This window comes from Symsagittifera roscoffensis, chromosome 4, assembly GCF_963678635.1.
Source record: "Symsagittifera roscoffensis chromosome 4, txSymRosc1.1, whole genome shotgun sequence".
NCBI lineage: Eukaryota > Metazoa > Xenacoelomorpha > Acoela > Convolutidae > Symsagittifera > Symsagittifera roscoffensis.
This window is the reverse complement of record NC_087065.1, coordinates 24631756-24775934: the sequence shown is the minus strand read 5'-3', so window position 1 is coordinate 24775934 and position 144179 is coordinate 24631756. Positions and strand designations below refer to the sequence as shown.

Here is a 144179-nt window from a genome sequence, read left to right as displayed (position 1 = left end):
GATATCCCACACACATGGTGGTGATGGATGCAAGGACACATCAGGTGTTGATTGACCAACTTTTCTCTGTGCCAAAGTGCGTAAGGTTGGCCAGAATGTCGGAGAGGTCACATGATTTATTGGCGAAGATCTTTCGGCCAGTCCCGAAGAGATCTGAAGGCTAGTTGCAAGACGTAGTGGGTGAAGAGTTTCCTGAGATTAAACGAAGGCAATGTGAGTGAGTTCCAGAAACAGAAAGCGAGTGGAGCCTTACCCACAGAATTCCCCACCATAGAAGAGAAAGACGACTTACATAGAATTCTGATGGAGGTGGAACCGTTGCTGGGAGCCTCAGGGTATCGGACCCGAAGGAACATAGTGAGAACCCATGGGGAATATCCTTGCCACTGCTTGGCGCAGACGTTGTGGTACCCCAAACGCGGGAATCTGATGCTAGTATGGGACGTGGAGGAGTTGTACTCTACGGGGTTGCCCGATCAGAATCAACAGGTGTCAATCGTGGTGGTTAGTGCCATACTGGCAGTGAGATGGTTGGAGGCTAACGCGGACACGAGTGAACAGGATACGGCCGTGCCGACTCCTGAGCAGCTGAGCAACGTGAAGATGAGTCGTGAATTGGACCTTTTCAGAACCACCTGCAAGGTTCTGAGAATACCGAAAGCCATTGAAAGAATATGGTCGAGGCAAAGATTGATGCCTTGGTTCCGTGCAGGGATGACATCATGGATGTATGAACGCGCGAAGCGTCACATGTCGAGGAACACGGAAGCCTATCAATCTTTCCAGCTAGATAAAGGACCGGGAGCCTATAAGAGAGCATTCCTGACGCACAGAAACGCGGTCACCACGGCGGTGAAGCGAGTAGCTGGAGCGCCTTGTGTAACTGAAGATGAGAAGAAAGAGGTCTTAAGAGCTGACCTAGAAAGAAATGTGAGCCTATGTCTTCACAACAGCTTTTGCAGGAACCGGGAGCAAAAGGTGAATGTGGATTTGCTACCTTGTTGCAAACCGAGGCTGTTGGAACAGGAGAGTTGGGGCACGGCCCGCAACTCCATGGACATGCTGGAGAAAGTCCTAGAAGACAGCGAAGCTGAAGATCAGGATGGAGAAGCGATGGAATGAAGATGATGAACGAAGAGAACAAGTGAAGACGTGATCAAAGAAGAGAAGAGAAGGAGAAAAAAAACTTGATTGTCTTTGTGTGTTAAAACTTGAACCAATCAACCAAGTTTTGATTATTGAACTTGTTAAACTTTTTGTTTTGATTTAGTTTGGTCAAACCAAACTTTGAAAGTTGTTACAATTGTTAAAATTGTTGAAAGAAAATTTTAGTTATACTACTTATGTATATATATAGAACATAGGTGAGTATATTTACCTATTTAAACATGACTGAAGTTTTTAACCGGTGTAAGACACAATTTCACTGTGTGGCGACATGGTAAGATTGAGTAAACTCGATGCTCGAGAGGGTGAGTAACTCAATAACTTTCCTGGCCACAGAGTTTCTTAGTTTTAATATTGAAAGGACTGCATAAATAACTGATTATACTTGGTGAGTGATGTTAAGCCACGTCCCAACTTTTTAATCACAAAGAGTGAAAAGAAGTTTTATGGCAAGACGACGGAAGTAGTCAGAAAAGAAATTTTAACTAGAACACTCCTCATGGTGCAAATTTTGTGAAAATGTTGAAAGGCAGTGAAATGTAGTACGATGCCATTTGTGAACACGTAGTGAGTTGAGGTGGAGTAGATAAATTTCATTTTCTTATGCGATTTGTAAGATTGATTACAGAGAACTGGAACACTACTTGACGATAACCCGGTGTTATGCGATCAATAGGGACATTGATGGGGACTTGTCCGGGGAGTATGTGCCATTCTGCCAGATGGCACAGCGCAACCTTTGTGACATTCGACCAGAATGTGAAAAATGCAATCTCTGCAGAATTCGAATTTTTAGCAGCGAGCCTTCCGGATTGGTGATTATTAAGAATTAAGAACGTTTTTGGAATGATTGGCCAAACGGTGAGGACTGGAATATTCTAGTATTTTAAAATTTCAAAAATTCGAATTATGACGTCATATTTCTGAGAAACGTCAGAAACGGCCATTTTAGCTAAAACAAGAAAGAAAAACAGAACAACATTAGCTGTGCTAACAACAACTACGAAATCGAGATTGGAAAACGACAACGAGTTACAGAGTAACAGAGAACACTCCGAGTTGCAACTATTGTGCCGCTACAATAGTTGCAAGGCCGTTGCGAACAACGGTGAAGGGTGAAAGACGGCCTTCCGGATTAAGAAGAAATCAGGATTAAGAAGCTTGATCCAGCGGATTTGTCAATCCGGAGGGGTAAAGGAACTGAAACTTTTATCCTGTTACATAAACTTTTAGCTTCCTGTCATGTCCTGACTTGAATTTAATTAACATCTAGATTCATTTTGATAAGGATGAGAAGCTAGGAGTTGGGGGAAAGGGTTGATCCATCTTCGATGGAGATGATGATTTTTATCTACTGAACAAAAACAATAGTAAAATAATGAGTAGTAGCCCTGTTTTTAGGAGTGACCTCGTGGTCTGGGGATACTGAGACCCAGCCATGATGTCACTATTTCTGCATGTAATCTAGTTAATCTGAGTGTTTTGACCGAAGCCGAAAGCAGTAACGTTTTTGTCGACCCGATGTTAGAAAGACCACCGAAAAAAACTGGCTTGGTAGAGACGGTGAAAAGCATGCAAAGCTCTGTTTAGACGTTAGCCATTCGTCTTAAGACTTAGTTTTGTCTTCCGTCGATATGTATCTTCCGGGCGAATGTTACATAGATGTTTTTATGGCGCTCCTGGGTGTTATTCTTTTTAACATCATGACCGGCAGAACCGTTAACGAGCACTCCGCGCCGAGCGGATGCTCACATTAACTCCCTTAATAGGACTGGACCGCCGGGCCGGAAGGGTAGTTCGGAACGCGGAAGCCTTCCGGATTACCGTGAATAGCTTTTTAACTTAGTTAAGACCGAAAATTCACGAACCAGGAAGGGTGGGGGATTCGCGGTCCCGTCATCTCCTGAATGGTTTGTGACCAAAAACACTTAAAGATATATATAAAATCAAACAAAAAGTAGTATAGTACCCAAGAAAAACAAAAAACATAAAAAAAGAACCGAAAAAACCAAAAACAGTAAAAAAAAAAAAAAAAAAAGTAAAAAATCAGTAGAAATCATCCCCCCAGAAAAGATGTGATCCGACCCTCCCGTTTGTTGTTGATAGATATATTGTTGTTTCAGGCATTTATATCAGTCAGGATTGTTACGATCAGTTTTGTAGCCCGTTTGTGAGGCTTGTACTGTAGGGCTATTTGAGCAATTAAGCACGTTAATGATAAATTGCGCCCAATCCGGAAGGGTCAGCTGATTTGCGCTCAATTCGGAGGGGTCTTGGGAGAAGACTGATCCGGCAAGCAGTACAAGGAGCAACAAGAAGGGGCTCAACGACAACAACAATCGACTGTTGGGTATCGTTAGCAAGTTTTGTGTCCCTTTTGGTACAAAAATTAAGATAGTAATCTGTGGGGGGCTCGACAGTGCTGCACTGTAGTGACCCTTCACCGAACTGCGAATATCCGAGTTAAGCACCTTAATTCGGATATTAAACAAACCCGGAGGGGTATAGTATTACTAATATTATTATTTACATAGCCTATATTAATAGTCTTATATCGTTTTTCAGTGAAAAACAACGGAAACAGACCGGTTTTTAGGGTCAAAATAGCGATACTTTGATCCCCCCACAAGTCGCGATTTTTGAAATATCGATATTTTTTGAAACGGAAAAAAGCGCTAAGTTAGTGTGTTACAACGTAACTGCACTACCATAATAGAGAGAACCGGTTAAGTTTAGTTCGAAAAGGGTTGGAACTATTTTGGTACCGAGAACCGAAATTTGGTGATTTTTGAGAAAACGAAACACTATAAATTTAGAAAATTTTTTGAAATTTTTTTGAGTTACAACAGTAAAAATAGTTGTTCGGACAACGTCCACTAGTGAATCTACAAGTTTTAAAACCTGCTACCCGAAAGCCTTCCGGGTTGCAGAGAAATCGAACTTAACGTGTTTGATTTGGTGGATTCATCAATCCGGAGGGGTACAGGTAGCATAGTTTTTCGCACATTTTTTCAGCAAAAGCGTTTTAGATCGGGTCTTTTGCATTGAACTAGAAGAGTATAGGCCTTCTGAGCTCGGATAAATAATTTTTAGGTCGAAAGGACCTGATTTGCGGAAAAAGTTAGGCGGAACCTATAAGAGAGAAAAATTTTTGAGTTAAAAAAAAGACGTTTTGGTTAATAACTTTGGAACTACTGGGCATATCGAGTTGATCTTGGTACCAATAGATCAGAAATTAGCTGAGCTTACTGATAGGGACAAAAGTTTTTCGGAAAAGTAAGCGTGAAACTTTTTTGAGATTGTTTTTAGCAAATTCCTCAATTTGGAAGGGTACACCCTTCACGTTTTACAAAATTTTTTTAGAAAAGCCCTTATACCCCTAACAAGAGGTAATAGCGGTTGAATAAAGTAACTTTAGTCTGTTCTATACAAAAAGGGAAGGCTAAAGGCACAGCAAAAGCTTAAGCGAGCCGAAGTTAGGCGAGCGATAAGACCCTTCACCGTTAGTGTGAATTGTCAAATAAGAGGCTTAACTTCAATCCGGAAGGGTCTAGGAAAGCAGTGCATACCCTTCCTAGTTAATTGAAAGAGCAAAATTGCATCGGAGAACGTATCCGGAGGGGTATAGGTTGAGAGTAGGAAATCTCCGAAAAGCTACTTTTACAAAACCGGAGGGTTCCCAATCCGGAGGGGTCAAAATTTTTTTTCAAGTTAGGAGGGTTCCGAATCCGGAGGGGTCTTATAGTTGCTAATTCGGAGGGGTCCCAATCCGGAGGGGTCTAGATTCTGCCAGTCCGGAAGGGTCCTATTTGTGCCAACCCGGAGGGGTATTATTTTATTAAAGGACTTAGGTAGGCGAAAGAAAGACTAAAGTGAGAGGTATTAGGTTATTAGCACACAGGCTAGCGATCAGTGACTGCACTGGTAACTTGCCTTTCAATAAGAACCAGGCCAAAACAAAACAGATCCGAACTCGGATATTCGCGACACTAAGTCTAAATTAAAAAGAGCGTGATTCAGTGGTGTGGATTGTAACATAATACGTTTTTGGGAAAAGTGACTGCCCTGAGGATTTTAGTAGGTCTAGCTCGGGCAGTCCGAAGGCAGATAGGTAACACAGTACTCGGTGGGTGCAATAGCCGCGCACTTGTGAAAATTACTGCCTACAAAGTTTTGTCTGTTTGGTGCAGCACCGAGCAGGGAAAGCTTTTTCTTTAAAAGACAAGTTCGACTATTGTACTGCGACCGACTAAGAGTACATTACACATGCGTTTTTTTAGAGACATTCATATTCTGTCAATATATATATTTTTGTTTTTGATTTTAAGTCAACATAAACTGTGCTTGATTGGGTAGTGAGTACACTATCTTTTAAATTGACTGATAACATCATATTGTGCTAGTTTTCAAATCTTACCACCGATAATCGGTTAGTGTGAATAAATTTTATACAAACTGTACTCTGATAACATACAGGGATTCGTGGTCATTATTTAATAGAATCTTGTGAAAATTATTGTGTTATGTCATTATTATAAGGTCTCTAGCAATCGGGTTAAGCATAGGCATTAAAAAGTGACAAATAGAGAATGAGTCTAGACAAGTCAAGGATACGAAAACGAGGTAATAGCTCTAGGAAATTCATACCTGAAAAGCAAAGAAAAACGATGACCGATCCTTTTGTGGATTGAATCAAGCGATACCGGTCCGATAAAGGGGAGACGGTTTCAGGCAGAATGGTTGAAACGAGAAGTCAGAAGACCTCAGAAGAGCGAAAAGAACTGGTAGAAGTGGAGGTCAATACGGACCATACCATGAACGACAACCAGGAAGTAAATGGACTGGAAGGGAGAGGCAGAAGGCTGGCGAGTGAATCTACTCCGGTAGAACAAGGCCATGATTTTGCCACTTCCACCGGGACATTGGATCGAGAGGAGATGTCGGAACTGTCCGACATCTCAACTGAAGTAGCGGCAACTAGAAGATCTCCGACAGACAACACTATGATGGCAGGAGGAACTGGGAAACAAACAACGTCATCATCATTCTCAGAAAGAATGAAGAACACCTTCGGAAACATCTTTCCATTCAGCATGGGAGGAGGAGCAGGAAACGACGGTGAATCCCAGGAGGAAGAGGATGAAGAGGAGCAAGGGGACTTTGGATCTCAAGTCAGCCTCAATAGTTCGATCCAGGAAAATGAGGCACACGTCGGAAGAGAGACTGGAACCATGGACAAATTTGGTGTAGTGACAACGATAAGCAAAGAGGCAAACACAACGGGCCAGTCAAAAGACTTCGCGATTAGGACAAGTTCAGAGCCACAAACTGGAGAGAGTAGAACCAGAGGGCTAGGCAACGCGTTAGCGGATCCTGAAATAGATAATGAAAAGACGTCGAGGCAGAGAGTTAAGGCCCGGATCTCGACCAGCACGAAGCTACCTGGGACCGACAGGGTTACACCACCACTAGTGACGCCACTCGTGGATAACGGGGCAGCACTAGAGGAAACCTTAAACAACATAGTGGACAGTTTAGGAGAACAAAACGAGCAGATGTCAATAAGGATGAGTGAACTAGAAAGGGCAGTCCACATTGAAAGAGAGAGTCTGCGGGAAGAAATAAACCGCAACAGACAAGAAGTTGGCAGGAGCGAAAAACGCTTGAAAGAAAGAACGGACGAACATATGGCGAGGAACTTGTCGCGAATGACAAGAGAGGCGGAACAGCGAGAGTTACGCTTAAGCGACGACATGGAGAAGTTAAGAATTCAACAAGAGCAGTCTCTTGGGACTCTTGACACAAAGATAGACGCGATGATGGAGAGGCGAACTCAGGCTATCCTGGATAGGTTGGACGGGCTACTAAGCAGCAAGAGTGGACCAAAAGAAGGAGAACCGAACTCGGGAGGTCCCAGCAGGGAACCGAGGGTGAAATTCAATGAACATCAAAAGAGGAAGACGTACGGATCCACTAGAGGCAGGGGCAGTTCATCAGGCTATGCCACAAGGGGTAATGGAGCATGGGGCCCGATCAGTAGAGCAAGTTCAACGGGGAACAGACAAACCTCTAACGAACGACCAACGCAAGGCACACATGCGACTGGGAGAAGTGATTCCGGCAACAGGGGGCATGCAAGCCCGAAGAGAAGTCATATAGGCCAAGAGGGAAACACTCACGGCGATTCGGATTGCAGGGATGCACCGCATACAGAGCGTTTGACGAGGTGTGAGGACACTCAGACTGGACACTCAAGGGATGCTACGGCAATGGCCACAGCATTTGAACCCCTAAACAGGTCTTTGGAGACATTCCTGACAAGGTTATCCAGAACCAATGAACGCAGTGAGAAGTCCAGAAGAGTCTTTAAGAAACCAAGATACTACAAAGACGAATCTGATGGCTGTATTGATACCTGGATAGAGGTAATGAAGCTGCATTTCGAGGAAGAGGACTTGTCGGAGAGACAGGAATGCAGCGCGCTCACCAGCAACTTAGAAGGGACAGCCCTGAACTGTGTCATGGCCAAGAAGCAATATCAACGTGACACTGCTGAGAAAATCTTCGAAATCTTGTTAAACCGTTTTGGATCAGGGGTGCAGGGGCACCAGGCGATGATGCGCTTCGAGAAACGGAGGCAACGAGAAGATGAAACGATAGACAAGTTTCTCGATGATTTGGAAATGCTGAGGAGACGCAGCCAACCGGACGAGTCAAACCGAAGGATGAACTTGGCCGTAGCCTCGAAATTTATCGATGGTGTGAAGAATGATGAACTTCGTACGATGTTAGCAACGCATTACACACCACTATCAACCAATGCGCCAACACCGGAGGAGTTGAGGCTCAAATCAAAAGAGTATCTTTTGTTGAAACCTCCTTCGAGATCTGGATATTACAAGAACAATTATGGCATTTTTAACAACGGACCAGCAAACCAAGGGATGAATTGGTACAAACCGAGGGATGATATGGACAAGAGACGCTCTTGTGCTAATTGCAGTTCAACGGACCATCATGTGTCAGCATGCCCAGCTTACAAACAAGGCATGAAAGCAATAGGCTTTAGCCTCGAGGACGAAGATGCGTCAGAGTTGGACCATGAGGATTTCATGAGAGGAGTAATTGCGAAATTCGGCCCGAGGTGTTTCTTTTGCAACTTGGAAGGTCATTTTAAATCAGATTGTCCGCAATTCTGGGATGCAGTGGCAGACATTAAGCATCCAAGACATGAAGAAGCTTTGTCAGGAGTGAAAGCCAGCAAGGCTCGACTTTTGAGTGAAGCAGAAGCACGCAGTAAGGATAAACCTCAAGAGCTGGCGGCAAAGAAAATGCAAGCGGTAATAGAGGAGACACGTGAGCCGGAACCAGCAACTGCGGCTCACGACTTCAAGATCGATTTTAAGGCAGCCGCGAGGGATGCTCTAAATAGAGTGCAGCAGGAACTAGTAACGAAAGAGATCGAACAAAAAGTGAAACTTGAACTGGAGAATGAAAAACTTCAGGAGCAACTGAATACCTTCGAAGCAACAGAGTTCGAGGAAACTAAAGCACCAAGCAGTCTGAGCATGAAGCTTAATGTGATTTCCGGTCAGAGGTTCGGCTTGGTGCCGCAAGGAAGCAAGATACAGTCGATAATATCAGTGGCTGGACATCAGGTGATCAGAAATCTGAGTGAACCATCCGAGTTCACTTTGATGCACTTGGACACATATGCAGATTATCTGAGGCTAGTGGAGCCACGCAGCGAGTCGAGAGCTGTGCGAGCACTACTAACGGCGGGTGGTCCTCGCATGAAGAAACTTGATGGACGCTACCTAGAGGTCCATGGGCCGTATCAAGTAATGCTGAACGTGGATGGAATCAGTATCTACACCAGGACTTATGTAACAACAGATGATGACCAAATGGGGCAGATCTATTTGGGAGAACAGGAACTCAAGGTCCGCAGGATAGGCCATGACGCCATGATGGAACAAGACGCAGTACACATTGGGTATGAAGCAGATGTGACTGCACATCTGCTTGACATCAACGGAACAAAACTCGGAGTCACAGGGCTTCTGGACACAGGAGCGGTAGTGAGTGTAATGCCGATAAAAACTTGGGAAAGAATGGGCTTCACGCGGGAAGATCTAATTCCAACGAATCTCCGACTGGCCGCCGCTAATCGAGGAGCTATCTACGTGGCCGGGAGAACACCAATAACGGTCCTCCACATGGGAGGACGGGATCTTTGGATGAGCTTCCTGGTGGTAGAGAATCTGGACGACGCCGACCAATTCATCTTGGGCAGAGATTTTGTCAGGAATTTTGACGTGATGATTGACTTGAACAACGGTCTGATACGGATTAGAAACCCGGACCGAAAGTATGTTAAGAGACCAATTAATAGGATAATAACAGACGAAAACAAGGTACCAATTTTTTTAGATAGAAAAGTAAAATTACAACCAAGACAAGCTGTGGTAGCAATTTTTAGAATGAGAAATTTGAATTCGTTAAGTGATAGTAAACAGGTTTGCTTAGTACCGAATCCAAATAGTCAGAGTTCGGTGATTTTAGGCCGGAGCTTCTCGGTAACGCGAAACGGACTGTGTGTCAGTGTGTTGTTGAACACACTGGACACCACGGTTTCAATCACCACTTGAAGAAATATAGTGTGAAAGATTGTCCTTATCATGCCAATAAAGATAAAATTTTAAAGAGGATTAATGAATTAAAATCTATTCATAAATTGTTTTCAATGAAATCCGAAACGGACGACGGGTTATCAAGCTGCTCGAATTTTCCGGAACGCCCCTCGTCATATGAACTAGAATCTGACAAACCGGTTTTGCCAGAGATAGAACATTTAGAAGGGAAAATAGGTGAGGGAGATTTCGAAAAATTGCGGGACCTCCTAAATCGGAACGCAGATGTATTTTCAAAACATAAGGCGGATATCGGTTGCTGTAATTTCGTCGAACACGAAATCGAACTAGAAGAGGGCGCCGTTCCCCATAGGGAAGGCGCAAGGCGAATGACGCCACACAAATCGGAAGCGTGCCGAGCGGAAATAGAAATGTTGCTTGAATACGACATGATAGAACCTTCGAAATCGCCATGGGCCTGCGGAGTAGTAACGGCGAAAAAGAAAGGGGGCAGCTTAGATTTTGTTGCGACTTTCGTTACTTGAACGCGGTAACGATAAAAGATGCGTACCCGATACCGCGAATAGACGAGAGCCTATCTAAGCTTGGTGATGCCAAGTTCTTCACCACATTGGACTTAGGTTCTGCCTTCTGGCAGGTCCCTCTGCGGAAGAAGGACAGAGAGAAAACCGGATTCGCGTGCGAATTGGGATTGTACCAGTGGAAGAGGATGCCCTTCGGCTTGTGCAATGCAGCGGCCACTTTTCAAAGACTGATGGCTCAGGCTTTGACGAGAGTGACCAAGAAGTACGGGAATCTCGTGATGTGTTACGTGGATGACGTAGTCATAGCGACACCGACCCTGGAAGACCACATTGATAGGCTCGATGAGGTCTTTGGATGCATGAAAAGAGCAGGATTAAAGTGCAAACCATCGAAATGTGAAATCCTTAGGGACTCGATTAAGTACCTAGGAAGAATGGTGGATAGGCATGGTGTGAGGCCGGACCCGGAAGCAGTAGAAGCAGTGTTGACATGGAAAGCCCCCAGAAAGGACACACAGCTCCTGAGCTTCCTAGGGTTTGCCAATTACTACCGAGAATTCATAAAAGGATATGCGGACAAGGCGTACCCGATGCAGAAGCTGATGCGCAACAAAGGGAAAAAGTTCGAATGGAACGATGAGGCACAGGTTGCTTTCGAGAACATAAAGCGGGAACTGTGCGAAGCGCCAGTGCTGGGCATGCCTACAGAAAAGGGCATGTATGTTCTCGACACAGACGCATCGGTGGTGGCCATCTCAGGAATCTTGCATCAAGAGCAAGAATGGAACGGAAGAACAGTTCTCCGTCCCATTGCATACGGCAGCAAAGTCTTAAGTGACACAGAGATGAAATATGGCGCACCAAAAGCAGAAATGTTTGCAGTAGTCACCTTCGTGGAGAAGTACCGTGCATACTTGGGGAGCGCTCCCTTCAAGTTACGCGTGGACAACAGAGCGTTATCCTGGTTGAAGACCTACTCGATGGATCAGAGTTATATTGGTAGATGGATACTAAGACTGCATGGCTACCATATGATAATCGAACATAGGATGCGTGATAAACACCAGAATGCTGACAGTATCAGCAAGAAAACTGAGTTCTATGAAAGATTGGAGCAGAAGCAGGCCAATCAGGCGGAAATAAAGGAGGGATTCTCGTTTCTGGACAAAGAAACTTATGAAGCGCTTCCCTTAACGAGATGGTTGGATAAGTCTGGACATCCAATTCCAGGGCACCCTGAGTTACCTGTAGAGAAAGCAGCCGAGATAAAGATCCTGTCCAAGGAGGACCCGGTCCCCTTGGATTTGTTGCTGCGCTCGAACCTGGTCCAGCAAGAACTCTCTCGCATGAATATAAACAGCCTCGCATTATTGGATAAAACGGTGCAAGTCACACCACAAGTGATGCGGATGCTGGGTGGATTGTTAGAAAGAGAAATGACCAGAGATGACCCCGAGTGGACAGCAGCAGTGGCATCGCTAACAGTCAGTGAGAAGATGAAGATCATGCCGTCCAGACGACAGCACGAAGAGAACGAGAGGGATTGTAGGACAATAGTTCAGCAACTAGTATCCTCAATACCCCAAGAGATTTTAACCAGTTTATCTTACGGACAGAAAGAACAGGGGAGCAGCAAGCGAAAGAAAACCGTCACCTTTGTGGACCGGGATAAAGAGGGTGAAGAGGTAGAACAAATTCTGCTGCAGGACTATTTGTCCGGGGAGACGGATGATGAGAAGAACCAGCGATCACAAGATCAACACCCGGGACAAGGAAATTTGTCCGGGGAGTCTGAGATAGACGAGGAAATTCCTGATGAGAAACAGGACCTAGAGCAAAAGGTTTTGTCAGGGGAGTTCAGATGGATGCAAAGAAAGCACAGACATGATCTGGAGGAGCGTGCAGTCTCCAGCACAACTTCTTCGACGGCAGATAATTCAGGAAGCTCAGGAATGGACACCTGTTCAGACAGGAATTCGAGCTCGGGATCGGAACTGTCAGAACTAGCGATACACACGCTACTAGTGGAAACTCGGGCAAGGGACCTGGACAGAGAGGTGTACCAGGATCCTGACAGTGATCGCTACCTAATACCAAGCTAAAGAGTCTTTGACAACGCAGCGGATGACTTAGAAACGATAGCGGTATCGAAACGTTCGATAAGCCTGTTGCCGCAGAAAGAGGTGGTCAGGACTGATCTTCAGCCGTTTGAACAAGAAACACAACCGTTGGCGAAGATTTGGTGCGTTAAGATGGAAGAAGACACACATCAGACCAACGAGCTGAATAGTCAGATGAGGGTCATGAAGACATACTTGAAGGCAAGATACAGACTCTCGGACCTTCTAAGAGCGCAGAGAAATGATCGCATGACAAGCAACCTGAAAAGGTGGATCGAGAATGGTTCTCCGGATAAAGGGGACCTCGAGGAGGATAGTTATCGCATCCTGAGACAATACTTCATGCAGAAGGAAGGGAGGTTATATTTGAACAAGGACGGGATCGTGGCTTGCAAAAGAAGAGAGGAAGACAGAGTCCTATACAAGTATAACGCGATAGTGTTACCGCAACTCTGTCAGACAGAACTATTATTCAGGTCACATGATCAGATGGGCCATCAGGGGATCGACAAAGTATATCAGAGGATCCTGAAGCGCTTTGAGTGGCCTGGGATGAAAAAGGCATGCGAGAAATGGGTAACAGCATGTCTGTCATGCCAACAGGTCAAGGATCCAAGGAAGTTGCGATTTCCTTTACAATCGATCGAGTCGTCTGAATTCAACGAGGTGGTGCAAATAGATCACCAAAAGATATGCATGACAGACAATGGTTATAAGCAGGTGCTGGTCATGATAGATCATTTCACGAAGTATGCAGAGGCCGTGCCCTGCATAACTGCCTCGGCGGAAGAGACATGCGACCACCTGATCAATACGTGAATAGCAAGACATGGTTGTCCGATGACGTTTCAATCGGATAATGGAACAGCTTTCGTAGGAGAGCTTACGAAAGAGCTTATGAGACGCTCACAGGTCGCTCAGGCTCACTCCACGACATACCACCCTCAAACGAATGGCTTAGTGGAAAGACAGAGTAGGACGTTAGTGTCGATGCTAAGAGTATATTGTTCCAGGTACATGACCGATTGGGACAGATACCTTCCACAGGTGATGGGAGCATATAACAGCACGCAACACTCCACCACTGGAGTCAGTCCACACATGATGCTAACTGGACACGAAAAGTCTTTACCCTTAACCTTCTTCTACCCGGAGTATGAGGGAAAGAAAACGTCCCCACAGGTCTACGTGAGGGATGTGATCAGACGCCAACAGAACGATTTGTGTAGACGAAACACTCAGCAGGCACAGGCAAGGCAGAGGAAAAGATTCGACAAGAAAGCAGCTGGTGCAAAGGCTTACTCGGTGGGAGACTACGTATGGGTATTCCAGAACGTTATACCACCGAAAGGGACAAAAAAGCTCCTAAAAAATGGAGGGGACCCTTCATGATTACAGAGTTGCATCAGGAGGGACGCTTTTATAGACTGAGTACTGGCCGAGCCGCCCACTACGAGAACATCAAGCCACACAATCCATCGACAGAAGACTGGTGTATACCTGCAGACATGGAAGAAGGGGATTATCTAATGATGAATCCTGCTTGTGAGGTCAACGAAAAAGGCACCAGGGAGAAGAACGATGGAAACGAAGTCGTAGAGGAAGGTACGGATACACCGCTAAACCTGGATCCAAACGAACAGATCGAAGCGGACGATGAAACCTTACCCTACCCAGAGGAAGATTGGCAGGATCCCGAACAGATAGAGGTTCCCAAGAACTTGGAACCGGATCTTCCGTTCACCGTACAGACTCGTCAGAAGGACGGGATGAGACCAAGAAAGAAATATAATCCTTACGGTGACGACTTTGTAGTGGATAGGATAGATCTAAAGAAGATAGTGGAGGAAGTAGTGGGTCTAGAGGAAATAACTGTGTCACAAGACATTGATATAGTCGATGATCACGACGATGAGTGGGTTGACGACTGGTCAAAAATCGAGGTAGAATTCGACGACGAGCAACAGCAGTCTCACGAACAAGACTTGACGAACCTGCGTGTCTTAGAGTGGCTGAATGAAACGACCTCGGATCCTGAGGAGACCAGTGTCACGATCCAAGACGTAGATCGTGAAAGCATGAAATACATCAAGACCGAACGAGAGGATCCTTCCTGGGCTGCCCAGGAAGGACGACTACTCATCCCAGCTTCTAACCTTGACTTGATACCCGGTATGCGATCGACGGGGACGTCGATGGATGTTTTTGTCCGGGGAGTGGGGGTAGGACTTACCCACACTGAAAACTTGGTAATAAAAAAATAATGAATAGCAAGAGAAACAGGAGACTTAGAAGCAGAAACAGGCGAAGAGCCTAAGAAACCTGACATAGGCAGGGTAGTTGAGTCATATTTTAACTTACCAAATGAATATTCAAGTAACATAATACTAACAGACAGTGATTTCATACTCACAAACAGAACATGTGCGATAGCAATCACCGCAGACATGAGTTTTAGGACAGCGTTAGCGGCAGATTTTAAGAGAGAATACAAAAACGTGGAATTCCTTTGGAAGAAAAGACCAGGGATAGGGGGCGTAGCAGCCTTACCTCCGGCGACGTCGCAGATACCGGGAAAATACTTGTGCTTCTTGGTAACGAGGGCGACGGAGAAGCAGCACGTGGACCCAGAGAACCTAGTCTTGTCTTTGACGAGGCTGAGGGACTTCCTTGTCGAAATGGACGTGAAGGAGCTCTCGCTTCCAGTGTACGATCCAAACAGAGGAAGACTGCATCCTCGGGAATTGTACGCGTTGTACACGTGATATTCTCTGATACGAACATACAATTATATCTACACAAGAAATATTACTTAAGTATAGGCTGAGTGATGTGCGAGAGAGTGTTAGGCCAAAGACTAAGTTGTATGTAATAGGTGATATGTGTGTTATGTTATGTTATGTTATGTTATGTTATGTGCTAGGTTATTAAGATCATGGGTAAGTAGGGGTTAGTGACCATGAACAACTAAATGACGATCTTGGGAATAGATCCAAAGTTTGGACTGTCCAATCTTATGTCGAATTCCAAAATTTTAGAAACCAATTGATTTTAATAAATTTTAGGATAAATATCTTTTTATCTGAATGGTTTTTAAGCAAATTTTAACGATATATGTTAAGGTGAAACAGACAAGTGTGATATTTGTGACTTCTTTTCTAGATCCTGATTGATCATTTAATAACTCACTTGAGTCAAATATCGAATCGAATCAAATCAAACTTGAAAGAATAGAATGGACAACTTCAACTTGGATGAATTGATGGACCTGGCAGAGGCATATGTGGGACCGATGATAGATGCGATCTATCGTCGGCTGATCGATCGAGACTTCGCTCTGGAGGACCCAGAGGTAGTCATGTTGCTGACCGCCCTGATCAACATCTTGGGGCACGACAACCGTGGGGACCGCCCCACGGAAGTCCTGTTGATGGCAGCATATGGAGAAAGAGGAATACTAGACCGCCCGAACATGAGAGTGATGAGGTGGAGAAACGGGGATCTCTCAGGGAGTGACTTGGCGAATGAGCCTGGATTGGGAAGTTCTAGGACTTACCAACCAGGTGAGATGCCAATGCCCTCCAAGCCCAAACCTGGGCTGACGAGAATGCATCGGGAGATGAACAGCGACGCGACCTCGTCTGGTTCACCACTGAGAGCAGCTGTGCCACCAAAAAGGGCGAAAGTAGGACAGGAAGTTCAGACAAACCAAACCATGCAAGGTCTGGATGAGATGAACGAAGAACTGAAAAGTACGAAGAAGGAGCTGGACGAGATGACCAGAAGCATGCTCCAGATGGAGGAAGATCGGGACATGTGGAGAAAGTTGTTTGAAGACTGCAACAAAAAGCAGGGTCAAGAGATTGAGCGCTTAAGGCAGGAAAGAGCGATCGGAGCAGATGGCGTTGACAACAGCCGTGGAGAAAGTGATACCTGCAAGGGATATTCCTCGTGGGCAGTCCCCGATGGAGCTCTTGACGCCTCGAGAAATGAGTCAAACAACGGAGACACGACCTCCAGTAGAGACAAATTGAGTAACGATCCCGGATCCTAGTGATACCTTGGGTGACCCCGTCGTAGAACAGACAGTGAGGAAACTGATAGAGACAGCTGGACGACTGGTCGCTAACAAGAATGCGCCAGGTTCTGGGGTGACTGCACCCTATGGAACGATTGACGATACGGGCAGAGTACAACTATCCCAGACCGTGATCAGACAAGGGATAAGTAACGTGACACCACTCATGGGGAGCTCGAGAATCCCAGAGAGGAAAGTGTCTCGCATAATAGACGTGCAGAAGAATAATCAATTGAAATATAATTTCACGGGAGTTCCGGAGACAGATCCGAGGGCCTGCTTCAATCGAGCTACCTGGAGCCCAGCTGTGAACCTGCAGCAATCACCACACGGGACATCTCATCTGATACTGGGAGACAGCTTGGTCAGAGTGCTGTCAAATTTGAGGACCTCGTGGGTCACCACGGTGATGGCCTTTGGAGGAGCGACGATAGCCCAATTATATCGGATGGTGGAACTGATGAATCCAGGGAGGATTCCCAATGTGATGATCTTAGTTGGGACGAATGACATCTCCAGAGGTTCAGACGAGCAGGAAGCACTATGGGAGTCAATGATGGTGTGTTTGTTTACTACCCTCTGGCAGAAATTCAGTTGCGCGGTACTGACCGTTTGCACTGTGCCCATGAACGCGAGAAGCCTGACAGCCTCAGGAAGAAGGCACAACGAGGGAGTCGTAAGATGGAACAACATCTTGAGGAACCTAGCAAATAGAAATGCCGGAAGAATGATCCTCATGGACATCGAACATGAGTTGAGAGCCATGGATCAGGCCAGACTGACCACAGACGGCATCCACTTCGACAGTATTGAAGGACAAGCTTGGTTGAATCAAGTCTTCCAAGAGCGGTTGGACGAGCTGGAAGCAGAACTCTTTGACACAGGAGTGCTGAAGGAAGAAGGAACGGTGAGTGACGCGGTGATTACCACCTTTGTGCCTCCTAGCTTGGAAACACGCTTGGGTACGGTCCCGGCCGTCACGAACTACAGGCAACAAAGCTCCAGCGAACCAGGTCGAAGAACAGACGTACAGGATCGATTGGGAGAAGCACCGATGAGGAGGACTATTCATCCTAGGAGAAGAATAGGACCTGCCAACCCAATCGAAGAGACAGCAGGCACATCTAGATCGGACACTAGATCGGAGACGACGAGTACCAGTCGAGAGGAGAGACCGAGCAGAGGCTCATTGATGTGGTCGAGACCCATACCGTCTCCCTGGCATATATACAAAGACGAACTAATGAAGCTGGATCTCCAGAGAGTAAGCTTCATCGAAGATGCAAGGAGGATGCTGAATGGAGCGATGCTATCCGTCAGCAGATTGTACTCGATAACCGGCGTAGACTGGTTGATAGCCGCTAGCATAAATTTCAGCTCCACGACGGCCTTGAGATTTGCTGACTTGGAGGGACTGCCCTCTAACACCACGATGGGACCAGTGAATGCGAGACCGTTGCAAGATGTGAGGTTGAACCATGATGAGGGGAATCGTGAAGAGAGACCAGGAAGATTCCTGACGACGAGAGCGCCGATTGGACAACACTGAAGATATTCAGGCAGCTGACGACACCCCCTGGTCATGTGAAGGAAAGAGTGTACCCAAAACTAAGATGGTGATGCCCAGAGATATGGCGGATTGACAGCGATAAAGAAAGATGAAACCATCTTCGCCGCCTATGACAAAGCAGAGATGAGGAAGGCCAAGATTATGGTAGTAGCGAATTCAGAGTTCGTGTACACTTCCAAGTCTTTGTTTTGGCCGGACGTCATAATGTTGGCAGCGGTCGACCTGGACCTACTGCAATCAGTATCTTTGGCTATAGGGGTACAAAGGCAGACGGACATGAATCCAATTACGATTGTGTTTGCTGGCATCAATGACCATCTACACAGTAGAGGTTTTCTGAGCAGACTCAGAGATCCTACAACAGCAGAGAACGCTGTATGGCCAGCGATAAAAGACATCCTTGAGTCGATGGGTGAAGTGGTGGATGCGACGAAGGAGGGGTCATTCAATAAAGTGGCATTGAGAGTAGTATTCAAGTTGTCTCCGGGATATGCACATCTCCCGGATGGACTGAAATTCGTGTATGCAATTGTGGCCTTACTCTCGGAAGGAAAATATGATGTGATCATATCAGCTCCGAATCGCCTGATAGAAATGGAGAATCTGAGGCCACTTAAGTCTGAACTGCATGCAGTATGGTCAGATATCTCAAACGCGATGAGAGGATTCAAGGACCACGCGCTACACATGTTAGTGTTGGACGAAGTGCTGGGGTTGGAACTGTCCAATTTCAGTCGACAACTCAAACTGAAACCGGGAATAGACGACGACCATCGAGTGATCACGGCAATGTCCAACGACTTATGGTTCCGAGCAATGGAAGTGGCAGGTGAAGACACAAGAAGGAAAAATTCACTGGAGACGAGAGCTCATCTGGAGGCGATGGTTCTGAGAACCAAGCCGGAAGTCAACCAGTGGCTACACCTGAACCCTAGAGTAGCGGCATTGGGTGCAGATGCTTTTGAGCAAGGCCCCGTGATGATCACGAAGATGCATGCCTACTTGTTGAAGGAGGTGAACCTGGCGGAAAATGCCGGAGAAAAGACTGCTGAGTTTGTAAACAGAATGCGTCAGATTACTCTGGAAACCTTCTGGACCCAGGAAATGAAAGGACAGGAGGGCTTTGAAAGGATAGACAGCATGCTAGAAGGGTTGGGAGCCCGATGGGCCGCGTCCTTCTTGGCAAATGTTTACCCGAAAGTCTCGCACTATTTGATAAAGGAATTCCTCCAGGCAGTAGTGAGAGTATCGATAGTGGAATTAATAGCCTTGTTCGTGACATTCGGAGCGGAGAGTTTCGTGAAAGGACCGGCGATGCTGATCACCGATGGAATGCAGAACCTGCGGCTAGACGGACTTCTGACATTGATTGCAATTACCCACGGAAACTTGGGAGGACTAATGGAACTGGCACGTTGTCCAGAGCAGATGAAAGAGAGAGTGAGGAACTTGGATATGAAGAAATCCACGGACTCGTGGAACAAGATAAGAGACCTGAGACACACTCTTATCCAGTATCTCTTACAACAAAATCGCTTTGGAACGGGAGAAGACGAGACGATTGAAAGAGAGGAAGATGTTAGACGACATGTTGGAGGCATGCCACTGTTAACTGATCTGAGCTTGGCTCTGAGAACCGATCCCTTGGCGTTGATCAGAGGAGTCACGGAGTTCGTGACAGTGATCTATGGCCCAGCAGTCACGTTTGCGTTCCCTGACGTTAAGGTGGAAGCATATAGGAGGTCGGTGCTGCACCTGAACCTCATATCGGCAGTGGACGGTAGTACACTGAACTGGTGTGAGCAGCACACATTGCAGGAGCTTATGAGTGAAGATCTGTTATTTGCGAAAATATCGGAGCCAGAGATGACAGTCATCAATTTTGACGATCACTTCCGTGACCGCATGGGAGAAGTAGAAAGAGGACACATCGAGATGTTTCCAAAGCTTTGGAACCTGAGACCCTATGATAAAACGAATGGTGAGATAACCAGAGTGCCTCGTCTCACTGCAGCATATCACAAAGTGAGAGAAGAGACGAAGGACTGGGGCGATTACAAGAAGCTGCCGGAGGCAATCCCTGAATTCCCTCTGATAAGAAGGATGTTGCTCGGAGCAGTCTCCGTGGTACAGACTCCTAGATTGGGAGCATTCGAAGCCAATGAAAGGAGAGTAAGGATTTTCGTGGGAACGATGGATCCATACTTTGTAGGGAGAAATGCCGCCGTGTTACAGTACACACGATTTGCATACACGGATCAAGCGACGAGAAGGCGAATAAGCAACGCCGCGACTCCCAAGCCTGGAAGATTTGATGAGGAATGGAAGGAATTAGGCTTAGCTCCGATGAGGATGAGAGGCAGGACCGAATTGCCTGAAGCCTCATTAATCCTGACGAGTGTGAAAAAGGAGATGAAAGTGGGAGGAATATTGCAGACGAGAACTTTCCTAGCACCCTTCGGCTGCGAAGAAATCAAAGTGGTCCATGGAGAAGAGGAAGATGAATCGGCTGGTACATTGCTCATACCGAGATTCCAGGAAGAAGCCGACAATGACGAACAAGGACCATCGAGCCCGAACAAAGATAAATCTGAAGGAAATGACGGACAGAGTGGAAGCCGTCAAACCGAAGAACCCATGCAACAAGATCAAGCTGGTGGGGAAGACGACAGGGCATCGACAGGAGGAACATCCAGCCTGGATTTCAATATCTTCAGTGATCTTGAGAATAATGCAGACACGTTGGAAACGACTGAGCCAGCGGATGAAGGCATCTCGACACTGGAGCCTCCGTCAGCCTTTATGGAAATGAAACGGAATTTGCCGGAGAGCAGCTCTCCTGGCAATTCAAGAAATAATGACCAGAGAATCCTCATGGAATCACCTCGGAGGAGAAGAATAGAGGCTTCAGCCAGAGTACATTTCTTGGGAACGCTGCCCGAAGAAGAATGGGAAGTTCATCACCGAGACCACGAGAGTAGGACGGGATGCAAACTGGATAGAGTGGCGTTTATGGAAGAAGTATGGACCGTGGTTCAAAGCTATGGGACCCAGTCTATTCTGAAAACGGGTCTCAACCAACCCTTGATGAGAGAAGTACTGGACAAGCTTGATGAGTGTGAAGGGAGACTGAGTGAGTTGTTGATCGACTCAGCCACTGATGAGAGTGAAGCGAATTCTCCTATTAAGATGACACCGCAGGACGATGAAGGAGAGGTGGTGTATCTGTCAAGAACCAGGAGAGGGACGATGCGATCAAAAATGGTGATTGATAAAATCAATGCGATGAAAATGAAGTTAGGCAGCAGAGTGATGCCGAGGAGAGTTGGAAAGACGAAGGTGGATTCAGAAATATCGATGAAAGCTGGTAACTCAGCGAAAAGGAAACGAGTTGAGGAGGTCATGGATTTGGGGCAAGGTGATTATCAATTGTCTGGCACAGATAGAATATTAACTGATATAGCGATGGTGCCACCCATTCTCATGGCGGGGATAAAGTCAACCGGTTATAAATCCAAAAGGAGTGACCGCACTCTGACTGGAGCAACCTTAGAAATGGAAATACTCAGCCAATGTGGAGAGAGCAAAATGAAAGACTTCAAGCCATCTCCCATGAATCATGGAAAGGGAAGTGTCGCAGGACAACTAACACCAGTGGAATACAACCGACTGACAGTGTCGGAGACTGTGTCGATAGATGAACCCACCCGTGGATACATGGAGATGTTGGAATACCGAAGCTCGGCTAGAGGGTATGTAATGGCCCTGGAAGACGAAAAAGCCATGGAGGGTTATCTGGAAACGATGTTGCAAGGCACCACCCTCAAGCAGAAGGCGTACGGGACTTTGGCGTCGTCTGACATTCAGGCGGAAACGATCGAGCAGTTAGTGAGCCTTCCATGGAAAGCAGTAGTGTTGAGGTATTTCGAAGAAGAAATGAGGACTATGCCAAGAATACATGCTCTCGTGGCAGTACCTAACGTAAGAACAGAGTTGCAACTCAGGTTCGCCTGGTGCATGATGGGACTGACTCGCGAAGAATATGACTCAGAAGAAAGGAAGAGATCAAAAGAGGAAAAGCTTTTCCTTATGACGAACCTGAGGGATCTGATAGTCCAGGAGGGAGCAGCAGTAGCGTGTGCGAAGCGGAGAAACGCTTTCTGTTTCATTCGATTCCTGATAGAGCAGATTTCAGTACCTGCATTAAACACTTGTGTTAAAATGTTGAGGGAAGGCGATGAGCGAACGAAAGCCTTATTCTTGCTAGCACTGCTGGATATGCAGCAAAGTAAACCGATGAGGGTGAACATGAAAGAACCTGAGGAGTTGGAACCCATGAAAAAGATAGACGAAATCAGGAGATTCTCAAACAAGGAGCTGAGACTCAGTAAAGAATCTATGGGAGCATTGCCGAAATCCAGTGAATACTGTGGACCGATCAAGAAGAAATCGTATGGCTACGTATCCGGGATTATAGGGATCGCGTACAATCCTTTCCTGAGTGAAGACATACGCGATTGCTTCTTCGATTATGAGCAGGCGGTGTTGCTAAGATTCTGGCCGTCCAGAATTGTAACGATTAAGAGCGTTAACAATCCACAGGCCAAATTGGGATGGTCTTGGAAGAAGAGGTGACTGCACCTTCAGTACCAAAATCCGACAAAAGAGTGGAGTTTGGGTTGGGATTCTCAGATGAATTACTGAGAACGAGCTTGATGACAGTGTGGGAATTGATGAGGCCATCATGGTGTCCTAGTCCCAACGCTGACTCAATATTACGGGCGACACAAGACGTACAGAGGGAACTGAATGCAGACTGTAACCTGCGTGACCTCAACATCATAAATAATGTGATGATAACAGCCTCTAAGAGCAACGGAGAAGATAAAGTGGAGTTGCCTGGCTGGGGACCAGAAGACTGGGTCAAACCTGGTAGCTGTCTGGCGGAAGTCTGTGGACTGGAGGGTCACGTTTGTGGAGGTTTGGACTGTGTGAAGACCCTGGAGAAACAACACAAGCAATTGACGGTATTGTTTGGAAATGTAGTGATGAAAGCTAGAACAGAAACGGAACTGATAGCAGATTGCCATGGAGGAACCGATGTGAATCTAGTGATTGCACTAGGATTCTACAGCATGTTTGGTTCTTTAGAGTCACTATTGAATCTGGAACAGAAACATGAGGTGGTCACAGCCATCAGTGTAGAAGTATTCCCAGGAGTTCTGCAGACTGAACAGAAATACATAGGGAAATGGAGGGAAGCAATCGAGACAGAAATGAAAATCAGACACAGTGAGACTTATTGTAGACCATCAGGAGCACGATATTTGGTGGGTTCAACGTTGGCTCCAATGTGCAAGAGCAGATACCCTGTACATTTCGTGGCTGTGGACGTGAAGAGTACAAGAACGATCGTGGATCAAGCCTTCTCAGTGCCGAAGTGTGTGATATTGGCGAGAATGTCTGAAAAGTCTTACGAGTTACTATGTAAGATGTTCTCAGCAGTTCCAGAGAGAACCAAAGAAGAATTGGAGTCAATACTAGGAAAGAAGTTCATGGGATATGTGAGTGGGAACTTCAGTGATTTGGAGAGACAGAAACAGAGAGGATCAACTGTCACAGATTACAATGCAGTAGATGAGAATGAAGAAGTCCACCGAGTGATGATGGAAGTGGAACCATTGCTGGAAGCTTCGGGAAAACGTAATTGGAGGAGCATCATGTTGACGCATGACGAGTTTCCTTGCCACTGCTTGCTGCAGACCTGGTGGTATCCCAAGCGTAGCAATCTGATGTTGATCTGGGACTCTGGAGAGCTGCTCTCCATGGGTTTACCAGATTCATCACAGCCCGTAACAATAGTGATAGTGGGAGTTATGATGGCGATACGATGGCTGGAAGCTCATGTGAGAGAAAATAATAGACAGGAGGCACCGACGAGAGAACAGTTGCGGAAATTAGATTGTCTAAAAGATTTAGATCTTTTTGAGACAATGTGCAAAGTTCTAAACATTCCGATGGAAGTGAAGAAGATATGGGCAAGAAAACGATTGATGCCATGGTTCAGAGCTAACATGACTGCATGGTTGTACGAGTATGCGAAGAAGCATATGTCGAAGCACGGCAGGCTGTACAGTGAATATCAGCTGGACATTGGAGCGGGAGCTTTCAAGCGAGCTCTCGTGACTCATCGGAATGCAGTGACCACCGCTGTGAAAAGAATTTACAGGACGAGTGAACGTAGTGGAAAGGAGAAGGCAGAGATGCTGAAAGAAGATTTGGAGAGAAACGTGACGTTGTGTCTCCACAACAGCTTCTGCAGGAACAGAGAATCTAACGTGGATCCCCTACCTTGTTGTAAACAGAGGGTGGAAGAGCAGAAGTGTTAGAGGACGGCTTCCAGCAGCGTCAGGATAGCTAACGACGTGTTATAAGATACGGAAACTGAAAGTGCAGAGTCAGTATCACAGGAGGAAGAAATGGAACATTGACGGATGACCGAAAGACAAGATGAAAAAAGAGATGAAATTAGAAGAATTTAGAAGTTTTAGAACTTCTAAACGACGAAAAAAGAAGAAAACAAAGGAGTGATGAAGAAAAGTTAAAACTCAGAATTGTTTTGTGTGTGAAAAACTCAAGTGAGAAACCAAGCAACCAAGTTGTAATTGAAAACTGAAACATTAAGTTGAGTTTTGAAATTGTTGCATTTATAGATTTGCATTTTGATTTTAGTTGAAGTGGCTTTAGAGACACTCACTTACTATTTATTTAGGAAGGCTTGAGTGAAGGAATATATTTAAATATTCCAGCCTGCATGACTGTTTTTAATCAGCTAGGAGAACTGATCACTTTGTGGTGACATGGAAGGCTTGAGTAATCTCTCGAAGAGGGAGATTGTTTCATTGTTCTTTCTAACCACAGAGTTTCTTAGTTTTAGTATTCAGGACAATAACAAGCAAGATTTTCGAAGGGAAAAGCGTAGTAGGATAATTTTAGCTTGTTGGTTGGCAGGACTGTCCTGCAAGCCAACACCTTTTAAATCTAAGAGAAAAAGTTTTAATCGGGACATTGACATTGGAAGTCAGAAAATATGTTTTATCTTAAGTCATATCCTCAATGTGCAGATTAAGGAGAGAATTTGAAGGCTATAGTGATGTAGTATGATGCCATTTATGTTCTGCAGTGGGTCGATGTGACGTGGATAAGAGTAATTTCGTGCATTTTGTAAATTCTGTTCGATGACACTGTAACCATTTTACGAACATTGCGTGATTCAATGAGGACATTGACCGGACTGTCCGGGGAGTATGTGACATTCGACCAGAATGTGAAAAAAGCAATCTCTGCAGAATTCAAATTTTTAGCAGCGAGCCTTCCGGATTGGTGATTATTAAGAATTAAGAACGTTATTGGAACGATTGGCCAAACGGTGAGGACTGGAATATTCTGGTATTTTAAAATTTCAAAAATTCGAATTATGACGTCATATTTCTGAGAAAAGTCAGAAACGGCCATTTTGGCTAAAACAAGAAAGAAAAACAGAACAACATTAGCTGCGCTAACAACATTTACGAAATCGAGATTGGAAAACGACAACGAGTTACAGAGTAACAGAGAACACTCCGAGTTGCAACTATTGTGCCGCTACAATAGTTGCAAGGCCGTTGCGAACAACGGTGAAGGGTGAATGACGGCCTTCCGGATTAAGAAGAAATCAGGATTAACAAGCTTGATCCAGCGGATTTGTCAATCCGGAGGGGTAAAGGAACTGAAACTTTTATCCTGTTACATAAACTTTTAGCTTCCTGTCATGTCCTGACTTGAATTTAATTAACATCTAGATTCATTTTGATAAGGATGAGAAGCTAGGAGTTGGGGGAAAGGGTTGATCCATCTTCGATGGAGATGATGATTTTTATCTACTGAACAAAAACAATAGTAATATAATGAGTAGTAGCCCTGTTTTTAGGAGTGACCTCGTGGTCTGGGGATACTGAGACCCAGCCATGAGTGTAACATTCGCCCAAATATCACACAGCGACGGAGCGTAGAAAAAGTACCTATTAACGACTGGCAGGCGTCAGTTACCTTAATTCTACTCGTTTTTCACCGTCTCGACCTTGCCAGTTGATTTTCTGGTCTGTCTAGGGCAAAGTAAAAAGTTACCATTTTTAGGCCATCAGTCAAACGACTTTTGATCAGCTTTCGTTTACATGCGAACACAACCACATAGCTGAGTCTCGGATCCTCAGACTACGTGATTGTCATTAAAAACACGGCTCGAACAACCTATTTTATTATGTTTTTGTGTGACAGTTCTATATTAAATCCATTGGAGATGGATTGACCCTTTCCTTTTTTCTATCTACTCATGCTCTGAAATATTAAATAATAACGGTGTTAATTAAGATCTAGGACATTACAGCAGCTGTTATAGTTAGTTTGTACAGTCCCTCCACATATAACAGTCTCTGGGGGACCAAGCCTCCGCTCCCGTGATTTTCTTGAGATAACACTCTTATCTCTTATTTTTCGTGTCCCGGGAGGGTTCCGTGGTATTTCTCTTCCCCCCACTGAAGCCTCCGTCTCCACAAATATCGGTCGCTAAGGTCCTTATCGTGTGTTTTTGCCACGATAAGAGGCTCCGTAATTTTCTTGCACGACTGTTCCTCACAATCTCTATCGTGGTTCTGATTTTCGTCTTTTTTATTCAAAATGGCCGTCTTTTTTCTATTTCTCAGAAATGTTCTTCTTCCAATCGAAATTTTAAAAATAAAAATTCTAGAACATTCTGACCCTCCGTCGCAACACTTTTTTGTTCATAAGGCCTTTAGTCACTCTTTTTTATGTCGCCGGAAGGTTGTGCTGTGTCATCTGGCAGAATGGCACATACTCCCCGGACAAGTCTCCATCAATGTCCCTATTGATCGCATAACACCGGGTTATCGTCAAGTAGTTATCCAGTTTTCTGTAACCAATCTTACAAATTGCATAAGAAATTGAAATTTATCTACTCCACCTCAACTCACTACGTGTTAACAAATGGCATCGTACTACATCTCACTGCCTTTCAACATTTTCACAAAATTTGCACCATGAGGAGTGTCCTAGATAAAATTTCTTTTCTGACTACTTACGTCATCTCGCCATAAAACTTCTTTTCGATTCTGATTAAAAAGTGGGACGTGGCACGGCCACGCACCCGTTAAAATTAACTTAACACTACTCACAAAGTATAATCAGTCATTTATGCGGTCCTTTCAATATTAAAACTAAGAAACTCTGTGGCTAGGAAAGTTCTTGAGTTACCCACCCTTCCCGAGCGAGTTTACTCAAACTTACCATGTCGCCACACAGTGAATTTGTGTCCTACACAGGTTAAAAACTTCAGTCGTGAATAAATAGGTAAATATACTCACCTATGCTCCTTATATACATACATAGATAGTCATAACTAAAATCAACAATTTCAACAATTTTAACAATTGCAACATTTTCAAAGTTTGGTCTGACCAAACTAGATCAAAATAAAAAGTTTAACAAGTTAAATAATCAAAACTTGGTTGATTGGTTTAAGTTTTAGCACACAAATACAATCAAGTTTTTCTCTCCTTCTCTTCTCTTCTTTGGTCATCTTCACTCCATCATTTCTCCATCCTGATGTTCAGCGTCACTGTCTTCCAGGACTTTCTCTAACATGTCCAGAGAGTTGCGGGCCGTGCCCCAACCCTCCTGTTCCAACAGCCTCGGTTTGCAACAAGGTAGCAAGTCCACATTCACCTTCTGCTCCCGGTTCCTGCAAAAGCTGTTGTGAAGACATAGGCTCACGTTTCGTTCTAGGTCAGCTCTTAAGACCTCTTTCTTCTCATCTTCAGTAACACAAGGCGCTCCAGCTACCCGCTTCACCGCTGTGGTGACCGCGTTTCTGTGCGTCAAGAAAGCTCTCTTATAGGCTCCCGGTCCTATATCTAGCTGGAAAGATTGATAGGCTTCCGTGTTCCTTGACATGTGACGCTTCGCGCGTTCATACATCCATGATGTCATCACTGCACGGAACCAAGGCATCAATCTCTGCCTTGACCATATCCTTTCAATGGCTTTAGGTATTCTCAGAACCTTGCAGGTGGTTCTGAAAAGATCCAACTCACGACTCATTTTTACGTTGCTCAACTGTTCAGGAGTCGGCACGGCCGTCTCCTGCTCACTTGTGTCTGCATTAGCCTCCAACCATCTCACTGCTAGCATGGCGCTAACCACCACGATTGACACTTGTTGATTCTGATCGGGCAACCCCGTGGAGTACAACTCCTCCACGTCCCAGACTAGGATCAGATTCCCGCGTTTGGGGTACCACAACGTCTGCGCCAAGCAGTGGCAAGGATACTCCCCATGGGTCCTCACTATGTTCCTTCGGGTCCGATACCCTGAGGCTCCCAGCAACGGTTCCACTTCCATCAGAATTCTATGTAAGTCGTCTTTCTCTTCTATGGTGGGGAATTCAGTGGGTAACGCTCCACTCGCTTTCTGTTTCTGGAACTCACTCACGTTGCCTCCGTTCAGTCTCATGAACTCTTCACCCACAACGTCTTGCAACTCGCCTTCGGATCTCTTCGGGACTGCCCGAAAGATCTTTGCCAACAAGTCATATGACCTTTCTGACATTCTGGCCAACCTCACGCACTTTGGCACAGAGAAAAGTTGGTCAACCAACACTTGTCGCGTCCTCGCATCCATCACTACCATGTGCGTAGGATACTTGCTATTACAGTATGGCGCGGAGCTTGAACCCACCATATATTTTGAACCAGCAGGTCTGTGATATGCTTCACTATCCTTCAGATTCATTTCATTCTCTAGGGCTTCTCGCCAGCCTCCACTCTTTTGCTCTGTCTGTAATGCTCCAGGGAATATTTCCACGCTGAGGGACGTCACTAGCTAATGGGCACGCTCCAAGCGCTCGAGCGATTCTATCGAACTCGTCATGCTACAAAATCCCAAGGCTGTGATCAGGTTTACGTCCGTCACCCCATGGCAGTCTGCGACCAACTCCATGGCACCCTTATCTGACATGCTCAATCTCCCGTACAATCGTGCCAGTTGTCGATGCTGCTCGCTCAGCGTAATCAGGCAGTGCCCCAGGTTACAAACATGTCCTTCCATCCCACTGTGTTGAGCCAAGCATGTGCCTTGCTTCAACCAATTACTCGGTGTACCTTCCTCGGACAGCTCCGTGGACGGGTTGCTCTTCCTCTTCGTCAATTTCATGGCCAGCAGGTGATGTATCATGGCCAGATCATGTAAACTCGCATCATCATCCCGGTCTAACATGATATCCGCGGTCATGTCCCAGATTAAGCCTGCGTTAGGATGGGGACACCAGGAAGGTTTCATGAGTTCCCATATCACTACTAGACTGGTTTTCAAGGGACCGTCCCAAGAACCACAATCAAAACTCACTTGCCCTTTTAGCTCGGGAATCGAGGGTTCGACCACTCGTTCTTCCAAAATAATTCCCAGCTTGGGTTGTTCCACCATCAGCATTCCGATTTCCTTAATTCGTTCAACCCAGAAGTTGAGCACTGTGACTTGCTCATAGTCGAAGTACGCTTCCCTGGCTTCTTCGTTCACGAAGGGATTATACGCCATCCCCGGTATGCCAGACACATATTGGAACGACTTCAGTTTCCCTAGTGTTGCAAACTCTTTTTGTCCTCTGACCGCTTCAATCAACTCTCGGCTCACTTTCAATTCTTTGTTGGAATATCTTCTCACCTCTTCCAACTTGCGATAGCTTTCCATATCATTCGACTCCTTGCTTGGCACAGTCAATGGCATGTCCTGATATAGTTCCAGGAGTGCCCTAAGGAAGTTCCTTTCACAATCAACTCCCTTTTGCCGAATGATCTTTATGCATTCTCCCAAAACAGGAGTGGGGATACGATCCACCACGAACCTGACAAAGCAAAGGGCATCCTTACGCTTAGCCCATGCTATCGCAGAATCGTCTTTCGAAATCAACGCTCGCAGAGCTTCCATCAACTCCAGTTCCTGTTCCCGTGATTTCGAATCATTACTGGCTTCATATTCCGCTCTTTTGATGCCCATCAAGCACCAAGCCAACCGTATTTGCAGATCAGTTCTCACGCAAGAATGAGCCAGGTATGCCGCCACCGTAGCAGGTGCATGCATCGCTTCGTCGAAGTATCTCTGGAGGGCCGCCCTCCAGGAGATTTCTAGCAATTTCTCCAATCCGACTTCGTTCGCTTCAGAGGACATTACCGTTCCGTATTCTTTTCGATTCAAGTTCGAATTCTCCGTGAGCTCTTTCAGATATTCCTGCATGACTCGCTTCTCGCTCCAAGCCATCAGGTGTCCTCTCGCGGAGTTCCTCGCTTTCAACATCTCCACATAACCCCCTGCCGGATCTCCCATGTGGACCGATTCCGGCACAGTTATTCGACTGTACTCGACCACGTCGAGTTGTCCTTCCAGTTTCAACTTGGCCAAGTTGATTCGCGAGGGTCTATAATCTTCAAGTCCTCCAGATCCACATTGACTGAGGATTTCCATTTCCAACTTAGTGTCTGCCAGGGTTCGCGCCGTCTTCTTCGATCTCGTGGTGGTTATGGTCAGACCTGCCAAGAGCATAGGGGGTATCAGGTTTTCTTTTTCTCCCCCGGCTGGTGTCGCACCATCTCCTTGCCCGCTCTCGCCTGAACGACCCGCACTAATCAGAGAGGTCACCACTGCCTTAGCTTTTGACTTCACCACCCTCTGGTTCACGACTCGACTCCCTGACTTTCCTTTCAGTCTCTTCAGCCCTTTTTTGGCTCGTCTAACAAGTAACTTCTTTGTGCCCTGCTGATCATCGGCACTGTCTTCTGTAACTGACTCGGTCAGAACATCCGACTCCATGGAGTTCACTATTTTCTCCAGGACCTCACGCATGATGGGTTGATTCAATCCCACCTTCATTATGGATTGTGTCCCATATCGTCGTATCACGTCCCACGATTTTTCCATGAAGTTCACTCGGCTCCAGGTTGCTCCTGAAGTTTGGCACACAGCTCGCTCTGATCTCTCTCCTTCTTTTCCAGCGTCTCGATCGTCTCCGACGTCTGGATCTCTATCTCACTCACCCTCACTTTCTTCAAAGGAGGAGCAGCTGTTGGAGAGTCGACCGAGTGTGACGGGCCTGGCCCATCACGTTGTCTCTTCGCTCCGATGAGTGGCTGCGCAGGTTGGACGGGTAAGGGCATCTCACCTAGCCGGTGGTCCCTTTGCTCACCTAGTCCTGGCTCACGAGCCAGGTCGTGGCCAGACATTTCTCCACGCCGCCATCTCATCAGTCGGTTTCGACCTCTCTCGGCGGTCCCGGACTCACCGAAGGCCAACATCAACACGGTTTCCGTAGGGCGATTCCCTCGACCCTCTCGTCCTAGTGCATTGAGGTGTGCGACCACAAACATCGCCAACCCCGGGTCTTCTCGTGTGAAATCACAATCGATCAGCCGCTGATAGATCTCGTCTAGAGTCGCTCCTAGACTCGCTGAGAGAAATTCCATGAGTTCGTTCGTGTTACCCATTTCTTATCGTCTTGATTCTTGTTGTCGTGTCGTGTAATTCCTTTCTGTCTCGTCTGATTCAGTGTTCAGTAAACAATTTTCGATCAATCAAGATCTAAAAAACCAGTCGCGACTTAGAACCATCCTTTTTGGATACAACATCAATCAATTCTTTAAAACTCTCCATTGAAATTCTTTTCACAATTCTGATTTAAAATTTAGCACCAAGGTGGATCGTCCACCTTTATCTTTGTCAGAGTAGCACGAATAAGCGCTGTCACCTTGATGACACAAACATAAAACATATCATAACAATAACATAACATAAACACATAAACATCACACACCTATACTATCATATAAAAACCTAATCCCTAATACTGTACCTAAAACCTAACCTAACCTAAAACTTGACTCTAGTTCTTATCGAGCAACTTAATAAAAACCACTTATCGCCGAGCGCAATTCTTAGCATATGCTCAGATAGTATTTTTTATGTAAGTAAACCTCTATGTCAGTCTCTGAAAATATCACATGCACAAGAGCGTACAACTCTCTCGGGTGTAGTTTCCCTCTATTGGGATCATAAACTGGCAACGAGAGAGAGGTCACACCTCTCTCTACCAGGAAATCCCTAAGTCGAGTCAAGGCCAATACCAAGCTCTCCGGATTCACGTGTTGCCTATCAGTAGCTTTCGTAACCAAAAAACACAAATATTTCCCTGGTATCTGTGATGCAACAGGGGGCAACGCTATCATTCCTCCTACACCCGGCCTCTGTTTCCACAAAAACTCGATATTCTTGTACTCTCTTTTAAAGTCGGCCGCTAGTGCTGTTTTGAAGCTTACGTCCGCCGTTATCGCTATGGCGCACGTGCGTTCCGTGAGTATGAAATCGCTGTCCGTTATGACGATATTGTTCGAATAGTGGTTCGGTAGATCAAAATACGATTCAAAGATTCGTCCAAAAGGTGGTTTCTTAGCATTCTCGCCCTCTGTCTCTAGTTCTCCGGTTTCCCTTGCCGATTTCAATTTTTTTATTATGAGATTTTCGGTGTGGGTGAGTCTCTCTACTATCTCTACTATTTTCGGTATGACATCACTCACTACTATCCGGTCTACAACGAAGTCCTCGCCATACGGATTGTATTTCTTCTGGTTTTTTCCTCTCTTACTTTGGCGTGTCTCCATAGTGAGCGGAAAGTCAGGCTGTATTCCTTTGTCAATTTCGGTTTGTTCCGGGCAATCCCAGTCTTCTTCGGCATAGGGTAGAGTTTCATCGTCCACCTCTACTCGCTCAGTCAACTCGAGATCCAGTGGTAGATCACAATCGTCCACCACCTCATTCCCGTCGTTCTTGTCGCGAGTACCCCTTTCATTCACTTCACAAGCAGGATCCACTATTAAATAGTCTCCCTCTTGCATGTCCGCTGGGATGCACCAATCCTCGGACGAGGCGTTGTGTGGTTTGATATTCTCGTAATGAGCCGCTCTTCCTGTGCTCAGCCGATAAAAACGACCTCCTTGATGCACCTCTGTTATCTGAAATGGACCACGCCATTTCTTTAATAGTTTCTTGGTTCCTTTTGGTGGAACCACTTCCTGGAACACCCAGACGTAATCGCCAACTGAGTAGGCTTTTGCATCGGCTGTCCTTTTATCAAACCTCCTTTTTTGTCTAATCTGCGCCTGTTGCGTATTCCTCCTGCATAAGTCATTGAGGTCCTGTTGTCTTCTAATAACGTCCCGCACGTACGTTTGCGGTGCTGTCCTCTTTCCTTCATATTCAGGGTAGAAGAACGTTAACGGGAGTGCCTTTTCGTGACCCGTCAGCATCATATGCGGACTTATTCCCGTGGTGGAATGCTCCGTGCTGTTGTAAGCACCCATCACTTGCGGCAAGTGCTTGTCCCAGTCATCCATATAGCGTGAGCAGTAGACTCTCAACATGGATACCAGTGTGCGATTCTGCCTCTCGACTAGGCCATTCGTTTGCGGGTGATAAGTGGTCGAGTGGGCCTGCGCTAAATGCGACCTTTTCATTAACTCTTTCGTGAGATCACCTACGAATGCTTTGCCATTGTCCGATTGGAACGTGATGGGGCAGCCATGCCTTGCTATCCACACGTTTATCAAATGATCGCACGTTTCTTCTGCCGATGCTGTCATGCAGGGTGCTGCCTCCGCATACTTCGTAAAATAGTCGATCATCACCAGCACCTGATTATAGCCCGTTGCTGTCATGCAGATTTTCTGATGATCAATTTGCACCACTTCGTTGAAACCTGACGATTCTATTGACTGTAGGGGGAACCTTAGTTTCCTGGGATCCTTTGCCTGTTGACAAGACAGGCATGCGGCTATCCATTTCTCACAAGCCTTCTTCAATCCCGGCCATTCGAATCGTTTTTGTATCCTGTTATACACTTTGTCCACGCCTTGATGTCCCATCTGATCATGTGAGCGAAAGAGCAATTCGGTCTGGTACAACTGTGGTAACACTATTGAATTGTATTTATAAAGGACCTTGTCCTCCTCTTTTCGCTTGCAGGCAACGATTCCGTCCTTATTCAGGTACAACAAGTCGTTTCGCTTCAGGTAGAATTGCTTCAGGATTTTATAGCTGTCTTCTTCCAAGTCTCCCTTGTCAGGTGCTCCATTCTCAATCCATCTCTTCAGACTGCTCGTCATTCTATCATTTCGTTGAGCCCTTAAGAGATCCGACAGCCTGTACCTGGCTTTCAAATACGTCTTCACCACGTTCATCTGCCCACTCATTATCTCCGGAGCATGAGCATCGTCCATCAACTTGACACACCATATCTTTTTCAAAGGCGTCGCTTCTTGCACAGATGGTTCCAGATTGGTACGGACGACCGTACCATGTGGCAGCAATCTGGTTGGGCGTTTTGAAACTGCTATCAGCTCGAGCTCGTCCGCGGCATTATCTATCACAGTGCCCTCTTCATCTGAGGTGTATCTGTCCCTGTCTGGATCCTGATGTGTTTCTCGGTCCAGCCCACGCTGCTTCCAGTCTACCAACAAGGAGTGGATTGCGATCTCTGACACATCGGAATTGGAAGTTGTTTCAGACGTGTTGTCCCAGGACTGGGGTCCCGAGTCAACACTTGAGTCAACTGATTCTCCAACATCATACCCCAAGTTGCCTGAGATGTTTCTCGACTCCCCGGACAAAACTCTGTCCATTGGTCGCTTCGAACCCGACTCCCCGGACAAAATTCTGCCCCTAGGTGGTCTAGTCAACCTCTCCCCGGACAAGTCGTCCTGCACGGGCTCAAAGGTGTCTGACTCCTCAGACAAGTCGTCCTTGACTGGCTCGAAGGTATCAGACTCCCCGGACATCGTCTCGTCCCCGGACAACCAATCTGGGCTTGGCTCGTATTCCTCTTTTGCATCCGTGAAGTGCACTCTCCTCGTGAAGCTAGATTTCGATCTGATCCTGACTTCCTCAGTAGTTTGGTTCTGGTTCAATGTTCCATATTCAGTGAACAAAGTTCTCAACAAGACTTCTTTCGGCATCGAGGTCACCAGCTGGTTGACGATCGACCTGCAATCCCGTTCAACGCCTCGGCTGCGAATGGACACTGGCCCCTTCTCTGTTCTCTCGGTGACAGTCAACCGCTGCATGGTCTCCATCCATTCACGATCATGCCTATCCACTTCCCTATCCAACAAGTCGCGGAGTTTTCCCATGACCTCCGGCGCCACGTTCACCGTCTTGTTCAATAAAGCGATGCTGTTTATACCCAGCCTGGTCAGTTCTTGCTGTACCAAGTTGGATCGGACTAGCAGATCCAACGGAACGGGCTCGCCTCTGGCTAAAAGCTTTATCTCCGCGGCCGTCTCCACTGGAAGGTCAGGGTGTCCAGGTATAGGATGTCCTGACTTGTCTAACCACCTAGTAAGTGGCAGCTTGTCGTAGGTTTCTTTGTCCAGAAAGGAAAACCCGTCTTTGATCTCTGATTGGTTAGCCTGCTTCTCCTCGAGGCGCTCATAAAATTCTGTCTTTTTACTGAGGCTATCTGCGTTCTGGTGCTTGTCACGGGTACGGTGCTCTATGATCATGTGGTATCCATCCAGGCGCACGATCCAACGACCAATATAGCTTTGGTCCATCGAATAGGTTTTCAGCCAGGCAAGGGCACAATTATCCACGCGTAACTTGAAGGGAGCACTCCCCAGGTAGGCCCTGTATTTCTCCACGAACGTGATCACTGCAAACATCTCCGCTTTTGGTGCGCCGTACTTCATTTCAGTATCACTCAGGACTTTACTCCCGTAGGCTATCGGACGAAGAACTGTTCTCCCGTTCCACTCCTGTTCCTGGTGAAGTATGCCCGATATCGCAACCACTGATGCATCCGTGTCCAGCACGAACATTCCCTTCTCCGTTGGCATGCCGAGGACCGGTGCCTCGCAAAGTTCACGTTTGATGTTTTCAAATGAGACTTGTGCCTCATCAGTCCAAGTGAACTTTTTGCCCTTGTTTCTCATCAACCTCTGCATGGGGTATATTTTGTCAGCATACCCCTTGATGAACTCCCGATAATAATTTGCGAATCCAAGAAAACTCATCAGCTGTGTATCTGTTTTAGGTGCCTTCCAGGTCAGCACCGCTTCAACCGCTTCGGGATCTGGTCTCACTCCATGTTTGTCAACCAGGCGGCCCAGATACTTTATGGAATCCCTGAGGATTTCACACTTAGAGGGTTTGCATTTCAGACCCGCCTGCTTCATGCAAGAAAACACCTCCTCCAACCTCTCTATGTGGTCTTCTAAGGTTGGTGTTGCAATCACTACATCATCGACATAACACATGATGAGATTCCCATACTTCTTAGTGACGCTCGTGAGTGCCTGAGCCATCAGTCGCTGGAATGTGGCCGTCGCGTTGCACAATCCGAATGGCATCCTCTTCCACTGGAACAGTCCCAGCTCACACGCGAAACCTGTTTTCTCTCGATCTTGCTTTCTGAGTGGCACTTGCCAGAACGCTGAGCCCAAATCCAACGTCGTGAAGAACTTAGCGTCTCCCAGCTTGGATAGGCTCTCATCGATGCGGGGAATCGGGTATGCGTCCTTTATAGTCACTGCGTTCAGATAACGGAAATCACAACAAAATCTGAGTTGTCCCCCTTTCTTTTTCGCCATGACCACACCACAAGCCCATGGGGACTTCGACGGCTCGATCATGTCGTACTCCATTAACATCTCGATTTCCTTCCTACACGCTTCTGACTTGTTTGGCGTCATTCTTCTCGCCCCTTCCCTATGAGGTACCGAGCCCTCTTCTATCTCAATCTCGTGCTCTACAAAATTGCAACAACCTATGTCGGCCTTATGTTTCGAAAAAACGTCTGCGTTCCGATCTAGCACCGCCCTGAGCGAATCTAGTTCCTTGTCAGATATTTTACCCTTCAGATGTTCTATCTCAGGTAGGACAGGCCTATTCGCTGCTAACTCTGCTTCCGTCGGCCTCTCAGGAAAGTTGGAACAACTAGACAGCCCATCATCTGTTTCCGACTTCATTGAAAACAATTTCCTAGAAGATTTCAATTCAATTACTCTTTTCATTATACATTCTTGGTTCGCATGTAATGGACATTTAGTTACATCAAACTTCTTCAAGTTCTCCACACTCAGAAAGTCTGTGTTTAGAGGCAAAGCGTAGCCAAGTTTCTTTCCCCTCTGTATTGTCACTGTTGTTGCTTCTGTGTTCAATAACACACTCACACACAGTCCGCTCTGAGTGAGTGAGAAGCTTCTTCCTAAAATAGCCGAGCTTTTACTGTTTGGATTTGGTACCAGACACACCTGTCTGTCATTGCTGAGTTCATTCAAGTTCCTCATCCTAAACGTCGCTACTACGGCTTGGTTCGGTTTTAATCTAACTTTTCGATCCAGAAAGATCGGCACCTTGGCCTGATTAATTAAGATCTTATTAAGGGGTCTTTTCTCATACTTTCTCTCAGGATCCTTGATCCTAATCAATCCGTCATTGAGATCGATCGTGAAGTCAAAGTTGCGAACAAAATCCCTTCCTAGGATGAACTGGTCGGATTCATCCAAATTCTCTACTACTAGGAAGCTCATCCAAAAATGTCTTCCTCCGAGCGTCCGGCGACATAGATCGCTCCCTGATTGGCAGCTGCCAACCTGATGTTTGTCGGTATGAGATCCGACCTTTCGAAACCCATGTCGGTCCAAGTTTTGACTGGCATGACACTAACCACTGCTCCCGTGTCTAGCAGTCCCTTTACTGAAAGTTGTCTGCCTTGCACGTCCAGAACGTGTGCGGCCAGATCGGCCTCGCAACCAATATGCACCGCATCTTGTTCGAGCATCGCGTTGTGTCCGATTCGTCTGACCTTCAGCTCCTCTTGACCAATGTATATCCGGCCAACCTGATCGTTCGCATCAGTTATGTGAGCTTTCGTGTAGATATTGATGCCATCCACATTCATCAGAATCGGGTAAGGGCCATGGACATCGATATAATGTCCGTCCACTTTCATCAGCCTCGGACCTCCCGTTGCGAGCAGCGCTCGCACTGCCCTGGAGTCCAGTTTGGGATCCTTCTCCTTCAGGTAGTCGGCATAGATGTCCAGGTGGACCAGTGTAATCTCGGATGGCTCACTCAAGTTCTTGACCACCTGGTGCCCTGCGACTGAAATGATGGACATTATTTTGGTCCCCGCCTTCGTCATGCCGAAAGTCTTACCAGATATAACGTTCAGTTTTAGTCCCTGTTTCTTGGGTTCCTCTTTGTCTTCTGCTTTTGTCGTTTTACCCAGGACATTAAGACTTTCCCGAAGATCTGTGCTCTCCAGCTCCGACCTTACCCATTGCTCCACTTCTTTCGTTGCTAGGTCCTGTTTGACATTCTGCAGCGCTGTCCTTGCCGCCAGGCCATAATCCACCTTGAGTGGGCTAGACGACTCTGTTTCGAGGTTCGAGGCTACCAACTCGTCAGGCCATGTCTTAACCTTTTTGGTCGTGAAGGTGCTCGGTGTCGTCTCCTTTCTCCGAGATTCAGCCTCGTTCATCAGACGTGCTCTACTGGCCTTGACACCCGAAAGCGCCTCTTCGTGGAGGGGATGTTTCGCGTCCGCTACTGCGTCCCAAAATTGAGTACAATCCGACTTGAAGTGTCCCTCCAAATTACAGAAGAAACACCTCGGACCATATTTTATGATGAGCCCTCTGACGTACTCCTCATGATCCTCGTCGGTCGCGTCGGCGTCCTCGAGAAAGTAGCCTATGGCCTTCATGTTCTGTTTGTATGCAGAACACGCAGAAACGTGGTGGTCCATCGAACCACAATTCGCACACGACCTCCTCTTGTCCATGTCATCGCGAGGTTTGTACCAACTGGAATTCGCACCAGTGTTTGTCCCGCTATAGTTACCATAATTGCTGTAACGGTTTGCGCCCTCGGTTTTATGAGTAAATACTCGCGTGACTTCATACGCAAGTCGTCGGGCGTGGGTACCTGGTCAAGCGACAGGGTGAAATGAGTGGCCAACATCGTCTTCAGCTCCTCACTCCTTACTCCATCCATAAACTTCGAAGCAATCGCCAAGTTTCGCTCGGATATTCTCTCATCCGGGTTGCTTCTCCTCCTGAGCAATTCAAGGTCGTCCAAGAATTTATCTATTGATTCTTCATCTCTCTGACGCCTCTTCTCGAACTTCACCATAGCCTGGTGCCCTTGTACTCCAGAGCCGAAACGATTCAGCAGGATGTCGAATATCTTGCGAGCGCTGCCTCTCTCATTGGCTCTTTTCGCCATTACACAATTTAATGCAGTACCCTCCAGGTTGCTTGTCAGCGCGCTGCACTCCTGTTTCTTGGAGAGATTCTCTTCCTCAAAGTGTAACTTCATCACCTCTATCCAAGTATCAATGCACCCGTCTGACTCGTCTTTATATGACTTCGGCTTTTTCAGTGTTCTTCAAGACCTCTCTCCTCTCTCGGTTGACTTCGAGAGCTTGGTGATGAATGTTTCAAGAGATCTGTTCAGAGGCTCAAACATCGAGGCATACATCGTTGTGTCTTGTGAGACTGTAGTCAGATCTGGTACTGAACTGACTTGTGGCACGGTTGGCAATCTTGTCTCCGGGGTGGCATCTGCCTCCGGCGGGACTGGATTCGTCCAGCCAGGCCTCTGCGGGGCTGCCCTTGGCCGCTCCTTGTTTCTATGTTCGTAGTTCGTTCTCGAGCCTTGCTGGGCTCTGGCACTGTTGCCCGTACCATCTCCAACATTCGCATGGCGTGAGCGCTCCCTTGAGTTGGAATGCTCCTGCCAACTACTCCCATTCAGGATCGCGTCAAGCTTCCGCATCATCAAGTCAGATTTGGCGTCCAACCTCTTTTCCAGGCCAGTCATCGTTTGGGCGTAGGTATTATCATGATCATTTAATAATCGCTCGATCTCTCTTGTCATCCTAGCCTCTCTTTCCTCTGACTCTTTGTTTGCCTGTGCCAGGCTCTCAGCCAGGCATTGATCGGTGTTACGAATCAATTGAGCCTGATCAAACCTCGCCTGCGACTTCACGTGCGTTAGCTCATCTTTCAAACTCTCTCGACCATGGTGAGCTCTCTCGTCAACTTGATTTATCCTCTTAGTCATGTCCCGCCTCAATTCATCCAGACCATTCATCACACCAGCGAACATGTCACTTATGTCACCAGCTGCCCCCAATGGCGGGGTTAGCCCCAGAGAAGACGAGGTCAACTGTGGCTGTAGCCTAGTACTCGATGACGCACCGCCCTTTTGCTTGTGCATTGACGTCATCAGTCTGTCAAACGTTGATGATGCTCCCATCGTTATCCCATCTGACATAGGCCTGGTCGGCGAGGCAGAAGACGCCTCCCTGCTCATGTCGTTCCTTGGGCACGGTGTGAAGTTCACATCCGGATGGGTTATTTCCGGTTGGTCGTAACTAGAGGACAGACCTCCGGCTTGTAGCGACGTCACGCGCTCATCGTACAAAGACTTCCAACTTTTCTTTGCCTTCGAGAACGTCTGCTCTTCACCCGGACTCATACTCGACATCATCGCGTTGTTGCTCTGCTTGGCCAAAGATGAGTGTGTACTTGTCGGATGTGAAGGTTCCTTTCTCCATTTATAGCTCTTAGTCTCTGATTTGGACATTCCCCTGTACAACACTTCCTCCCGAGGTTCGACCTCGGGACGCTCCGAGGTCTCCTCTGTCCTCTCGACTTCCTCCCGTTCGAGGACCTCGTCTGGCTCAAAGTCGGGTCGAATGAGCGTTCGCTCCCCTTCGTCAAAGGGATCCACCAGCGTTTCGCTCGCAGGCTCGGCCTCGGCGCTCCGCCTTTGATTGCCATCGAGGTTTTTCTCGCTCCTTAGTTTCATTTCGCTCACTGAAAGATCAGGTTGACCTTTAGTCGATTCGTCTTCAGCAAACGCGTCGGAAGCGCTGCTAAACGAGGTTTGGCTACGCCTAGTTCTAAACTTCCGCGTGCTTCCCTTGCTTAGCCTGGGAATTTTAGTACTCGATCCTAGTGAGTCCCTGCGCTGCATAGTTTTTAACAAAATGAAAGTATTCGTAATTTGATGGCAATGCAAACGTGCCACAAACAAGATTTAGTTAAATCGCTTAACGCTGCCTACTCGATTCCGTCAGTATCAAAATCTCTCTTAGATCTCTCACGACTAAACTAGTGACTCAGCTAAAGCTACACACAGGGTCTACCCAGTATTGATATAATGCTAACTCAACCCGGATGTATAGTATAACAGTATCACTAAGTTTCCACAAGATATAATCGACACACAAAACACAATCGATAATCAGATAAGAATATCCTACAGGTGACAGCGACCTTTTGTCAGTATCAATTTATCGCCACACAATTTATCAAGTCACTGCTTTGTTAAAATTAAACAATCTTTAATAAAAAGCAGTGATGATTCAGAAATAGATAAATAAAACTTAGTCTTAAAGAAAAAGACTTCCCCCAATCGGAACGATCCGAAAGAACGAAGCCCAGGACACAGTCTTCTCAAGTGGGTGTGTATCTGCCTAATACACCGACCGAGGTCTTCTTATGGGTGTCCTGCGATTGCCCGAGCTGTCCTATTAAGTAACTCAAGGCAACCTCTGATCGAAAATTTCTAAAGTCTATGAAAAAGCTCCCCCACACCCGGAACGCTCCAAGTGCACGAGAGCAGGGAACAACTTTTCTTCTCAAGTGAGTGTGTATTTGCCTAATACACTCACCGAGGTCTTCTTTTATTTGTTCCCGGATTGCCCGAACTTTCCTATTAAGTAGCTCAAGGCAACCACACAACCAAAATCACAATCAAAAAAATTTTCTTTGTTCGGGTACTTCTGATACACCCAATGTAGAATCCAAAGTTGATCACGAATTTCCGGGTCAGAATGGGTTCTTATGATCCTGATAAGCACGCCTAATATCCTAATATGATCTTAATTAAATGGATATTTTCCGTTTCCCAGATTGCCACAGAAATTTTACTCAAGTCTCTAACAAGGAAGATCGTTAGAAGGTTTAAGACACTCCGGAGGGTTACCTCGGAGGGTACCTTGATCACCCAAGTTACTTCGGAGGGTACCCTAATCACCCAAGTTACTTCGGAGGGTCTCCCTAAATTTACTAAGGAGGGTCAATAAGATGCTTAATATGCTCCGGAGGGTTACTTTGGAGGGTACCTCCAAAATTTTCAAATTTTTTGATCTCGCTTAGAAGGTTCTCCCACTAGCTTGAAAAAGCGTCAAAACAAGCTAGGAGCTCTAAGGGGAGCTGTTTCAACTTCTTAGGGTGATCACGTGGAAATTTTCCACTAAGGAGGGTTGCTAAAGGGTTTAGCTGACTCCGGAGGGTCACTTCGGAGGGTTCCTTCAAAATCAAGAAAAAGGGTTATATCACCGCAGTAAAGCCTCCGAAAGCGGTCTACCTGACTTAAAACTAGGTTGGCTGACACGGTCAACCTCCCCAGTTGAATAAAAAGATGTTTTGATAAAATCTTCTGCCGCTCGGAGGGTTGCCCGTGATTTGGACCCTCCGAACCAACAAATTCTAAAAAATTTTTCTTTTCCGAAATAATCAACCCAAAAACGGTTGCGATTCGGAAAAGTGGTCAAAAACGTCGACTTATGGTACCAAAATTATCCCGATCGGATAACTAGTCTTTGAGAAATCGCCAAAAACGCGTTCGTCAAAATGGCCTTTTTTCACCACCTATATAGGTTCTGAAAGACTTTTTCCGCAATTCCTGTCGAAAGTGCCTAAAAATACTTGAAATGAGCGTAGCAGCCCTGTACGGCACTGGAATAATGCAAAAAACCAGACCAAAATTGGTTTATAAACAAAAATTTGGCCAAAAACTATCAAATTTGGACCCTCCGATTCCTTCCTTTTCCAAACCTTAAGTCGTTAGCTCTATCCACGGAGCTACTCGGAGGGTTGCCCAAAAATTTCTCTAGTAACCGAGCACGTTATGCTAGCACGCTCCTAACGCAAAAAGTTTTATTGCTCTAACTCTAAAAACTCAAAAACTCGATCCCCAAAACAGATTGACAAAATACAGAAAATTATCAAAATTTTGATCGAAAAATTTTCGTTTTTCTAACTTCTACTGGGTCTTTGCTCACGCGGTTTCTTTAGTGAATGGGATCGAACTACGTAGCTACTCTCTATATAAAAGCTTTTTGCCTATCGGAAAAGCTCGGATATCCGAAAATTTGGGGGTCTGCAGTTTGGTCGAAAATTGGTAATTTTCGACAAAAAATGGGTGTTTCTTGGGTCTAAATAGGAGATAAGTAATATATAATAAGGATAATAATCTATTAATAGTCGTTAATGAATAGTACTATACCCTCCTTTGCACCAAAATATCCGAATTAAGACCCTTAACTCGGAAATTTGTAATCGATGGAGGGTACAATCGGACCGCGCCAATCGTGCCCCCCCACCACTTAAGTTTTAAGGAAATAGTACCCGAACGATACTAAAATTGCTTCAACGATACCCAACAGTCGTTGCGGATGTTGTCCTTGATGTCCCTGTTGAGTGTGGAACACGTTGATCAGCCTGCCACTCTACCCTCCGGTCACCGGCAAAATCAGCATTAACGTGCTTAAACACTCAAATTACACTCGAGGGAGGGTACCCAACCCTTCACCAAAACACACAATCTTTCTATCAGAAACGATATAAATCAATCTGAAACAACAACAAATAGGAAGGTCAGATCACATCTCGTCCGGAAATAACATATAAACTGTCACTTTATGTTTTTTACTGTTTTTGGTCTTTTTTGGATTTTTTACTGTTTTTTGTACTTTTTTTGTTTTTAAATAAATTTATTTTTGGTTTTTTCTTGGTTATACACTGTTTTTGTTTGGTTTTACGCTTTCTCTTTAGTTGTTTTTGGTCCCGGGACCTCGGGACAAGCGGGTTCATGACTTCCCACCTAACCCTCCGGCCCCCGGAATTTTCGGTGTTAACTAAGTTAAAAAGCTAAATTGTACTAGACGGAGGGTACGCACCTTCCCCCTAGTACAATAACGGTCATTAAGACCTCTAACTCGGGCATACGCCCGGAGCGGAGGGTTCGTCGCTGAAACGCTTGCTGATCATGATGGTTTCATGCCTTTAACAGGCCCACCCAGGAGCGCCATAAAAACGTCTATGTAACATTCGCCCAAATATCACACAGCGACGGAGCGTAGAAAAAGTACCTATTAACGACTGGCAGGCGTCAGTTACCTTAATTCTACTCGTTTTTCACCGTCTCGACCTTGCCAGTTGATTTTCTGGTCTGTCTAGGGCAAAGTAAAAAGTTACCATTTTTAGGCCATCAGTCAAACGACTTTTGATCAGCTTTCGTTTACATGCGAACACAACCACATAGCTGAGTCTCGGATCCTCAGACTACGTGATTGTCATTAAAAACACGGCTCGAACAACCTATTTTATTATGTTTTTGTGTGACAGTTCTATATTAAATCCATTGGTGATGGATTGACCCTTTCCTTCTTTCTATCTACTCATGCTCTGAAATATTAAATAATAACGGTGTTAATTAAGATCTAGGACATTACAGCAGCTGTTATAGTTAGTTTGTACAGTCCCTCCACAAATAACAGTCTCTGGGGGACCAAGCCTCCGCTCCCGTGATTTTCTTGAGATAACACTCTTATCTCTTATTTTTCGTGTCCCGGGAGGGTTCCGTGGTATTTCTCTTCCCCCACTGAAGCCTCCGTCTCCACAAATATCTGTCGCTAAGGTCCTTATCGTGTGTTTTTGCCACGATAAGAGGCTCCGTAATTTTCTTGCACGACTGTTCCTCACAATCTCTATCGTGGTTCTGATTTTCGTCTTTTTTATTCAAAATGGCCGTCTTTTTTCTATTTCTCAGAAATGTTCTTCTTCCAATCGAAATTTTAAAAATAAAAATTCTAGAACATTCTGACCCTCCGTCGCAACACTTTTTTGTTCATAAGGCCTTTAGTCACTCTTTTTTATGTCGCCGGAAGGTTGTGCTGTGTCATCTGGCAGAATGGCACAGAGCTCACTATTTCTGCATGTAATCTAGTTAATCTGAGTGTTTTGACCGAAGCCGAAAGCAGTAAAGTTTTGTCGACCCGATGTTAGAAAGACCACCGAAAAGTACTGGCTTGGTAGAGACGGTGAAAAGCATGCAAAGCTCTGTTTAGACGTTAGCCAGTCGTCTTAAGACTTAGTTTTGTCTTCCGTCGATATGTATCTTCCGGGCGAATGTTACACTTCCGGCGATACGAAATAAAACGAATCGTCGTTAATAGGCACTTTTTCTACGCTCCGTCGCTGTGTAGTATTTGGGCGAATGTTACATGTGTGTGTTTTGAGGGCGAGGGGGACTTGCTAACTTTTTGTAAACCGTAGGAAAAGTTGATCAATTGCAATCCAAATATGAATCGGGACAGCAGGTGTATGTCGAATTAATTTCCTTATCATAATTTTTTGTTTTACTATAATTTAGACAATAGCAGTTATTGTAAGCAGAAGTTGTTTCGATGCTTCGCCTCTGTTCTTGAATATTTACCTTTTCAGTAAAATATGAAACCTTGGTTTTTGTGATGCTCCTAGTTTTAAAGACAACTTAATCCAGCTAATGATCTACAAAAAACCAAATTATTATACCCCTCTTTATAAGCGAGATCTGTTTTTCAATTTAGCGAATTAAATTGAATCAAAAGAAATTGTTTTTCGATTCTATTAACTAGTTTGAATGATAACGTGAATTACTGCAGCAATGCGATAAATTTATCGATTATTCATGTATTTGATTTTTTTCTCGTAACGACAAATTTTCTAGTATTATAAGTACAGTCTGTTTGGATAAACTATAATGATCCGGTTTCTTTTATAGTATTTTTTTCCGACGAGCTTTTCCAGGTGCCTTATTCGTCCTCGTCGTCACTTCTATCATCTTTTATCTTCCCACCAGCTGTGACTTTTCGAACCAGTGCTTTGAAAATCGTAAACGACCACATAAGATTCAGAATCATTAAAACCCACAAAAGTATGTTGCATCCATAATATATGCGCAAATTTCTGTGAATCCGATAAAGAATAGGAGCTGCTTGCGTGAATATAGGTTTCAAAACCATCATTGGGAACATAACTAGTCGTGAAATCCAAAAGACAAACATGAAGAGCACAAAGAACCCCGAGCTGATTATTTCTATTTTTGCGTAGTTGAATAGCTTAGCAGCTTCAAGAACGGGATCGGACAAGTCATGTACAAGCAGCACAATGCACCCTATCTGTACAGTTCCTGAAGTGTAGCTCCATAATAGCAGTATCAGGGTTGAAAAGTGGTGGATGGCCATCTGGTGAAAGTCTTTGCGTCGCACATCCCAGATTAAGGAAATGGACATCCATAAGTAAAATGCTATCTGAATAGAATAGTACGCTTTGACGCTGTGTTCCAATTTGTTGTATCCTAAAGCGACTTCCTCGAATGCTTCAAATGGTTTGAAGATGAATTTTTCCCAAGAAATTGTCAGCATGGCAAACAGTGTCACTGAAGTGTAGTACGTGAATTTCCAAATTGACTCTTGAAACTTCTTAATTCTGAGGTTGCGCTTCCATATTTTGCTTTCTTTGTTGATTTGACCAATGTTCAGCTGTACGAATGTACGGGCTGCAAATTTCTCACAGGCTAAGCGTGAAATGCATATGAAGGGCACTAGTAGAATTAGAATGGACAGCCCTGGCAGAGTGATGTTCTGTTGAATTTGAGCATCCATCTTTTCAGCTGAAAAACAACAGAATTTGTTGGGTATATTCAAAAAATATGGGTATAGATTGTTAACCGTTTAATCTTCTAGTCTCCTGAGTTATTAAGAGTTGGGTATAGATTGTTAACCGTTTAATCTTCTAGTCTCCTGAGTTATTAAGAGTAATGAACTTAGTCAAGACTCTTATATAAGTTGCTGATTTTTATTTATTTTTTTTTCAGAAAAAAGTCTTAAAAGTCCCTAATAACAACAGATGTGCATTCATACATATTGATGCATTTATGAATGCACTTGGGTATATTCGAACCCCCCTTTTTGAAATTCGAAGTTGAGATTTTTTTTCAACGAAGTCAGTATTTGTTTGTTTACTTGCGTTCATTACTCTTTTTCAATCTTCGATTGGCTATGTTTACACTTGTAATTAGCTTAGTGTATTATTACGAACCTTCTGTTTTTTCTATATTACGAACCTTCTGTATTTTCTAACCTAACTGGCAAATAAAAGAGTTCATTTTCTATATTACGAACCTTCTGTTTTTTCTAACCTAACTGGCAAATAAAAGATTTATTTAATTTGGAAATTTCACTGTAGCATTTTGTGAAATTTCACTGTAGCTAGTTTTGGTGCCTATTATGTTTTCATGGCTTAGTGGGTATTATGTAAGATTCTTAATCTCTAGGTCGCAGTCTCGAATCTCAGAGGTAGCCGAATTTCTAATTTTTATTAGTGCACTGTATAGAGCTGCTTTTTGTCCTGTTCTCGCAAGTCTTTGCGAAGCGAAGCTCGGCCTCTGCTTTTAATTTGCGAGAATAAGTGACTTGTAATCGGGAACTAGGCTTTTCGCGTAACTAATTTTTCTATCAGGCGTCAGGTTCCTTGTTCGAATCTCGACGGGGCATTTTTTCGATGTGGATTTTTTTGGGGAAAATTTGAATTGTCTGATTATCTTGTATCTAATTAGTTTTCACCCATCATATTTTTTAATTGTTCACAGGAATCATTTCATCTCCTGGACTACATCATCTTATATCCGACATGCTCAGTAAATGTTTGTTTCGTTTCTTTAAATTGTTAAACGCTTTCAGTTTATGTTGTATCGTCTCGGTCAAGTTATATTGCATGTTTTCGAGGGCAATTGTATTCGCATGCGATTATGTATTTCAGATTCGATGGGTCGGAAAAATAATTAAAGCTTTATGAAGTTTTTATGACAACAGTTTTGTTTTCGGTTCAAGCAGGTTTCTACCCAAAATTTGTTGACGCTCGATAATTATTTTTCAATTCTTTTCAAAGCTGTTTATGAACTTCTTTCTATATACAATCATGAAAATTTAGTAGCTGCATCTTTTTCAATTTTTCAAGTTATTTTTCCAAGTAATTTTTCTATTTACTTTTTAAGAATTTTTGGCATCGTAAGTGTTGCGAAATTACTTTTCGCCTCGGTATGTATAATGGCTTTTTAAAATGGGTTTGGTTTGTGCTCTATTAACTTAATTACCTCATTTTGCATCTTTCAAAAAGCAAAATGAGATTGTTATGCTTTTGTGTTTCAATGATTGGGGTGTTTTCGGTTCAACTGGTTTCTGCACAACTCGTGTCAGCTTAGTTGCCGCTCAGAATATAATTTTGAATCTTTGACTAATCTTCCTCAAAATGAAGATCATTCGAGACAATTTCATGAACTTTTTGCATTGTTTCTGATTACGCTTGCGATTAGCAAGCGTTATCATATCGGAATGTCGACTTGTTTTTCAGTTTAACAACTAGTTCAAAAATCAGTTGAATCACTTATGATGCTGCTGCGCTGATATGCTCAGATTCATTAAATTTCAAATTTAAATACTGGCTACTGGATTGCTACTTGTATTCAGTGTAGTTTCAGGGGGTCTTGGAACTTAAAATCTCTTTTTTTTTCGGCTGAACTGGTGTCTGCTCAAAGATTCTTGGCCTTGTTTCTGCTTCTTAAATGTGTTTTCAGTTGTTTATTTGAGTTTGAGTTGTCTTGATCGGCATGTTTGCCTAAATTTCCAGCTTGATAAAAACAGGTATTGTGAAAGTGTACGGGATTGGATTTTTAATTTTTTTGAGACGCTTTGGAAAATTTTATCCCTTTTTGCAAAAAAGTTTAGCTTTTTAACCAAATTTTTTTCTACCAATTTTAAAATAAGGATATCCATAGAAAGACGGCCTTCATTCTTGTGTGCCTGCATACTCCCTTGGTCTTTTTTTGCTTTGTGGGGGGATTATTTGACCGCTATTTTCAATTTTTTTCTTTTTCTTAAAAACCAACTTACCAATTTTGATATTTCAGTTTCAATGAATAGAAAGAATTTATAAAACTGCCATCCATTAGCGCCTACGCTGAAATTTTTTTATGCTTTAATTTATGGCCCTCGGAATAATCAAGTTTTTGTTATTTGTTTGATTCTTTTCTTCCGAAAAATGAATTTCGCCAAAAATACATATGAATTTTGCCAAAAAATACTCTCCCATATCTGAGATTTTGGGTTCAATTCAAAGAGCGGGTTGATGGAAGCTTCTTTGCTTACGCGACTACGCCCAATTTCCTCTGTCAGAAAAAACTATGGCCTTAGGTAAATTTAAAATTTAGATTTTTTGGCCATTTTTTCAAACTTTTCCCGAAAACTACCCTGTCAAACCAGGCTTTTGGGTTCAAACAGGTTTTTGGGTTCAAACCGGTTAAGAGAATTTCATCTGCCAAAGCGGTTACGCCCAATTTACTCACTCTAAAAGCTATGGTTCTCGAAACTGTCAATTTTCTGATTTGTTGACAGTTTTTTTGGACTTTTCTCGATAACTATCGTGCCAAATCTGCTATCATAGGTTTAATCGAAACAACGGGCAGGCTACGCCCGGCTTCTTTTAGAAAAAATTTATGACTTTCAAACCAGTGAAAGTTTTGAAACTTTGATGATTTTTTTTGAAATTTTTTGACTCTACTCGAAAATTACCGTGACAAATCTCAGGTTAAGTGTTCAATTGAGAAACCCGATTTTGGGAATCTCCTCTTCTTTACCGGCCACGACCTGCTTGTAGCAGTAAAAAGTTAGGGAACTCGAAAAGTCAAATTTTTGAACTATGATCGGTTCTTAGATCTTTTTTAAAATTTCTACTCTCTTATTTGTTTGTAATAGAAAGGTTTTGTCTTTGGAAAATAGTCAAAATCTGAAAAATTCTGAGAAATAGAGAAACAACCAAGGTTTTGGGCAAACTCCTATTTTTGAAATTACGCATTTCGTCCCGCATCAGTTAAATAAATTCAAAAGCTTCAAACACGTACCTGCAGCTGAGCCCTAGGTGTCCTTCATCGGGACATGCGATTTTTTTGGTTCACCTAATTTTTTTTTAAAGATGTTTTATTTTGTTCTATTTCTACTTTTTTTTATGATTATGTTGTATCGCAAGTGGTGCGAAGCTCCTCCGATTCGCCTCTGTGTTAAAATGAATCCTTCGACTTAATTGCTTCGTCTCATTTTCTGTATGCTAATTTTAAGCGCTATCTTTGCTGTATCGACTCTGTGGTCAAAATATTTATTTGAAGTTATGCGAAAATATTGTAGCAAAAACGTCATAAGTTAATATCGAGATATCGGACTTGCTAATCAGTTAATGGAAATGTTCAACAGTACTTTTTATTGTGAAAGTTTAACAGCAGAACATTACTCTAACACACCCTACAGCCTTGCAGGCATAAGTTTATGCTGTAACTATTGATTTCACAGGGTTATGTATGCATGTCAATTATGCTTGGAATTGCGCAGCTGATTATTTGATGAAAAACCTGGGTACTCATTTAGAAGTATGGTCCCGTTAAAAACGTCGTTTAAAAGTTGTGGTCCCAAAACACTACATACGGTCCCATATAAAGCTCACACATAAATTTTAAAAAATATGTTTCTAGTTTTGTCGAAGAAATAGTAATTTTGATAATTTTATGGTATAGAAAAGTTAAAGTGGTAAATCTGAACAAGAAATGCTGAGGTGTTCTCTGTTTGTGTTCATCCACATGAATGACTCATCAAAAAAAGTTGATCATATTTCTAACCGATTATTAAAACATACACCAATTCTGAAGTTTTTTTGAAGCCGCTTACCTGGTGGGTTGTTTAAATAGGCGTTAGTTTCTGTCACTTCGGTATCTAGTAAAAAAAATGGAATCAGTCGTTATCGTTTTTTTTTGTTTTGCTGGAATACTTTTGTGAGTTAGTTGTTTGCTTTTCCTACGATGACTCAGCTGTGTTGCCGCGTTTGGCTAGTCTGTTAGAAGTCAAAAATGAATCCAATTGATTGATTGCTATACTTTGACGCTCTTTGTGTTTTCGAATACCCATTTTAATTTGAACAATGACGATTGAAGGTTGAACGATAAAATACTAAATGTCGTTCACTACTCCGTCGATCTGCCCCGAGTAGTAAGTCTACGTCTGTAATGCAAATGTTATAAACACAGAAGTGGACAGATGTGTTAATTCGTTAACTAAAGTAAGCAACGGTGTCTCTAAAATAATCAGATAGGATTTTGATACATTCTCTTGTCGTAGAATGGGTTTGAGTCTTAGGCAAGACAGGAAATTACCAATTTTTCAAATGTGCAAAAAATAAAGAGTCACCGGTTGTAGTGCAAGTAGAAGTAGCTTTCAATATTTCGGAAAAATCCTTCCCTTAGCTGTTTTAGGGAACATTGTCATAAAGGTTTTTTTGGGGAGGGGAGGCGTAAATTGTCTTCAGAAATCCTCATTAAGTTAGATAATCTAAATTTGTTATTCAGGGGAGGGGAGTACCTGTAATTGCGTAATGGTATGTTATTTGACGCGTGAAGTTAGATCCGATAAAGGTACTCTTTGGATATTCACCAGGGCCCAAACGTATTTTGATTGCAAGCTCTGTTCAAATATGTCAGATTTTATACCCCAAATTCCAATTTCCAGCCTTTTTTGACAATTTGCTTGCTGAAAGTTAGTTTTTGGGAGTACAGTCTAAGGTTTTTAAAACAGAAACAATGTTGGCGAAACTTAAGGTGGGCAAGGGGAAGAGTGCCGAATCCGCCCTGTCTAGACAATTTGTAATTCGTTTATTATCCTGTAAATGTACTAAGAACCGATAGATCTAGTTACAGTTGAGGGGCGCTATTGTTATTTTACGACCAAGATGCTGTCCCGTTGTGTAATAAAGCGGTCGATCTGCCAAATAGACGTGAACGCATTAAATTCGTTTTAAAATAGGATTGTATGTTATGATAATAAGTACATACCATATGTCAGTGTCTGTCTAAGTTGAAATTTAATCTCGGGAACTGAACTTCATAATCGGATTGAATTGCAAGAACACTAATTTTACTGCTGCTGCAATTTTCCAATGAACAAGACAGGATAAAGGGTCTGAACACTCTAAAGTGTGCCTGATTTATCCTAGCTCGGATGCTTAAACAAAGTAGTTTTGGCGCCGCGTCAACTGGGTCAGAGACAATTCAGCCAAATTGAATTTAAGACAACCTATGTCTGATTATCGTTACGATAAGCAAGGGTGTTGCAACCGGGTACTAGACCTATTCCCCGTGAATCACTGTTCACAGGATGACTGAAGTTGTTGGTCATCTCCAAATCTGTTCAACCAACCGAGATATTTTTAGCATGCAGGTGCGGCTTTAGGGGGTGGGGCGGACGCCTCCACTCAGGGATTCGACACCCTCACAAACCAAAGGGCCCCCTTTGGTATTTTTGTATGACATCTATATTCGACGACAATATATACTAAGTTTGAAAGGGAGCGCGCCGAAAAAACGCCATTTTTTGACGTGTTTTTTAAACGTCATTTTTGACTGACGTGTTTTTTTAATTAGCCTGCGGCGCAAAATTTTTGTTGTGGGTTAAGGGAGTGCTTGGAAAATAAATTTGGTCGACTTAAACAAAAAGGTCGACAAATTTTTCGAAAACTTTTCAAAAACCCAAAACCCCCCTCCCCCCCCCCCCCCCTCGAGAAACTTTTTTATGTTGATAATAATTTACTAGCTCCGATTTCATTATAATCTTTTCCGTTCTAATATCTTTTTCTTTTTATTTATTTTATCGGTATACAGGCGCGGATCTAGGAGTTTCTCGAGGGGGGGGGGGGGGATTTTCAAATAAATTTTGAAAATTTTGTCGACCTTTTTTTTAGGTCAACTAAATTGATTTTCTGAGCTCTCATAAATCACTATAAAGACCCTTACTTGATAAAATTTTCTGCGCACTGACCCTAATTTGACAAAATTTTTGAAAAAAGCGTTTTTAGGCTTTTTTTTGGAAAATTTCGACCAAAAAATCCCAGTTTTTAAAGGTCAGTCAGCCAAAAATGGATATCTCAAAATAGTACAAAGGGGTACCCTTTGTGTCCGGAGGGGGTCGAATACCTGAGGAAGGGGCATCCGCCCCCTAAATCCGCTACTGTCGGTATACATTTCATTGGCTGGGGTTTGATTGATGTCATGTTGTGTCGTTTGATAAGCAAAAAATACTTGTTGTCTATGTTTCGAGGGGGTGGCTGAAAATTTGAAAACTTTTTTCGGCTCAACAGGTCTGCTCAAGATTAATCGGTTTCTTAAACGCTCCATAAGTTTTTTTTTCAATGGTAAATTAACATTCAGTTGTCTTACTTGGTATTTGTTTCATAAAATGAATTTAAGGACAAATTACGTTATTTCTGGTTTTTCAACAAAAAAAAAACAATTTAGGCTTAGCGGATTTTGTTTTCTGGGCTGGTTTGGTTGTATCTGAAGTGGCGCGAAGCTCTGATTCACCAAGCTCTGTGTTGATTGATGTTGAAAGGGACCATTTTTTGGCTAAAAAGTTTCTCAAAGCTGTAGGCAAGGTAATGAATCCAAACAAACCCTTTCAAAAGGATTCAACTTTTAAAAATTGAGTAGCGAGGAGCTTAACGCGAAGATTCGTATCTGGGTTAAAAATAAGTAGAGTTTTTTCTCGCTTTTTTTTGTTTTTCATCATCCATGATTGGCTGAAACCTTCTCCTTATTTAATGAACTTTCCTTTAGGTTCTCAAACTCCACTTCCTGTCGTTGTCGGAATCATATATCGCACCAGTCGGCGGGGAGGCATATGTTCCTGCTTTTCTCTCACATTGGATGGGCGCGTGCTCATGACGCTGTATAAATGCAATCAGAGGGGATAGAGGTGCCCTCTGAACATTTGACATGTGACCATTTTCCATATTTTAATTTTAGTTAAAATAATAGGCGCGTTCTGGAAAACTCTTCTCTGAAATTCTGTTTTTTTGCATGCTGCCATAGAACCCGGAAATAATGACAGTTGATTGATGCCGACTTCCCGCTGAAAAGGATGACGATCCTAATTCTAAAAAAGCTGAAATATTACTGTTATGGAGTTATAGACTTTTTAATGGAGTTATAGACTTACTTTTTTTTTAATTGGTAGTTTCCCACAAGTTGTAGGAAAATGTATCAATTTGAATCCAATTTTGTCTTTCGTTTGCTTATTTTGTATAAGATTTCTGAACTTATAATAATAATACCGTATCTTGCCGGAGAGTTTCATGAGATGTTGTAAAAGATTGGAAATTTGCATAAATATTACAAGAAAACCTTATAAAAATTAAAATTAGTTTTTTTTTCAAAATTGCAATCTTTAAAAATTTAGGATTTTTTTAAACTTGCGAGAGCAAGTTTCTTGTAATCGGGAACTAGACTTTTTTCCCGTGAACAAATTTTCTTACAAGAAATTGAACTTGCTTTCAGTGTGTATGAAATTGATTTTTTTCCGGTAAAATTAAATTGCCGGACTTTCGTACTGTGAGCAAGTGTCTTGATAGTTGCAAGTTTTGATCATTGTAGTTTCAGGAGCGACTTCAAAGTTTTTTTATGAAATCTTTTTTTTTCGGCTCAACTGTTATCTGCTCAAAGATTGTCGACTTTGTTTTCGCTTCGTAAGTTTCGTTCCGTTGCTAATCTAAAAGTTAAAATGCCTTGCTTGGCATATTTGCCTAAAAAACTGTTTGATAAAAACGGCTTCTGAAAATGTATGAGATTAGTTTTTTGTATTTTTTTCTGTGTGCCTGCATAATCCCCTTATCTATTTTTACTTTACCAAACTTTCTACAGCCTCCGAAAAAACTAGTATGGGGGGAATATTTGACCCATATTTTTGGATTTTTTGTTTTTTTGAAAACCACCCTCCCAAATCTGAGATTATACAATCAATGGTTAGAATGGGTTTTGGGAAGCTTCCCTGCCTAATCGGATTCATTCAAAAAAAATTTTTAAGCAAAAAAAGAAATGGCCCTCAAAATAGTCAAATAAATTGATTTTTTGACCGTTTTTTGAAACTTTTTCAACTTTTCTCGAGAACTACCCTCTCAAATCAGAGATTTTGGTCTCAATCGAAATAACAGGTTGTGAAAAGCTCCCATGTATAATCAACTACGCGCAATTTTTTATCCCAAAAGGTATCGCCCTTGGAAAAGTTAATTCATGTTTTTTTTACCTGTTTTTTAAACTTGTGGAGTTTCTCGAAAACTATCCTCTTAAATCTGAGGTTTGCGTTCAATAGAATAAACAGGTCGTGTGCCTTTTTTGCATAAGTTTCTGAGCTTAAAGCGTTTTACTGAAAAAGTTATGAATCTCGGAAACGTCAAAATTTTGACCGTTTTTTGGAAGCTTTTTGACTTTCTCGAAAACTACTGTGCCATTTCTTAGGTTAATTGTTCAATCGAGAAGAGAAACCCTGTTTTGGTTTTCTTCTGTGCTTAAGCAGCCACGACCTCGTTTTTACAGAAAAAATGTATGGATTTCGGAATGTCAATTTTTGAAATCGATTTTCGGAACTTTTGAGCGTGTCTTAGGATTTTTTTTTGGGTTTTTCTTAAAACTACCATATCAAATCTAAGATGAAGGGTTAAATCGAAAAAAAACGACTGCAAGGTTTTTTTCCCTGTAGCAGCGTTGGCAGCAGCATTTTCCTGCAGCAGCGTTTTCTTTGTAGGAGAAATGTTATGTCTCTAGGAAGATTCCAATTTCTCAAAAGTTTTCACTCTTCTCACTTATTTTAGTAGAGAGACAGCTAAAGAATTGGGCAAATATGTATTTTTTTAAATTTTGAAATTACACATTTCAACCCTCATCAGTATATCAAACTCCCAAAGCATCACTCAGGTACCTCCAGTTTTAGCTGGCCCCCTAGTTTTTTTATCCAGTCATAAATAAGTTTTTTTTCTATAATTTTGATTTTTTTGACATATTATGTTTTTTTCTTGCAGTATATCGCGAGTGGAGCGAAGCTCCGCTTCGCCTACGTGCAAACAACATCAACCATATTCGCGTAATTTAGGTTTATCCATTGTGCCCTGGTTTTAAATATGTTGTGTGAAATTATGAGGTTTAAGTTGTGTGTTATAGTGTTTATCTATGAAGCGGCGAGTTATGATATTAGTATCCTTTTCTCAGCGAACTAATTTTATTTCCGTCAAATCTTGTTCGCTTGTGATTGTGAAGCATTTTCAGATTGAAACATACTCTTTTTTGCTTAGTTTGCGCCGTGGTTTTCGCTTAGTTTTTTGTCGGCTAGCTAGCTATGCTTTATTTGTGATGTTTTGCAAGTATTGCAAAGCTCCTATTCGCCTGTGTTTTGGACTTTTAGAGCGATTGTCTTCCGTTGTCGTGCTTATGCAGTTATGTCTAATTTTTTAAACGACGCCACTTGTTGCTTGGAATCCTATTTTTTGTTGGTCGAGAGCGCCGACCTAATTTTTCAAATGTTCTGTCAAATATACAGCATATAGTTAGTTTCATTGCGTTTTTGTGATGACTATAATTTTTGTAACAAAAATTGGCGTTTTTCAGCTTTATAGAACTCGTTTTTCTGCCAAATTTTTCAATGTATTAGGTTCAATCTAAATTTGCTATATTTGCTAGTCATATGTGAAACAATAATATTGCAATAAATGGGAAACAAATAAAATTTGTATGTAAACGTTAAATCGTTTTCTTGTTTGCTTAATTTTTTGGCTTTAAGCTTAATTTGTCGCACATTTCTCATAATGTATTCGTTGATTTTGTGATATACTAGCGTAATTAAGATGGAGAATTAGCTTTATAACGTCGATTCTTCAAGTATGAAATTTCTTTAAAGCTCAATTACAAGCTCAGATAGAAGAATCGTTTGTGAGCAGATGAAAAAATCATCGGTTTTCGTTCAAATTTTCTAATCGTCTTTCTGATAAGACATGAGATATCATTCCTTGTTCTCTTGTGGAGGAAAATCAAAAGTCACATATAAATAGATAAGTTCATTATAAAATAGTTTATCAAAAAATTTCAGAAAACTTTTTACTAAAAATATTGGCCAAACTACTTGTTCAATTACCTCGAGCAGTTTTAACTATATTTGAAAATCATTTCGATATCTTTCTTTATCGATCAATCTAATTGAATTCCGTAAAATCTGAAATTTCTTTGCTCTACGATTTTAGAACTGTTTTCAGAATTTAATGATTTTTTTTGTTCATTTTGCTCCTCGCCACACGACATGATTTTGTCTCATTATAATTATCGCAAAACGCGGTAAAATCATATAATAATGACATGATTTGTTGCGAACTAATTAATAATCCATTTGACTTCTAAATGAACTAAGGACAATTCAAGATTATGCGTCAACCAACTTGGCCAATTTGAATATCTGGCGACCACAGAGGCATCCACAATGTCGAATGGCACCTAAATTTTCCGTCAGCCCCCCCCCCACTTTGGCGGCGTGTGGGAGCGACTCGTCTCAATACTAAAACGAGCATTCTTACTAAATTTCGGTTCTGATCGACTACCAAGAACTCTATTTGCTACTATAGTAGCCGAGACTGAGGCAATACTCAATTCATGTTGGTCGAGACTGAGGCAATACTCAATTTTTTGTTGGTCGAGAGCGCCGACCTAATTTTTCAAATGTTCTGTCAAATATACAGCATATAGTTAGTTTCATTGCGTTTTTGTGATGACTATAATTTTTGTAACAAAAATTGGCGTTTTTCAGCTTTATAGAACTCGTTTTTCTGCCAAATTTTTCAATGTATTAGGTTCAATCTAAATTTGCTATATTTGCTGGTCACATGTGAAACAATAATATTGCAATAAATGGGAAACAAATAAAATTTGTATGTAAACGTTAAATCGTTTTCTTGTTTGCTTAATTTTTTGGCTTTAAGCTTAATTTGTCGCACATTTCTCATAATGTATTCGTTGATTTTGTGATATACTAGCGTAATTAAGATGGAGAATTAGCTTTATAACGTCGATTCTTCAAGTATGAAATTTCTTTAAAGCTCAATTACAAGCTCAGATAGAAGAATCGTTTGTGAGCAGATGAAAAAATCATCGGTTTTCGTTCAAATTTTCTAATCGTCTTTCTGATAAGACATGAGATATCATTCCTTGTTCTCTTGTGGAGGAAAATCAAAAGTCACATATAAATAGATAAGTTCATTATAAAATAGTTTATCAAAAAATTTCAGAAAACTTTTTACTAAAAATATTGGCCAAACTACTTGTTCAATTACCTCGAGCAGTTTTAACTATATTTGAAAATCATTTCGATATCTTTCTTTATCGATCAATCTAATTGAATTCCGTAAAATCTGAAATTTCTTTGCTCTACGATTTTAGAACTGTTTTCAGAATTTAATGATTTTTTTTGTTCATTTTGCTCCTCGCCACACGACATGATTTTGTCTCATTATAATTATCGCAAAACGCGGTAAAATCATATAATAATGACATGATTTGTTGCGAACTAATTAATAATCCATTTGACTTCTAAATGAACTAAGGACAATTCAAGATTATGCGTCAACCAACTTGGCCAATTTGAATATCTGGCGACCACAGAGGCATCCACAATGTCGAATGTCACCTAAATTTTTCGTCAGCCCCCCCCCCCCACTTTGGCGGCGTGTGGGAGCGACTCGTCTCAATACTAAAACGAGCATTCTTACTAAATTTCGGTTCTGATCGACTACCAAGAACTCTATTTGCTACTATAGTAGCCGAGACTGAGGCAATACTCAATTCATGTCCGTTAAAGCAGGACAGTAGTGACCTCGACGACGACGTTCCACTGTCACCCAACCACTTCCTAATGGGTCGTCCATTCATCTACGCTCCGGCAACAGCCTTCTACGAAGCATCTACCAGTAAACTGTCCAACAAGTCCTGTAAGCTAGCAAAAGATAGACTTGACAGCTTCTGGAGGCGTCTGCTTAAAGAGTACGCTCCGATTCTCATCAAAAGGACTAAATGGACGCAAGCCGAGGAACCACTCGAAAAAGATGACCTCGTGTGGATGCTTGAGGGCTTTACACCACGAGGCATCTGGCCTCTGGGTCCAGTGCTAGAAATTTTTCTCGGCTCGGATGGCTTAGCGCGCTCATGTTAACTGAAAAAGCCCTATGTTTTTTAACAAGACCAGCGGTGAAACTTGTCCTCGTATCCCCAAAAAAAGGAGATTGAAGACCACTTTAATTGTACTGCAAAAACAAAAAAAAACTGGGCTCAACCCCTTCTTCTTCGATTCCAATTAAAATATCCCTCCCCCGAGGATATTCAGGACGTGAATTTGTCTCACATTATTTCTCGCAAAACCTTGACCGACTTGAATACAAAGAATAAAGTCTTGTATCGTAATCTATCTGAATTTCAATTTTTTTGAAAATCATTTTCTATGGCTGAACACTGATATGTACCGCAATTGGTGCGAGGCTCGGCCTCGCCTCCAATTCAAAGTTTAAAAATGGTTGCAAAAGTTGTTCGTATAACCTTGAATTTCGACGAGGCTTTCAGCATTGCAACCTCCAAACGCTAATTTGTCCGAGGCTTAAATTCTACTTAGTAGTTATTTGCAGGGAGCGGAAAAAATGTAAATACTTTTTTTTGAACTTTTTTATACGTTTTTGTGCCTAATTAGGTAAAAAACAACGCAAAAACATATAATTTTGCCTTAATTTGCAGTAAATAGTAAACAAATTGCTTGAAGAACCATAAATTGGAGTTTGTGATGAAAATACTTGCCAAGTTTGTCTATGTGCGGATAAAAAATTCCGTAAAGTCGATTTTTTATGTGATTTGAAGCAAAAACTGCGTGACTGTCAGAAAATACAGATGGAAATTGTTTACGACCACAAATTTAGTTTATTCTCGCTTCGTGGGTTTTTGTGAACGTGTCTGAGGTACGCTTGAGCTGTTAAAGTGTTGTTCTCGTAAGTTGGGCTTTGATATAGCCCGAAGTTCGGCTTTGACTTTTGAGTATAGATTTCGAATTTTACTATTTTCTGGTTGTCAATATAGAATTATTTTTTTGTCTTGTTGAGTCGCTTGGGGTGGTTTTCTATTATTCAGACCAATTTCAAAAAGAATTTGCTGTGGGAATCGATCCCTGTGTTCACAGTTGCTCGCACACCGCTATACTAACCTGACTATACGGTTGGTCTGTATCGAGTCTATTTAAACTGCTCGCTTAACACTACTTATCCAGCATTACAAAATCGTTCAAAATTCAATTGAGGCTTAATTCAACTTAATTGGTGGTAACAATTCCATATGCAGTCAATATTTCATTTTCCAAATCTAATTTGTTCAAACTGAGTACAATTTGTCTTAGCTGCAAAAGATGGGTTGATTTGTGCGTCTCTGATGCGCTAAAATGTTTTGGAAAATGATTTCAGGTTAAATTGTTCAACAAAAAGTCAATTACAACTGGCTGTATGTCCTGAAAACTGCTTTGAAGTCATGTCAGTTTTGAAGTCTGCTGGCGACTCCTCTAAGTTGAAAGCGGAGGCTGATGTTTTGTCCGGAAGTTTTTTACAGGACGATGAAGGAGGTGGTCTGAACAAACACAAGGAGGAGAGTGCTCGAGCAGTCAACGCTCTAACGCTGTCACAATTGTCAAAACAGCATCAACAGGTTAGTGTCAAGTTGTAGTCTTTAAACTCAGATATGGCCTTATTGTTCCGACAAGCTGGCCCGAAGGCGTGAAGGAGCTATTAATTGAGGTGCGCAGCTAGTAACTTTAAAGTACATGGTTTGGGTATCGCTCGGAATTTTCTGCTCTAGATCTCAATATGCTCTGTCTGCCTTTCTCACCTCACATTGGATTAGCTCAATCAGCATAATCATTCCGCATGCCAATTTTTGGTCTGGCCACTTCACGGAAAGGGACTAGGGGACAAGTTTGGTATCATTTTAAAGCCCCATTTTTTCTTATTGTTTTCAAAAATAAAATCCGAATAAGAAAAATAAATAGGCTTTTTTCCATTTTTCTAAACTAATTTACACGGACGAATGATCGAAGGAATTTTTATCTTATTCTACTGTGTTTGTGTTTTGAGAACGAGGGGGGCATAATAGTTTCTTATTATTCTTAACTTTTTTTTCAAATTTTTATTTTCCTGTTTTTGGGCTTCATAAGTTTCGGGCTATATTATATTGACTTAGTTGTCTCATTTTGTTTCATTTGACGAGCAAATAATGTTTTTTGAGTGTTTAAGGGCGAGGGGGACTTTTTATAACTCTTAAATCTTGTTGATTTTTTTCGGCGTAAAATGTTTCCGCAAAGTTTTTAGTTACCGCTTCGTAAGTTATCTTCCGATGCTAATTTCAAATTCTATTGTCTCGCCATGTTTTTGTTTCATGTTTTTGTTTCAAAACTAACCTTATTCATGATGATAGATCAGTTTTTTTGATTTTTTCTGGTGTTATATCGCAAGTGGTGCGAATCTCAGCTTCGCCTCTGTGTACAAATTCTGCTGACGTGCTCACTTCTACTGACATTCTCAATTTTATGAAATTTCGAATAAAGCTGTTTCGTAGCTCATTCGAGGTAGTACTTAATAGTTTCAATGATATTTATCAACAAAATGTTGATTTTTTCGAAATTGTGGTTTTCTTTTTAATTTTTGTCGGCAGATTTTTTATTTTTATTAAATGCTGTTTATATTATCTGGTACCGTTTTCAAGCAGTTTGTTCCATAGCTTTGTTCTTTAAAATTTTGATTTGAACAGTTCGTATTTGATAAAAAACAGGTATTTTGCAAATGTATGCGGTTTTTTCATTTTTTGAGATGCTTTGGAAAATTTTTTCGTTTTTTTCATAAATTCAAGTTTTTCTCAAAAAGATCCTAACTATGCTTCCTTGTCTGATTGCATAATCCCCTAGTCACTTTTTACCGTACGCCAATATCTACAGCCTTCGAAACGATGTGTGGGAGAAATTTTTGATTTAATTTTTGAAAATTTTTCTTTTTCTCGAAAACTACCCTCCCAAATCTGAAATTTGTGCTCAATTGAAAGCTAAAGTTTTGGAAACCTTTCCTGCGTAATTTTGAATTTTCTATGATTGTTTCTTTTTTGTGTTAATGAGGGTCGACCAAGTTTTTCGCCTTAATCGACGCTCGTTCCTTGATTCTCAATGTTTATTAAGGCCGTTTACGAACAACATCCCAGCCAAAGGTATGAAATTTTCGTAGATATTCATTTTGAGTAATTTTTTTTCAGCTTTTTTTTTAAAAAAAAGTAACTCTCTTCTTTTTTTCTATCGATATCTTGTAATGCAATGTTTTAATTGCATCGAAAATCGGCCTCGCCTCTGTGTTCATTTACGTTTTTCAACTTAGGTTCGGACCACTCTGTGTGTGACTTGCGCAGCAACCGGCGATCCTTGTTTTTATTCCGACCATTGATAATGGGAAGGAACTTAAGTCTTCGTGTTTTTAATTTTTTTCACCTAAAATCAGGTTCCACAGGTAAGCACTGGAATGGTTCGAGTGATGTGTTATATTGAAGACCTTTCAGTCGTGAATCGAAGGACATAAATTTTTTTTAAATTGTCAGCGTCGAAAAGAACTGGGTTGAAATTTCGAGTTTTGGTCTTATCTCGAGCAAGAAAGCAATTGAGTAACGTTCTTTTTATTGAAAAAAAGGCATTCCGGCCGAAAAATTATGAATTATCTGTGAGGAACTTTTTTTGGAAGCTTTAATTTGTTCCATTTAAAAAATTTTTCGTACTTTTGTTGAGTTTTTTCATTTTTTGGTTTGTCATTCAATTTTTGAAGATCACTGTTGCAAATTTCGCCATATTTACTAGCTGACTGTGGTTTTCTTGAATATCTTCGAAGCATTTTGTGCTACTTGCACCGCAACCGGATAGCCTTTTTTCTTTGTAATAATGACCAAATGGTTCGAGTGACTAAGCATTTTAAACCTCTCTTAGTCGTGATTCGAATGAAATTAAAAGTTTAAAATTTCTCCCAGTGTGAAGAAAAACTCATTTGAAGTTTTGGAGTTTTAGCTCGAGAGAGTTGTTATTTTAAAAGAAAAATGTTCATTCAAGTAGTAAGAAAATTCAGTTTCACTCAGGGAAAACTAGTTTTGAAAGCTTCATATAGCGGTTATTTGGCATAAAAAAGTTATTCTACTTTCACAAAAAATTTCAAAAGTTTTTCTTCATTGTTTTATCTGTTTTTAAGAGTCAGAGAACATAGTTCAGGTTCTTGAATAGTTGCTGATGATTTTTTATTTTGTTTTTCAGAAAGTCTTACAATTTGTTCAGGCGCAATTTTATTTTTTCGCGGTTGGACTTATGGTTTCTTTTAAAGTTTAGTTCATTTCCTTTGTTAAAAGGAAGGCAATCACCCAATATCTAACAGCAACAGTGTTAAGTTCACTAGAAACGTGATCGACTTCCTGTTTCAAAAGTGGAACTCAATGTTCGGATATCTCAGCGGAAAAAAATTTACCTTTTGATCCAGTTTTATCAAAGCAGGTTAATTTCATCAAAAAAGTGTCAATCATAAGTTGCTATAAAAATTTAATGAGCTGTAAGGTTTTTTTTGTAAATTCGAAAGTTTTAAATTCTTCAAAAATTAAGTCATTGTTTTCTGTTTTCTTGTGTTCGATCACTCTTTCCCAATTGTCCGTTGGTTTGTTTGTTTGTTTGTTATCCATTTTTCGAAGAATGTTGTCGATTCTGCCTAGTTCACTAAATTTTTGCTTGTTTAGTTCTCACAAAACGAATTATGTTTGAAAATTTAAAAAAATCTTCTCAGTGGGTTTTTAATTAAGTTTGAACTAGACTTTGTTTACTTGCCCAACAACAGGCTATCCTTGTAATAATCGGAATTGTGAGCCAAAGTTTAACAAGTAATAGTTCACGGATGGCAGCCAAAAAAGTGAGTTTTCTATTTTTCCAATAAATTTTTAAAAGTTCTAACGTTTATTTAAAGGCTTTCAAAACTGTATATCACGTGAAGCGAGGGTCCGTTTCATCGTTTCCGTAATAGAAATTTGAATTGCTTGTTCATATCAATTTTCCTGATTTTTTAAGTTAATTTGGTCAACTGTTTGTTTGAGGAATCATATAAAAATGGTGTAATTCTCCGCTACTTATATCGATCGCATTTGAGTTAAATTAGATAAGCAGGAAGATTTCTATCGTTCAGATATTTCTACGAGACAATTTCCTCCTAATTTTCTACGCAATTGCAAACAACTATTAAATTAAATAATTAATGCGTCGGCTGCATGTATTGGCTGGGTCTTTAATGTAAAATAATTGTTGACCTTGGTGGCAATTGTTTTCTATTTTTTTTTAATACTGATCAACACTTCTTTTGACATTAGCGTGGAGTAGTCTTTCTTAGGGAAAAGAGTAGAACGAGCTTTTATCTGTGTCATTCCGTTTGTGCTGTGCTCTGCTGAGAGGAGGGATGATGATTATGCTAGTGATGATGATTATAACGTAATGTGGTGTGTTTTGTGACAGCAATAGTGTGATGTGCTCTCTATCTCCATCTTTAACTATCTCTCTCCTCGCTTTTTCTCTTTTTCTCTCTTCTCTTCTGTTTATGTATTTCTCTCTTTCTATATCTCTATCTATTTTGTTACATAGTGTAATATCCACGCAATGGTAGTGCGTGGATAGAGAGAGTGTGTTTTTGCATCTGCCTACCATCTGCCCTGATATGGAATGTGTGACGCACCCACCTGCCCACCACTCACCCCACCACCTGCAAAACACTCTCGCTACATCCATACATCCACACACATACATACATATATACATCCACACAAGCAGAGCAAGAAAATAGAGAGAAAAACAGAGAATGTTGCTACTCCCTCAGTAAAACTCAAGAATATTGACAGTAAACTACAGAATTGAAAGAAAAAAACTAACAGAAGAATCCGTTCAAAAGTTTGCACACTTTATATTACCTGATCTTTCTGAAACATCAATTATACTCGTCTTAACGTGCTGTCGTCATAGTTGGCATATCAATAATTCCACTTTTCTTTCAATTGATTGCTGTTTTCGTGAACTAATTAAGTATCGCATTTTGAAATCGGCCTTAAAACTTTCTTGGAATTGATTCAATCACGCGAATTTAGGCTGCTTCAAAAGCTCACAGACGCTTTAGTAATTAAGTGTTTTTATTTAGTCTGCCTACCCGTTAGAACATGACTTGCAACACAAATCAAATTCCACAATTTCCGACCAGTTACCCAATGAACCCTTTTCTAATCATATCTCCACAGTTGGAGACAAATACTGGGCCAACCCAGAGGACTTTCTCAATCCCCCGCCATCTCCACTCCTGTGCCAAACTAAATCAAGAGATTATATCGGTGGAGAAAGTAAAGAAACAATTTCTACCGTTACTACAACTGCTGCTGATGGACAAGTTAAAACGGAGGAGAGTGCAGATAACAAGCTGGTTGAGCACGATGAAGCACAGGTAAGAAGTTTAATTTAACTGAACTTGAGGCAATTTCTGATCTTCCGGCTACAGTTTCTCACCGTTGGTTCGTTTGTGAGTGGAGTTAGCCTGTTTTTTTTTGCCAAAACGTTTTCTATTAGTTATTTCGTGTACCGCGGTACCTTTTTTATAAGTCTTTCTTTGGACTATAATTTCTCCGGTTTCGAAATTTCGTGTCCTGAAGAAAAAAAGACTAATTGGCGAGAAAGTTCGAGCAGTGAAGTTTAGTTATTCGTTATGAAATCGGTTAAAATTTCTTAACTAAACATCACTGCTCGAACTTACTCGCCAATTAGTCTCTTTTTCTTCAAGACACGAAATTTCAAAACTGGAGAAATTATAGTCCAAAGAAAAACTTAACCAATTGTAATATTTTAAACTAAATTATTGCATCAAATTTCGCTTTTAAACAATGATTACCTCTCATTTTTGTTGTAAACGGTTCACGTTTTAAGGTTATATGACATGAGAGTTTTTTCGGATGTTAGCTAATGTGTATTAAGTCGCGAAAGTTTGTAGTGAAACGAAGCTCCGCTTCGCTAGATTTTTTTTTATCAGGTTACAACTTGTTTGACAAAATCACTTGAATCATTTGATACTTTGTAAAGTTACTAAATATGTTCTTGTAATTTCCATTTTAGTTTTTTTTTCGCTGAAAAGCTGCATTTGGCCTAAATTGTTACAGCTTTTGTTTTAGCGTATTTTATCGCATCCTTTGAAGTAAAAAATAGATTTTTGTACTTTCGTGTTTCCGGAGGGGGATCGTAAATTTTCAAAAAAAAAAAAATTGCCCCTTTTTGGCGGCATAATTGCTGCTCCATAAATGTTGAATATCAAATTGGACATCATTCCTGAGAAAGTTTTTTTTTTTGAAACTTTTGTATTTGGTATTTTGAAATGTACTCGATTTTTTCTTCGGTTTTCCTTTCGTTTTCGGTGTGCTAATTGCTACCTTGCAATGCTGTGTTTGTGTGATATTGCAAGTGGTGCGAAGCTCCATTTCGCCTTTGTGTCTAATAGACGTCCTTGGTCAACAGAATTTCGGAAGCATTTTTAAATCGTTATTGCTCAGCCTCTGAACCAAATTTTCCTCTTACTTACATTTTAAGGTTGGAAATTACATGGGATCTGCTTCCTCGGGTGAAGAAGGACTGTTTTCGGAGCTCAAAAATGGACTGAGCAGTATCACGAGTGGTGATGTAGTTGGGCGTCAAAAGTGTCCCAGTCAAAACAACAACAACAATGAATGCAGAGACGAAACAGGTGAGTTGATTACCCTTGCGATAAAAAGGGTGTTGCAAAGGGGTACTAGACTTTTTCCGGTGAATATCGTTCACAGAATGGTCAACTTGTAATCAATATCAACTGTTGAATATCCACTAATGAGGTAATAGCAATTTCAGTGAATTGGTAGCATATATCCTTTTCAGAGCAAATTAAGAGTTCTTGTAAAGAAAAAAATAGAATCGGTGCCAAAAGTTTTTCGTTGATTTTCGGTGCTGAAGGTCATTTGGCCTTAATTCTGTCGTGTATTCTGTCGATTTCAACTTTTGTTTCAAATTCTTGGTCAACAGCTGTTTTTTTTTGCTGTATAGATTAAATTGTTTGGGAAGGTAGCCGTATTGCTTGGTCTGTCTGAGATTAAGCAAATATAAAGTGCTATTATATTCAAAAAAATTTCGTATTGAACTGCCATTTATAGTGCAATTTTTTTGTAATTAATTTTTTCCCTGATTTTGCTTAGCTTAAAAGTTTTCATATAGAGTAGCGGTATTTTTTTTGATCTTATTTTTATCCGAGCTTTTTCTGGACTTTTTGAACCAATTGAAAATAAGTTTTCTGGGTTTTGATTTTTTGGATTTTTTTTGGGAAATGTTATTATTTTCAATTTATATTTCGGTTTTTATTTTTGAATCAGTTGAATTTTAGTTTCATACGCTAAATATTTTGGATCTTAAAAAGATATGCAGTTTGTTTAAAAGTTTTTTCCAGATTTCATCGCTTATCCTATATCCTATGAGCATTTTAAGGCAGTGAAGCCGAGTTAATTGAAACTGGACTAAATTTGTTGCTTGCAGATGTTTAATTTACTCATTTGCTGGTGATTGAAAAAATCTCACGAAACAGAGTTTTGAAACTTTTTTTTACTACTTTCTTTGTTCTACATTGCAAGTTGTTGCGAGGCTCGGCTTTCCCTCTGTATTCAAATCTGTGGTAACCTATCTGCTTGAGACTTCAAAGGCTTATGGTTCGAATCCGGCGGGCCGTTTTCTTTACAAACAAATAGTTTTCACCATTTTCGTAGGCGAAAACAAGCTATCCTCCGTCTGTTTATTTTTGTCGGTTTAATGCACTTTTTCTGTCGGCAGCCCGACTCTTGTTGGAGGTTCAACTTTCTTCTTACTTCATGATGGAGGTAGTTTAGTTTAAAAGTTTTTAATGAGCCATGAATACTCTTATAGAGGTCTTGGTGATTTTTTTTGGGTTTTTTCAGGGAAAGTGCTTAAAATTTGCTTACGCTAAAATTTGGCTTTTCGCGGTTTAATTTTTTTAAACTTCATTTCCTTTGTTCAAAAGAAAGCAAACTCCACTAACGAGCAGCAAATGTGTAAAGGTCCCTATAAAGGTCATCGACTTCTAGTTTTGAAAGTGGAGTTTATTTTTCAGATTTGCCAGTGGTATAAAAAATTTACCTATAGATTATGTTTTCTCAAATTGGGCTAATTTTATCAAAAATTTGTCAATCATAATTTGTTTTACAAATTCGAAGAGTTTTAAGGCCAATAATTTTGCAGATAAATTTACTCGAAGTACGAAGGTTTTTAAAAACTATATAGTACTTTTTCGGCCTCCTTGCGCTCGTGATTCTTTTCCAACTGTCTTTTGGCTGTTTTGAGAATTTTAGTTATATATTTTTTGAGAAATTTTAAAATAAAAGATATCTAATTTAGAAAAATTACAAAACCCAGTTAAATTCAAAGTTTTTAAAAGTTTGTGATAGTGCATGAAATTTTGTTCCAGACAGTTTTTTCTAGTTCTTCAAAATTTGTATAATTTTTTTTGACTAGAAACTATATTTTCAAGGATTCTTTTTTAATGTTGATTAGGCTTCTCATTTGTTGTTAATCAAAGTCATTTATGTTCGTATCGCAATTGTCGCGAAGCTCAGCTTGGCTTTTGCGTAGAATTTTTTTCATGTTGTTTGTATCTTTACCAACTCCGATTTCAGTATTGCAGTTGTTTTGTTTTTCGTTTTTAGTCTCCTTGTTCTGCTGCGAAGGTTTCGGCCTATAATTTATCGTCTTAGAGGCCTCTTTTTAATTAGTTTGAGGAGCAAAAAAAGGTTTCTCCAAGTATTTTAAGCGTGGACTTTGAGTTTTCTTTCGATGCTTTTTTGACATTCAATTTTTTCTTGGCATATTTTCTGGAAAAGAAATTTAATTTAAGACAACGTCAAGAAGAATGTAGGAGCATTTTTAGAAGATCAATTTTCAAAAAGTTTGAATTTTTTTCTCTACGGTTTTCATCTCTATTTCTGTCGTTTAGTTTGTCTTGCTATTTATACGTTGTTTCGCAAGGAGTGCGGAGCTCTGCTTCGCGTTTCTTTGAAAAATTCTTAAAGGTACAGTAATTCAGTTTCAAGATTTCGATTTATTGGTTTATCTGCAATAATGAAAGTCATTCATTTTGCTATCGGTAGTGGAGCGAAGCTTTGTTTTGTCTTTGTGTGTAAATTTATTTAATAGGATAAGAGTGCAGCATTATAAACTAAAGATTAAGCTGGCTCAAAGTATGTGCCTATTTTGGACCTCAAGATTCTTAAGTTTCCAAACATTTTCCCATAATTACTTTTTACTAAGCCACATTTTTCACCCATATTTGTACACCCATCTGCGAGAATACGAGTTCGTTTATGATATAGGTTTTTCTGCATTGCTCACCTGGTTTTTAAGTGTAAAAGAACACAGTCATTGTCAATCGTAGAGGTTGTGATGATTTCGTTGTCGTTCCGGCCATTGAAAATAGGGAGGAACTTTGTATTTGGGTGCGTTATAGTTTTTTTTGTTTTCCGCTCAAAATCGGGTACCACTAATAATCATCGGACTGCATTGAGTGGTATATCATATTAAAGCCCTTACAGTCGTGATTTGAACCACATTTTAAACTTACAAAAAAGTTTTCCCAGTTTTGAGAAAAACCGGTTTGAAACTTTTGACTTTTCGTCTTATTTCGACCGATTAAAGCGAGCGAGCAGTTATGTTTTAATTGCTTAAAAGCTTACAATAGCTTAATATAAAACGTAAAAATCTAGTTTTACTTGGGTAACGTTAGCTTACCTTGAGTATTTTAGCGCCTTTTTAGAATCACAGTGTTCAAAAAAAATTGATAGAAAATTTTTCGTTTGATTTTTTTTTTTCGCTTTTCTATTAAGTTTTCTACAATTTTTTTTTTCAGTTTGCTTATATTAGTATGGCTGTTGAATATATTTCAGTTTTTTGTTCGGTTCCTTTTATCACACCACGTCGTTAAAACGACAATAATTTGAAAAAACTTGGTTGTATTTATTTACACAAGCATATCTGGTGTTATAGTATGAACTTTCTTTTTTCCAATCTAAGTCGCAAATAGGGTTGCGATGCAATTGTTGCGACAAAATTTGTTCATTTTGAAAGTGTTCATTTTGACCCAGCTATTAAGTACAGCGAATGCTAAGGATAATAACACAGACTATTATATTACAAATAGCACTTTAGCTTCAAGGTAGCCCGGATTTTTTAATGAACTTTTTCGTATACTAATTAAAAAAATGCGTCCGTTTTATAAATTGAGGAATGTTAGTTGGTAATTTTTTTTCAAATTGACTTGTACTGCTAATGCGTCTTAATTGGCTTGCATCACTTAGCAATTATGTAGACTCATAATTGGCGTGTGTCACCTACGAAAAATCGAAGACTCGAAGTTTTATTCATTTAAGTTTTCCCAGTAGCGTTATCGGTCATATTTTTGCTTGTGTATGCGAAATGCAACTTCGCCTCTGTGTAAAACAATGGCGGAACATTCTGTGCTACTTGCACATTAACCGGCTATCCTTGTTTTTTTTAAAGCTTTTTGCTGGTTTAGCTTTATAAGTTCATTTTTTTGTTCAAAAGAAGGTTAAATCCATTGTTGAACAACGAAAGCGTTGGGGTAACGAAAAAGGGGAATTCTAGTGTCAAAAATGGACTTAATTATCTGAATTCCCAGTTGAATAAGAAAAGGAACGTTGATAGAATTTCCTCTAAATGGGATAACTTGAAGAAAAAAAGAGGCATGTTTTGTTGGCTTTGTTGTCGGTCGTTATTTGGGATGCTATCGCTATTTGAGTCGCATAAAAAATGTAGAGGAGTCGAACCTCTGCCATTTTTGTGCTTGATATTAGAAAGCGTTATCAAATAGGAATATATACTTTTTTCGGGTTAACAACTTTAATAGAAACACTTGGTATCTTGGTTCATGATGAATTCAACGACTGGAGGCAACGAATACGCCTGGGACGGCAAAGGTCATGGTTTCGAAACTGACCAGGATCTGTGTTTTTTTTTCAAACACGTTTTGTCGGTTCTATTGCAAAATCTTAGAATTCATTTGCTGCATGCAGCTTTCATCGCAGCTGATTTTTGTTTACTTTTACTGCTGAAATTTGTAATTGTACTTACTTTGACTTCGTGTATTTTCCTTTTTTCACTTTTTTTGGCCTAATTGATTTCGGCTTATATTTTATTGGCTTACTAATTTAGTTTTAGGTAATTCGAGGGAATCATAATTTATATGCTTTCCTCTATATCACACAAAACGTTAAAAATCCCAGAATAGATATTATAGTTCGAAGTTTTTCATGACAATAGTTTTATTTTCGCTCGATAATTGTTTTTGAACGCCGTCAACTGTGTTTCTGGACGTGCTTTATGCAAACATAAAATCATTCCAGACAACATTTTGAAGTTGTTTTTAGTTGTAGCTTCGAAAGCTTTTCCGTTTTCCTTGGACTTAGTTGCTCTCCTTTCCTTTCCTGTATGCTGGCTTGCAATGCAATTTTTATGTTTTCGCGAGTGATTTACGCTTGAGTCTAGCAAGCATTTTCAAATCGGGATAAAGAGTTGTTAACAGGTTTTGTTACGCAATTTTGTGCGTTACGCTTGGGAGTAGCAAGCGTTTTCAAATCGGGATAAAGAGTTGTTAACAGGTCAAATAACGAAGTTTTCTTAAATTGAACATCGTTTCTGAGAAATTGTAGAAGAGTTTGTAGCTGTGTTTTTTCTATGAAGGAATGGAGTGATAGTTTTGCTTCTTATTTTTGTTCCGATAATTGAAAATGGGGGAGAACTTGGTACAACTTTGTATTCGGGTATGTTTTAGTTTTGTTCCAGGCAAAATCAGGTAGCACAAATAATTATTGGGCTGGGTTGAGTGATATCTCATAATAAAGCCCTTTCAGTCATCATTCGAACCACATACAAAATTTTCTTAGTGTTGAGAAAAACCGGTTCGAAATTTTTGATTTTTCATCAATTTCGAACGAGTAAAGCCAGCGAGCAGGCTTATTTATGTTTGACTAAGTCGTTTAGAATAGCATTTGTGTAATGAACTTTAGCTTTAATTGAATAAAGTTAGTTTTTAAGAGTAATGAACGTAGTGAGTACTCTTATCTAGGTTTTGCTGATTTTTTTTCAGGAAAGGTAAAATTTTTTCACGCTTGATTTTGACTTTTCGCGGTTTGACTTGTGATTTTTTTTACTTCAGTGCATTTCCATCGTTGAAAGGAAGGCAAACTCCACTATCTAACAACAAAAGTATATAGGTCACGAAAAACATGATCGACTTCTAATTTCGAAAAGCGCATCTATTGTGTTCTGCGAAATTCAAAAATTGAAGTAAGTTATTTTTCACTTTTCTTGCATTCATTACTCTTTTCAAACTGTCAGTTGGCAATGTTTGCTGTTTTTTAACGCCATTTTGGGAATCAAAAACTTTAAAAAATGGCAAACTTAAAAAAATGAGTAATTTTTCTTATTTTGCCTATTTTACTATGACTGACCAATATGCCTGAGTTCTAGTTTTTTGTTCAGATATTTTTATTACACCACCGAGAAAAAACGGCACGAATTTGAAAAAAAAACATATTGTTGTTAAGACTATGGTCGGAACATTCTGTGCTACTAGCTTAGTAACCGGCTATCCTTGTTTTCGTTGCTTAGTTTTTAAGCTATAATTTAATCTGATTAAAATATTGAAAAAATCGTTTCACGCTTTTTGCAAAAAATTTTTTTACCTGGATTGAAGATGCTGGAAAAGTGTTTTTCGAAACTGTAAGATCCTTTGGCAGTGAGTAGTAAGTGTTTTGACATTTTGAATTTTTGTTTTGCCTGCTCGGCTTCGCCCCTCTTAATATATTTCACTCTAGTATTTTATCCTTTTTTACTGCAATTTGCACACAATATTTGAACTTGTTTTTATAGCTAATTTTTTCAATCAGAATTCAGTTTGATTCGAAAATTTTGACGAAAAAGATGTTTCAACATTTTTTGTCACAAATGAATTCTTTAAATGGGTTGAGTTCTGCCCGATTTTTTTATGGAACTATAGATGTCTGTTTGTGAATTGTCAGCGTTTTGGATCGCTATTTTGAGGATGGATCGTGTTTTGAGTTACCGGTGTTTGGTTTGCTATTTTGTGGAGGAGATAGTTATCTTTTCTGTTTTGCTAAAGGGGAGGAAATTTCAGTCTAGAATTTAATCTTGATTGTATTAAAGCATTGGACGAGATTTTCTTTGTGCAGTCTTCTCTAAATATGATTTCATCGGAGTCGAAAGTGTTCATAAAAGCCCGAGTTATTTTCTAAATGGTTCCTTCAATCAAAATAAAAGCCTATTTAATGCTGGTTTTTGTGTAACCGACTATATTTTATGAAATTGAGTTTTTTAACAATTTTCGAATTTTTTGTCTCTCTTCGCTAGGGTGCAATGCGATACTTGCGTTGCATCGCAAGCGATACCAATCTCCGCTTCGCCTATGTGTAGAGAATGGCTGGCTCGTATATACTCCTCAAACTCTTTGAAGTTTTTGAAACATGAAATATTTCGCAGGTTTTTCAAGGCACATTTTTTTTACACCTGAACCATTTTTTCACGATACATTTTTTTATCTCTGAATAAAGAAAAAAAGAAGATAAAAAAAGAGGTTTTTTCCTTTCAATTTTGGCTCCTGAGAATGTTCATACCGAGAATATCAGAATGTTCACGTCAAGAAAAATTCAAAATTATTTTAAATTACGTACATCGTGTCTATCATAACTGAGCATTAAAAATGGTTTTGTTTGATGAAAGAAATCTTATAAGAAGCTGCAATTAATAAAGTTAACTGTTTTCTCAAACGATGTGGGAACTTTTTTTGTTAAACTGAAAATGTGACCTCGTTTTGTTTCTGGAGCAGTGAAATTTGTGACAAACTATTAAACAAAATGGATGCATAATTACATTATTAGTTGAGACTTGGCCTACTTCATCTGCATATATAAGTATTGTTTTGTTGTTAGTAGTTGTGTCCCATTTAAAAAGTAGCATGAATGGTAAAAATTCCTCTTTTTATCTCAGTTCAGTCAAAATAGGAAGACGGGAGATGTTCAAGCCGCGCTTAATTGCGACTTCTAGCTGTTTGTGCGCTGCATGTTCATCGTTTGAAAAAGATTTACTCGTAATCTTTCTCTGTTTTAATATTATTCTCTCTCGCAAGTCATCTATTTACAGAGTTTAATTGAGAGGAGGGCGCTTTGAGGCTATCGCCAGCTGTTGGCATTCAATTTAAATGTTCAAACTCCTCGTTGCAAAAGCTCTTAATTACGCCTCTTTCATTCATAGTTCTAATTTAGCCTCACCAAACTATCCTTAGTCACTGGTAGTTTTTCATATAGTATTAGGTCTTTCCTTTATGGTCCTCTTTGACAGTAATAGCAGTGGAGGAATTTGATTTGCCAATTGACGAGTTTTGAAGTAAGCAATATGGTTCCGGAGTCACAAACAATATTGCTCGATTAAGTTGATGATTATTTGATGTTCTTGAAAATTTTTGACTCATACCTCGAATATAAATACTTCAGTCTGGAAGTCTTATTACTCCAGTTCATTCTTTGGCTATGGATTCTGTGAAAAAGTTAAACTAGTCTTCCGATATTGGTAGGTTGAATTTAACTAGCTTCTAAATTGAGTTACTCTGATCGTAGACATTTTGAGAGATTCGGCTAGGCGATACAGGCTTTTGTTTTAATCGAGTTGTAAAGCAACATTGCGAGGCCAAATTCTCATCCCAGAAGAAAACTAACGGTACTAGTATGTTATTTGTGTCTTTAAAAGATGGATTGGTCCATGAAGATAAAAGAAAATAGGAGGAAATTTGATCGAAAACTGCTTACACATTCGTTAAATTGCGTTTATATACTTGCAAAAGCGCACATATTTTACATCTGCTTTTTCGAGAAACTCAACTATTTTGTTTTAACCCTACTGAGCAGTAACAGGCTAGACATACTTCTCTACCATGTGTTAACCTCGGCTCACCGTAATGAGACGACTCTCTCGATGAGCGTGTTATTTTTTCACACTGATTAACATACAGTTTCAACTATTTCGTGATATACTACTTTTCCGTTGATGATTTTTAGGTTCGAAGTTGTCCTCTGATCTTTTGCTGTACAAAACGGAAGCACCAAAAATAGACGAGGCGTCATCATTTGAAATTTCCCAGAAAAGGAGAAGATTAGAAGAAGATATATCGACAAAAGCTGCATTAACTGAGTATCGAACAGAACCAGATAACTACGATAACTCCCATCTACGGTACCACCACAGCAATACTGAGGCTCGTGTATCTCAACACTCGCAATTGCAATCACATTACATATCACAACGAACTGGAACACCAACTTTATCATCTGCAGAACACGTGTCAGATTCCTCAAGCACAAATCCAACAGTAAGTTATTGTTCTGGTTTGTGATAAAATGTTCATGAATGAAATGCTATATCTCTTCTTTTTGACCCCCCCCCCTTTTTTGTACAATGTTTGCATTGATCTGTGCACTTTTTTGTTTTTGTAGACCTAGTAATTTATTTCAATCGATAGGCAGCTTGCTGTCTTTTTTGGTGTTCTTGCAAGGTGGGATTTTTTTATTATATTTTGAAACTGAAATAAAACTCTCCATTATGAGATGAACTGTTTGGTAAATTGGATGATGTTTCTTTTCAAAAAAGAAATTAAATCATCTTGCTTAAAATTAAAATTAGAAAAATAATAGATTTCTCAATTCTGTGTAGAAATTTGTGAAAAGATCATATTTTAAATTAAAGTCAGGGTAGTGTATTAGTACGAACCTTCTTTTTTTTTTAAATCTAACTCGCAAATATAAGTGTTCATAGAAACTGGAAAGGGTTCAATTATTTGGTGGCACTTTTGCTATAATCACGATCTAGCATTGGAAATTTCATAGCATCTGTTCTCTGCGTTATTTGTGGCTAGTTTTTGTGATGTATTAAGCGTGAGTGGCTGAGTGGTTCGCGTGAGGCTCATAATTTTTAGGCCGCATTCGAATCCGAGACCTAGCCGAATTTTCAATAATTCGTGGCTTATTTATCCTTGCTATAAGCAAGGGTATTACAATCGGGAACTAGACTTTTCCCGTAAACAACTTTGTCCACAAAATCTTCACTTCTACAGGATCTTTAAAATTTAGATAAAGTTACTATCACTCAAGTAGAAATTAGTTCAAGCTCGTTTCAGTTCTAATTATTTTTGCAAAATTATCTTTTTCGGATTCGTGGTTTTAATCCTAGTTTCTTTCAGTTCATTTCCTGTTTTTGTAAACGCCCATTTTTTTAATCTGGTAGAGTATTTATTGGTTTATTTTTTAAAGCATGGCTTCTGTTCCAATGTAAACAGTTCTTACTATAACTGAGTTTCACAAGTTTTTAAATGTACCGTGTCTTATTTGGAGTTCTTTTTTTGAGGTTATTTTGAGGTTATACATACCTGTGTGTCTGTATGCTCCCCTAGAGTCTCTTTTTAGTTGACCCCTCTGTCTACAGCTTTCGAAAGTCTGGGAAATATTTGACCCCATTTTTGATTATTTTTTTGTTTTCTCGAAAACTACTTCTTCTCAAATCTGCGTTTTTGGTTTAAATGACAAGAATGGTTTCGAAAAGCTCTTTGCATGAGCGGCTACGCCCAATTTTTTTACTCCAAAAGTTATGTCCCTCGGAATAGCCAATCTTTTGCTTTTGACCGTTTTTTTTAAACTTTTTGAATATTCTCGAAAACTATCCTGCCATATTGAGATTTTGGGTTCAATTCGAAGAAAGGGTTGTGGGAAGTGCATTTGTTTATGCGACTACTCCGAAATTTTTCTGACACCAAAAGTTATGGCCTCGGAAAATACAAAATTTTGATCTTTTGACCTTTTTTTTAAGTTTTTGACATTTCTCGAGAACTGCCCTCTCAAATCTGAGATAACAGGTTCAATCGAAAGTGCAGGCTGAGTGGATTTCTTCTGGATAAGCGTCAAAGCCCTTATTTTAAACGCAAAAAGCTATGATTCTCGGAAATGTCAATTTTTTTTATTAGTTGACTGTTTTTTGGGCTTTTCTCTTTAACTATCCTGCTAAATCTGATGCCATAAGTTTATTCGAAAAAATAGATTATTGAAAGCTTACTTTTATAAGTGGCAATGCCCAGTTTAAAAAAAAAGTTATGATCATCAAACAAGTTGAAGTTTCGAAACTTTGACAGTTTTTCTAAACTTTTTGACTTTACGCGAAAACTACTGTGCCAATTCTCAGGCTGTGTTCTATCGAGATACCCGGTTTTGAGATCCTTTTCTTTCTAAGGCCATAAACTGCTGTTTTTGCAGAAAAAACTTTGGGTTTTGGAAAGTCTTTTGACCGTTTTTTAGAAATTTTTTGAGTTTTCTGAAAATTTACACAATCAAATCTGAGATGAAAAGTTTAACTGAAAGAACTGGTTGCGAAAATGTTTCGTGCAGAAGTGGCGGCTTCTTATTGTTTGAAAGAGAAATTTTATCTCCTTAGAAAAATTGATTATCTCAAATTTTTTTTTTACTTTTCTCACTTATCTAAGTTGAGAAACAACCAAGGTTCGGATAAAGCCCAATTTTTGAAATCACGTTTTCACAGTTTTAAACTTTGGGTAAAGCCCAATTTTTGAAATCAAACTTATCGTGCCGCATCAGTGTAGCAAATTCATTCAATATCAAACGCATACCTCTATTTTTAGATGGGCCCGTAGTTGTTTTCAATCTAGACATGAGAAAAATTTGGTTCACTTAGTTGTTTTCAACATTCAAATTTTTCGATGTTTTATTTTTTTAAATGTTTAAGTCGTATGGCAAGTGGTGCGAAGCTCCGTTTATTCTGTGTGTAAATATATCATCCGAAAGTTATTGTTGTCGTGAGCTCAATTCTAAAAAAATATTTAATATTTTTTCATAAAGTTATGGGGCTTTAAATTTGCCAATTCGGGACAATTAACTCGTGATCATTTTTCCTGTGATCATTTTTCGTAAACTTATGGGGGTTTAAATATTGCCAATTTGGGGCAATTATCTTGCGATATATTTTGTGCTATTAACTCGCAAGCGGAGATTTAGCCCGTCTTAGAAATTGTTCCAAATTGAACTGAGACCTGCTTTTTGGTGTAGTTATTACTTAGCTGTTTGTAAATTTTATCACTTTTCCTTATTTAGCGTGGGAGGGGATGATTTTGAAAAACAAATCTCAAGAAAAAATTTTCAAATTTTTTAAAATAAAAATTTCTATCCATTTTTTTTAAATTGAACACTCCATCAACCTTAAAAACAGTGATTCTTTGGGCTATTAATTTTTTTTTAGTTCTAATTTCAACCAGGTATGTAGTGCTGGTTACAAATTTGAACATTCTGAAAGTGGAACTGAAACTTCAACAGAATTGTCTTAATTCTTTTCTGTGAATCGGGTATGGTCTAAATTGCCTCTTTTTGTATGGAGACGGTTGATGTTTTGTCAGCGCAGCGTGTGTGGAAGAATCAAATTGACAATTTTTCTAATCAAAGATCATCCAGTGCTTAAAATGCTTTAAAGTCAACCGACTTCGTATGTTTTTATTTTTCCTACGTTAAATAGTCAATTGCAAAGTTTTTGTTGATTTACCAATATGTGATATTGCTTTAGTATCAGTATTATCAGTGGGTTGTCAATGAAGTTGTTTTGCGGTTTGACGTTTTATTGTTCCGACTTTCGAATATATATGCCCGGGGAGATTTTTTTACTTAGACCAATTTCAGAAAAGTTGACTGTGTATGGGCATCGATCCGGATATCTTGTGATTGCCAATCGAGTATGCTTGCTTTGACTAGCTGGAATAATACTCTGATAGTTTGTTTCAATACGAAAGTTATGTTGCTATGCAAACTAATTGGTCTTATTGCTCTGACTTTCGAATAAAGAGCGGAATATCTATGTTTGGTGTGGTTTTTTATTATTCAGTCAATTTCGACTTAATAACGAAGCGTTTTTTTCGGAATCTTTTTATACCATCTTAGATATATTGTGATCCTAAGCTCAAATTTACAAAGATACTAGCGTGTAACGCACCTCCGGTGCTTCGAATTTTTCACAACTCAGGAAAAACCGCGTATATTGGGAACAATGTCTGCAGCCTTTTACTGTACTCTGACAGTACCCAATTACAGGTTAGTAATTTTATTTTTTTAAAGTTTCTTTTCAATTCCAATTTTGAAAACCATAAAAGCGTCATATCTCAAAATTAAGGAGAAATTTGGAGATCAGATTTGCAACCACTGAGAATAAAAAATTAAAAAATCATCAAAAACGTCATATCTCGGACACTAAAAGGATTTGAGCACTCATATTTAGTTGCACGATTTGCGACGCCTGGGGGTACGCTGGTAATAAGGTTGTCTCTTTGTCAAATTAGGAGTTTCAAATTTTGTGAAATTTTTTGTAGGTAAGTTCTTGAAAACTTTAAAAAAAACGTCACTTCTCGGAAACTAAAAGCATTTGAGCAGTCGCATTTGGACGCAAGATTCGCAACTCCTGAGAGTACTTTCACAGTACCCAACGCCATGATTGAGAATTTCAAATTAAAAAAAAACTTAATTTATGTTTTCTGAATTTTTTTGAAAAAATCGCAAAAAACGTCATATCTCTAAAACTACAAGGATTTGAGCAGTCATGTTTACAAGAAAGTTTCGCAGCAACTGAAAGAACTCTGAAAGCACCCAACTACAGGTTTAGGAATTTCACATTTTGAAGAAAAAATTAAATTCAAATTTTCTGAAAAATCACTAAAAACGTCTTATCTGGAAAACTACAAAGGTTTGCAGTCATAATTGGAGTCAATGTTTGCAGCCCTGATAGTACTCTGATAGCCCCACAAGTACAGGGCTGAGAATTTCAAATTTGAAAAAAAAAATTAATTAATTCAAGTTTTCCGAAATATTCTTGAAAAAATCACAAAAAAAACGTCATATCTCGAAAACTACAAGGATTTGAGCAGTCATATTTGAAGGGAAGATTCTCATTCCTTGAGAATAGTCTGAGAGCACCCAACTACAGGGTTCGAAATTTCAAGTTTTGTAAACTGTTTGTAATTTGAGCTTTTGGAAAGTTTTCGAAAAAATCACCAAATGTGTCGTTCCATAATTGATTTTTTACTAGGAGCGAAATTTATCACTTTGTACTAAATATGTCGTGTGGGGTATGATTTTCTCAAGAAATCTCAAATTGAAAAAAATTCATTATATTGTTACATTTAATTTTTTCATGTTATTAATGCTCCATAGACATTAAAAGGCAGTCGGAATCAAGTCTTTGCCCTGATACGAGCAGTCTTGATTATTTTCAAGTTCATTTCGAATTAGCTTGCTAACAGGAAGGCAAGTTACGCTCTTCGATAACGAAAGTGTAAATGGCGCAAAAAGATATGAATTACTTTAAGATTCGAAAGTTGATATTAATTTTTAGGTTTCCCATCGGGAGTAAAGAAAACCTCTTGGCGCATTTTTTCGAATTAGGTTAGCTTTGTGAAAAAACTGTCAGCAGCCGAAATTGCGTCAGGGAAGAGCTTACTTTTTCGCGATTTGTATTTTTTACCGAAACGTTCTTTGTGTAGCTTGTTTCTCACTGTGTCCAAGTCTCTCTAAGCGTGCTGGCTGGATAAAATATCATTTGAAAATACATGAACAAAGATTTCTATTGCCAGTTTTGATATCTTTTGAGTTAATTTAATTTGCTAAATCCTTTTGCAAAGCTTGCACAGGCTTGATGAATCTGATAGCTTATCTTTTTAGCCTACATTCAGTAGTGTGTGAGTCTGTAGGTTATGAAGATGTTAAAGTTTTAACCGAAAGTGCTCAACATCGTTCAAAAGTAACCATAGGCGTCTTGTTGTTGCTAACTATCTTAACTAGTGTAACTTGTTCAGCGTCAGTGAACGAAGTGAAGTCGTTTTTTTCCACCAAAAATTAGTTAACGCTTAAATTTGATTTTTCGCGGTTTGACTTGATATCTCCGAGTTCAAAGTAAATTCTCCGAGTTCAATGTAATTTTACCGAGTTCAAAGCTAAAATTGAAGAATGTTGAAACGTCATTTTTTTCGGTTTTTTCGAGCTCATTCACACTTTTCCAAACTTTTGCCTATATTTGTTTTTGCATGATAATTTGTGTGATTTTTTTTATTCTGAAGAGAAATGAACACATCATTGAGATACAAAACAATAGTGAGTATTTAACCTGAAGGAAACTACAGTTTTTTGCGGTGTTTCTAAGTTTAGTTTGGATTGGCAACAGTGGTCTAAGTTGGCGCCATTTTCATCTTCAAATTCCCTCTCTTGTCTGCCATTACCCTTATTTCAACTGCTTGTATAGTCCTTGAGAAACATGCCATGGCTCCTCATAGGAGTACTTCAAATATTGCATCTCAGTTAGCACTTGGTTTCCATATATTTTTAGTCCTAATGTGACCGCATCTGAATAGAGGGATTATGACTCTATAAAATAAAAATGAGTTGTGTGAAAATTGTGAGATCAATTGTGTGTAGTATGCTTTGAAATGGAAATTATTTTTTGACATTGACTTGACTAAAGAGTAGTTTACAACAAAGAAGGGAATTAACATAGGTAGTTGTACTCATAAATAGAAACTGTAGATAACCAGGTATGAAATGTTCCATATCCAGAGGTCATGCGTCGCTCTGGTGTGGCCGAAGTACAGCAGTGTCGAAAGGGTAACAAGACTGCTCGAATATCAGGGCAAAGCCCTGAATGTTCCGACTGTCCCTTAATCTATATCGAATAGTTTAGTGGAAAAAATACTAAAAACCTATACATTTTGGACAAAATAAATGTGTAAAATTTTGAGTCGTATGAAAATAATACACCCAATTAGCTAGCATCAATTGAATTTGGAACGATTTTCTTGTGCTGGTTAATTCGCCACGCATAAATAATTCGCGTTACGCTCTCAGCATTATGAATAAACTCTTCATAGCGCGCATAGGTGAAATATCTATTTACATTTGAACCCAGGAAGTCGATATCTTCAATGGGGCATAAAAAAAATTGTTGAAAATCATTATTTCGATCGGTGAAAATTGAACGAATAAAAAAAATAACAACGAGCCTAAATATTCCGTCGGAACAAAAAATGTCGGAACAAAAAAATGAATAGTAATATATTTATATTGCCAAAAAAGGGGGATTTTTTTTCTATGCTTCAACGATCGAAAATACAAAAGATAGTTAGCCCGTGTGGTTTTTTTCAGGAAAAGTCTAAACTTGTTCACGCTCTTATTTGTTTTCATCTGTTTTATTCGGTTTGACTCCTGATTTCGAAAATAAATCTATTTTGTAGTTCCCAGCGTAATAAAAATTATCTATTGACCCAATTCTCTGAATCTGGATTAGTTTTTATCAAAAATCATCAAATGTTCTGAAAATTGAAAAAGTGATAATGTTTCCGTGATAATGTATTTTTTTCTTGAAACTCGAATGCTAAAGCTTCGGAAAATTTTCGGATTTCTTAAGTGCATTGACACCTTACCGCAAATCTGCTGGCTATGTATGAAACTTTTATGCCTAGTTTAGACAGCTATTGGCACATTTGAGTGAGTTAGGTGATGCTTTGGCGAACATCAGCTATTGAAACGGAGTCAAAACTTTAGGAACTGTAGTGCATCGGCATCGTTTTACGGCCTCGACTGGTGATGCAATTTATACGAATATTAAGTTATAAGATTCTTAGTAGTATTACTGATGTGCTGGCCGTCTAAACTTTATCTTCACATGAAATATCCAATCGAAATGTAGGGAAAGGAAGGAAACTGGAAGAGACTCGATTTCTGCTTCCTCTCTCTTTTTTCTTTCTTTCTTGTTTTCTTGTTTTTTTTCTGTGCATGATGACAGTATGTATTTGTTTTCATTTCCTGCACGATCACTGCAGTGACTGGCTAGGATAGGAATAAAAAAGGAAAGGGGAAGAGAGGGGGAATAGAGGATTGGACTAGGGGAAGTGAAATGCAGTAAAGTTGTCCCAGTGTTCTAGTGTTGTGTGCACGATGCAAAACACACACATCCATACACATAGGAAGACTAGTAGTAGTGTGTACTATACATAGTATGGTCTATGCCTGTCATGTTAATGCATCCCAGTTGATGTTGATGTTGCTACTCAACTAAACTGAACTTGACTCTCTGATGATTGAATGAATTTAAATTTAATTTGAGCACTACAATAAATATATTTATGACTTGTAAGGCATAGTTACGTATAGAGAGAAGAACCAACTCAAGTCACGTCAAATCAATCGATCAACACATTTTATTTCAAGCTAACATTTTTTTTTTTTTGTATTTTAATTTATGTTCATTGCTTCTGAATCCAGTTTACTGTTACTTCGCTGTCTCTTGTGTCGTATCGCCTTGTATCCACGTTTTTTCCTTAGTTTGATACTAATACTATTGTCACAGATCCAAACTGATAAACGAAAGAGCCTCTGTTAGTGTAGAGAAGCTTATGCGTAATATCAACGTGAAGGTCAATGTTATCGAGAGAAGCTGCCAATGAGTACAGAAAAATGGGGTAAGTAGATCTCAGCTCATAACTTTTCTATGATTGCCTTGACAAACCATTTTATTCTATTTTCCTTCATAATTTATGAACCAATTAGAATAGTTTTGGGCTTTTTTCCTTACCTCACCCAGGCGCGAACTCAATGTTGTTTCTGGGTGCGATTGATTTTTAAAATGGACATGAAACTTTAAAGTGAGCCATTTGTTACCTGAGGAGCTGCACAGACAGTAGGGGAAATACGATTTGTTAAACTGTCCCTGTGAAGTATTATTACAATCCGAAGGCAGTTTTTGAATCTACGACCGTTTCAAAATTTTACTTGCAATTTATTTCATGTCCAAGTTTCTTCCAGAACAAAATAGATTGTTAAGGCTTTTCCGAATTTTTGTACTGGAGCCAGGCCTGTGGTATTGTGCCAGGTGATTTTTTTCAATGCAAATCAAACGTTTTAATTGTACAAAAATAGTTAATGCGTGATTTTAATCTATTTGTCATGCAAGCTTACTAGTTTTTGTGCGGACAGGGTAGAACTAAAAAAATGAAAATTTTGTCGAACTTTTTTTTGGTTGACTAAATTGATTTTCCGAGCTCTCCTAAAGCAATAAAAAGAACCTGTATTGCCCAAATTTTCTGTGCCACAAGATTATTTTAAAATAAAAACAGGCCAAAAAAGGGTTCTTAGGCTTTTTTTTGGAAAAATTTGACCAAAAAATTGCCTTAAGAGATAAGTTTTAGGGTCCGTCAGCGAAAAATGGATATCTCAATTTAGTACCCTTAGGGTCGGCTGTTTTTTTATTTGGAAACTCACGGACTTGATTTTTCATACAAGAGGATTTCAAAATACGCTTTCTATTATTATTATTATTGGAAATGGCGCAAACTTGCTTATCTACAATTTTTTAAAAAAATTTTCAAATTAAATTCAGTTTTAGTTTTGTAAAAGTAAATCAACTGTTTTTTTTTTCATTTTTTTTTTGCTTTTAGCTGTATATTGCAGGGTTGCCAGAGTTAAAAAAATCGTTTCTGTATTAGTTTTATCTAATTAGATAAGATCTGTAAAGAATTGTCAATCATTAAATTGAAATTAAAATTTTAGCTGATGTGCTTTTCTTCCGTGATACTTGATACACAGATAGCAAGTGTCTTGTAAAAAACTTGAAATATGATGCAAATCTGTTAGAAATTGAAGTTGCTTTTTTAGTAAACCGTAGCAACTTCGTGACTGATCCCCTAATTGCCTCGAATTAACGCAGTCGCCTTCGTTCCCTGAGTTCTGGAGTTCGAGTTCCGGTCGGACCTGGTAATTTTTTGCATGAAATTAAAACGTTTTTCCGGGAAAAATTAAATGTTAGATTTTTTGTTCGTCTGTGTATGTTTTGTCGGCTTAGCTGGCACATCGAGGAATTTTTTGTAGCAATTTTCATCGTAGATTCAAGTGTTTTTGATATATTCTTGTAATTTGTAAAATTAATAGTCCTGACGTTGTATATTTGGTTTCGGCTTATGTTTTGTTGGTTTAGTTACCTTATTTTGTGTACCTGCAAGAGCACAATATGAATGATTTTTTAAATTTAGAAATAAAGATAGTCTGTGTTGCAAAGCTTAAACTTAGTTGCTCAAAATTTTTTGATGAAAACGATTTTTTTTGGCTTAATGGCGTCTACCCACTTGTTGCCGGCTTAGTGGTTGCTCAATAAATATCAAAAGGTTGTTTACTTTTGCGATTAGCAAGCGTTATCAAATCGTTATATAGACTTTTTTGGGTTAACAACTTGCTTAACAGAATCGCTTGAATCACTTGGTATATTGGTTCATAATGAATTCAAATTTCTAAGCGTCCGAATTAGTCTGGAGGTAAGCTCTGCTTTGCCTCTCTGTTTGATTTTTGTTCGCTCAACAAGTTTTTGGCCTAAATGGTTCCGGTTTATACTTTATCGGCTTACTCGCCTAATTTTGGGTCGTTCGAGGGAATCATAATTGGTATGCTTTCCTCCGGATTGATCAAAACGTTTAAAATCTCAATTTATTTGTCAAAGTTTTTCATGACAATTGTTTTTAGCTCAAAAATTGTTTTTGAGTTTTCATCAAACACTGTTGAACATCATTTCGGACAACATTTTGAAGTTTTGGAACCTGATCTAAACTATATTTTATGATTGGATAAATTAAATGTTTTACCAATGTAAAGTATTTAATATTAACCAATCATGATCCATCTAACTAACAACCCACTTACTTGTAAGTGCTGAAGTTACTTGTAACTTCAGCACCAGAGAGATTTGAATTTAACTTAGAAATTAGTTGGACTCTCCCGAGCACTTCAGCAGCCGCAATAAACCAGTATACCCTAGATCTATTGAGCCTAGCAGAGACTAGTTAAACAACCTGAGACTAGATAGTATAAGAGTAAGATTAGGATCGGTATTAGACTAAGAAGTTGCACGAATCTATCCGGCCGAAAATAAGATAGCGTGACGAGCAGACGGTGTACCCTATCCGAAATTACTCTATGAGTTATACACTCCAGTCCTAACTCATCTGGTGCGACCATAAGTCTCGAACAAGACCTTACTAGATTAGAATTAACCAAAAATAGATTAGAAATTAGACAAAAACATTTACAAAATGTTATACGACAATAATTTAATTGAAATGTCTCTCCGACTCAATAGATCAGAGCCAATATTCCGAACCATAACAGAACTACCCGGAATTGGAAGAAGACCTCGAACCAAAGACGACATACGACAAAGTAGAAACTTGCCGTATAGTTATATGATAGTTCGGCAAAAGCCAGAACAAACTTTTATATTTCGAATACTACTTGCAATGAATTTAGATTTCCATTTGCAAACATAAAACCTTGAAGTTAATCTTCAAAATCATTTCAGGCGCTAAACAAAATTAATATTATACAATAACGATTGATAAAAAGATCTTAGATCGTTTTCCTAAAACTCTGCAGTATTATACAAAACATGTTTGAAAAATATTTATTGGAAAATAAAAATAAAAATTAGTAGCATGACAATAAATGGTTAGTAATCATAAATCATCCTGTTGTTCCAGCTTCATCATCTAAAACATAACAGCAATCATAAACCCACTAACATCATCAAAACACTAAATCTTTCCTTTACACACATTTAAAATCTTGTTAAAACTTAAATTCACTTAATTTTAAAACCAGATCATCAAGGCTTATCCTTGGATCTTAAATCATTTTCTACTTAATTAAATTTTAAATTTGATCATCAAGGCTTATCCTTGGATCAAACAGAACAACTTTGTTCTCCCCCACCCACTTAATTAGTGTCTAACGACCTCAAACGTCGATTCACTACCCAACCCTTTCTAAAAACCCAGGACTAATAGAAATTTTTAAACAAAACTAATCATTCAAATTAGGATAAATAGTGAAGAACTTCGGTTATTCATCCTTCACTTGACCCCCCCTCTTACCAGACCCAGGATAAATCTTAGACTTAGTAAGTTTAAAATAGTATCTAACGAACTACTCGCGTTCTAATTATACCTGAACCTTGTGGATCGATTTACTATTCTCCAACCCTTGAACACAATCACTACCCCTAAGTAAGATTAAGTAAGTTAACACCTTAGCTTATACTAGTCACGAGAAAGTAAAAATCATTCTTCGGAATCGATATACTTTTCTCTCCAACCCTGAACAAATAGACCCAGGTTAAGCTAACCAAAAAATCGTAAGAACTAACAGTTTAGGAAAATAGAAATCATTTAACAACCTTTGCATCCGTCATTCTAAACCTTATGTCATTTAAAAACCTAGGAAATAAACAAACAATCGTTTTACACAATTGTGAAATAAATAACAAAAAATACGACCTTGTAATCACACCTCATACACAAACAGTTGGATACATTCGAACAAAACGACAAACACTAAAAAGAAAAATAATAACTAAACAAAGACAAATAACACGAAAAAGATTTTCAAAAAATCGAAACGCATTTTCAGAATCAGAAACCAACAGTTTAGACGAACTTTACAAACTAAAAGAATCAATAGATAAAAATTACCCACTTCACGATCAATTATATTTTTCTGACTCAGAAACAACTTCAAATTCATCAAAAAGAGGAAAAAGAAGAATAAAAAAGCAGTATAAACACAAACCAGTACATTTATACAATTGGAATCAACCAATTCGACACATTAATAATTACATATTAACAGTCATCGAACGAAAAAATGAGCTCAACGCACACCCCAGGTGACGAAAGTCCAGATGATGATGAAATCTTTCCTTTTATAGTAGATGCAGATACTGATAGAGGACAACACATATTTTGTCAAAATTTACTCGTAAATTTATTTGAACCCGGAATCAGTCCATGTAAAACAGAGTTCCCCGATGTAAAAATCAAAAGACAAATCATAGATCACTATCTAAAAGATATATGCAACATAACACAACAGTATGGAATCTACTCTATAGAATTCACTTCCCCAAACCATAATAATAGAAAATATACAATTCAAACAGACGATCTTGATTTAGAATTTTCAAAAGTTTTTTCAGAATATATAAAAAGCATCCAATACCATAACTCACAAAGAGCAAACTCCATTTTCACCAATGAAGTTTTCGCAATAATATATAGTTATATTTCGATATTAGAAAACGAAATCCCATTAACAAATGTCTCACCGACAGAAACATCTAAACATTTAAGAGTACGACATGAAATCACACTACTCTCTAGTTATTTAAACATCATTAAAGAAAATTTCACGAAAGACGACGTTTCACAACATACCAAACACGATTTACAAAAAATTTTGGCATGGTTCATTATAGATTATTTCACACACAATATTGATTTAATTGCACAAGCAAGAAAAAATTTTAGACCCCAAAATTCGAACGATGATACCGCTATCACAGAACAATCAGATTGTGTTTGGGACCCCGAATGGTCTCATCCCGCATTTATCAGCTTTCCACAATCAATCTCAAGTCAAGCAATAGGTACAATATCTTACATAAGAGATTATGTAAGAGTAATACCATTAACAATTGATGCAACTCCATTAAACTATAATACATTTTTACCCGATACACAAAATAATAGTTTAAACTCTACAGTCATACACAACGAAAACCTCAATGGAACTAGGAATCTTACTCAACAAGATATCCAGACACCATCACACTTCATAAATGAAGAAATTGTACACACAACAACTACACAACAAAGTATTTCACCAATACGCCCAAATTTAACAACACCAAGAAATACAAATCCTTCACAAACACAGGTAACCTTACAATCAACCGTTAAACCTTCGGTTGCCCCTAAATATTCACATATGGATTACCAAACATACAGACCCATGACAATACCATCAAAAACACGCAAAACATTCACTAGAAACAACTTTGCAGACCATAATTATAATTATACACATCCATCAAAAACAAATTATCAACCACAAAGGAATTTTAATCAATATACAAAACCTCGAAACTGGGATAACCCAACGGCCCAATATAATTCCAAAAATTTTCAACCAAATCCTCCACAGGATCGCAGTGAAAATTACCCATTTTTTCAACAAATAAAAATAAAAAACAAACATCTTATCAAATGGATTATTTATCCTCAGATGATGATTTCTTACAACCAGATATATTTGCACAAAATACTCAAGAATATCGTAGACAAGGAATACAGAAAACATGTACAAACCATAGAAATTTTTCTCCACAAACAATAGATGCACAACATCAACAACCAATTCAACAACAAAATCCAATTAATACACAATCTTTTCAACCAATTCAACAACAAAATCCAATGACTGCACACTCGTATCAACCATCACAAATGCAAAATGAAATACCACTCCCATATTATCTCCAACAACATGAAATAACAAGAAACCAACTTTCAAATTTTTCTCAAATGCCAAATGCAGCAGAATCATTACAAATGACAATGAATCCATACCTTATGGGTGGATCATCAATAACATCAAACAAACCCTTAATGGTTTTCACAGGAACAGACCCTGAATACTCTGTAGAAGATTATTTAAATGCAGTAACAGCAAATTTGATTTTAAATATAGGACCTGAACCAATTAATACGCCACTACATCAAAATTGGATACATCGACGCACAGCGTTAATACAAACAACCTTAGATGGCGCAGCCCAAAAATGGTTTTCAGTACTACCTCTAGAAATAAAATCAAACTGGAAAAGATTTACACAAGAATTTTCAAAAATGTTTGACTCCGAAAGAAACAAACAACAACAAAGAGTTTTATGTAATGAAATTCGCAGATTACCAAACGAAACCATCAAGCAAATAGCAGTACGAATCGAAACACTAGTTCGAAAAGCATATTCACTAAATACACATGACTATAAAAACACAAAGATGACAGAAATCTTAATGATGACCTTAACACCACAATTAAGGAAAATAGCAATAAAAAAGAGAGCATCTCATCCTTCTTCAATTCGAGAACCCGATTTAGATTTTCGAAAACTAGTAGACAAATTAGAACAAGCAGAAATCACGATGAAACTAGAAGAAACGGAAAATTTGAAATTACAATACGTTAACAGAATTGAAACGACTCCCACTAATATTAATAATATACAGGAATCAGAAACAGACCTCGTTGAAAAAATCACTGAAATACTCAATATTTACGAAAAGAACCCGAACTTTAAAGGCAAACCATCTTTCAAAAAATGGTGTAATTATTGCCGACGATACGGACATAGTATTTCCGAATGTAGACAAAAACAGCAAGATAGTCAAAATAAACCTCAAAAATACAAAGAACCAAATAAATCATTCTATCAATATATGAAAAAAGATCAAAATCTACCAAACAAAAATGTATACAGCAACAACAGTTCAGGAAAGCCACTTCCGAACAATACAAGTTATACAAGAAATCAATCCCCATATAACTCAAGTTATAGAGGAAGATCACCAGAACGAAGAAACACGCAAAATTCATCGCAAAATCACTACAATAGACCAAATAGTAGAAATAACTACTCCAGATCAAATTCAAATACACAACGATTTGTTTCTAGATCTAATTCCCAACCAAGAAATAACTACTATCCAAATAACCAATCACGAAATTCATCATACAATAGGAATAGAAACTACTCCTATAATCGAAATAGAAGTTATTCAAACAACCGAAACCAGAATTACCCGAACAATCGATCGAGGAATAACTCATATAATAGATCGAACTATAACAGACCAAACAATAATTACCAAAACAGATCGCGAAATAATTCACAAAATCGACACCCAAGTTATAATAACCGTTATAGAAATTATTCCCAATCACCACACCGGAATAATAATCACTATAATAACTCTAATAATCGTCATAGAAGCAGTACACCTAAACATCAAAGACAAATCAATCAAGTACAAGCTAACCCAGAAACAACATCAGACCCCCCAGGTATTGATGACACAGTTACTGATACGTTACAACTCAATCAAATAAATTGTACATCATCAGATTCAGAAAGTGATACAGAAAACACTCTTTCTATCAATATGATAAAAGTCGAAAATGACTATGAATCTGTCATATATGAACAACCTTTTCCATCACACATATATGAAAATCAATCAGAATTCCTTCAAAATTATTACACTACACCCATAAATTCCACACCAACAACGCAAGAAACAAATGAGATTAACACTACAAATCAAACCAATAAAAATACCAAAACAAAATGCTTGAATACAAACCACATTTATCAAAATATACAAAAAGAACAACCCAAAGAAAAAATTTGGACAATACCATTTCTCTTAGAAAGCCCAAGAAACAAAGAATTTCAACCACCAGACCTTGAAATAGATTTTTTAATTGATTCAGGAGCAGAATCAAACATAATAAATATTCCCACATGGAATGAAATAAAAACTTTACACCCAAAGCTAACACCTCTTGAAACCTCCAGTAAGCTAGCAACAGCACAAGGATCAACATTAATAAACTACGGAAAAATCCAATTATTTCTCCTCCCCACCAGAACAATGGAACAAAGCAAAATTTTAAATAAGCCATTTAAACAAATATTCCATATCACTGACATTAAATATAATATCATTGGAATACCATTTATTTCGAAGTATATACCAACAATTAACATACTAAATAGTAAAATATTAATCAAAGATAAATATACAAAAACAAAAGAAACATCCTTAACATTTTTTCAAAGATTAAATAAACAACCACCATTCTTTTCAAAATTCTATCCGATATTTAACCAACAAAGAAAACACCTGAAACCACTATCAGGAAACATCTATAATTTTTCAATCAAACAAGTTCACCAATATGATAAAGAACAAAACAAACAAAAATTTTATATGTCAGATTTTGAATTCAAACCTATTCATAAATTTTTCAAAATCACAATCTCTTCAATAAAATATTTGAAAAATTCGAATTCAGATATTATTTCCTTACATGTTTATAACAACACACCTTACCAAGTAACATTACCTTTAGGACTTTTAGGATATTGTGAAACCAACGCTACAATATCACCAATACACGAAAAAGCCTATCGCGTAAATAATATACTCCAATTACTAGATATTTGCCAATCTACAATTCTTAATGAAGAATTATCTATAAATAATATAATAAGTAACGAAAACAGAAATACGGATTATTTCACAAAAACTCCATATTTCAAACCTACATTCAACATAAGTAACTACACAGAGGACCAACAAAAATTTTTAACAATGTTTAATTTCCAACATTCACAAATAACACAAGACGAATTCGAAAAGTTAGCCAAACAGCTAATTCAATATTCATCAGTCTATGCAACATCAAAATTCGATGTTGGCAAAATCAGTTCATCACTACATCTCCCATTAAAACCAGACGCAGTTTTCAAAAAACAGAGAGCAAGTAAAGTACCAATTCACTTACATGATAAAGTAAACAGATTACTCGATATTTTAGAACAATACAACATTATATCACCAGTTAATAAAGAAGAACAACCAAAAGGCAACACATTCATCAACCCCGTTATCATTCTAGCTAAAGGAGAATCATTAAAAATCGTTCTCGACGCTAGATACCTCAATTCACTCATAGATGAATCAAAATGCAATTGGCCCATCGAACCAATACAAGTTATTTTAACAAAAATAAATGGCAAATACTTCACAACCGCCGATATGAATAGTGCATACAATCAAATGCCACTAGATGAACAATCACGACGTTTAACACAATTTGTTATCGGAAACCAACAATATGAATTTAACCGCTTATTCTATGGAATATCCATAGGACCAGCAGCATTTTCAGCTTTTATGAGCAAAATTTTTAGACCACTAATACTCAAGAAAAACGCAATCACCTATCTAGACGATGTTTTTATGCAATCACAAACAAAAGACGAAATGTTCAAAGTTTTAGAAAAATATCACCAAATACTTCAGAACGAAAATCTGAAGGCCGCCCCCGATAAATCACACTTCTTTTTGACAAGAGTTAAATTCTTAGGACATAATATAGAAAGAAAAACAATCACTCCATTGAAATCACGCATTGACGCTATTCAAAAACTTCAACCACCAACAAATAAAAAGAAAATCCAAGAATTCCCTGGAATGTTAAACTTTTTAAGTAAATATGTTTATAAAATGCAATTATATCTACGACCATTTTACAACATCCTTAGACAACAAAATAATTTTGAATGGAATACAGAACATCAAGCACGATTCGAAGAAATAAAGAAACTTTTAACTGAACAAATTTCAAACACAATTCCAGACCCTGATCAACCATTTTATGCAATGTGCGATGCTTCGAACTTTGGCATCGGTGCAGCACTATTACAATCACATAATGGTACAAATAAAATGAACCTCATATCAGCAAATTCTCGATTATTCAATCAAGCAGAGCTACGACTCTCAACTCTAATGAGAGAATGTACAGCCATAATATATACACTGACAGAATATGAATTTCTGATACTTGGATCAAAACATCCAACAGTTCTATTCACAGACCATAAACCAATCATCTTTCTCTTTACACAAAAATCTAACCCAAACCACCGAGTTTACAGATTTCAACTAATTCTAATGAAATTTCCAAACTTACATATAGTTTGGACTGCAGGAAAAAATCTTGCATTACCAGACACCTTAAGTCGAAATACACCACCTGAATTACTTACACGAAAAACAACAGTTGAAATACCCAAAAACATAAAATTCTACCTTGCAGAAAACGAAACATCACCCCGATTAGAATGCAAATATGCAGTTAAAACTGATATTGAACAATCACAAATAAATAGTTTACAACATTTCCCACTTTATTTAGATTGTCAAAATAATCATTATGAAGTTGATCTACTTGGAACATCAACTTTCAAACCAATCCCATATTCTCAATGGATAAAAAATAACACCCAACAAAAACGAACAAAACAACACCCGCCTAAAAAAGACCATTTTCCACTAATTGAAAAAGAAGATTTAACTGATAAAATAAATTTATCAGGACCACAAACAAATGATTCAAAATACACAATAAATCAAGTTTTTGACCTTCACGACCCACTTGATACAATACCCTTATCTAAATTCGAAATTGAAAACATTTTTCTCCCTCCAACAGAAACAATTACAATTTCAACACTGAAACAATACCAGAATCTTGACCCAATAATTCGACAACTAAAATCATGGCACAAATATAAAACTAAACCTAACAAAGCAGATTCAACCATTCTAGGAAACAAAACACTCCTCCGATACTTTCGCAAATTTAACAACACAACAATTAACGAAAATACAGACCTTTTAGAGTATAACCTGAATGAATCTACAGTTCCATGTCTCCCTTTAAGTATGATTCTCATCGCTTTTAATATTTCACATACACAAAATATTAAAGGACACTCTGGATCAGAAAAAACATATTCAAATTTTATACAAAATTTTTACTTCCCAAATGCACCAATTTGGATAAAAGTACTATGCAATGATTGTATAGTATGTCAGCTAAATAAACCTTACCCAAATCAAAAACAAATAGCACAAAAACAAGATTTTAAAGGACAAAGTTTGTACTTTAATCATCGTATCTCATTTGATACTAAAGGCCCAATTTCACCCTCATCAGAAGGAAACTCCTACATTATGGTAATTGTTGACGCATTTACACATTATGTAGCACTTAACCCAGTACCACATTGTAACGCTTATTACGCTTACACAACACTCTATGAACACTGGATAGCAAAATTCGGACTACCAGAAATTTTAGTTACAGACAATGGTACAGAATTCATAAATAATGAAATAATAACACTATGTCATTTATACAACATTAAACACAAACCACGTACATCTCATGCACCTTGGACAAACGGCTTAGTCGAAGGTATGAACCGTTCACTACAAGAATATCTTAGATGTATCATCAACGGAAATGATACAAAATATACCGAATGGTCAGCAGATGTAAAATTATTTCCCTTAGCATATAACTCACAAATTACGACAACACTAGGAATGTCACCATACGAAATGGTTTTTAACCAAAAGCCACGCAAACCAATAATGTTTACAGCAAATTCTCATAAAAACGCACAAGGTTATTGTCAACCAAATAAAGACTCAATTTGTTATAACCTACCTTTACGATGAAGATCATTTTCATCACCCACAAATTCTTAAATTAGCCTCCGGTACACACACCGAATGGATTTTAAATAGAGATAAGAAACACAATGAAATTTACCAAAAAATAACGAAAAAGTTATTACAAAGACAAAACATAAATGAACAAATCAATTCACGTTTTACACCAGCTTCCGATTTAAAAATTGGAACATTTGTTTTAATACCTAATTTTAATACTCAAAAAGGAATTTCTAAAAAATTACAACCCCTTCGAAAAGGACCATACCAAATAATTGCAAGACCCACTGATGTCACATATAAAATTACCGACTCAAACAAAAAAGAAATCGTTCAACATCGAAACAACCTATTACCTTATTACCCAAAAGAATACGCACTCCGCGAATTAACCCAATTATATTCTTTCACAGGATTAAAAATCATTCAAAATGAACCACATCTGAAAAACACAGAACAAAATGATAACCCCACCGAAAATCAAAACACAAAACCAATCGCCACCCAAAAACAATACACAAAACCATAAAGAATCTCCAAAACAAAGAAAAAATAGAAAAATGACAGAACAAATAATACCCCAAGAAGAAATAGACAAATCTGAACATAGAAAAACAACAAGACTCCGAAATCAACCACGTAAAAACTACCAAATGTTCATCCCCCAATCTAAAATATTAAAGAAAGTAGAATTTAAAAAGTAATTTTAAGATTTTATACTTCACAATCTTGAAACCTCCGTAACATTTTTCATTTCACTTTTTCAAAATAACATGCTCACAAGTACGCAATAATTCTAGTTCAAAATAGACCAATAGGATTCATCCAATCCGCCACTTTCTCTAACTCAAACTAAGATCAATTAGACGAATAATCTAGAACTCCAGGCACATCTCTAACTATAACTTTACGACCTCCAGGTCAAAAATAAGCAAACCACTCCAACTTGACAACTAAAATAAATATCACCATAATACCGTACCCCTCCCTTATCTAATAACCCAAAGATCAACAATATTTCCCCAACTCAGACCACGAATACCCCCAAAACAAATTTGATAACTTAGCCTAAAGTAACAAAAAGAAGATTTTAATTAGCCTAAAGTATAAAAATCTCACCATACCCCGGATCATTTGACAAACAAAAATAAAGAAAAAGACGACCTCCCAGTCACCATGAAAATTGCCCCCAACAATTTTTTACAAAACTCAACCCACTTGTCAAAAAACTAATAAATAATTCGACCACACTAGAAAATCGCCTCAAACAGCAAAAAATATTCGACCAAGAGATCATTTCTTAAATGCTCTTCTCTCAAACAGTTGCTCAAATACTTATAAATTTTAGACATTTTTTTTCAATACTTGAAGCCTTTATAATATTTCTTTTTGATATACTTGAATATTTTCTAATAATCCTAATCATTTTTTGTAACATTTTTTTAATTTTCTACACTATACTCGAACTATTCCTCCAACTTTCCAAAACCCTTGAATATATCCACAGGTACGATTTTAACAACTTGTCTAAATGATACGAACAATTTTCAGTAGAACTGATATTTTTTTATTGTTTGTAATTTTCATAACATTTTTATCATCCCTCATTTTGACAATATGTAAATGTATAAAGAAAGCAATCATCACATTTGCCCTAGCAACAATTTTTCTAATTATTTTTTTGGAAGAATATTATAATAAACATAAACCTTCCCACTAAAGTAACAATTCAAAAATCCATCAAAAATTGCTACCCAACAGTCACAGAATCAGTCTTCACCGACATCATCCCAAGATAATCCAACACCACCTTCAACTACTCAAAATCCTCAAACATCTACACGAATTTCTTTTCAAGATAATCCATACACTTTTGAAGAACGGCACGCTCGTTTATCTGAACCACTAGAACCAGTTCAACGACAAGCATCCCTAAGTGAACCAACATATAATCTTTACCCAACACTACCACAAGAACTAAGTAGAATACGAAACCTTAGTCAAAACCAAAACACAACAGAAATAAATAGACAAATTATACATCCTCGACGAAATAGAAATTTTCAAACTCCCCGAGTTCATTTCGAAATACCTCAATCACCATCACAAACCACTCCAGAAAACACCACTGGTATCACACCAGAAACTCCTACACTTTTTTCACAACGAAGCACTTCAAGTCTACCCTCAGACTACTTAGGTTCAACACCAACATCTGAACAAGCACGAGAAAATCCTTTTAACCCCCCAAACCTAACATCACGACTGCCATATTGGACTACACATTCATTCACACAAGGTGAACCAAATTTAGTCAATGACCCCATAGATATTTCTACGGATACAACAACATCCTCATCACTACCAGAAACATTATCACTACCATCAACACCATCAATAAGCCAGTTTTCACCACCACCCTTTAACTTAAATTTTCCAAATAATCTCGACGCCAGATATCGAGAACAATCATCAATAAATATTCCTTTAAGATTAGATTGGAATACATTCACAGCACCTCCACCATTATTTGGACAACATCAAGAAAGTAACCGCCTTCATAACTGGGCACTTAATAGATTACAATATCGCCAAGATATTCACAACGATATCCGTGATCACAATATTCAAATACTCCAACAAAACAGTTTACAATTAAAGTTTGAAATCACAGTTAAGTTAAATAACATTACCCAACATCCCTACCCATTAAATCCACCTAACATAACAGCTCAATCACTACCACCACCGTTTATAACTACTGAAGTAATATATAAATACGACAGATATACCAAAAACACAATTGGTTACATTACATTTTATAACCCATACTCAGGATTATCATACACATGTATATTCTAAAATTATTAATTTTTCTCCAACTCCTTTTTCTAGTAATCTCAAATCAAAACATAAACCCTTCCCCTCGTACAGGACCACAAGATTTATTAGTAACACATTACGATTGTGAAGAAAATGAACAAAAAACACTACATAAATATGCAATAAATCAAGTATCACAATGTGAAACAGAACCACAAGCTATAGAAACCACAGATGTAATAGCAACACTCTATTCAAAAGCCCGAGCAACAACAGTTACAGGTTATAAATTCACAGCAACATTTTCCGAAAAGAAAGTACATTGTTCACAAGTCTCGAACGGAAACAAAAACCGACTTGACCATGAATCATTCTATCAAAGTAATATAGAACGTCTTTTACATCTCAATCCCGACGATTGTAAAAATGAATTACTTAGACTAAACATCACACAAAATAAAAACTCCCAAAGAAAATTAGTTAATTTTCAAGTTTTTTCAGACTCTGTACATCAATCACAACTTGAAAGACACCAAGGACATATAAAACTAGACGAAAAATACCCGTATAACGGCGCACACGGACGATTAACCTATGACCTACATGATAAACATTGGATACCACACATTGGTATAAATAACCCATCAAACTGCAAAGCAGACACGAAAAATAAAGGATACCAAGAAATAATGTTTTTCGATTGGAAAATACAACTCGAAAAAATACAACTCACACGAGATTTATCTGATAATACAATGATCTATCAAGGAATCCGACTACCTTGTAAAAATGATCAAGGATATTGCGACCCTACAACAAGAACACAAGCAACAATTGTTTGGTTCCCCGAAGATACATGTACAACATTTCAAGTAGCAAAAATACACGCTCGTATGATAAAATTTCACGAAAAATATTTCATACAATCAATTCCTTATGAACAAGTCCATCCATCACGAAAACTAAGTTCTAATTTTAGAAACATTGACAATATAGAAAATAAATTGACACGTTTTCAAATATATCAAGAAACAGAACTTGCATGTAAATACAGGAATCCACTTCACAGAACACAATACTCTGAAATATTAGTTGAATACGAAAAAGGATTCGACATGACCACTGGAAAAGTAAAAATCGACCCATATGCCACAGGTCATCCTCTAAACGAAGGAACATCCTATATACCAGTTAATTTTGAAAAAAGCAACGGACAACCTGGTGGACATCTAAAACCTTATGACACCAGAAGCACACGCTTACAAGAATTATCACTAATGAATACTACATATTTCGGTAATATCCACTATGATATTCATTTAGATATGAAACTAGATTATACAATTAGCCGAATTTTTCAAGAAATGTCACTCTCCGAATTAGAAACACTACACCAACTATGCGAATTAGAACGAACACAAATATTACAATCACTTGCACTAGCAGTATTAAAAATACCCTATGCAGGATACTTATTATCAGGAAATAGATCAAATTTTTTAGACTACGAAGGAAACATCTTATGGTTTTATACTTGTACTAAAAAAGTATCACCACTATACGTTTTTGAAGATAAACGATGTTATAAAAGAATCCCTATCTTTTATAAGAATAAAGTACATTTCGTGGATACACTTTCACGAAGAACCTATTTCTGGGATACCGCAGTCCCATGTGGATCAGAAAACAGCCACAATGTAGTACAACTAAACCCTGATGAAAATAAATATTATCTTCTCACTCCATATCCCACATTAATGCAATCACTCAAAAAATTTTCACCAGAAAGCATTCGCGCTATCGCTCGAAACCCAAATATAGACTTACAATCAATAGGAATCTATTCAAAATCAGATATTCAACATCACATTAGAACACAACAATTCCAAGAATTATTAACACAAATGGACACTATACAAAGACAATCAATTGACCAAAATCTACGCAAACTTGCAGAAACCGCAGGTTTTGCCGATATCTACACACAAGACTATAGCGGATATTTTAAAGACATTAAAGATTATATATATCTAAACGGCGAAAAATACCGTCCCCAAGATATATCACCAATTAACATTTTTAGCTTTGTTACACTCAAAAATGAGATCCTCGATTTTCTAGGATGGCCCTACTACATCTTAGAAAAATTGACTATTTTATACGCAATGTTTAACTTTATTGGATTTCTTTTCTCACTTTTAAAAGGAATCTACAACACATGTGCTATACACACACAAGTAAACAGACAAGCAAGCGTAGCACGCATACTCTTTGCAGGATTTTTTGGAATCTTTTCTACATCTATAAACAAAATTCTTTTAGACGCACAAATAAAAGAATATAACACAAAAATAACAACACGACAAAATACATACGACGAAGAACATAACAATGTCGACACACAGCCAACGGCACCACAATTACCACCCCTACCAAATAACCATCCACTATCCCTAGTCCCACGAAATTTTCGACATTTAGCAATCACACATAATCCAAATTTTCGACTCAACACATCGCAAAGTCCCGTCCAACATATAATAACACATCAGTCACAAGATGATAATACTTATGAACAAATTATTGAACAACCCCATACCACCGCTTTTCAGTCTCAAAATAATCATTTTTTTAGCCCACGATGAGCCGCCAACTTGGATCACTACACCGATCAAATTCCCATCCAACCAATCTTACCTCTCCAATCCCAATTATACCACTTTTTGCTTTTCCGCCACCCGATTTTCCATCTAGCAATGTAACATCAGGCATGAATTCCGACACTAACTCACATATTTCAGTTTTATACTCCATCTCACAGCTAAATAACCCGAATATTGAAACCCCCGATGAATTTGCCGACTCAGAACCATCCCCATCCAATAATTTTCATAACCCTTCTAATTTTTCTCAACCTCCTTTTCAACCCATATTGTCCAATAACCCTGACCCAATCACTCCCACACCCTCTTATGCTTCCCAAGTTACCCCAACCTATTCCTCATACCATTCTGACCAATCATCTCATTCTCCAGACACCCCCCGAATCTCCCCAGAGCTAGATAATTTTATTACCCTCCAACAACAACCTTACCACCTTAACACCCCGACCATAAACCAAATCTCCTCCACTACAAATTCATCCAATCCCCCTACACCCTCTTCAAATTATACTGAATCATTAACACCATCATCCACATCCACTATATCTTCACTAAACACTAATAGAGCTTACCGCACTTTTAAAAGAAAATTCCCCAACCATCCTTTCCCAGCAAAACCAGGAACAGCCCGTGAATACATCAACCACCCCCAGCATACTAACACTAAAGAATTTTTAGCTATCACTTTACCCTCGTTTCCACAATACACCTTAAAAACCCCTCACGACGCTAACGAAACACGCAACTTTGTAGATGAATACGTTTTAATGCCCACTCTCTCTTGGACCTCATACTATCATTTCACTAACCCTCTTTGCTTACCTTTATCCAGCACTTCCATCGATATAGAACGAAACAAAGACATGCTATATCGACTAACTACACCACTAACCGCTAGACAGTTTACTTACGTTGGATATAAAAAATCACTAAAAATACACACTGCACCTAGAGCTAATGAATATACACTAGAATACTACGATCACAACATCATCAGAGCTAACCAAGATCAATTCTTAGACGACGATCGCTTCGCTAATCCACAAATCACCGAGAAATTTTTCATCAAGACACCATATGTATTTACACTAAACATCTTCGACCGAAAGTTTGATCACATTATCTCAGAAGCACTAACAGACACGCAAGCCTACGAAAGTTTTAAAGAACGCTTCCAAATATTTTCACTAACCTTTCATTTCCTTGCACCACATGAAAGAGATTTGCACTGCTCACACGATATTATGTTGCGCACTAAACAAACACACACATATACTTATTATCGTTTCATCCAAAATCACTTTGACCTACACACTCCCTCCAGACAACCACACCATCGTTTTCAATTCATCAATTCCAAATACACCTCACCATTCTTTCTTAACTTCACATATTGCATTAAAGATACTAACCTTCATGGTATTCTTCGAAATTATGATCCCATAACCCAAATGTATATCTTTTGTCCCATCACCAAGACCTTCAACGCCGAAGAATCCCGACCCTTCCTTATCCCGCACGAGTTTGTACAGCCTATAGAAATCCCAATTTTAGAATTCATCCACAACACTAAATTTAACCACAAATTATATAACTTAATCCAAAACACACCTTATGAGTTTGCAGTTGGCACTGAAGAACTAACCACTATTAAGGCACTTCAATTGCTTTGGCCACTGCTTCAGACTAAAAATATCATCCGCATCTTAGCTAAACTACTAACAACTTCAGAACTAATTCACGACATCTTCCCCCACGGTTTTTTCCCCGACGACTAACAGGTAAGTATGAATTAAATAAATATAACTAACTAATTGAAATATTAAAAACTCACCATACTTTATTCATGTTTTCTTTAGATTTTTAGCCTTCATCCGACGATCACCTACAAAAACCACAAAAGACAAATAAAAATCGCAAATTTCATCAAACAGATTTCAAAAATTCTATTAATCTCTTACACTTATAAAATTATAAATTTAATACCAATGCAGTAAATTCATTTCTAAAATTTTCCCCACAAGCAGTAAATCTAATTATAATGAAAATTTGTAACTTAAAATTCCCCCATAACTAGCAGTAAATTTCCAAATTCTATGCAGTAAATTAATAAAATGCAATTGCAGTACTAACCTTTTGATATTTTCATTCATTCGCACAGAAATTCTATCCACACTCGCACAGCTCACCCACGAAGAATTGTTTAAAATAATGAATTTCAGTTTCAAGTTTTCACACTCAACAACTCTAACATATAATAACATGTTTCAAACTTTCCTTTAACCCGGTTGGAAAGGAATCATATACTAAACAAAACTAACCAACGCAGCTTACTAAATACCACAAATCATAGAATAACAGCATGACTAAGAAAAGGAAACCAACGGTACCCAAACCGGATTAACCCAGTTTAAAACTGGATAATTTATTCTTTTGAAGACTATTATAAAGTCTAAGAAAGAAATAATAAAACACAAAAAAGTCGAAAGACAAACCCATACCACAAACAATTTGCTTTTTGAAAAAAGGACACAACCAACAAAACATAAGAAAAACCACAACAAACCCAACATAAAACGTTGTCACATAACAGGACCCCTCACAAAAACCGCATGAAATCATACTCCCACTCCTGGCCTAACCCACCAGAGAAGGACGTCCTGAGCATGCTCTATAGCCGGCCTAACCCACCGTGCTACATCCACGCTTTGTGACCACACCTCTATTTTTAATAAGAGCTACTCAAGTGTGAGTAACTCTTCAAAATAACCGAACTAAAACAAAAAGCTTTTGTGAAAACAACTAACTAAAATCATTATTAAAAAATATTAAACTAATAAAAGTTTTATAAAATATAAAATCACATGATGCAATATATAGATCAGAATACAACACCAAGGACGAACATCAAAAGACAAGACGACCCCACTACACTCGAGAGAGAATGACCAACTACAATCGATATGCCGCTCACAACCACAACTCAAAGGATTTAGAGTACGACTTGACCTCGCAGAAAAGGACTTCATTGAACTAGACCAATGACCACCTCGATGTTCAAGTATACGTACAGATCCGAGTAACCAGGCATCCCCTCCACGCACAATCTCCACGCCATTCCCAAGCTAGATCAGACACAAAAGAAGTTATCCACGAAGAACAGAAAAACCTGACATAGCCAACCATTCTGAAATCAGATTTGAGTTTGTTGCGAAGACACAACGTCACTAGAAGACACAACGTCTTATGTCTCTAACTCCAGCTTCCTGGAACTCCTTTAACAAAAAGGAAACAGAAGAAATAAGATGTTCGCCAAACACCAACTTCCATCCTCCATCCTTCGAATTGCAGAAGAACTATTCTAAAAAACTCTGTAAAACCCGGATGGGTGGAACCTGATCTAAACTATATTTTATGATTGGATAAATTAAATGTTTTACCAATGTAAAGTATTTAATATTAACCAATCATGATCCATCTAACTAACAACCCACTTACTTGTAAGTGCTGAAGTTACTTGTAACTTCAGCACCAGAGAGATTTGAATTTAACTTAGAAATTAGTTGGACTCTCCCGAGCACTTCAGGAGCCGCAATAAACCAGTATACCCTAGATCTATTGAGCCTAGCAGAGACTAGTTAAACAACCTGAGACTAGATAGTATAAGAGTAAGATTAGGATCGGTATTAGACTAAGAAGTTGCACGAATCTATCCGGCCGAAAATAAGATAGCGTGACGAGCAGACGGTGTACCCTATCCGAAATTACTCTATGAGTTATACACTCCAGTCCTAACTCATCTGGTGCGACCATAAGTCTCGAACAAGACCTTACTAGATTAGAATTAACCAAAAATAGATTAGAAATTAGACAAAAACATTTACAAAATGTTATACGACAATAATTTAATTGAAATGTCTCTCCGACTCAATAGATCAGAGCCAATATTCCGAACCATAACAGAACTACCCGGAATTGGAAGAAGACCTCGAACCAAAGACGACATACGACAAAGTAGAAACTTGCCGTATAGTTATATGATAGTTCGGCAAAAGCCAGAACAAACTTTTATATTTCGAATACTACTTGCAATGAATTTAGATTTCCATTTGCAAACATAAAACCTTGAAGTTAATCTTCAAAATCATTTCAGGCGCTAAACAAAATTAATATTATACAATAACGATTGATAAAAAGATCTTAGATCGTTTTCCTAAAACTCTGCAGTATTATACAAAACATGTTTGAAAAATATTTATTGGAAAATAAAAATAAAAATTAGTAGCATGACAATAAATGGTTAGTAATCATAAATCATCCTGTTGTTCCAGCTTCATCATCTAAAACATAACAGCAAACACTAGTGATTTTGTTTTTCAGCTGTTTTTTGAATTTTTTAAAATCAATTTCATCGATTTTGTTGTTTTTTCATCTCATTTTCTAGTCGCTAGCTTTCAATGCTCCGCTTGTGTTGTATCGCAAAAGATGGGAAGCTTCGCATCTCTGTATCAGTTTTATCTACTCTATTTTGTACACACAAGGTGCCATCTGCATTTTTCAGAGGGTTAATTTTTTTACTCAGTGCTCCTGAGAATTTTTGATAATAATTTATGCTATCCGTAGGAAATACTACTATACATACTGTTGTATCGAAGCTCTTTTGTTATGCAGTGCTGTGAATAGCTTTTTTGTTTTTGTGCTTGCATTTGAGAACTTAGTATGTTGGTATTGGACTTTCCATAAAGACTTTCCTTAAAAACTTTCCTTTGTTACTATATAGGCAATGTCACCTGCGGATTAAGGGGGGGGGGGGGGGTTGTCACCTGCGAAAACTTGTTGAGCGAACAAAAATCAAACAGAGAGGCAAAGCAGAGCTTACCCCCTGCCAACCCAAAGAGTCCCCCTCTGTGCTCTTGTGAGTTATCCATTTTTGGCTGACTGACCCTATAACTTTTCTTAAAACGCCTTTGGCGCCAAAATATACTAATTTTTAGGGAGAGCGCGCGCCAAAAAAACTCGATTTTTTGGTCAAATTTTTCCAAACTTGCCTTAAAACGTTTTTTTGGCCTGTTTTGGCCTGTTATAGTGATTTGGGAGAGTTCAGATATTCAATTTGGTTGATTTGAAAAAAAGTAAAATTTTTCGATTTTTTTTTTCAAAATCCGCCCCCCACCATCATGAAAATCCTAGATCTGCCCCTGGCAAAGCCATTGAATGCTTTTGCCAATTTTGCTACGAAAATTTTTGTTAGCTGAAAATTTTGTGTGAGTAAATCTTTGGGTTATTAATGGGTTGAGCTCTAACAAAGATAACAAGTTTTGCTATACTGGACGACACTCAGAACGCAACAGCAAGGTAAAATGTTTGAGAATTTATAAAATCCAGATTCTTGCTCTGATAGATAACAGAATTCACGAATCGCCTGGAAATTTAGTCTTTTAAAAACATTTTGAGCAAATTGAGTTTCAAAAATGGCATTTTTTTATACCTGTTTAATTTTCTAGAACTAAGTTTTCTTTACAGTTCTAGAAAATCTTTGCCTTTTCAGGCCAATAAACTAAATAAAACTGAAGAATAAGTAATAAACATACTTTTGATCTTAGAATCAAAACCAGTTTTCCTGATTAATATCAGGCATATTTTTAAGCATACAAAAAATTCACATTGAGGAGAGAATCTAATGTAAATTAGGGGTTGAAATGTGATCATTTTTTTTCATAAGCTTTAGTTTGTAAGATTTCAGTTTATTCAACCAAATTCATATTGAGGAAAAAAATATGCGAAGTTCTTGATGATGCGTGTTCAGTGTCGCCCAGTATATATCCGAATCCGCTTTCGTTTCGCGCGTGTTGCCTTTTGGAAATTTGAAAGCAATTAGTAAAGCAATTCCTTAATTTGAATTTTTGACTTTCAAAAAGATTGTTTTTGTTGTAAAACTTTTTGACGAGTTTCTGTTGTAACTTTTTTAAATTTTGGATCAAGAAACTCTTAGTTTGATCACATTTAGTGCAGTTTGGTCAAATTTAGTTAAGTTTGATTAAATTCTAAGAAGTGTTGATCAAAATACGTTTGAAATGGCCACCAATATGTGTGATTTTTCTTCAATGCTAACTCTTCAATTGGTTTTTCTCGACATCTCTTTCTCAATATGAACTGCGTTTAAGAAAGTGGTATGAACATTTAGTAGATCTTTAAAAGTGAGTCGATGAAACAATTATTAAGAGTCGTTGAACGTAGTTCAGACTCTTATATAGGTCGCGATGATTTTTTTTCAATAGTCTTAAAATTTGTTCAGGCTCAAACTCACTTCTTCGCGGTTTGATTTTGGACTTATTTTTTAATTTCAGTTCATTTTCTTTGTTAAACGGAAGGCAAACTCAACTATCGAACAGCGAAAGTGTAAAGGCCACAAAAAACGTGACCGACTTCTACTTTCGAAAATGATAATTTAAGATTTCACAGCGAAATATAAAAAATTTACCCATCGATTCAGTTTTTTTTTCAAATTGGGTCAGTTTTGTCTAAAAAGTGCCAATCATAAGTTGTTTCTATAATTTCAAGCAACTTTAGGGTCATCCGTTTTTTGTTTTTTCAAGTTTGTTCAAAAAACAAGACAATTTTTTCTGCTTTCTTGCTTTCATTGACTCTTTTCCTACTGTATGTTGGCTATGTTTTCGACTAGATGGCTTTAGCCTCATTTTCTATGAACTTGCTTGCCATGCGTTGTTTATGATGTATCGCAAGAGGCGCGAAATTGTGGTTCGCCTCTGCTGGCAAATTGTTTTAATTAATAAATAAATTTTAGCTCAACTAGATTTTCTGTTGGTCACGTTCTTTTTAAAAACCTGCCAACCTGTTGCAATGTAAAGCAATAAATGATAAAATTTGCGTCAGCCAATTAACGCCTTGCAGGGGCCATTTGTTGAAAAAAAGTTGAAGAGATTTCTTGTAATTTGTAACAGGTAAAAGGTTTGACTCTCGTGTTTGGAGTACTTAATTGAAAAATTATTTAAAACTTAAATTATTCCATTATTCACTTGTTAGGTTTAATTAAAAGTAACATCATCAACATGAGATAGTTTAAAAATAACAATTTTGCAGTTTATACAAATTTTTTGTCTGGAACGGGTTTGCGCTAAGTGGAAAAGCCTGAAGCTATTGAAACAAAATGATAGTTTGATTTTTCTCGAAAAGTAGCATGAGCATATTTGCATAATTTTTATCCGACCCGGTGTAGTGACGCAACACTGATATCATGTTTAATGCTCCCCACTTAAGCTTGCAAGCTTCTTTTTTTTCTGCCTCCATCGCAGAATTACTTTTGCTTTTATCCTCTTTTAAACGTATCCAAGGGAGAAAATGCGAACATGAGAGAAAGAGAAAGCAATTTGTATCGTCATTAGACATGCGGTTTGCTTTGTCGACGCTTAAAATTTGCCAATTTTTGAAGTACTGCATTAATCCAGAGCAAAAAAAACTAAAATATACGTTGATCAAATAACTAAACACTCAGTATGGGAGAATAGTGATTTTTTTCCGGATTCGACTATCTATGCGTGGCCCCGTGGAAAATTGCAATAAAAAGTAATATACACAACAAATATATAAAAAATGAAAAGCAGTATAGAACAATACATTTTTATCACTCCACAAATAGCCAAATATATATGCCAGCTCAGAAGCCGAAATTGCGTTTGTTTTATCGTTCGCGGCAACGGAAGATTGCATTAGACTTTTTCTAAAAGGGGAAAATAAAGAGGGAAAAAAGAGTAGCGTAAAAAAGTAATTCCAATTTCGTTTCTGACTACTGCGTGCTTTACGAGACTGTGGCACTACGCTGAAATGAATTCTACAAGTCTGAATCCAAATTTGAAAATATTCATCTAAATATACGCGAGGAGAATCGAATAAAGCGGGATAAAAAGTGAGGCAATTGTACGTGTATGTGTGTGAGGCATTAGTACGTGGGATGGGAAGAAAAAGGGAGCTTGGAGAAAGAAATGAAAAATGAAAATGGAAATTGTCGTCTATTCTACCGTTTAATTTCTCTTTTCTCTCTCAGTCTTTTCCATCCTCTCATTCTCTCTGTTTTTTTATATCCCTGGCTCAGTTCAGTTTAGTTCCGATACAATCCTATCGCATCCTATTGCCTCTTTGGCTTTCTTCCTTCCAGTGATTATGCCGGTGATCGGCTCCGATGCGTTGATATGTTCTGTATTATAGTTATGTGATGTTAGTTGGTATGCGGTGCCGATTCTGAACTATTAGTTAGTGAGCGAATTGAAGTAGGACATAACCAAAAATTCTCTGGATTGACGGAATTAGTAAATGGTTATACTTATACTTATATATATGCTTATAGCTTCCGATGTCAGTCTAAAAACAAATAGTCATCGAGATATATAGATGGATTATTCAGTGTGCAATGGCGCTTATCCAATTTTACTTCTCAGCTCCTTGGTTTAAATTTTCAACTCGACCAAGCCAGTATCTAAATCTGAATTTTCTATTTATCCTTTTCTTCACTTAACTTCGCTTCGCTTTACTGCTTAGCTTGATTTGCTGACTCGACTGAATTGTTTGCGTTTAACCTTTTTTATTGTTTTTTTTTCTCCTGTTCAGTTTAAAAAGCAACAATTTTATTATGTACCTTATCCGTGCTATTATTGAAAAAGCGTTATAATTGTAGTACATAGTAGCAGTTGAAGTAAGTATATCAAGTGATATCTTTCAACATTTTTTTGAATAGCGTAGGAAACGTGAAATACTTTGAGGAGCTTTCTTAAAGATCGTTGCTCTACTTTATGACAACTTCTGTGACCGTTTTTGTTCGTGTTGACTTGTACTTGAGTAATTTATTGATACAAAACAGTGGAAAAGTAGTTGTTTTTATTATAACCCGTGCATTAAAATAGAACTAAATAACTATATAATACTGCAAGCAGAAAAAATTGGGAGTGAAGAAATAGAAGCCAGCAAACATCTCATAAATTTAGTTTTATTGCCTGAATTTCCCTTTAATTGCCTTTTTATTTCCCACAATTATACCCGTAGTCTAATTCGCTGGTAACTGAATTTATGCCGAACCCACCTCAGGCAAAACACCCCTTAACCGCGACCTACTCAGAGCATCATCCCCCCAGCTTTTCAGTCACGCTTAATCGGAATCTGTACTAGGCACCCTCGCCGATCAAGCAAAAACCTAACGAGCAATTGGAATTTGATCTTAACGTCTTCCCGTTTTGCCGAGAAAAGTACTTGCGTTCTTGTTACTTTTTTTGTCAATTGTTTATTAGAATGTTTTTAATGTTTGTTTAAAATTTTATTCAGCAATTTTGCGTTGGTTTTTATTGTTGTGGTAGATTTTGTTTATGAGTGAGTTTTTAAAATTCACTACTTTAGAGCTTTATAGTCATTGTGCTTGTGATGTTTTAGCAATCAGAATGCAATACAGTGAATTCCGATTGTGGCGATATCAACGGGATACCAACATCAAAAATATCGAACACACAAAGACCAGCATTACTGGAGGACAGTAGTATAATCCGTAGGAGCAACAATAGTAATTGTCACAAGCATGAATTCTCGACAGAAGTTAACGCGCAGTACTACAAGATAATAAATGACGAGCCAATAGTCAATGATATAACTTCCAATTCAAATTTACATCTCCAATCCGACTCGAACAATTCAAATTCAAACACCTTACGACTGTTACAACAACCTCTTCCCTTGCCCCGTATCGCTACTCAATCATCTTCATCATCATCATCTCACCACTCTTCGTCTTTTATCAACATGATCGCCAACGGAGTACCAACCTCAGTCAACGGAATGGGTGGCACAGATGCCTCTCGTGACTTCTCGTCCCCCAAAGCACCCCCACCCCTTATCTACTCGGAACTATCGGGAGTCCCAGCAGCATCTGTGTCTTCCGAGGACGCTCTCCTCGTTTGTTCCTCCATGTCGGCTGATTCGGCATCTGTTTTGAGCAATCCTTATTACTCTGCTCATATGCATAATGAGATGCTTCTAGCAGGGGGTGGTCTGGTCAATGGAGTGGGGCTCTCCGTGTCTCCCACGGATGATCTGGATCCGTATGCCGCAGCTGCGGCCGCCGCCTTTTACGCTTCCGCAGATGCTGCTGTAAGTTACTTCTACGTTCTAACTTTTAACATTCAGTATTTGAAACATTTTTTCTCCTGAAAACGGAATGGAGAACTGGATATACTTTTTGGATTAGAATGTTGCTAGCTTGTTTTAGGACATTAAATATAGACTAGACGTTGCATTTATGTGCGTTTAACGGCGAATGATTTAAATGCACCTGAAGAAACAAGCAGTTTAGGCTACGAAGAAATCGATATGCCTTGGAAGCATCAATTTTTTTATCACCCTGAGTCTGCTCGTTGATTTTTTCACATGAGATCTGGTTGAGCAAGCACCCCTTAAATTTTTCCAACGCCCAAGGTGCCAATGAAATTTTGAGGTACCGAAGTGCTAAAAAATACAAAAATAAGAAAAAGTTACATAGGGGACAAGATATGTGCAGAGCATACCATTTAAAAAGGTGAAAGAGCCTTTGCTTTGAACGGGAATTTGTGTGCCTGTTTAGGGCTACATGAACGGGGTTGGTGTGGGCGGCAATGGGGTGAATGTGGGTGGGGGTGTTGCTGGGGGAGGGGACTCGGGAGTGGGTGGCACTGGCCTACCTCCAATGTCTTCCTTCCGCAGTCCCTTCAAGAGCAACGGCGCACCCAGCCCCGCCTCAGAACAAAAACTGCTAGCTGTAAGAACAACCAATCATTGAATTGAATCATTACCAACTCCACCCACCATTTCTAATTAGACATAACTGTACCAGTATATTATAATCATTTAAAAATTGGTTTCAAATTGGGTTTAGTACCAAACTAGAATTTTAGCCGACTCATTTAGACTAAAATAGAGTAGTTTGAATAATAGTATTTTGAAAAAAGTTGAATTTAAAGAGGGTGAAGCACAATCATTATTAGAATTGAATGCGAAACTTCATCTTAGAGAAAAAACTAGACGACTTTAGATATATCATCGAAGAAATGAGAAATTCTTTTGGCAATGATTATGTATGCTTACATCTATTGTCTATGAGTTTCTTTGGTGTTTGAACCGAGAGGTCGCTCGCTTCTTCGGTTCGAAAGATTCCCTCAAATCTAGCCATCGTGTCTTCTTTTTTCCTCAACTGCTTCCTGTTTCTGTTCGCTGATTGGGGTTTATGGGCTTTATAGAACCGTTTCACATAATATGTAATTACAGGCTGAAGGGCTAAATGTTAAATGCGTCTCATTTTTTGCCATCTCATCCATTTTTTTACTGTATGGTGACGATGATCTGCGATGTAATGATCACGGGCTTCTGTTTTGTTAGATTTAATAAAAACAAGTAAGTTAAGCTGAAAGGTGGTCAAGCCAATGAGCAGCATGGTGTAAGAGCAAAAAACCTGACACATTGATTCAGTACGGGTTAATCAATAAAAAATTAATTAGAATCAACAATACTACCTCAGAAATGAGTAAATGATACTAACTGAGTAATTCCAACATTTTTTTTTTGAATTTCGAAATAAAAAAACTTGATCAAATATTCAATTTACGCATAATCTTTTCATTTCTTGGGTAATATTGACAATTCTAATACTTGTTTCTACCAATTACCTTATAAAAGTCATTATTTTTCCCTTTTTTTGCTCTTAGAACATTCTGCTTATTACTCTGATTCCATGCTGTAACTAAGTAATCAAACAGTTAACTGTGTTCATTTTAATTAATCAATTAACAACCTATATGCATAATTTTTTTCGACGTCATCAGTTAAGATTGATACAATAAGACACTGTATAGCTCAACAAAATCTTACCGCTGACCATTTTAATTTTAATGTTACTCGTGTTTTTTAACAAAAATAACGGAGTGGTGAGAAAAGCTCCATAGCTGCAAGTGGTTTCATCTCCAATTAATGCTTTTAAATTAAATGTTGCTCATTTACTTCTGTTCATATCCGACTAATTCTATCTCTGTCTCTCAAATTATCCTGACTATAAAATGAAGAAGACGATGACAATGAGTTAAGTATTGTGTTGTGTTTGCAGATGTACCCCCCTGAGCAGAGGCCGGATGGTCTGGTCGGCAGTCCACCGCCACTCTCCGCCATGTGGGCACACCACCCCATGCATCCCTCCCAATTCATGGTAAGTTTATAACTTCTTTTATATCAAATTTTCGTTAACTTAGTGCAGTGAAGACGAAATTTGTTAAGGTTGCGTATGTTTTTTGAGCATTGAACGTTTTCCTGCTCTTTAAGCTGAGACTCTAGAAACACTCTATTTTTTGAAAAAAATTTCTTTGTTCAATGTTCGCTCTGTAATTAAAAGTGAAAGTAGCGCAAAAGCTGCGCTGTATTTTGGTTTTCGAATTTGGAAATAGTTTTGACTATTTTTTTTTTCAGGAAAAGTTGTAAAATTTGTTCAGGTTCAAGATTACTTTTTCGCAGTTTGAGTTTTGATTTCTTTATAAATTCAGTGCATATTTTTTAAAGGAAGTCAAACTCCTCTATTGAATAGCGAAAATGTAGAGGTCCCGAAAAACGTGGTCGACTTCAAGTTTCGAAAGTGGAATTTAATTTTCAGATTTCTTTTTAAAATTTTAATTTTAAAAGTTCTATTTTTAGACATTTCAACTGTTGGTCCAGTTTTTTCAAATAGAGTTACTTTTATCAAAAAATTGCAATCATCGAAAATTCGAAAGTATTATTCAAAAAATAAGTCCGCATTTTTGTTTTCTTGCGTTCATTGACTTTCTTCCATTTGTCTGTTGATTATATTTCTCAAATTGATATACTTTAATCGAAAAAGTATCAATTGCAAGTTTTTCAGCGGCTACCTGGGCTAAAGATAGTAAAAACTGTGGGGCCTTTGAATCATATTTACAAAATTATTTTTATAAACTTGTTTTACTGTCTTGCTTTTAATAGCTGAGAGACGGCAGCCACGTGTTGGACGAGAGTGGAACAGCCTACATGATGACTTCAGCTGCACACCACGACCCCTACTCTGGTATGGCCCTTCTACCCCACTCGGGTCACAGCCATGGCCCCACTCCCACTGGAACCCCCCACCCACATCCAGCATCAGCAGCAGCCGCCGCTCACTATCTCGGGGGAGGTCATCACCACCCGGGAACTCATCCACTCCTAGATGGTCACCATGTGAGTAAAGAAACCACTCTTATTTAGGAGACGATTTGTTTATCAATTTCTCCTCAATTCATAGCATTTTTTTCTAATGAGTTGTTCAGAAGGTACGAAAAATTGCCTTTTGTTTTTGTTAGTCGTTTCATCAGTTGCGTTGAAGCGTCATTCAATCGTGTTGCCCCTTTGTAATTAAGCATGTAATGATTTACACTGGCGAGTTGTCCGTTGCCTAGTATCATTTTTCGCCTAATACGGGTAGTGAATTGTTCGGTTTGTTTTCTTGTTTCTGCTAATTTAATTTCATTTGTTAATTGAAACTGTTGTTAAACGATCGATTGCGTTCATAAAAAATAACACTATCTCGGTATGGCCTAAGATTTTAATTTTATCTAATATGACCAAATTAAGTTAGTCGTTACTAGTATGTTCCTGCCTGACATCATGTTCACTTGGTACTTGACTTAACTTCTCGCTGGCTCTGTTACCCCGGTAGTTTGAATGCTAAAATTGTATGTTGGGTTTATGGGAATTAGTGCACAGTATTTGGTGTAATCCGAGCTGTTATCTTGAAAGCAGCGTAAACAAAAAGTGCGAAATACTAAAACAGGAGATAAATCAGCCCAGAAACATATTAGCATGTCTTTCCAAACAAAGCCAAAGCCCCAATTTGGGCAATATCCAATATTGGACCATGTTATGCGGGACACGTCAATTAAACCACCAGCGAGCCCCCTCGAAACAGGTGGACGCCAGATGACCTTAATTTGGCCCAAATGGAACCCAGATTGGCTGGGGATCATTCCTACTCCACTTCAAACGCACAGAAACAACCCATTCTCTCTCTCTCTCTCTCTCTCTCTCTCTTAGCCATTCCTTCTTTTCCTTTTTCTTTCTCTCATAAATTTTACTCCGAGTCCTCCGACACCACAAGCCCGATGAAAGGTAATAATAATAATAGCGCGAAAGGGTTCCCTTTGTTGCTACTGTGCGTACTCGGTATTACTTGGGCGATTCTTTGTACAGTTTCGGGGATATAAGCAGACCCAAAGTGAAGATTAGGTTGCATAAATAATTGAGCGGCTGAGAAGGAACGAATTAACAGCGGGATGTCTCTCCACTCCTAGATCTCTCAACACCTTTGCAGTCCGGTACAGGAAAGTAACCCTGTTCAAGTTTCAGCGAATATAGCAGCGGTCTATTCGCCCAAATTTTTAACCTATCAGAATGGCGTCTGGATTGCTTTGTTGAGATAGTATACCAATTAAAACCATTTGTAGCTTTTGATTGAATCGCTGTTTTATGATATTTACGCTTAAGTTTTTAGTTCTTATCTCAATTGCTTTACTTATTACGGACGTGAGATCAATTTAAAGGGGAAAATATTTTTAAATTTGATTTTAATCAGGGCTGAAATAGATCAGGGTTGTTTGACTTTTAGATCAAAGCTTCCAGTTATCTTGCATTTCCAGTTATATTGAAAAAGACTATTATCAAAATTGGTTGAAAATTGGAATTGGTTCTTATATTGAGCGAATTGATAAACGTGGTACTTAATGTTTTATCAGTTTTCCATCTCGCGGGTCTCTACTATTTACTTTTCATTATAAATACTCACTCTGAGCAGCACTTGTTGGCCGAGTCAGTTATTCATTCGATAGCAGTGATAGTAATGTCGCAATATTGTTTGCCTTCTGAGTCTCGTCCCGTAGTCCTGGCTTCGTCTGGGCAACCCAACGGTGGCTCTTCAGTCCAGAGCAACTTCTTCAATCTGCAACACCCATCTGCAGCTGCTTACATGCCGAGTGCTGCTGCTGCTGCGGCCGCTGCCCACTCTCCCGGAAGTGCAATGGGAGTTGGGGTTCAGTCCCCAGTGGCGGCGGCAGCAGCTGCGGCTAATATGTCCAATATGTACCAGTACTACCTAAACCAGCCATACATATACACATGGGTTAGAACCTCGCCAAACATCTGTTTAATATTAGCAAGTGCTTCGAAGGTTCATAAATGCTTGAAAAAGAGTCGCATCGGAGTTGTGGCTAAATTCATCTTTAAAGTAAAAAGGGCTAAATCCTCGCACGGCATTGACCCATGTAATGACCATTTAAATTTTTTTGAAAGATTTATCTCATCTAAAAACACCAAACAAATTACTTTAATACCAATAAGATCCTTCAAATTACTTTAAATGTTATTTTTTAATGGCATTATCAGTGTCTCAATCTATCGAATAAAATTTTATTTATTTAAAGGAGCTTTTGAACTTCGGACAAACTGTATGCAAAAATCTAGCTCTTGCTAAATTTTCCGCAATACTGTTTGCCTTCTGTCACTAAACCAACAAGTAATGCCACACCAACAAGTAATGCCACAAATTGTTGATCTTTCAATTTTTCAAATAGTGTGATATAATGGGGTACTTTGACTTGTTACCAGCACTCATTGATTCATTGTTCTTTCGGTATAATTTCAGTGGGCTTATTTAGATGTGATTGTTTTGTTTAGACGAATCACGCGGCCGGTCTGTCTGCGGCCGCATCGGGCACCCACGGTCACCTGCCAGGGGGTGCATCCGGAGTAGGGGGAGGGGGAGCTTATCTGAGCCCCACCTCCCACGCCAACCCCCTCTCCCTCTCTTTGCAACAGGGCACGAGCGGGGGCACAGGCAGCGACAACGGACTCTCCTCCCCCAACTCAGTGACAGTGTCGGAGGACAACAGTCCAAACGGGGGATCGGGCGGCTCCAAGTCCAAGGGCCGCAATGCCAAAGCAAGGTCAGCAAATTTATAACTCTCTAATTCTGCGGCAATCTCATCTTCCGATTTAGGATTAATACTGATTGTTTACGTAACCTATTGGGCAAGCACCATGAGTCACATTTCTTTTTCAAAAGTTAGTTTTTGCTTAGTTTTTTTGCGGTTAGATTTTTGATGTCTCTGTAATTTAATATTCTAATTTCGTCAGCTTGAAGGAAAGTTACGATTAAATAGAGTGGAAAAAGCTTGAATTTTAGTTTGAAAAGAGTGATTTGCTTTTTGCTTATTTTTATTGCATTCATTTTTTATGGCTGTTTAAGAGGCACCTTTGACTGAAGTGTATTGAGCTGCAATTAATTCTAAAAAACTACGGGTGCGCAGAATGTGATCGCTGTTTCGATGTTCACGGCTTCGAAAGAGTTATAATCTCTATCTTGGTTAACATTGTAGTTGCTTTTGAGACTATTGTGGCTTCTGCTTTAGGAAGGCAACCGAGGCGCCGGAGGATCCGAACGAGGACCCAATGATGAAGCAGGAGCGGGAGAGGGAGAGGCGCCACGCGAATAACTCCAGAGAGAGGATCAGAGTGCGAGACATCAATGAGTCTTTCAAGGAGCTGGGCAGGATGTGTAGCATGCACCTGCACACGGACAAGGCCCAAACAAAGTTGACCATTCTACACCAAGCAGTCAGCATCATCTCACAATTAGAATCACAAGTCAGAGGTAGGTCACTCTTAAAGTCGTAGCCTCAATCGCATAATCAAACATGAATCCTAGCAACTCAACATCATTACTATAACATGAAAACGAAATTCATCAGCATGAAAATTTTTTCTTAGTTTTTTTGCATTGCGGCAAGGGTTAAGACCATTTCTCTACGAGGCGAAGGGCCATCAAATGATCTGATCTTCTCTTAATGAAGAGCTGATCTGCTCTGCTCTGCTGTTTTACCTCTGCTTAAGAACTAAATGCGGTTTTGAGATATTTTTGCCTCAAGCAGCGAGCACGGGGTTAAGCAGGTTCTTCACTAAAAGTTGTTAACAGAGAGAAATCTGAACCCGAAGGCGGCCTGCCTAAAGAGGCGAGAGGAAGAGAAAAACGACAGTGACATGAGCATGCGTGCAGCCGGTCTACCACCGGTGCCACCCGCCACTGCCGCGGCCGCCCACGCACTCAATGCCGCAGCTGCTGCCGCTGCATCCGCCAACCCCATGCAACAGCTGCAGTCACAGCAACACGGTGAGTCAAACTCAGGAACTGCAGAAGTCATCCCATCTCAGGCTTCAATTTCAAAAAGAAACTATACAGAGAATTATCTCCGTACTTATTAATTTTGCGATATTCTTTTTCTTTTTGTAAAACAGAAAACATTGTTCAAGAGTTTTCAGAAGCTTTAATGTGTTTACATGATGTTTATTATTTGATGTCTTTGTAGGGGGTAAACCAGGTAGCCAGCAGACCCTCAGCTCCAGTCCGCCTCTTTCTCTCTCCTCCTCCCAACTGGCGCTGCACCCGGCCGCCACCGGAGGTCCAGACCCCTACTCCCTCACACCCCCTCACATGTACCACCACCCCCACCATCCAGCAAGCACCAGTCTAGCCTCATACGAGTCGGCCGCCGCCCTCGAAGCACAAGCAGCAGCCGCATCCTACCACAACGCCATGGCAGGAGTCAGTGCCGCAGCAGCGGGTGGCTCCGTCGCGGCTGCAGCCTACTTGTCCGGTGCGAGACAAGGTCAGCAGGACCTGACATCCCAACATTTAGCCACGTCAGTTCACGAACAGTATCTTCCCACATCTATGCCAAATTCTTACCGATCAGACCCACTCCTCATTGGCTGAACGAACTGAGCAATCACGTCTGGGTTAAACAAGTAGATTGAGACTTACGCGATAAACTTGATTTCCGCTTCGTGTCCCGAGTCTGACCAAAACTAATATTTGCCTCAATTTTCTATGAATTTTTCTTTTTCGAACTCCATTTAAAATTAATCCAAATTGAAGGCGCTTAAAGTTTAGAAAGCAATGAATTTTATGTGCGGGCGAAAGGCTACGCGTTTTACGTGTAAAGCCTATGTGTATTACTTAAACTTACTCTTTATTAATGGACAGCGCTATATATCTTTCACACGTTTCCTGAAGTTATGAAAGTTACGAATGAATGTGTTATGTGCATTAAATTGACTTACTCTTCTCATAACTGGAAACGTCTGACCCTAATAAAGTGACCTTTATAAATGAAAGTGGACTCATTGTTTTAATGCGGTAGAGTTACATAAATTGTGTATTTAAAACTAAATTGGCTCAATTCAACATTAATGGCCTCCTTTTGCTCAAAACATCAATGTAGCTTTAGCTTGCTTATGTTACATGTCTCTAACATTTCTACAAACTTGTTTTTTCTTTAATTATGCTTTAAAAAGTGATTGTCACTTATACAGCTAGTAATGAATTGTTTTTCGTTTTTTTTTTAGGAAAAGTGTTTGTTCACGCTCAAGTTTGAAAAATTGAAAAACAAAACGTCCGACGGTCATGATGGCATCAATAACAGGATGGTCAAGTTTTGTGCGCCAATAATATTGCCATTCTTAACTTTTTGCTTTAACCAATGCTTCATTGCTGGTGTTTATCCAGACTTTTGTAAAGTTGCAAAGGTACTTCCATTTTATAAAATGGGAAAACAGACAACCAAACAGTTTTCGACTCATAAGTTTTCTAAGTACTTTCAGCGAAATGTTTGAAAAAATAATACACATTCGCATGATTAAGTTAACATCAAAAAGCAAGCTTTTGGTGCCTGAACAGTTTGGGTTCCGGTGCAAATGTTCTTGGTTTGCATGCAATAACTTCTGCAATCGAAATAATGCGTAACTGTATAGATGATGAAAAATCAGAATTAGCGGGTTTTTTTAGATCTTAAAAAGGCGTTTGACGCAATTGATTACTCCATTTAACGAACCAAATAAGATCTCCATGGGCTCCGCGGTATAACAAACACTTTTCTGCAGTCTTATTGAACCAATCGTAAACAGTACGTATCTTTTTGTGGATAAAGCTCAATTAAATAGTGTTACGTTGGGAGTTCCCAATGATCTGTGTTAGGTCCCTTGCTGTTTTTACTCTATATTAACGACATGCCTACGAAAGTAACGAAACGCTCAAATTGTCTGTTTGCTGATGATACAACGATACTTACTACGTGCAAAAACAATTCGATTGACAAAAGTTTAAATCAGGACCCTAAATCGATTGGAAATTGGTGCAAAATTAATAAACTAACCATCATTATTGAAAAAAGCAAGTATCCAAATTCGGAAAGATTTCAAAAGCATCTGAAATATTTTTGGCGAATCAGAAAATTAATGTTGTGAACTCCTTCAAGTATCTTGGGGTTGTAGATAATATGCTCTGTTTTAAGCAACACATAGATCATGTTTGTAAAAAGTTAGCTAAATTTAATGGACTTCTTCATAAAGCAATAAAGGTTTTTTCTAGGACATTTGTTCTTAGATTTTGAAAAGTTTATGCAACACTTTTTATATCATACGGCATCTTAATTTATGGATATGCATCAAAACAAATTTAAATCAAATTTTTTTAATGCAAAAGCGAATTCTTAGAACTATTTTCACTAAGCGCAAATTTGATCACTTTACGAAAAAGTTTTCATAATAAATTATTGATACCGTTTTTGACTTGTTTCTAGATACTGTTTTTAAAGAAGTTATTTATCAAATACTTGGTAAATCACCATTAAAATTTTCGGATTTTAGTCAACTAAATAACTGTACACAAACACGTGCCCGTAGCTTGGAATGTTACGTTCAAAATCTGTTAGATCTAACTGCTAATTACAATCGGTTAGCCTTAAAGTGCTCAAGTTTCACAATTGTTTTTTCGGCTAATAGTCTTTTTCCAGAGAATTTGGAAGATATGTCAAAATCTCAATTGAACTCATATTTACAAAACACCAAACGTAAATTTGTCACAGATAATTTTTTCACTCCTTCGCCTGATATTTGACAAGTGATCTAGTTCCTGCCTTTTCTTTCTCTTCAACTTATTCTGTAAAAGTCTACCTTATGTTTTTCTCGACTTTAAAACTGTTGCTGTTCAATCAGGCATTTTGCCTTCAAAGAATATTAGCTTGAATAGAAACCAAAAGACAAACGGCGAAAAATTAAACTTGAATTATTTAGTGAGCACATATAACTAACAAGCATCAGTCATAAGATACTCACAGGGATTGAGCTCACGGGTCTCCTCGAGGGGCCTTGGGACCCGTGAGCTCAATCCCTGTGAGTATCTTATGACTGATGCTTGTTAGTTATATGTGCTCACTAAATAATTCAAGTTTAATTTTTCGCCGTTTGTCTTTTGGTTTCTATTCAAGCTAATATTCTTTGAAGGCAAAATGCCTGATTGAACAGCAACAGTTTTAAAGTCGAGAAAAACGTGAACGAATGACTTCTAGTTTCAAAAATGCTGGCACAGAATTCCCGTGTGATAAAAACAGGTACAATGAAAAATATGGCATTTGGTTTTTTAATTTATTTAGTTTGTTTGAGAGGCCTTGAAAATTTTTTTTCACTGCTAACAAGCATCTTAGTTTTCCTCAAAAAGTCTCTTCCGATTCTCAAACAAGGGGTAGCAATGGAAAAAGCGCCTACTTCTCTGTGTGCTTGAATAATCTTATAGTCTGTTTTCACTTTGTCCCACTCTCTAAAGACTTCGAGAAAGTATGTGGGGGGAATATTTGCCCCATGTTTTTCAAAATTTCGCTGTCCGAAATCTAAGATTTTGAATTCAAAAGATCGAACGGATTGTGCTAAGTTCACTTGCATAAACGGCGGCGCCCAATTTTTTGGCCCTCAGATAACGTTTTGACCGTTTTTTTTTAAATCGTTTTGACTGTACTCGAAAACTGCCCTCTCAAATCTCATGCTGGGACTCATTATGCGGAGACTCTTATTTTCTGAAATGCTGGTATGCTCAATTTCAAAACTTTTGTTTTTAAATGTTGTTTCAGCCTGCTTGTGCAACTTGCGTGAACTCGGGTTGGATTAACTTAATGTTTCAATACTCAGGCTTTTTCATCGATGTGTTGAAGTTAGCGATTCGTTACTAGGTAGTTAATCTTTGCTGGTACCAAAGACGGTAACATATATAGAGATCCAACTTGTGTCGCGTAGCCAATCCATTAATTACCAAGTTTAAATTCCATCTAATTTGGGTATATTTCTATACTGAACAACTTGCTAAGAGGCTCAATATCCAGGCAGATTCATAGATTTCAGTGATCATTTGCTTTCAGTGGTGAAAGCAAATGGATAGAAATCTTGAAGTCTGCAATTTGAATCCGGAAGTCGGCCTAACCCATGTTCACTCACAGCTGCGTTTTGCTTTTTTGCTGGTGTTAACAAGTAGAGTTTCGCCATTGTGTTGATAGATAAAAATTGATTTCTGTTAGTGCGAGCATACTTGTTTCCCATGTATCATTGCCTAAATAGTTTTCGACTTAAATTTATCGAAATACCAAACTATAGCCTTGTCTGTTTCGGCTCTTCGAGCTAATCTAAACTATTAGTTTTAACGTTGAAAATTATATATATATTTAGTCTCTCCTTTTTTTGGACCGATTGATCACCCTTGGAAAAAAAACATTTTTTGATTTTTAGACAAAATTTATGGCCCTTGGACAAAATTTATGACCCTTTGGGCTTTTATTTGCTGTAGTTTTCCTTACTCTTCGGTTCATAATTTATCTTTTCTTGGCTGACTTACTCCTCTTTTATTATTTATTATAGTTTAAGAATTCGGCCTTGTTTCCTTTTCGTAAAATTTGTTCAGTTGCTATTTGAATTTCAAATTTTTGCTGTGCATTTTTGCTGTGCATTTTTGCCTACAATTCCTGTTATAGGGTTGTTTCGGTTAGATCCACCTTCATGGATTTATTTCCAATTCAAATTTCAAGTTGAAATCGAAAGTGCGAAAACGAGTGAAACCAACAATAAAATACCACACGCGTGTAATTAGCAGCTTCTCGATTAGCAAACCTGGTGATAAATTTGCCATATTTTTTTGTTTCCTAAGACAAGCAGCTGCTAATTGCACTCCAGTGTTATTTCACTGTTTGTTTCAATCGCTTTCGCGCTTTCAGTTTCAACTCGAAACTTGATTTGCCAAAATTATCCATATAGGGGTATAACCAAAAAGACCCTTGTTTGATAAAAAGTAGTATTACGGCAGAATATCGGATTTTTTCTTCATTATTTTTTTGAGCAGCTTTGGAAAATTTTATCCGTTTTTGCAAAAAAAAATGTTTTTTTTCCAATCTTTCAAAAAAAAACTTTTTTTTCTCAAGTTTTCTTCCGATTTTCACAAATGGGTATCCATAGGAAGACCGCCTACGTTTTTGGGATGCCTGCATACTCTGGTCTGTTTTTGCTTCACCCTTTTGCTTACAGCCTTCGCAAAATTCTGCGGGGAATAATTGACCAATGTTTTTGATTTTTTGTTTTGTCAGAAAAAAGCTACCAAATTTGAGGCTGTTTTTTCAAAAAGTAGAACGGATTTGAGAAATTCCCCTCCATAAGTGGCTACGCCCAGTTTTTTTGTACAGATAATTTTAAACACGTACCTTCAGTTTTAGTTAGGCCCTAGCGGTAATTCATCGAGACATACGACATTTTTGTTCGCCTATTTTTTCAACATTTTTAATTTTAAAAAATTTTTTTATGATGGCGTTTTTATGGTGTCGCAAGTAATGCAAACTGTAAAAAACAAAACAAACACATGTTACGAAGTGTTATGATTGATCTTTTTTTAAATTAAATAATTTTTAGGTAATTGAAATAAGAATACAGAAAGGGACAACTCAAGCCGAAATCCAGAATTCAAGTGAAACGATTGACAAAATAATCCCCCACATGTTACTTAGTAAAAGTCAACTCTTTGCAGAAGTCGAGCAGAAGTAACCCACAGGTTACTCAGCAGAAGTCGAGTAGGTTACTTAGCAGAAGTCGAATTCTTAGCAGAAGTCGAATATGTCCCTATTTTTCTGAAAAATTGAGCAATTGCGATTGAAAAACGGAGGTTTTCCGTGCAGAAAAGTTGCCGGAGGACGTTATATTTCGGATTTGGAACTTGAAAACTCTCAAAAATGTGAAATTTTGAATACTTCTAGGACGATCCTAATTAGCAAGCGTTATGAAATCGGAATAAGCACTCGTTTTCGGGTTAACAACTAGTTTAACAAAATCAGTATTCAGGTTCATGTTCAATTAGTACTGATCATATGCTCAATGATGACTTGCTCAATTTCATGAAAATTCAATTTAAAGTACTGGGTGGGTATTAGTTTCTACCATACAATTTTTTTGGCTCAACTGTTAACTGCTCAGAGATTGTCGGCCTTTTTTCGGCCGCGTAAATATTGTTCAGTTGCTGATTTGAATTTCAAATGTCTTGCTTGGCGTGTTTTCCTGGAATTCCTGTTTCATAAAAGCAGTTATTATGAAAATGTATGGAATTGGGTTCTTATTTGCGACATTTTGGAATTAATTACCACTTTTTAAAAAATATTTCATACTGAAAAAACCTCTTACCGATTTTCAAAAAAGGGGTATCCATAGAAAAACCTCTTACACCCTTGTGTGCCTGCATACTCACGTAGTATCTTTTTAATTTACCCCCTTGTCTACTGCCATCGAAAAAGTCTGCATGGGAGTATATGACCAATGTTTTGATTTGTTGAGCTCCCCTTTTTCTTCACATAAAATTAAGGCCCTCGGAATAGTGAAAATTTTAATTTTTTCCACCGTTTTCTGAATCTTTTTGAGTTTTCTCGACAACTAGCCTCCCAAATCTAATGTGTTGGGTTGAATGAAGATAAAGGGTAGTGGGACGCTCCCATGAATTAGCGGCTCTTTGCAATTCTTTTTACACAAAAATTATTGTCTTCAGAAAAGTAAAGTTTTTGATTTTTTGAGAGATGTTTTTTATAAATTTTTTGAATTTTACCAAAATACTCTCCCATATCTGAAATTTTGGGTTCTATTCAAAGAACGGTTAATTAAAAACTCCTGTGCTTACGCGTCTACGCCCAACTTTTTCTGACTCAAAAATTGTAGTTCTCGGAAAAATTGTCTCGGATTTTTTGACCGTTTTCTGAAACTTTTTGAATTTTCTCGAGAACTACCGTGCCAAACTTGAATATTTTTTGGTTCAATGGAAAAGACAGGCTGCGTAAATCACTTCTGCATAAGCGTTTCCGCCGCAATTTTTTCAGACAAACAGCTTTGATTTTCGGAAATGTCAACTTTCTGATTTTTTGACCACTTTGGACTTTCTCTACAACTATCCTGTCAAATCTGATACCATAAATGTTATCGACACAACAGAGTGTTTGAAGCGTACTCTTATAACTTGCTATGTCAAATTTGCTTCAAGCAATTTGATATGACCGTCAAACAAGTGAAAGTTTTAAAAACTTGACCGTTTTTTAGAAGTTCTTTGACTTTTTTCGAAAATTCCGTGCAAATTTTTAGGTTAATTTTCAATCAAGAAACATGCGCTAGGGAATCTTCTCTTATCTACCGTTTAATTTTGGCAGAATAAATTACGGATTTCAGAAAGTCAAGTTTCTGTACTTTGACCGTTTTTTAGAAGTTTTTATTTAAATTTCTTGTACCCTATCGAATCTGAGATAAAAAGTTCAATTATAATGAGTGGTTGCAAAAACTTTTCCTGCAGAAGCGGCCATTGCTTTTTTTTGTGTACGAAACAAATTTTTCGTCTGGAAAGTTTTAAAAATTCAGAAACTTTCACTTTTCTCACTTTTATTAGTTGAAAAACAACTAAAGTTTTGGGCGAAGTCCAATTTTTGAAATTACGCATTTCATCGGCATCAGCATAACAAATTCAAAAATTACCAAATGATTTCCTCAAGTTTTAGCTGGGCCATAAATATTTTTTAATGGGGAGAAACTAATATCGTGTTTTTTTCAGCACTTTTTTTTTGTTTTTTCGACTTTTTTTTTAGATTTTTTTTTGAAAATTGCGTTGTATCTCAAATGGTGCAAAACTCCTCTTCGCTCTGTGTAAAAAAATGGAAATTTTAGGCAAAGCTGACGGAAACAACCCTCAGTCAGAGCATTTCTCAATCACAATCATCAACACCCCTTCTGAGTGCCCAATCTCAAAAGTGTTAGTCATTTAGATGCTTCTTTTGTTCAATGAACTTATCTTACTGCCAATATTATTCTATTTAACAGTAAAATTAACAGTAAACCTTATGTAAATTTTTTTTCGGTAGCTGGAACGTTGCTGCTGGAACAGCACAAAAAACAGCACAAAAAAGTCAAAAAAAGTATCTCCAGCTCTAGCTATACCCTGAATGTCATTCATCGAGACAAATCAAATTTTTGGTTCCCTTTTTTCAACAGTTTTCATTGTTTTTTCGACTTTGTTTTTTTTATGATTGTGTTGTATCGCAACTGGTGCAAAACTCCGATTCGCTTTGGGTAATAAAAAAAGAGTTGTTAGACGAAAGTGACCAGCACGATCCTCAATCAAAGCAGTGCCTCACTTCTGAGTGACCAATCTCCATCAAACCAGTTATTTCCATCCGCAATTCCTAAAAATGAGGAAATACCAATGATCATGGAGAACTTGGATATGGTGATGCATAAATATAAGAATCCAAGTAGCTCGGATATTGTTGTACTGCTGTGTTGGTACCTGCATGTGTACTTTTGAGGGGCCCTAATAGAATTGTGGCAGAGCTGTATTCAGAAACTCCTATATCCGTGGCATCGGCGAGACAAATGGCCTCGCGGGTGCTCGAAATGGGGTTACCGATGTCAGTGATGCATATGATGTTGCCACTGCTGCGGCGAGTGATAACGGAAGTTTGGGAAAACTGAAAGCCACTGCACACAATGATGGAGAACTGAATGACACTCAACATGAGCTGCTGACATCAATGCTTCATCAATTGTTAGGTTTTTTTCTGGCTTTGAATATGTAAACTCTACTGGAGATATCTAACGATGTTCAAGGTTTTTTATGGACAGTTCCTAGTTCAAAAATAAATGATTTATTTAGTTTAGCAGCTTAGGGTACTTTATTTTAATATTTTAATACAATTTTTTCTGCCATGAAAAATAAAACAAAGAGTTAATTATTATTATCGCAGAAAGAATTATAAACATTGTTCATCACTATGATATTTTTGGCCATGACAATTCTTCAAGAGATGCGCTGAGCTTTTGTGCATGAAAAAACGGAGAAAACTTAGCTGTAAAGGAAAACAATGCGTCCGAACGTTAACAAAATTTTAAGTACTTGAAAATGTTTCTTCTTCAAAAGGGTATAAATTTGCTTTAAAGAATGTCTCATTTTGTTCAAATTTGACAAAACTAATATGCCACTTTTCGTTTCCGACCGCACATTGCTTAAGAATCATAAACTTCTACGTCCCCTTGAGTTTTTTTTTGTGATCTTTCGTTTAAAAATCAAAAACAGCTTGAAACACATAACAAGTTATTCTGAATAATCAGGTTTTTTTGAATATTTTGTCATTACGTGTTAATCCTTCAAAAGCTACTTTCCGTGCAATTTTTCAGGTTAGGTCTCTATTAAGAACCCTGCGCTTGGGGATCTTCTCTTATCTACCGGCAGCCATCACTTCTTTTTGGCGGAAACAAGTTACGGATTTCAGAAATTCAAGTTTTTTTACATTGACCGTTTTTGGCTTTTTTTGACTTTTTTTGAAAATTACCGTGCAATTTTCAAGATTAAGTTTCAATCAAGAAACGTGCGCTAGGGAATCTTCTCTTATCTACCGACTTGTAATTGGCTGAAACAAAAGTTTTTTTTGAATTTTCTAGTAGTACCCTATCGAATTTAAAATGAAAACTTCAATTATAATGAGCGGCGTTGCCAATTTTTCCTGTAGAAGCGGCTACTCCTTTTTTTTCCAAAAAACATGTTTTGTCGTCTGGAAACTTGAAAGTATTGGAAAAACATCACGTTTTTCACTTTTTTTAGTAGAGAAACAACTAAAGTTTTGTGCAGAGCCTATTTTTGAAGCTACGTTTTTCATCGGCGTCAGCTTAAAAATTTCATAAATTACCAAATGAGTTCCTCAACCTTTAGCTGGGCCATAAATTTCTTTCATCGGGAAAAATATTTTGGTTCATCTTGCTTTTTCAACGTTTTTCCTTGTTTTTTCCACTTACATTTTTTAATGATTATTGCGTTGTATCGCAAGTGGTGCAAAACTCTTCTTCGCTCTGATTAAATTTTGCAAAACTTAGACAAAACTGACAAACACAACCCTCAATCAGAGATTCTCTCAATCACAGCCCTCAACCTACCTTCTGAGTGCCCAATCTCCATCAAATATTTTATTTCCATCTACAGTTTCATCTGAAAGTAAGGATAAACCGATGATCATGGAGAACTGGGATAAGATGACGCATGATTATACGAATCCAAGTAGCTTGCATATTGTTGTAACGCTGCGACGATGCCTGGATGTGTTATTATGAAGGGCCTAATGGAATTGTCACAGAGGCGTATGCGGAAGCTCATATGTCGACGGCATCGGTGAGGCATGTGGTCGCGCGGGTGCTCGTAATTGGGTTAGCGGTGTCGGAGGTGCATATGATGTTGTCAATGCTGCGGCAAGTGGTGACGGAGGTGTAGGGGGATCCAAAAACCACTAAAAACAATGATAGAGAACTGGATGACACTGAACATGAGCTGATATCAAGGCTCCATCAATTGTTAGGTACTTGTCTGGCTTTGAATACGTAATTTCTACCGGAGTTTAGTGACGATTATCTAGGTTTATTTTTTCATAGATAGTTCTGAATTCAAAGTTTATTGTTATATAACCTTTGTAGTTTGGGGGTATTTGTTATGTAGTTTGGGGGTATTTTGTTTCAATAACTGAACACAAAACTTTCTGCCATGAAAAACAAAACAAAGAATTAATAAGAATTCTCGCAGATAGAAGTATAACATCCCTCATCACTAAACCATTTTTGGCCTTGACAACTCTCTAATAAGAGATGCGCTGAGCTCTTGTGCATAACAAAACGGACAAATCTTAGCTTTAAAGAGATATTAAGCAAATTTATAGCGTGCAAACTTCAGCAAAGTTCTAATTACTTGAATTGTTTTCTTCTTCAAAAGGGTATAAATTTACTAATGATTTTATATAATGTCTCAATTTTTTCAAAGTTGACAAAACTATTAAGCCATTTTTCCTTTCCGACTACGCATTGCATGAGAAAAGAGAACTCCTAGGTCCCTTTGAACAAATAAAAGTTTCTTTTTTATTTTGTTATCCACTGATTTAAAATCAAAAACAGCTTAAAACACGTAAGAAATATTTTTGAATAATCTTTTTCTTGAGTTTTTGTCCTAAAGTGTTGGTCATTTAGATGCACTTTTCGTTCAATTGAACTTATCTTACTGCTAATATTATTCACTTTGGTTTGCTATTTAGTTTATTTTTTATAAATATGGTTTTCTTTTCGGTAGCTAGAACTTTGCTGCTGGAACATAAAAAATAAAACATGTATCTCCAGCTTTATATGTGCCTTGATTGTCTTTCATCGAGGCAAACAACATTTTTGGTTCAATTTTTCAACATTTTTCATTGTTTTTCGATTTTTTTGATGATTTTTTTGTATCGCAACTGGTTGGAAACTATGTTTTGCTCTTTGCATTAATTTAGAACTGTTAGACGAAAGTGACAACCACAATCCTCAATCAGAGCGGTACTTTCCTTCTGAGTGCCCAATTTCCATCAAGCCGGTTATTTCCATCGGCAATTCCTGAAAGTGAGGAAATACCGATGATCATCTGATTATCATCCGGTTAATGATTAAATACCGAGGAAACACTGGTGAATTTGAATAAGATGATGCATGGTAATAAGAACCCAATTAGCTTGCATATTGCTGTACCGCTGGGTCGGTGCCTGCATGTGTACTATTGAAATGCCCTGATAGAATTTTGGCAGTGGGATTTGCGGAAGCTCTCATTTCGGCGGCATCGGTGAGGCATATGGTCGCTTGGTTGCTCGCAACGGGGTTACTGGTGTCGGCGGTGCATATGATTTTGCCACTGCTGCGGCGAGTGATGACGGAGGTTTAGGGGAATTGAAAGCCACTGCACACAATGATGGACAACGGGATGACACTGAGTATGAGCTGATATCAATGCTCCATCAATTATTAGGTACTCCGCCAGAGTTATCTGATGAAATTCAAGATTTTTTAAAGACTCAAAGATTTCTTTGAAATTTTAATTCATTTTTATTTCTTTTATTTCTTATTTTCTTTAGTATAGCAACTTGGGGTTTTTTATTTGAATACAATTTTAAGAAACGTTCTCCTATGAAAAACAAAACAAACTGTTAATTATGACTGTCACAGATAGAAATATAACCATTGCTCATCACTAAATCAGGTTTGGCCTTGACAGTCCTTCAATAGATGCGCTGAGATTTGGTGCATTAAAAAATCGGAAACAACTTAGCTGTGAAGGAAAAAAATTGCGTCCGATTGTAAGCAAAATTTTAATTACTTGAAAAAGTTTCTTTTTCAAAAGTGTATAAATTTACTACTGTTTATAAGTAAGGTCCCAATTTCTTCAAAGTTTACAAATATAAGCAATCATTTTTTTTATTCTGACTTCACATTGCATGAGATCAAAAGCTTCTAGGTCCCCTTGAACAAACCAGAGCTTTTTTTGTTTTTGTGATCCAGTGTTTTAAAATCAAAAAATGCTTGGAACACATTAGAGGTAATTCTTAAGAATCAAGCTTTTTCTTGTTGAGTATTTGGTAGTTAAGTGATAGTCTTTCAGATGCTACTACTGTTCAATTTAATTTAACTTACTGCTAATATGATTCAATTTGGCATTTATTTTTTTTGTTGTGTTTGATATTTTTATCGGTAGCTGGAACTTTGCTGCTCCTGGCACAGTATAAAACATTCAAAAGATTCACACATATATCTCCCGCTTTAGCTGTGCACTGAGTGTTCTTCATCGAGACAAACAAAATTGTTCAGTTTTTCAACAATTTTTTATGGTTGTGTTGTATCGCAACTGGTTTGAAACTCCGTTTTGTTCTGTGTAATAAATTAGAACTGTTAGACAAAAGTAACAACCACAATCCTCAATCAGTGCAGTGCCTCCCTTCTGGGTTCCCAATCTCCATCAAATCAGTTAATTCTATCGGCAATTCCTGAAAATAAGAAAATACCGATGATCATAGAGAACTTGGATATGATGATGCAGGATATGTTGATGCAAATCAGTTAATTCTATTGGCAATTCCTTTGGCAATTCCTGAAAATGAGAAAATATCGATGACCATGGAGAACTTGGATATGATGATGCAGGAATCTTAGATTTTAAGTAGCTTGGTTATTGTCTTAACGCTACGGTGATGCCTGCATGTGTACTAATGAGGGACCTAATGGAATTGTCAATGAGGGTTATGCGGTAGCTCATATGTCGGCGGCATCGGTGAGGCAAATAGTCAGGCGGGTGCTTGCAATGGGTCAGCGATCCATATAATTTTGTCACTGCTGCGACGAGTGGTGACGGAAGTATAGGGAAACTAAAAGGCATTGCAAATAATGATAATGAGCTGGTGACCATGATAATGAGTTCGTATCGATGCTTCATCGTTTGTTAGGTACTTTTCTGACTTTGAAAAAAACGTACATTCTACGTATTTCAACAAAATTTAATTTACTTGAACTAATTTTTTCTTATAAAGGGTATAAATTTCGCCAGTGATGTTGATTACTGTCTCGATTTTTTTCGATGTTGACACACATAAGAATTAATTCCAAAGAATCAAGATTTTTCTCGATGACAACTTTGTTGTTATTTGTTATTCACTAGGATGCTGCTTTTGTTCAATGTTAGTTATCTTACTGCTAATTTTATTGTTCCGACTTTCGATACGAAAGTAACGGAATATTTGTGCTCGGGGTGGGTTTTTTTTTCTTCAGACAAATTTCGACTTTTTAACTAGCAATTTTTGACGGAGTTTTTTAATATCATTAGAAAGGTATTGTTGTCCAGAGCTCAAATTTGAAAAGATATTTCACCTGTGATCATTTTTCATAAAGTTATGGGGGTTTAAACATTGCCATTTTGGCCAATTTGGGACAATTAACGCGCGATATATTTCGCGCTATTAACGCGTAAGCGGAGAGTTAATCCGTCTTAGAAATCGTTCCAAATTGGTTGAAAGAAGCTTAATCGCCATAATTGATTTGTTACAAGGGGCGAAATCTATCGTTTTGTACTTTATATAGCGTGTGGGGAGATGATTTTCATAAAAATTTTCAATTTTCAATTTTATTTTCTTACATTTAATTTTTTAAGGTTATTACTGCTCCATAAACCTTAAAAGGCAGTCGGAACATTCAGGGTTTCGCCCTGATACGAGCAGTCTTGTTCGATTTGGAATTTAATTTATGAGTAGTACTTTTTTTTCGGTTGCTGGAACTTTGCTTCCGCAAAACTACCGCAATTCAGCTTGGCCATTTTGGAGAGAATTTGAAGATTTGTCTACTAGAAAATATGTGTATTACCAATTGTCTCCCGCTCACAATTGACGCTTGATGTTATTGTCGCCTTTAAAGCTGCTACGAATCATCCTTGCAACCAGGCTTTGCTTGCAACAAATAGTCGCCTCAACCATCTGAATATCATCAAAAAAATTTTGTCGGGATCTTTTTTCGTTCAAGATCAACTATTATTGAGAAACTCCGTTTTGGTTCACGTAGCAATAGTTTCATTTTCTCATTCATGATATGAGCTGCTAATAAAATAAAGTTTAAATAGTCGAAATTGATATCCCTTTCTTCAAACCCCTTCGGTTTTGATAAGCTTCTACATTTCAACCTCCATCAATACCGCTATTTTTTTTCAATTTGAGTCTTTTTACAACCACCATAGGACTCCAAGGAAGAGCTCGAATTGAAGCCAGAGAAGCCATTCTAAGTTAATTTTATGTATTTAGTCATTCAAAAACTACATTTTAACAACAGCTACATTTTAATAAAAACACTAAAAGCTACTAACTGTATTTTGATTAGCTACAAAAATCCCTCATTCACGGGTTTGAAACAGAGATAACCTACATGGTGATAATTGAGGCTAACAAGAAGCGTTTGTGATTTTTGGTAAAATATATGTATAATGTATAAAATATACCTTACGCTTAAATCAATGTTATACCACTCTACTAGCTATAATGTTTGGAGGGTCTTCCTATTTAACTGTTTCTTCCTAAGACAAACAATTAATACTAGCGTTCATACGGCCACGGGTTTTGTCTTAAGCGGAACTGGACACTCTCAAAAAATCAAATTCATAAACGAAGAGCAAGCGCATTTAGGAATAGAGAAACTTTGAAAAAATTGACTGAAACGAGGGTTGAACACAATCATGGTTTTATACCGGAAAACCTGATGCTCGACTAGTTTTGAAAAACATCAAGGATCTGAGCAGTTATAATACCCCAACCGTCGCAACTGCAGCCCAATTAAATCCATAACAGACAAAGTTCTCAGCAACCTGAGTTTTTGAAATACCGGAAATAATCCAATCTTTTTTGGTTACTTATTTGAATCATTCCGTTCGGACTAGTGATTAAATTCGTATCAAGGTCAAGACCATTGAAAAAGTCAACTTGTTAAAATCTAAACCGCACTTAGCAGCGTGCTTGTTAATTCGTTTTGTTTCGCAAAATTTGTCGCAAGTAGAGTTTTGATGTTTATCGAAACTATGGATTTGAATCCCTTTCAACAAGTTTTACTTTGATTTTAACAATCGGTTTTGACAAGGGGTTAACTAGTAGTCGGAATATTTAATTCTGGGGTTACATGAGAGGAGGTTAGGAAGAAAAAGTCATAAAAAAGCGCCGGGTTATAAATATGGGAATCGACAAATATCAAACATTTTTCTAACGCTCTTCTGAAAGCTCATATGAAAAAAGGTTCTCCAAGCTTTCCTTTTTGAAGCTTATAGAGAGTTGCAAAAAGTTGGAACAGACAGAATTATTTGAAAAGAGCAAATGTCTATACATAAGTAAAAACTAAAACAGAAACAAACATAAAATCGAAAGTTCACGTAGCTTAAGTGTTTGCTTAAAATCTCTACCCACGTCAAGCAATCACATTTTGAATTCGACGAAAAATACTAAGGGCAAGATTTTGTGCGTAATTTTTGGGCAAATTGAGCCCAATGTCGCGAATTTTTTGAGCGGCTTCTTCGGGAGTTTTTGGCGGATCCAAAGCCAAGTGTTTTTTTGTCTTTCCCCAAACTTTTTCTAGGGGGTTTAGCATGTTTTCGTCGAAATATTTGAAAATTAGGCTGGCATAATTGTCAGATAATCGACGACCTCGCATTTCAATTTTTTTCCGGTGAGATTTTCAAGTTTGTCTGAATTTGATTTTTGCATGCAAAAGAAACCCGAAATCAGTCGATTGCTCTTCTAAATCATTTCTGTCTGTTCCAACTTTTTGCTACTTATTATACTAATCAGACCCAGTAGATTTCTGCTAGTTGAGGTATTTAACAGAGTTGCGACAGTAAGGTTATATTAAATAGTTTTGTATAGAGCAGTACACAAAGAAGAATTTTGTAAGAAGCAGTATTTTTTTTCAATTAATGTAACAGAAAAAATTCGATTTAATTTCAAAAAGATAATTTCAAAAAAAAGTAAAAAACACTGAATTTCAAAATACCCTATGCTGCATCAAATTTTATACAGCAGAAAAAAAATAAGAAAGATTTCTATGAAGCAGCAGAACTCCGCTTTAATAGCAGAATTTTACTCGGCCTGTTTTCGAATAGCAATACCGCAATGACATGAGAAGCCGTGCTTCAGCTAATTCTAAAGCTCTTTTTTTTAGTTAGATCAGTATCACTAGGACTTAAATTCATCTAATTGCGTCAAAAATAGTCCTTTACGAAAATTTCTTTTTGAATCAGCTCTCAGATGATATGACCTGGTCAAGAAAAGCTAGAAACTCAAATAAAAACGTATCAGTCTTAATACTGTCTGCTGAAAGAGTTAAGTAACTTTTTCTCAATTTTCTGTTTGTCTAATATTGATCACTTTTTGAAGTTCAGCTAAATGTTTTGTTACAAGACTTTGAAATGTGTTCGAAACTCTTTCTGCCTTTTTTTGTAAGTCGAAACCAGACTGTTCCGGTCAGGGCGAAGTTTTGAATGCTCTGACGACACTTTAAGGCCCATGGAGCAGTGTTTGCTTTAAAAAATATTGATGAATTTTCAGAAAACGTTTTTTTTGTTAACCAATTTCGAACAATTTTTGAGACGGATCAAATCTCCCGCACTCATTAAAAGAGTTGATGAACTTATATATGTAAGCCTTGTGATCGATCTCGATGAAATTCATAAAACAAGCATTATAATTGATCAAAAAGATATTAATATATTAATGTTTTTCATTTTACTTAATCCTTTCAATCAGTTTTAATAATTTTTTTATTTATTCTATTTCATTTTTTCGATAAATTTCTTTGAATTATTATCGATTTTAATTGATTTTTTTTCTACTAATTTTTAATTTTTTGCATTTAAACTGTTTATAGTTTAGGCGTTTCGTAGACGTTGGGTTATATAAAAGTTTGATAAAAACATATCAGCAGTCGTATAATTAATTCAATATTTTATTTTTTATCCATTTTTTATCCATCAAAGTTTGCTTAAGATAAAATCTTTTCTTAACCACCAAGATATTAGGTCATTGTTTTATTCTGATGATTAATTCGGCTTAAGTATCCCGCCAACCGGGGAAAACTTTCAGCTAATATAAAACATTTTCGCGGTAAAATGTTGTGTTCGATATCGTACGTTCAAAGGTTGTCGTAAAAAAAACTCAAGCTATTACAAGTTTTATTTGTGTTGTCAATGTTTTGGCAAAATAGGAGATTATAATTAATTGTAATCATTTTTCGGGATATTCTCCGAAATTGATAAATGATTATACTTGATCATAATCAATTTCAATTTCTCGGAAAATGTTGGTAACAATAATTATTTAGAGCTTTTTTATGAAATTACAGTTAAAATTGTTTGATCCCCATTGTTTGCTGTTTTTAGTGATTGCGAGCTCCGCTTACGCGTCAACAGCGCAAAAAAATTGGGCGTTAAATGTCTCAAAATTATCATATTGAAAATCTTCAAGTCATTTTTACAATTAAGTTTTTTTATAATTGAAATTTAAAAAACCGTTGCGAAGCGTAGAAGTTGGATCTTTGACTAACTTGTTGAACTTTGTCTATATTTTTGCCCTAATAAACATGTTTACTTAAATGCTTAACTTTTTTGTACTTCAAAAGTTTGATCTATTGCATGGTTGTTCGTTATTTTTCCATTACATAAAATCATTTCAGAGAATTCATTGTTTCGAAGTTATTTTTTTTGGCTCAGAGATTTAACATTAGTAGATAATTGTTCATCTGTTTGAGTAGTCATTAGTTTTGCAAAGGCTAGGCTTACTACTCTTTACACTACGCAGACGTAAACAAAGATTACCACGCTTACTACGCAGACGTAAACATTCGGAAAGATATAACTTTGGTAAAAAAAGAAGAAAAAAAACTATTTTTTATTTCGAATATGTGTCGTAATTTTGTGTATTTTGGAAGAAAAAATAACCGTAGACGTAACTTTTGCAAAAAAGATGACAAATAAGATAGAGAAAATAGGTATCCATGTCAAATTAACTGGTAAAAACTTATTTTCAAAATAATTTTTGTTTTAGAAGCAAGTAGTGTACTTACATCCAATAAAACAAACTGTTCAAAATTAATTTTATCGAGGCAATAGACAAATTTGTTCGCAAAGTACGCTAAAAATCCAATTTCTACTGTTCGCTATGTAATGGTTCTCCAAGCTAACGGCCTATTTGGGATCAATTGAGCAACCCTCTTGCACAAAAATTTCAAAAAAAAAAACTTTTTTTTTGAAATTCCTGTTTTTTTTTCTTATTTAAAATTTTTCCTCGATATCTCAAAAAAAATCCAGTAGGTCTTTTCCTTGAGCAATATGAACATATCAACCATCTGCTTGCTTTTTAAATGTCTTTTATTGTTTTATCGTTTTTGCTGGGGGTATAGCTCAATTGTTCATTACGGTGGAAGATTGCTCAATTGATACTTTACTTGTCTTGTTTTTCAGCCTATTCATGTGAGAAACCCCAAATTCAGGAAAAATTTCGACATTTTTTCAAACTATATTGCTCAACCTTAATTGGCGGCCATCGCTCAAGGGTGGCTGGAACACGCCTAACTAGTCGGTTGAACTTTCGCTCAAGGATCGTTGGAACACGCCTAGCCAAACGGTTGAAAGCTCAATTTGTCTAACTCTCATGGAGGTTCCATGGTTAATAATCATTAAAAATGGATTTTCATGATCTGTCCTCAAAAATTCTAAAATAATTGATCATAATGAATAAATAATTGATCAAAAAACAAACAAGGTTCGCCGGTTGCTCTGCAAATATTCCGACCTTAGTCTTGAAACAAAACAACAAAAATGTTTTTTTTTTCAAATTATTGTTTTTTCTTCTGTGCTGTGGGATAAAACATCTGAACAAAAAACTAGACTTTAGGCATTATTTACAATCCATATCATAGTAAAAAAAACAAGTCGGAAAAAAGTTTTTGTAAAAAAAATGACAAGAAAAGCAAATTAAAAGCAAAAAACATTCGGTAATTTTTTCAAATTTTTGCAGTTTTTAAAAAAAGGCGCTGAAAAACTCCAAAACTCTAACTTAAGTTGTATAAAAATAGGCTGTTACTGCTTAAACTAAGCAATTTTTTATTTTTAAGCTATTAAAATAAACTATTAAAAGCCTGATCGCCATTAAATTAGACGAAAAATCAAAACTTTCAAACCGGTTTTTTCAACTCGGAGAAAGTTTTTGAAAATTTTTAATGTTGTTTGAACTCAGCTGGAAGGCCTCCAGAATGATATAATACTCAACTCTCTTGATTATGATTCATTTTAGATGATTTTGCGTTGAAAGAAAAAAAGCGGAAAAAATGAAAAAAAAGTAGAAGGGTCAAAACAAAAAAATTAATTATAATGTATTGAAAATTGATTATAAAATAAACAAAGATAGCCGTTTGCTGTGCAGGTAGCACCGAATGTTCCGACAATAGTCATAAAAAAATGTTCTAAAATTAACCAAAGTAACTAGCCTTAAGTCAAGTATTTATTTTAGTCGAGTTAAATTTAATTTTCACTGCGTTATTGAAACACTTAAAAGCTTCTAGGCCATTGAAATAAAGTATTGTAAGCCTGATGGCTATCTCGAAATTAGACCAAAAGTCAAAAAATTCAAAACGGTTTGTTTCAACACTGGGAATATTTTTTGAAGATTTTCGAATGTTATTCGAATCGCGACTGAAATGCCTTCAAATTATTATATCACTCAGCTCTCGCTGATGAATATTTGTGAAAGCTATTTTTGCGTGAAAAAAAAGAAAAGAAAAGGAAAGAAAAGCAGGAACACAACCGAATACAAAATTCCCCCACCTCGGGGTAGGATAGGCGGGTTAGAGGGGAGGTGATGATGGTAGGTGGGTTGGGGTATGAGTTGTGGTGAGTTGGGGTGAGGGTATGTTTGGCGTATAAATGTGGGGGATGGGAGATGAGCGTGTTCAACTTGGGTGTTAAAACTGAGGAGAACTGGGTGTAATGTATGAGAGAAACGGTTTTAGAAAATAGACTATATGTCACTAAGTTTAGAAATCAATTAAGCTGTGAGTAATGCAGAAAAAGCTGCAAATTTTCCAGAAAATTTGGAATTTTTTCACAGAGATTATAATCCATTATAATCCAAAATAATCCGCTATAATGCATTGCAGTGGAATTTAAATGGAATAAAATTGATTCATTTTCTTAAAAAAGATGGAATTTAATGGATTATAGTCGATTATGTGGTCCCAAAATTTAGTTGTAATTGATTGTAATTGCAACTTTTTTGACCACGAATTTTGACCACGAAAATCGATTGTAATCGACTACTATCTATGGAACCTCACTGCGGGTAAGATTGCTTTAAAAGCAGAACGCAATTGGTTTTTATGACAGAAACCGGCTCAATTAACTCTTTGTCCTGTGTTTCACTAAGACAATCATTTCTCTAAAAACTTTTTGTGTTCTCGTGACCCTCTGTGCTGTTTGTACTTCAGTCAGCTTTTCTTGTTTCCTTCTCGTGAAGAACGCTACTTTGCCGATAGACCTTTCTTTCGAAAATTTTGGAAGTCTTGTGGTTGTCAGGCTAAAAACATGAACTTAAAAGCCATAAAGACCAAGTTGGTCAACGGTTTTCCGGTGAAATTTCTGACTTTTGAGGTGACAGCTTCAAAATGTGCCTTGTGACTTGTAAATCAGTGTTTGCCGATGAATTTGGTCGCTTCATGCGCCGGCTTAGAAAGTCTATTTTCATTTTTTAAAACTGAAGTGGCTCCAGTCATAGAGATGTAGCCGCTTAAATGTTTTACTCTTGTACCAAATATAAACTAAACTCGAGTGGTGCGAATATGGTAAGAATGCTAAGCTTTTTTTTTGCAAAACTTGCCATTTTTTGCAAAATGTACACTGTAATTTGACAACAGACCGATAGCAAATGTTGCTCGTTTTAACCATTTGTAGTTTAAACGTGATACACTTAGTTATACATAAGTAAATTCTTTTATGGCCGACCGTTCAAAAGTAACAGTTTTTTCAGTTTTAACATTTTTAGTTTATGTTTGCTTGCAGTAAACAGTAAATTTATTTCTTCCAAGTTGGATAATTAAAAAGTTGCATTACTTTTGACAAAATAGTGCTTTTGAACGGTTTTGCGCTCACTGATATTTCGCAACAGATCCTTTTTTAATTTACAAAAAGTGAAAAGTGCAGTTTCCAGTAATTCTATTCTTTGAATGCGAAAACTTTTCCCTTGTATTTTACTTTGTGATTTCAACCATCGAAGCATCTTCAGTTGCATAAAACTGCGCCGCCATTTTTAGCTTATGAATTACTTGTTAGCACCATGGTATATTAAAAAGTAGGAAATAAATTAGACTCTGGTTAAATTACTGGATCTCAAATCGACAACAGATGGTCTTTGCAGATAAAACATTATAAAAATACAGTCTCAATATTGATTCAACAGTCAGTAAAAAAAACGGATATATTGCAAAAAATGTATGTACCGAACTTGAACTTTTGCAGAAGCCAAAAACTCGACCTTAACATTTTGAGAAAATTCGCCCCTATCCATTATAGTTTCTCTACTTCGTAGATTCATTTCAAGGTTTCAATTTTACTCCTGATAAATTATTGGCTGTATCGTCAGTTAAATTTCAAAATTAAAAGGTGTTTTTATTTTCAAATGTTATAATTGATTTTCAGAAGTTCGCGCTTTTCTGACTGCTTAATGCGCTTTTAGTCCTTAAGTTACGTCAGCAGAAATAACAAAAATTAATTCCATCCTTCCCATCCTTCCCAACTCAAACTGAGCGTCACAAATTTTCAATCACCATTTACCTTTTCTCTCGCCCACTAATTGGAGTTTATCTTCAAAAACTTATATCAGGAATATTCAAAGAAACTTGTTTCGGTATTTGTTAGTACAACTATTCGTTGAAACATCATAGTGTTGCAGAAAATGAAACTATTTACTGGTAAAAAGTAAGTTAATGTCAACTAAAATGTCAGTTAAGCCTCCTCTGAGAAGAGCTTCGTCCTCAAACGCCCCTTCGGAAAACAACACTATGACTTCGTCATCGCATCTTCATAAAATGAACTCTCTCCAAAACCCAGGCCCATCTGACGACCCAGATCACGATTACCTTCTGGACCAATCATCTCTCACTTTCACAGAAGATTACTCCGCCTCTAGTTTTTTATCCAGTTCCTTACGAGCGGACGGAGGAACTCTAGAAACGTTGACTCCAAGTCGGAACCGTTTGACAGAACCTGATTTGATGACATACCACAAAAAGTCATATCACAAATGCAATGCAGAAAACCGAGACCCGAGATGTGTGTGCAGTGCCAAGCTGGGTCTCGACTTCCCAAACCTGCCGGATGATGTTTTCCACGACTCCAATCCAGCCACAGACTCCGAAACAGTTCACGGCGACAGAATTTCTTTAAATGCAAATATTTCACCAGAAAATAGTCTGAACCGCAGTCTTAATTTATCCGGCGACCAGAACCAAACTTTGAAATTTACCTTGACCCTGGACCTCCCCACAACTCCTGATGAACCAATTTTTCCAAAACATCCAGAAGACGCCGCTTCGAGCCTCGAACACGACGGGTCACGTCGGTCAAGTATAACTTCGGTCTCCTCTGAGCCTAAGGACGCAATCGGAACGCAATTTGGAGGCGCCGCCGACAGCGGAGTCGGAAGCTCGCGTTCGGGTAAATTCGAAAGTGCCGAGTATCACGACGGCACTGCGTTGACTTCTATTTTACCGACGACTCCTCGTGAGCTGTCAGGTGACGTTTTCTCGCCTCTATTTTCCCCTAAAAGCAGCTGCGACTCCGACCCCGAGGAATCAAACAGTCATCATTGGGCTTATAAGCCAAAGAGGCGAACTCTATCCGACTCTGAAAGTTCTTGGAGTTCAAGCTTCAGCTCAAACGGGTACCTGAACGAACTGGTAGCCGAATGCGAACGATTCATGAAAGTGTTTGTGACGAAAATATTCAGCCCCGAGTGAGTAATGTTTCTACTTATAGAATTGACTATTTATGATGTTATGATTTAAGTATGAGGTGTTTGCAACAGTGATACGTAATCATAAATGTCGTATTCGTAATTGATATTACGAATAAGCATTTATTATTACGTTACGTATCACTGTTTTAATCACCTCATACTTAAATTTATTGTCTGAATTTTTTAACAATGGCGCCAAAAATGTGTTCATAAAAAGGCAGGTGTCATAAAGTTTTACATCATTGATTTTTACGATATCTTATCTTTTCTGGCTAATCACTTTTAAGCTCGATTAGACAGTAAATATGCTAGACTAATAGCTTGTTTTCAAATTCAAATGTTCAGACAGCCAACGCCTTTTAAGTTTCGTAGCAAGTAGTCTAGCAAATAAAAAATAGAGTTGCCTTGCAATTATTCGTTCCCATGTGAAGTCTGATAGGCCAAACTCTACCTACCATTAAGGTCCTATTTCAAACTTTTGTAGAAAAAGTCTTTCTTTAGAGGATTTTTGGTTGATTTGAACAGTTTTTTTGCTATTTTTTATTTTCATGAGCAGTGACGAATCTTATCAAAGTTTGATGTTTTTGTTCAGACTTTCGATACGAAAGTACCGGAATATTTGTGCTCGGGGTGGTTTTTTTCAGGCAAATTCCAACTTTTTAACTAGCCATTTCAGACGATATTTTTTATATCATTTAAAAGGTATTGTTGTCCTGAGTTTAAACTTGGCAAGATATTTCACCTGTGATTATTTTTTGTATAGTTATGGGGGTTTAAAGATTGCCATTTTGGCCAATTTGGGACAAATAACGCGCGACATATTTCGCGCTATTAACGCATAAGCGAGGTTTAATCTATCTTAGAAATTGTTCCAAATTGGTTGAAAGTAGCTTATTTCCATTAATTAATTTGTTACAAGGAGCGAAATCTATCCTTTTGTACCCGCACTGACAGAAATGGTCTCCGGTCGATTTAAATTGATTTTAAATTGATTTTAAATCGATCCAAACCGATTAACCATGTACATTTTACGAACTTAAATGGATTTTAAATCGATTTAAATCGATCTTTTTGAAAATTTTAAATCGATTTAAGTGTCTAAAAAATCGATTCAAATCGATTTCGATTGATTTTCTGACTCACTACAACCCATCCGAATCTCACTTAAATCCATCAGAATCTCACTTAAACCCATTTTAAATCAATTTAAATTGATCTTTTTGAAAATTTAAATCGATTTAAGTGTCTAAAAAATCGAAATATATCGATTTCGATGGATTTTCCGACGCACTAAAATAGATTTTTTTGCTAACTAGGCGAAAAAAAACATACCCTTTGAAAAATTGTTGGAAATTTTTATTCTCGATTTTTAAATGTAAACACTCGTGCCAGATATTATAGAATTCAATAAAAGTATCCACATAAATCATTTTCAAGCACGAAAAAAAGCAATGAAATTATAGAAATTTGTTGTAAAACAGATTTTGCAAAATCCTTTGAAACAAACAAGAATTAAAATTTGATATCGTTAATATGCAATTATATCATAGAAAGATAAGAAAATGAATCAGATTTTTGGCAAAACTTATAAAACGAATCAAGAAAAGGGTCAATATAGATCAGTTTTTGAACTCAAAATATGCAAGAAAATCAGAGAATTTTATCGATATTTTGGTCTTTTTATTTGGTTTTTTTTATGTTACAATACGCTATGGATGTAAAACGAAAAATGATAGGCAATGAATAAATGCAATAGAATTTCAAAACTGATAAATCTCAAAAAAAATCGATATAAATCGATTTAAATCCGTTTTAATCCCCTTAAAATTAAAAACAAAATCAGACTGGAAAAATGCATTTAAATTGATTTAAAATCGATTCGGATTAATTTTTTTTAGCTGGATTTAAGATCAATTTGAATCGATTTTAAACCGATCCAAATCAATCGTCATCTTTTTCGTTTTATCTTCGTACTTGTTTCATACTAAAATCGATCTAAAAATAATCAACGAACTTTTTTCCTACTAAAATCGATCTGAATTTAATCAACGTACTTTTTTTCATACTAAAATCGATCCTAATCCTTTTTTGTCAGTGCGGGTACTTTATATAGCGTGCGGGGTGATGATTTTCATAAAAAGTTTCAAACTTTAATTTTACATTTAATTTTTTTAAGGTTATTACTGCTCC

The 144179-nt window shown here is 38.3% G+C and overlaps 2 protein-coding genes across 3 annotated transcripts; both read left to right on the top strand.

Annotated features, from left to right (window-relative positions):
• The first annotated feature begins 60722 nt into the window (after window positions 1-60722).
• Window positions 60723-119511, top strand: LOC134845245 (uncharacterized). 2 transcript variants are annotated; one of them, XM_063862169.1, is made up of 12 exons: window positions 60723-60956; window positions 65486-65782; window positions 66913-67066; window positions 75498-75808; window positions 110638-111348; window positions 111818-111991; window positions 113330-113428; window positions 114211-114444; window positions 116932-117200; window positions 117666-117907; window positions 118229-118423; window positions 118620-119511. In XM_063862169.1, exons 1-12 carry the CDS (start codon window positions 60783-60785, stop codon window positions 119024-119026), a joined length of 3267 nt encoding a protein of 1088 aa, XP_063718239.1. In that variant the 5' UTR covers window positions 60723-60782; the 3' UTR covers window positions 119027-119511. The 2 variants fall into 2 exon arrangements, with proteins under 2 accessions (XP_063718239.1, XP_063718240.1); XM_063862170.1 differs by lacking the exon at window positions 111818-111991.
• Window positions 119512-139873: 20362 nt separating this feature from the next.
• Window positions 139874-141990, top strand: LOC134844809 (uncharacterized). Its single transcript, XM_063861623.1, has 2 exons — window positions 139874-139957; window positions 140142-141990. The coding sequence occupies exon 2, from the start codon at window positions 140959-140961 to the stop codon at window positions 141988-141990; it is 1032 nt and encodes a 343-aa protein (XP_063717693.1). The 5' UTR covers window positions 139874-139957; window positions 140142-140958.
• Window positions 141991-144179: the final 2189 nt, after the last annotated feature.

Coding starts and splice junctions, on each gene's coding strand:
- LOC134845245 (XM_063862169.1), top strand. CDS start 60,783: ATGTCAGTTTTGAAGTCTGCTGGCGACTCCTCTAAGTTGAAAGCGGAG. Junction 111,992..113,329: donor CAGAACAAAAACTGCTAGCT/GTAAGAACAACC, acceptor TTGTGTTTGCAG/ATGTACCCCCCTGAGCAGAG. Junction 117,908..118,228: donor ATTAGAATCACAAGTCAGAG/GTAGGTCACTCT, acceptor AGTTGTTAACAG/AGAGAAATCTGAACCCGAAG.
- LOC134844809 (XM_063861623.1), top strand. CDS start 140,959: ATGTCAACTAAAATGTCAGTTAAGCCTCCTCTGAGAAGAGCTTCGTCC.